Source organism: Euleptes europaea, chromosome 4 (genome assembly GCF_029931775.1).
Source record: "Euleptes europaea isolate rEulEur1 chromosome 4, rEulEur1.hap1, whole genome shotgun sequence".
Classification (NCBI taxonomy): domain Eukaryota; kingdom Metazoa; phylum Chordata; class Lepidosauria; order Squamata; family Sphaerodactylidae; genus Euleptes; species Euleptes europaea.
The window spans coordinates 23,409,184-23,553,362 of record NC_079315.1 but is presented as its reverse complement, the minus strand read 5'-3'; the positions used below and the strand labels follow the sequence as shown (position 1 = coordinate 23,553,362).

The window sequence follows — 144,179 nt, the reverse complement described above, 5'->3', positions numbered from 1 at the left end:
AACATCTCTCTCATTTGGGGAGATGCACCTCAAGTCTCAGCAGAAAGCACAAGAAACCATTCAAAATCTCAGATTTTTTTTTTTTTGGCATATAAAAGCAACCCAAGGGAATAATAATAATGATAATAATACAACTGACTGATGTTTGGCTCACGGCTGCATTCCGAAATGCATTGTTTCTTTCCCCATTTTCCAGCGAGTCAGGGCTGAGCAGGAACTGGGAGGATGGCTTTGGGAGTGAGAAAGAAAACCCCAGGGAGCAGGGGGTTTGCAGTGCATTTTCCAGAGTTGTGTTCGGTACAGCCTGTCCTATCTCACTGGCTCAGGGACATCCTACGTTTTTGAACAGCAAACTGGAAGAGAGGCATAAACAGGCATTGGGGATCTTGTGCAGGCAGGGTGTATTTATGGAGGCTGTTAATGGAGACCCTGCGTCTAAATCCCCCCCACACACACACACACACCAGCCATGCAGCTTATGGGGGCAATTCAGTTGTTATGAATCACCTTAATGCCTTGCCCTTTATTTAAGGACAGCGTTCATATCCCGTGTGATCCTCACAGGGTAGGTAGGAGAAAGACTGCAACTGTCCCAAGGCTACCTGAGGAGCTTCCTGACTAAACAGGGCTTTGGACCCTTGTCTTTGGGGAACTGTGTGTTTGTGTGTGTGTGAAGGGCAAATCTTGCACCATAGGTTTTCAGAGCCCCTCAAGCCACAGCCAAGGAAGTTGAACAGGGGCTGAGAAAACTCAAGGATCCCAGCTTCTTAGTTTGTTGTTATAGATGTTATGGCCCTGACCTGGAAGGCGCAGGCTAGCCCAATCTCTTCAGTTCCCAGAAGCAAAGCAGGGTCAGCCCTGGTTGATACTTGGAATGGGAGACCACCAAGGAAGCCCAGGGTCGCTCCACAGAGGCAGGCAAAGGCAAACCACCTCAGTTTGTCTCTTGCCTTGGAAACCCTATGGGGTAGCCATAAATCAGCTGCAACTTGATGACATTTTCCGCCACCGCCCAGTGGAAGTTATGGAAAAGGGTTAAGGGGAACGTGGGAACTGGTGCCTTGCACAATTGGCATGCATGCATGCCCTGTAACCAGTGCTTTCCACCCAGTTTCTCCCCAGGCGCTCTCACCCACCCACCTCTTGTGTTTTGGGGGGCTTCTGATAGGTGTGTGCAAGGGAGAGGGGAGGAAAGATGCAGCGGGCCAAAGCTGGCTTCTTGAGGAAATTATGCCTAATAGGATTATTACAGCTCTGCCTGGATCCTTAAGATTCAATTTCTATTGTAATATTTCAGTGAAAGTCAATTTAATTTTTCATATCAGGTTCTGTAGTCCCTGTAAGCATCGTAATGGGCTCATTTAAGAAAATGACTGACGTTGGTGATTCCTCGCCCCCCCCCCAACGATAGCCATTCGTATACTTGAAAAGGTACCCGAATACTTCATCTGGCCTTACTTCAGGCAAATGAGAGGATCTGTAGAACAGTCTCCATGAGAGTGTGCTCTGACTCACCCAGTCTTGACAATCACACCCACAAGCTTGATTCACACAATCACAGCCACACAATCAAGGACTTTGGTGCCTCCCAAGTCCATATTTGAGTCTCAATGAATGTGGAAAAGGGGGTTCAGCCTTCCTTTCCCCATTTTCGTGAACCGAACCGGTCCCAATGTACTACTCCCATGTGCCAGAGCAGCACGGAACCCATTCTCCACAGAACCCCCAGCACAGGTGTGGTACAGAGTCCTTGTGGATAACTTCAGGTGCAGTGGGAAAACGAGATTTGTGTCCAATAACACTGTAAAGACCAACAGGATTTCCAAGGCATACGCTTTTGAGAGTGAAAACTCCCGTCATCAGACATTTGACGGGGGTTTTTGGTTCTGAAAAGCTTATATCCTGAAAAGTCCATGTTTGTGGCCACAGGGACCTTGTACTGTGTGAAGCAGTCCTGAGCAGTGAAATTGTCTCCTGGGATACAAGTTGTCAGTCACCCGTTCAATAGTCTACCAATCAATTACTCTACAAAGAATCACTCATTCAGCTATTTGTGTGTGGGCATTGGTACAACTGCGCCCTTGCCCAAAACTAACCCTTTCCCCATTTTGGAGGGATACTAAAATCAAAGTCTTGGTCAGAAGCTGTTAAGAACTCTTGACGCTCCCAACAACTATTGCAGTTTATTAAAGGGAACTTAATCCTTGCAAGGTAATAAATGTAATAAAGTTAATCAGAACCTTCCAGTATATTGAGTTCATAACTACATTTATAACCTGATATTACCGTCACCTCTCGGAGCTTTCTTATTTTCACACCAGTTTCCTATCTGCTGTAATAAAAGCTCTCCAATAAAATGTTGTTACATAGCAATAAGCATTGTGGCTTCCTCACAAACTTTTTTGTTTAATAACCCTTGGAAATTCAATACCAAGTGTTCATTAATCCCTGCTCTTACTGTGTACGGTCCATCTAGGTAAATTGCTGTCTATCGGAGTGTCTTCTTGGGACATATGGGGCATTGTGTTTTGTGCAGATTTATGTTTTAGGGACTCCTCCGTCCTGTGACACTGTATTGTTGGGGTGACAGATGTAACTGCTGTCTCTTTCTCTTATCCACTGGAGTCTATTATGTTGGTGGGAGATTGAACACATGCAGATATAAAGACTTGCTGCTTGTCTCTCGGTCTTCCGCACCTGTCTTCCAAAGGGCCCCACATTTTTTTATTTATACCCTCACTTACCCTTAGCTTCCCCTTCCTAGTCATTTAGAAATAGGAACTGTCTTATGGAGGCACATGTAGGAAGCCCTGCAATTTAATGGTGAGTTTTAATTCATCTGTGGACTCCCTCCCTTGGGGATTTAGGCAATTCTCCATCAGTTGAAGGGTTTAAAAAAAAAGAAGCTTGGAAAGATTTTTCTGTTTCCTTAAATTACCTTGTGTCAGTTAGATTGGCATGGTGGTCAGTTTCCAGCTGGAAATGTATTCCTTGTAGTAGCCGGGCACTTTATATATACTTGCTTGTAAAATGTTCGCAGGGAAACCTCAAGTGGCAAACATATAAGAGTTAGTTCTGGGCTCAACGTATCTGTATATGCGGTAGCTCAGTGGAAGATCTACTCCATTACATCCTGTCCTGCCCTTTCTCCATCGAGCCTTGGAATACGTTCCTGGCAAATATTCTTTCCACTTTCCACTTATCTGATGCCAATAAGCTAATTTTCCTGCTTTCCGATATTGACCCTTTTGTTTCCAGGAAAACGGCACTTTATGGCCTGGCGGCCAGGAAAATCAGGGCAAAGAAACCCATCGAACAAGGAAAGGAGCCAAATTGGTGTATTTTAATCTTACGACTTTTAATGGTTATATATATATATATTAAGTTGTTGTATATTGTCTTGATTGAAAAGGCCTATGGCCATGCACAATAAACATGGCTGACTGACTATAAGAGTTAGTTCCTTTGCTCTTTCTCTGTGTAGGAAGCAAAAAGGAATCGCAGCCCCCCCTCCCATTTACAGACAGACAACTGAAAAGGAAAAGTTGTCGAACAACAGACAGGTTTAGGGTGTCGGGCTAGGATGTGGGCAATCCCCACTCCGCCGTGGAAGCTTGCTGGGTGACCTTGGGACAGTCAAACATTCTCACCCTAACCTACCTTAGAGGGTTGTTGTTGTGAGGTGAAAAGAGAGGAAGGGAGAATGAAGTATACTGCCCCGAGCTCCTTTCAGGAAGGGCGGGATAAAAATATACTTAATAAACGAACACACCAAGTGATTCAAAGCACTCCGGTTTATGTTCTCCTGCCCAACAGGTTTTGTGTATACAGCTATTACATACTCTTCATCAGAGGAAAACTCTTCTGTTGTCTTTTTTGTCTCCTAAATATAGAGACAAAGGACAGCTTTTCCTCTGGAGGAAAGTGCTCTCTCTAGGGGAAAGGAATTCCTCAACAACAAGACCAATAAGGGCCTTCATTTGTTCATTTAAAGGGTAGTAACTGTGGGGTGGATTTGTTTGTGTGTGATCTCTTTGATTTCCTGTGCCATCTATCCATCGATAAAACGAAAATTGTAGGCCTTGCTTGTACAGCCTCAGTTTGCCTCTGGGCCATGCGTGGAAGGGAAGGAGAGTGTTTCAGTCTCCATTTGGTTTTGATATTTGAAGCTGGGCTCTCTGCTTTGTTATTAATGTTTTAAAGGTGAAAAATGTGCGCTCGTAATGGACACTCTCCCCTCCTTGAAAATGCTAATGGGAGAGTAGGGAACCAAAGCCGAACGGAGGTTGGGGTTTTAAGGCTGCACCCTGGCAACCCTAGTAGGCAAGCTAACCAGCACGTAGCAATAAAATAAAAGGAATGAAAGGGCAGATCATTAAATGCGATCGTAGTTTTCCAATTTGGATTTGATTTCCTTTCCTTCTCTTAGGAGCCTCCAATTCGGTCCTATGCAAGGCTTTTCCAGTTACCTTTAGAGCAAACACAAAGAGAGCCACTGTAGCTGCAATGATACAATTTGGGTTTCTTAACCAGCGTGGTGTAGTGGTTAAGAGTGGTGGTTTGGAGTGGTGGTTTGGAGCGGTGGACTCTAATCTGGAGAACCGGGTGAACTGGGTTGGTTTCCCCACTCTTACACATGAGGCCAGCTGGGTAACCTTCAGCTAGTCACAATTCTCTTAGAGCTCTCTCAGCCCCACCTACCTCACAGGGTGTCTGTTGTGGGGAGGGGAAGGTAAGGTGATTGTAAGCCAGTTTGATTCTTCTTTAGAGAAAGTCAGCATATAAAAACCAACTCTTCTTCATTCCTCCTCTTCTTCCTCTTCTTCCTCCTCTTCTTCTTCCTCTTCATTCCTCTTTGACAAATGTCTGATTCACACAGGGGAAATAATCTGCAACCTTTGCACTTTTCAGCATTGGTCATTAGTCAAAAGCATGTGATCCTGCTGCAAGAGCTATGACAAAAAGATAAGACAGATGTGGGATGGAAAACTGCTGATGCTGAGTTTTTTCCCTCCTGCCAAAACAGTTATAACACTTTGGGGCAACTAAGGAAGGCAAATGGATGTGCTTCAGTGACTTCTCACTGATCATCCCCATCAATGTTACACACATGTTGATAGGATGTTGATTCCTATTAAGAAGTTCTTGACTTGGCATTTTTTTGGTAGAACGCTTCATGAAAGTGACAGAGTACATGCCAGATGCTTTCTATGGCTTCGTTAATGTTAAGGACGACTACATTGAACCAGACATTTTTATCCCCTCTAGTGCTGCTTGGAAATAGGTTAATCCAATAAAGGAACACTTTCTTCGCATGATGTTAACTCCATTAGGGAGCAGTTAGTGCATTCGTTGAGAAAAGGACTTTCCTAGATGTCAGGAGTTCAAGCTAGTTTAAAGCATGTCATGTTGGAAAAAAATAAATTTTAAGTTTTGAGCGTCTGCCCATAGGGTTCAGAGTCCCCTTAAAACCAAGTCCTTTTTCATCTGATAATGGTTTCGTCTGTAGAAATACGATTTAAGAAATCAAAATGGCATAGATGGTATGTTGGCCTGGATGCTTTCATTCCTTTAATAGGTTGAATTAATAGATTAATCAGCTAAAAATGTCATTGATTAATTGGCGGAAGAAATTTTTAATCATGTAGCAAAGTGTAACCTAAATAAATAAGTGAATGAAAATATCACTAGTATGGCAAGTTAAGGGCGGACACCTTCCTTTTTGAAGCTATGTTGGTTCTTTGAAGCTATTAAAAGAAGACCTTTGCTTTGAGCAGTGAGTGGAAGCTTTTTGTTTATTAAGCTATTAAATTATCTATCCCTTCTCTTGGTATCTCAGAAAGACATCAATATTAAGTGCCCCACCAATTAAAAAGAAAGAAGATGAATCAACTCAGCATTCTTTGATAACCTTGGCTTGACAGAATACCTTTGGGTGTTAACTGTGGGAACTGAAATTGTGAATACTGTCCATGGGGGGCAGAAAAAGCAAGAAAGATATATGTCCCATCCAAAGCAGGTCTTACACTTACAAACATGGGAAATGCAAGAATGGATTAAGCATTGCTTAATGTGAGACACCCTCTTGAGCAAGTGTTAAATTCCTGCTTTGCTTATAGAGGGCACATTTTTCTTCTCTGGCCACCTTTTCATGGGTTCATTTGGCTATCTTGCCATAAGCCTGATTCATAGATTACTGCAGTGATGTTGGTTTCACTTGTAAACTGCTTCCATATGATAATGATAGGGAGGGAAGGCGGCATTGCATAGCCCAATCTCGTCAGATCTCAGAAGCTAAGCAGGGTCGGTACTTGGAAGCGAGACCATCAAGCATGGCTCTGCAGAGGAAGGCAATGGACAACCACCTCTGCTTCTCACTTGCCTTGAAAGCCCCTTGCTGGGATCGCCTTCAGTCAGCTGCAACTTGACAGCACTTTACACACACACACACACACACACACACACACACACACACACACGATAATGATCCCCAACTGATTGTGTAGTGGCTTCCCTATCCAGTATCATCCTTTGTTACAGCCACCAGTGCTGCCATTGAACCATGCAATCCAGATAGTCCACTTGATTGTTGTTAACCTACATTAACCCAACAAGATTGGGAAGCCTCAGCCACCAGATGGGACTCTTCTGCTATTGCATGGCAGTAGGATACAGTCTGTACCCTCAGGAAGGGGAAGTACACTGTCCTCCAGTAGGAATCAGAGGTTGTGTTAATTGCTGTTCTGTTCATACTTTGCCATTCTGTCACCTACAGGATAGATCAGAATGGCCTCGGGGCAGAGGTTTTCTGTTGAACGCACTGGGAATGAGCTTCAAACTTATCCATACTTATCCTGCTGCTCAAGCAACACACCACAAGATTTTTGCTCTCTTGTGGAGGTCTCTGTCCTCTTACCTCACCACCATTAAACTGTACCTCAAATTACAGCCCATTTATTTAAATAGATCCCACAGAACTCAATGGGTGCCATTGAGAACAGTGTCATCTCTATCTGCATATCCCGACCTCTTCATCTGCATACCTCTGCATTGGATACTGGTTAGAACGTCATAATATGTGACACAACCCAGAAGAACCTTTTCATATAGAAGAAGAAGAGTTGGTTTTTAAATGTCGACTTCCTCTACCACTTAAGGAAGAATCAAATTGGCTTACAATCACCTTCCCCTCCCCACAACAGGCACCCTGTGAGGTAGGTGGGGCTGAGAGCTCTAAGAGAGCTGTGACTAGCTTGAGGTCACCCAGCTGGCTTCATGTGTAGGAGTGGGGAATCCAGCCCGGTCCACCAGATTAGCCTCCTCCGCTCATGTGGAGGAGTGAGGAATCAAATCTGGTTCTCCAGATTAGAGTCCACCGCTCCAAACCACCGCTCTTAACTACTGTACCATGCTAGCTGGAAGTATGAATTTACAGTATCTACACACACACACACACACTCCGCACACACCCCTTAACAAACAAACAGAATAATTTTTGGAAGGGATTAATTCATTTTTCTTGTTTAACGTTTTTTTTCTAACGCCTCTGAGCTTTTGGGATCACCCCCTTGCAAAACTAGCGGAGGGGGCACCCTAGTTCTTAGATGCAGAACTTCAAAGCAGTACTGGATACCTGACACCAGAGGGCGCAGTGCTCACTGAGCGAGGTATTCCCAAAGGGCCGTTTCTGTACAAAGATGTGTGCATATTAAGGCCCTTGGGTAGTATAAGGACTAAGAGACTGTCAGCGCAATCCTAAGCAGAGTGAATGAAGTATATCTGGCCAGTGGCAGCCCTTGCCTCTCCACTTCTTTTTTGTTTACTAGCGCGCTAACATCTCCACAGGTGGATGCTGCATTATAGGCCAGAATGGGATGGATTCAGAGGTACTGGCTTTCTGCTTTCCCATATGTACTTTTTCCTCTCGCACCTGTGTCATTTTCAAGGCACAGCTAAATTCCTCACTTGGAGATTTAACTTCCACAGACCTGTGGCAAGGGGACAAAACCAAAATAAATCATCCATTATATTTGCGTGCATGTTACCCAGATTTTACAAAGGTATGTGCAATCCCCTTCCTACAAGGCAAAATCTACCAGTGATAGGGACCAGATATAGGGGGTCGCCCCGGTGAACAGAAACTGGTTAGAGTAAATTTATTTGGACCTCTTCAACTCATATTTCCACTCATTCAGTCACTGTGTATAAAACGTTACATGTTAGACATACAGTGCATTCCTAAGGAGAGTTACTCCAGTATAAGACCACTGAAATGAATGAGCTTAGACTGGAGTAACTCTCAGGAATGTACTGTTAGTGTCCCCCCCCCCCCACAACAAGCACCACCACTACAGCCACAGAGCAAGTCAAGGCACAGATTAGACCAAAGGTGGTTGTATATTGCTTGTCTTTTACACCCAGAAGCAGCTTTACATTGCGGGAGGGACCGTACTTGGTCAGTGGTAGGCCAGTGCCTATTTATGTCTAGAGCATGCAAATGTGATACATAAGAAGATAAGTTACTTGGTTGCACCATGTTGTTTCCTTCTGACGGACTTCCTTAACCCCCATGAACAAGCTGAGTAGTGCAAGGATCCTGCATGTACAGCACCATAATTCAGTCCAAGGAGTTTGTAGATAGCTGAGGCATTGTGGCTGTTGCTGAGTGCAAAACAGTGTGCAGTAGTTAGATACACAGTTTGAGCAGCCAAGAGTTATTTGCAGAAATGCTTTGGACGGAGCAGAGCTTTTTAGATTTCCTACTACCGGGAAAGTGTTCTACCTTACCTTGTTTGCCAAAAAAAAAGCCTGAACATTGCAGTGTAATGGGGTAGGGTCCACTTACTCCCATGTGGTGTGCTGTCCAGTTCTGTTGGGTCTCACTCTTTTCCTGTAAGAATTATGCCCTAGAACATATTGGGCTTTCATATGTGACCATTTGCTGTAGAGAAGGAACATTGGTAACTTTCTTTTGAGGAAGCCTATCTGTCAATAAAGACCTTTTCATTGAGGAAGACTTGGCAGGTGTCCAAGGGATCAAAAGGCTTCCCAGAACAGAGTTTGGAAACCATTGCTTAGTGTTGTTTGTACTGCCTCAGTGTCAATCAGATAAATGATGACTATATGCTAAATGTCCATAGAATTAATATTTAAATTATTAAAAAGTGAATTTTCTCCTTGGGGATTCTGGCTTTTGAATTAGAATCCCAGGTGGGTTTGAGATCTGGATGAGATTTTTCTACTTTGGAAAAGTCTAGATGGTTTATGATTGTATGTGGATAGAATGTAATGTCAGTAAAAAATGCTGCTTAACTTGTAGAATACTCTTGAATTTATGGTAAACCCATTAAGCGGCGGGGTGTATGTGTGTATGTGTGTGCTCTCTCCGCATATCCATTGGTGTATGAGGTCATTGATACTGTATTAAGTGTTGGGTCTGGGAGGTAGCTAGGTATCTAGACAGAATTTATAGTCCCTTACCCGTAGCATTTCACAGTGAAGGCTGCCAAAAGCCATCGCTCTGAAAGAGGCCCTCTGGTAGGGTTGCCAACCTTCAGGTACTAGCTGGAGATCTCCTGCTATTACAACTGATTTCCAGATCAGTTCACCGAAGGAAATGGCCACTTTGGACTCCATGGCATTGATGTCCCTCCCCTCCCTAATCCCCACCCTCCTTAGTCTTCCCCCAAAACCTCCCGCCGGTGGCGAAGAGTGACCTGGCAACCCTACCCTCTGGGTACCCCTCGAGGAGGAGGAGATAACTGGTTTTTATATGCTGACTTTTTCTACCACTTAAAGAAGAATCAAACCAGTTTACAATCACCTTCCCTTCCCCTCCCCACAACAGACACCCTGTGAGGTAGGTGGTAGTGAGAGAGCTCACCCAGCTGGAGTGAAAAAACCAACCCGGTTCATGAGATTAGTGTCCACCGCTCATATGGAGGAGTGGGGAATCAAACCTGGTTCTCCAGATAAGAATCCACTGCTCCAAACCACCGCTCTTAACCACTACACCATGCTGGCTCTCCACAAGATATCTGATTGGACTGGATATGTTGCTGCTGTCTCCTGGTTGCACCTTACCTGGCTCCCCAGACCCCCAGTGAGACACGAACCTCTGGATTTTTGTGCCCTTTTTGTGCCAGCAAGTCACAATTGACTTATGGTGACCCCAGCAAGGGGTTTCAAAGCGAGTGAGAAGTGGTTTGCCATTGCTACAGTCTTCCTTGGTGGGTCTCTCATCCAAGTACTGACCCTTTTTAGCTTCTGAGATCTGTTGAGATCGGGCTACACCATGCCACCTTCCCTCCATGGTTTATTCATAGTTATGTAAACTCAATAAAGATGATCAGCATATCATAGGACAGAGTTTTATACCTCATGGCAGCCAGGCCGTCTGCATTATTGCAAATGTGTTGTGTTGTTGTTCTTTTTCTCCGCCACCAATTCTTATGTGTTGTAAGGCTGCAGTGACGTGTGTTTAGTGGGAAAATTTGAATCGGAAAATTGTCCAATTCAAATGCAAGCGAATAATTTAAATATTTAAATAAGGGTAGCAAAAGAAGGCAAATACACCACGTAGAAGCCCTGGGGGTTGTCCGTGTTTCGTATCCCACATTTAGCCCCTCCTGAGCCAGGCTTTTAACAGTAGGACATTTTGGAGGTCATTAATTCATAGAGTTGTGATAAGTGTGAAGCCACTTGATGGCACGCAGCTGGGTAGATTTGCAGCACAGCTGTTCTGACAACTGTATCGAAACAGACCGTAACAGAAAATGTTCCCTGGAAAAATATAGCATCCGAAAATTTTCTGCCCACATCCCTATAAGGTTTCTTCATGTGGCTGGGTAGTCATCAGTGTTAGTAACCTACAGCTAGTGACATTGTCTGAGGAAGGTACTTCCTCCAAATGCGAAGTTTTGTGGCTAGAGTTTTCTTTAGAAGACAAACTTATGTTCTCTGCTTCTTCGCCATGCTTTTCAGATTTCACAGTCCTGAAGTGTTGTCCCACACATTTATGGCTTTCATGAAGTGTCTTCATGCTGTTTTCAATGTTGATGCATGTGTTGTTACATTTGACTTTTCCCCCCTTTACTGAGAAACTGTACCCAGATATCTCTGAAGTATTGTTTGTTGTGTGATGAAGAAATTGGATAGGAAATGGTTGTACAGGCTTCATTTTGATTTTTAATGTGTAGAACAAATTTGGGAGACATTTCCCACCTTAATTTTGTTTGTTTGTTTTGTCGTGGAGACAGTATGCATATTTTAATGTGAGCCCTTGTATACAATGGAAATGCCAGTAAAAAAGCGAACCCCACATGTGTAAATAAGAAATGCAGATAATATTACTTGGTAATCTGGATTACAGGAGATTGCTTTATCTGGCCTCTCACTGCTGTAAACAATGAACCAGTGGGAAAAACCTGCAGAAATTAATGGAAGGATGAGTAGAATGAGTGTCTCCACTCCATAATAACAGAACAAGTCAGTAACTAGAGGTGCCTACAAAACCAAACATGGTAGTCTGTACTGTAGCACATGAGCAAACGTTCCCACATGATAAATGGTTTGTCTTCATCCACAGAAAGCCAATGAGCCCCTTAAGAAGGACTGTTAACTCTGGGAAGGCACCAGGGGCAGGGGCAGTGAGATCAAGGAGGCAGAGTCATGCCCTTGGGGCCAAAGTTGAGTGGTCAAAAGATGGAGTGAAGGGGGTCAAAGGTTGGAGTCTCTGGACAGAGCCAATAAATACTAATTCATCTAAGGCAGTGAGGGCGAACCTTTTAGAGACCGAGTGCCCAAACTGCAACCCAAAACCCACTTATTTATCGCCAAGTGCCAATGCGGCAATTTAACCTGAATACTGAGGTTTTAGTTTAGTAAAAACAACTCATACATTAACATCTTTTGCCTTAAAGGAAAAACACAATAACAGAGCTTTCAATGATACAAACAACTTTTTAAAATGCCACTATGTTTTGTATACATGTAGCTGCCTTATACTGAATCAGACCCTCGGTCCATCAAAGTCAGTATTGTCTGCTCAGACAGGCAGCAGCTCTCCAGGGTCTCAGGCAGAGGTCTTTCACATCACCTAATTTCCCAGTCCCTTGAACTGGAGATGCCAGGGATTGAACCTGGGGCCTTCAGCATGCCAAGCAGATGCTCTACCGCTGAGCCACAGCCCCTCCCCTCCTGGACACGCAGCCACGCCCAGCTATTTGATGTTTTCAGAGCCATGGGTGGGAAGGATTTCCCCCCCCCCCCCGCCCATCAAAGATGAACATCCCGCGGCGGCACAGACGACATGCCCCAGCGGCTGGGCATTGCGCCTCTCCTGGGCGGGAGAACCGCAGTAGGATTGGGCCCCGGCAGGCAGCAGCCTCAGCACCCTGTGGTGTGGGGGGGTGGCGGCAGCTGCGAGCTCGCCGCTCATGGGGGGGTCTCCCTCCCTCCTTCCCCCTAACCTTGCTTTGCCTTGCGGTGCAGGGCCGGCGCCGGCTTCCCAGTCTGTCCGGGCTCTGCAGCCACAGAGCCAGGAAGGCGTGGCCAAGGCCTTCCTTCAGAGCGGCAGCCGCCGCTTGCCCGTCCGAGACCCCCAGCCGCTTCCCCAGCCCTGGAAAGGGCCTGAACCTCAGCCGAGCGCGGGCCGATCGCAAGGGCCAGGGGGCCAGGCAAGGCAAGCGGCCGATGGTGCGGCCCCCGGGGCAACACCCCCGCCCTCGCTCCAGCCCAGGCGATGGCCCCGCCCCTCCCCATGCCGCTGCAGGGTGAGTGGGGGGGCACGCTGGCAGCCTGGGGCCTGGCGCGCTCCTTGGCCCGCAGGCGGCGCCTCCACAGCGCCCGGCCTGCGGAGGGAGGCGTCGGAGAGGGCGCCCCCTCTGAAGGGAGCGCAGTGCAGCCGCTCCGGCTGCTGCAAGGGGAGGAGCGCCCCGCCCGCCCTGTCCACGGCACCGCCAGTGCTGCTCCCGGGGCCCCTGCCCTGCTGCCCCTCGCCGCCCAGCCCCGTGGCCCCCGACAGCAGCGCCGCCCCGACGGAGGCGATCCTGCTGGCGGCCCTGCCAGAGTATAACTCGAGCTACCCCTGGGCCTGGCTGTGTGTGGGCCCCTCACCCAGCCCGGCCCTGGAGGCGCCGGTGGGGAACAGCAGCAGAGTGAGGGCGGGCAGGGGCAGAGCTGGAGAGGCAAGCGGCGCCGACAAACAGCTGAGCTGCGGCCGACCCTTCGCCTTCTGCCCCGCCAGCGCTCGTCCAATGCCCAGCTGGCCGGCGGGCCGCTCAGAAGCTGGCGGCGCGTGTCTTCGCCTCCCCCTCGCTCGTCCTCCTGTCTCCCGGCCGTTTGTGGGGAGGTCCCTCGCTATGCTCCTCTCTCGTGCCGACCGCAGCTCAACTGAGAGAGAGGGAGAGCTGCGTGCCGGCAGAGAGGGCTACGCGTGCCGGAAATGGCACGCGTGCCATAGGTTCGCCAACACGGATCTAAGGCATGCACAGCTATGTCTCACACTCTGACTGAAGAGGTCTCAGTAAGGAAAGGGTAGCAGGAAAGGCAGCCATGGACAACTGCAGTGTTTAGAGAAGCTGCTTTTGAGGCGTAGAAAAGCCTGTGCTGAAAAGGAAAATAAAACTGGCTGCCAACCTGGTGCTGCAAAGGTCTTAAATCAGGGATCTCCAACCTTTTTGAGCCTGCAGGTACCGTTGTAACTCTGTTACAAGTGGTGGGTGGAGATAGAGTTGCAGGAGATAGAGCTAATCATAAAATGTCAGGGTGTGAGGTTATTTAACACTCTAATAACTTTTCAACATTTCAGGCAGAAGCTCTGTTTACCAGGATGCCTTTTAAAATAAACACAGTATTTTAAAATGTTTTCTTGCACAGTTTACCTTAAGTTACACAGTTTACCTTAAGTCACACAGTGAAAATCTTTGTGGTTACAGTTGTTGCCATTGCCAAAGCAATGTTTTTAAAAATCTGCACAGCCGATCAGATCTCCAAAGGCCAATCAAAAGCCCTACTGGGCAAAATCCACATTTGGCTGCACCCACTTGGCGGGTGCCAGGAAAGGCGTTGGCAGGAACCATGACACCCATGGGACATGTTGGGAACCTCTGACCTATACCATGCCGTGGCATCACTGGTTGGCTCTGGGTAGGTAGGACAAGGCACAGAAGGGGGGGATGCAGAAATACAGGGAACTTGGATGGGGAGGGTACTGAACAGGCCAAGATTATTTGCCACTGGTCCACCGTCCGTGGGGCAGAGTGGTAAGCTGCAGTACTGCAGTCCAAGCTCTGCTAATGACCTGAGTTCGATCCCGATGGAAGTTGGTTTCAGGTAGCCGGCTCAAGGTTGACTCAGCCTTCCATCCTTCCGAGGTCGGTAAAATGAATACCCAGCTTGCTGGGGGTAAAGGGAAGATGACTGGGGAAGGCACTGGCAAACCACCCCGTAAACAAAGTCTGCCTAGTAAACGTCGGGATGTGACGTCACCCCATGGGTCAGGAATGACCCGGTGCTTGTACAGGGGACCTTTACCACCATCCGCTACTGCTTGTAAACAGATGAATCCTCTTTCCTCTCCTCATTGTATTGCTTATTCCCAGGGAATAGTGTTCTCTAACTGTTCCCAGCTATGGGTTGTCTGTGGGCACATGTTGCTAGGAACACAGGACACGATGCTCTTATCATTTGGCCAGAACATATCAAGTGGAGACCATTAGAAGCACTTATCAAGGGAGGACAATATGAGAAATGAATGTTACCAGCCCAGTGACAGATTGGCACAGAGCCTTTTCCATTCCATTATACTTTAGAGCTGATATAATTATTTTATGACTTGAGGGTTTTATTGGCGTGTCTTGATAGGAAATAAATTTTGCCTTGGCTATTTGATGTCCTGTGGCTTTTTACCGTAAGCAAGGCTTGGAGCTAGAACTGGCAGGCCTTGACAGGCAGTTGACGATTCTTTTTTACCACTCCGGATATCATCCAGAGTCACCCAAGACCCCTTAACTGGATCCCATGACGTTTCCCCCGTAGGGATAGCTGGGTGGTCGAGCGCATGTGCGTCTCCTTTGGAAGGTCCCAGGCTCAGTCTTCAGGTAAAACATTTCTCATACAGCAGCCTGGGAAAACATCTTGGCCTGAGTTCCTGGACAGCTGCTGACATTCAGACGAGATAACACTGTGCCAGAGGCCTCTGTGGTCTGACCCAGTTTAGACACTGAGAAGAGTGAAGCGGGGCTTCGAACTCCTTTGTTACGAGGGCCGGATATGACATAAATGTCACTTGGTGGGGGACGAACCATGCCTCGCCAGCCCAGATTGAGAGTGGAGGGGGTGGCTGCCTCGGCTGGCTCGAGTGCTGGATTAAAGCTCTCAAGGGGCCAGATCCAGCCCGCGGGCCGTATGTTTGACACCCCTGCAGTACAGCTTTTTGTGGATTGTACCGCTTCAGGCTGATGGTGGTTGTGTTTCTTGTTTTGGTTACATTTCTGCCTTTGCATTTTATTTATTCCATTTTTATCCTGCCCTTCCACCAAGGAGCTCAGGGACTCTCCTATCCCTCTCCCCTCCTCTGTTTGACTCTCACAACAACCCTGTGAGGGAGGCTCGGGTGAGGGTGCACAACTGGCTCAAGGCCACCCAGCAAGCTTCATGGCAGAGGGGGGATTTGGATCTGGGTCTTAGTCCATCAGCCTACTCACCACGCTACACTGACTGTCGCTTGAAAACCGCTATGACAGGAAAAAGGGCTAGGAGCAACCCTCTTCCTGACATACTGTTTTCCTCTGCTACAGGATTTTAAAAAATGATGCAGATGTATTCAGATGAGCACCTCCTTCCCCTGCAGCCTATAAATGGTACAATCCAGATGAAGCTTTCCCTCTTGCTGAATGTATTAGCTGGGGTGCAGTGTACATAGGGTTGCCAACTTCCAGGTGCTAGCTGGAGATCTCCTGCTATTACAACTGAACTCCAGCCAATAGATCAGTTCACCCAGAGAAAATGGCCACTTTGGCCATTGGACTCTATGGCATTCCTCCCTCCCCTCCGCAAACCCCACCCTCCTCAGGCTCTGCCCCAAAACCCTGCTGCGGTGGCGAAGAGGGACCTGGCAACCTTAAGTATATATGACTTCACATACTCTCGAGATCCCTGATAGAATTTTAAAAAGTAAGGAGAGGATTTGACAAGAAGGCTGATGAAGTGGTCTCACAGGATTGGCAACTGGCAAGAAAATGTGGCCAGTTTTTTTTAATATATATATAAAAGAACCTTTGAGGCAGTAGCTGCAATTTTAGTGTGTGTGTATGTGTTAAGTGTCATCAAGTTCCTTGATTCTTGGCGACCCTATAAATCAACGTCTTCCAAAATGTGCGAACGTTAACAGAAATTTGCAAGTGAGGTAATCCTGAAGGAGAGTTACGCAACGTAAGTTTCAGAGTTGACTTGGATAGATATAGAATGGAATAACACTGTTTAAGCTTGCACTGATAATCTAGTAGCTACACACAGGCGCACAGACTAAAGCTGGAATGTCCAGAGAATGTTACAGGGGCAGTATTTTCCCTTAGTGCTTCAATTGCATATCCCCCTAGGTTCAGTAAAATGCTATGCTGCTGACCCAAGGCTGAGGGTCCCATTTGCCTCTTAAACTGCAGTAGGACCATACTTTGAGGTCAACCTTTATTGATCTGTAGAGCCTAGGGCTGCCAACTCTAGGTTGGAAAGTTCCTGAAGATTTGGGGACAAAGCCTGGGTAGGGTGGAGTTCGGAGTGGGAAGAGAGCTCCACAAGGATGTGATGTAGATCAGTTGTAATTCCAGGAGAATGCGGAGGTTACTAACCATACAAGGGAGCCAGAATTGCCTGAGACTAGAAGAAGGGGCAGTAGACAAAGTATCTTTGATAGGCGGCTTCCAGTGAGATCGCTCTCCCCCCCCACTTCCCTGTGCAGCATCTCTCATACTAAGACTCAAGCACAGGCTTATCTACCATGTCAGCCAGTGCTTGCTGCAGCTGCAAGCAAAATATTTTTTTATATGCTACGCCCTTACCCCTTGGAGTATATCATGTACTGGTAGGGTTGCCAACCTCCAGGTGGGGCCTGGATACCTCCCAGAATTACATCTGATCTCCACACGACAGTTCGCCGGGAGCAAATGGCTGCTTTGGCGGGTGGGTTCTACGGCATTATGCCCCCTGAGGTCCCTCCCCTCCCCAAACCCCACCCTCCTCAGGCTCCACCCTCAAATGTTCAGGAATTTTCCAACCCAGAATTGGCAGCCCTGTGTCCTGGCCTTTACCCTTGCCCAGGCAATAAACATTTTGAAATCCAATTTGGCTTCTCCGATATTCATTTTGTGTAAGATTGAGGGGGCGGGGGGAGCCTCGCAGCTGCCAAATGTAATAAAGCCAGGCATGATTTGTGCAAAGCTGGGCACCGAATTTTAAGCAGAACAGCGGTGCCCGGTCATGTTTGCTGTGCTACGATAGGCAGCCTATTTTAGCTGTTCGCCAGTCTTGTGATAATTTTGGCCATCTCCCCCCCCCCCCCCAGTGATAACAAAAGCTATCCACATTAACATCTCCGAAAACTCAAAACTCAGGCAATTTCTTACAGAATTCATGTTAAAAGTTTGGCTAGGCTAGGAGATTCAGGTCCAGTCAACAGAAGCTGGCATTCCTTAAAACACCACTGGACACATCAGCTTCATCCAGCTGATAGTGGCTGAGCCGCAAGCTTCTGGGTTCAAAGCTCATTTCCATTGCTGACATTTGCGACACAGACTGCGCTCGGTGGGGGCAAAGCTGATTCCTGGGACTCAGGTTTAGCCGCTGGGTCGGCAGGGTGCCTTACGAGTTGCACTCCTGTATTTGCTGTGCAGCCTCAGGTAAGCAGTTTCCTATTTGGGGGTACAACAATGTGCTCAAATTAAAACCACCGGCATTGTAATTGAGGTCAGTCATAACATCAAACAACCGCACCGACTTTACCTTTTTGGTAATGCAGAGATAATCAATTTTGGGGGGATTTGATCCGAATCCTTGGAGGAATGTAGATGCGTGCTTTTTATTTAGCGTTCATAGGACTAAAAAAAAAACCCTCTTACCTTCTCTTTAGAAAATTAATACCAAAAAACCAAATTATGAATTTATTTGAATTGTGTTTTGATGTTGTTTTAGTGGTGCTGACCGCAGCTGCGCCGCGTCTCTGTCTGAATCTTTCACGCCAGCACACGCTTGGCCTTTTGGTTAAGATCAAGGGTGTAGTTGTTTTAGTGCTGATTTTAGTTCTGGGTGGCTCTTACCCAATACGACATGTGTAGGGTAGCTGAAGCTACTCTTTTGGGGGGGTAGTCAAAGTCCTGCTGATCGGCTGTTTGGAAGGGGAAGAGGAGGGGAATGAATCTGACCCGCTATACTGCTTCCAAAGCAGTGGTTGATACAATCTTAACTTTTAAAAAAAAGTGATCCCTGTGAGCAGCCCCAGTTATTGGAGTCGGCTCATGTAGCTCTAGTTTAGGCATGTAGTCCCATATCTTGCTAGGGATATGTCTGCATATGTCTGAGAGGGGATATGATAACCATCTTCAAGTACTTGAAGGGCTGTCACATAGAGGAGGGTGCCGAGTTGTTTTCTGTTGCCCCAGAAGGTCGGACCAGAACCAACGGGTTGAAATTAAATCAAAAGGGTTTCCATCAAGACATTAGGAAGAATTTTCTAACAGTTAGAGCGGTTCTTCAGTGGAACAGGCTTCCTCGGGAGGTGGTAAGCTCTCCTTCCCTGGAGGTTTTTAAGCAGAGGCTAGATGGCCATCTGTCAGCAATGCTGATTCTATGACCTTAGGCAGATGATGAGAGGGAGGGCATCTTGGCCATCTTCTGGGCATGGAGTAGGGGTCACTGGAGTGTGGGGGGGAGGGTAAATTTCCTGCAGTGTGCAGGGGGTTGGACTAGATGACCCTGGTGGTCCCTTCTGACTCTATGAGTCTATATGTATAGCCTATAGCTGGATTAGGGTGAGTCTCTTCTGAAAACTGTGCTGGATTTTTCCTTTCATTGTGATGCAAATTTGTCTTCAAAACCCCATTAAATACAAAAACAGCATTGTGTAATTTTCTGTGAGAATGCCACACAGTATACTTCATATAAATCTTCCCCCTTAATTTAACACTCAGCTGTTGTGACAATTTGTCACTGGGAAACTACCTTGGTTGATGTTCTTTTGCAAGAAACATTGCTCAAGTTTATTAGTCAGACAAAAGAGGGGTTAGTTTATAGCGTCTTCCAGGGTTTAATCTGGATTTTGCCTGATGACAAGCCAGGCTTGAAGGGCTTCAAATGTTGGGACTCGAACTGAGAGAGCGTTTTTATGGCCATTCTACTGAACCAATATCACACAAAATTCCAATTAAAGCAGATTTTGAAATAGGAAATGAAGGGCAGGAAGGGAAAGATACACTAAACAGGGCTGCCAGGTCCCTCTTCGCCACCAGTGGGAGGTTTTTGGGGCGGAGCCTAAGGAGGGTGCGTTTTGGAGAGGGGAGGGACTGCAATGCTGCAATGCCATAGAGTCCAATTGCTAAAGCGGCCATTTTCTCCATTTTCTCTTATCGGCTGGAGATCAGTTGTAATAGCAGGAGATCGCCAGCTAGTACCTGGAGGTTGTCAACCCTAACACTAAAGGAAAGAAGTTGTGAGGAGAAAGGCAGCAAAAACTATAAAGCAAATGAGTTCTTCACAGAGGCACAGACTACATCTCTGCTGATGACTGAGCTGCCAGGAAGTGTCCAAATACCACCTGAGCCACCAGGGCAGAGCAGCCTTTTATAATTCAAGAGCCAAACTACGTCAAAACTCAGAGCAAATGATCACCAGATGGTATAAGAAAACTCATCTGTATAACTAAAAATATACGACTTAAAATTACTGATAATTGTCATGTTGATTAATAATCTAATGTTTCTGCAGCCCAAATACTGGTTGTTGTGAGTTTTTTATTGAGAAGTGGGACCCCACAAGTAGTAAATATACAGCAGCACTGTGTCCAGTTGGTTTAGAGGACTGGCATAAATTTGCATGTGGTTCATAGTTACAATACTGGCCATGGTTCACCTCTATAATTTCTAGGGTTGCCAACCTCCAGGTATTAGCAGGAGATCTCCTGCTATTACAACTGATCTCCAGCCGATAGAGATCAGTTCACCTGGAGAAAATGGCCGCTTTGGCAATTGGACTCTATGGCATTGAAGCCCCTCCCCAAACCCTGCCCTCCTCAGGCTACACCCCCAAAACCTCCCGCCAGTGGCAAAGAGGGACCTGGCAACCCTAATAATTTCCCTTTCTGTGTAAAGCATTTCTGAGAAGCCCTTTTGCACCATTAATAAAACTTTGTCTGAGCCTGGGCTTGCTGGGGAGGGTGGAATATAAGATTAATAAAACAAATAAATATTCCCTCTATGTACTGGTTGTTCTAACTTCCCAACAGTAAGGTTGCCAACCTCCAGGCACTAGCTGGAAATCTCCAGTTATTACAACTGATCCCCAGCCGGTTGAGATCAGTTCCCCTGGAGAAAATGGCTGCTTTGGTAACTGGACTCTATGGCATTGAGGTCCCTCCCCTCTCCAAACCTCGCCCTCCTCAGGCCCCAAAAACCTTCTGCTGGTGGAGAGGAGGGACCTGGCAATCCTACCCATCAACCATATACCTTAACTTAAAGATGTGATTTTCTTTTTTAAAGAGACACATTTGGTTTCATACTGAGCCACATTTGGCCCTGGAGCCAAAGGGTTGCAGACCCCTGCCCAAGATAAAGCTCTGTTCTTGTACCTGGCCGATAGCGCTGAAAGCCTGAGCACTGTAGACCGCACTTTCAGGAGGTTGCCCATGGAGCCAAAGTCTCTCAAAAGACAGCACAGTTCAGGGCTGGTTCACACATGCGTTTATTGTTTCCTCATCCCTCAATTATTGAGCAGCTGATGAGTTGCGGCTAAGGTTGCCAGCTTCGGGTTGGGACATACCTGGAGATTTTGGGGGTGGAGCCTGAGAAGGGTGGAGTTTGGAGAGGGGAGGGATTTCAATGCCGTAGAGTCCAATTGCCAAAGCAGCTATTTTCTCCAGGTGAACTGATCTTTGTTACCTGGAGATCAGTTGTAATAGCAGGAGATCTCCAGCTAGTACATGGAGGTTGGCAACCCTAGTTGTGGCTGTGGAGAAACCCCATTGACACGTGTTGCGTGCAGAGGAGGAATGGGATCTCCGCCCATGTCATTTGATCATTTGGCAGATTTGCATATGCAATATCATTGCTTTGTGCTGTAACTGAACAATGCACGTGTGTGTCAAGAGTACCCTCCAGCCTTTAGGGGAGGCATTAGATAGCGGTACTGGATTTTATTTTAAGTTTTTTTTTTTAATTTGACTTGTACCCCGCCCTTCCCTGGCAAGGATAAGCTCAGGGTGGCTTCCAACGACAGTGAATATACAATATAACATTAACGTTACAACATCAAAAGATTGGTTGATCAAGATGGATTTTGGGGTGGCCCTTGGGCAGGGCTGTTTCAGTAGAATACTTAAAGGCAAGCCAAGCAAAAGTAGAATTTTAGCCAATGTTGCCTGTGTTTTGCTTGGGTGTGCCAAGCAAAGCAGCAGCCCTGTTGGGGTGGTGAATCCTCTGCCAGTGTCTACTGCAATTCAGCATTTTTTTTTTGGGGGGGGGATGAAGTTAGTCTGTCAGGATTTAAAATCGATAAGAACATAAGTTCAGGAGCCTAGCTTCATTTCTATTACAGTTGAGCACTGGTTACAGTGTGAGTTGGATCCGACCTTTGATTGTTGTTATGAAAGAGCCTGGGCTGATTTCCCCCCATGAGGCCAAAATCTTTTTATCTGTTCTGAGAACGAGGACAGTACATTAGAAACAGCAGGGCAAGCTGATATTAGCGCACCCAGTATGCTCTGGAACTGCCTATAGCAGTGATGGCGAACCTTTTAGAGACCGAGTGCCCAAACTGCAACCCAAAACCCACTTATTTATCGCCAAGTGCCAATATAGCAATTTAACCTGAATACTGGACATTATTGCTAGGGTTGCCAGGTCTCCAGCCACCACCTGGAGGTTGGCAGCCCTAGTAGGGGAAGGGGGAGGGATGGAGAAAGGAAGGAACTGGGGAAGGAAGAAAGGAAGAAAGGGGAAGGAAGGTAGGAAGGAACTGGAAAAGGAAAGAGAAGGAAGGAACTAGGGAAGAAAGGATGTAAGGAAGGAAGTGTCCTGGGTCGGGCCTCAAGCCCCACCCAGGACTTGCTCCTGGATGCACACCCGAAGTTCTCCCCCCCCCCTTACCGACAGCTCTGGGGAGGCGGGGAGGCGACGGCGCGGGACGGCGGAGACGTTGGGCCCTGGCGCGGCGGCATTGGGCACCTGCTGTCGGGGGCAGGGGAGGAGGGGGCGGCGAGAGCGAGGGCGAGCGCGCCAACACTTGCGACCCTGCCAGCCTGCGGGTGACCTTAGGGGGCGGGGAGAGAGAAGGCAGAGGCCACGCAGCCACGCCCGAGCCGGAGGACTCGAGGGTGGCTCCGGCTACCCCACAAGCTTACCGCAGGAGTCAGGGACGAGCGCGAACGGGGAGAGGGGGAGGACGGCGGGAGATGGCAGGCCTTTTTCCGGCGGAAGCGCGGCTGTTTAGGGGCCGCCTGGCCCTCCACGAGCGCCCGGAGGAGGAGGAGGCGGGCGAAAACGGCAGGGGGAGAGGCGCCGGAGGAGGAGGACGATGGCGGCGGCAGCCTGGAGCTGGACTGCTGGGAGCCGCCTGAGGGGGACAAGGAGGAGGAAGGCGGTGAGGAGGAGGCCCCGCCTCGTTGCTGCTGGCCTCCCCGCCGCCTATCAGCTGTTGCGGGGCAAGAGGGGGGGAAGAGGAAGAAGCCAGCCAGGAAGCTGACACGCCCACGCATGCACGGTGGGGGGGGGGAGCTCAGCTGAGAGAGGGAGGGGCACAGACGACCCGGGAGGCTTTTTGGAGCCCACCCGCTCGTGCCGGCAGAGAGGGCTACGCGTGCCGGAAGTGGCACGCGTGCCATAGGTTCGCCAACACGGGCCTATAGGCTGTGGCATTATGTCATCCACGACCCTTTCTTCCTTGGGGGCTGGGAAATGAGGAAGATATGAAAAACATTATATTAGGAGAGCTTCTTCTAGTAGTGGTGCTGTGCTTAGTTTGGCAAGCCCGAAGGAGGCGGGGGCTGCTGGCAGCCTTGTGACCAGAGGATGTAGAGATGGCCACATAGGCACAGAGCGCTTCAAAAGGGATTAGAAAGGTTCACGGAGGAGAGGTCTAACAGTGGCTACTAACCATGGTGAATGAAGGGAAACTCTATGTTCAGAGGCAGTCAACCTCTGAATTCCAGTGCCAGGAGGCAACATCAGGGGAATGTAGGGTTGCTAACCTTCAGGTACTAGCTGGAGATCTCCTGCTATTACAACTCATCTCCAGCCGATAGAGATCAGTTACCCTGGAGAAAATGGCCGCTTTGGCAATTGGACTCTATGCCACGGCATTGAAGTCCCTCCCCTCCCCAAACCCCACCCTCCTCAGGCTTTGCCCCAAAAACCTCCTGCCGGTGGCAACCCTCGGGGAAAGCCTCGGCCTGTGTTCCCTGTTGTTGGACCTTCAGAGGAACTGGTTGACCACTATGGTAGAAAGGATGCTGGATTAGATGGGCCACTGGTCTGATTCAGCACGGCTCTTCTTATGACTGGGTGTCACATGGAGACACTGGTTGTTCACTGCAGGCTGCATGGTATTAGCACAGAGACCCTGCCTGAAAATGCTGGGTCAGACAGTCAGCAGTTGCTGAGAAGTTTTAAGCCTGCTTGGCCTTCAGCAGACTCCAGCAGATGGATCACACAGCAGTTGCTGCTGAACATAAGAACCAGGGTTGAAGCTTTATAGCGAGGGCCCTATAGGTAGGGTTGCCAACTGTGGGTTGGGAAATTCCTAGAGATCGATGGGTAGAGCATGGGGAGGGTGTGGTTTGGGTAGGGAAGGGGACTCAGTGGGGTATAATGCTATAGAGTCCACCCCCACCCCAGCAGCCATTTTCTCCAGTGGAACTGATCTCTGTTGTTTGGAGGTGAGTTGTAATTCTGGAAGATCTCACCTGGAGATTGCAAACCCTACCTATAGCAAGAGTAAGGTTTCCAGGTCCCTCTTCACCACCGGCAGGAGATTTTTGGGGTGAAGCCAGAGGAGGGCAGGGTTTTGGGGGGTGGGAGTTCAAGGTCATAGAGTCCAATTGCCAAAGTGGCCATTTTCTCCAGGTGATCCCTATTGGCTGGAGATCAGTTGTAATAGCAGGAGATCTCCAGCTAGTACCTGGAGGTTGGCAACCCTAAGCAAGAGGCTAGGGAGTTTTGTAATTTCTGAAGTCAATAAGGACTAGAGCATTACTTTGAAAACCGGCAGAAGGTTTTCGGATTTCAAGAATGTAGCACAGAAGTGTGATAGTTGAGATAGGAAGCCCTGTTCCTCAGTACAAAAAGAGCTTTCAGGGATATGCACAATCAGACTGTTCTTCAGGGTTTTTTAAAGATTGCTTAGTCGCTGACTAAATGGTTTTTTTTTCTAGGGGAAAGGTGTCCCCCCTTGTTTCCCCCCCCCTTTAGTCAGAAAGCCAACAACCAGCTGCATTGTTTGCAAAAAGCTTCCATCCCTTCCCTGAGGCTGTTGTATGTTTGTTTGCTACAGCTGCAGTGAGAGGTTCGTATCGAAAATGAATTACTGCTGTGTGGTTTAATTTCTATCATTTCTGCCCATCCTGTCCCCGCTCCACTGCACAACTGTGAAAATATAGATAGCTCTGGCTACGGTGTGAGGGTTGGTTTCAAATTATTATAAGAGCCCCAGAAGGAAAATCTTCATTTTACTTTTTTTTGGGGGGGGGGGAGGGGAGCAGTACATTCACATTTGAGTTGATGTAACAATTTTTTTTTTGCATGGTAGCACGATTGCTACATGATTAGGGTTGCCAACCTCCAGGTACTAGCTGGAGATTTCCTGCTACTGCAACTGATCTCCAGCCGATAGAGATCAGTTCCCCTGGAGAAAATGATTTACTGATTTTGTTTGGAATATTTATACTCTGCTTCTTATAAATATCTGCGAGGCAGCTTACAACAGTAAAAAAATGGTAAAAACAGTAAAACAACAAGGTACAAGGGTAAAAACTGCAGCAGAAACAGAGGGAAAAGTGCCATACAACATTTAACAACAATATCACAAAACCAAGGAAAGCCTGTTGAAAGAATAATGGAGGTAAAAGCAGGATAATGTGTTAACAGCAACAGGGTATACAATGTCTAGGAGAATAAAAGTGGCCCTTGAAAGCTTATAAACTGCTGGGTGAGCTTCTCTAGGGAGGTACCACTAAGGCTGCATCTCAGGTGCTCACCTACCCAACATGCACAAGATCTTAATTGGTGGGTGGGCTCAAACAGGATGAGGTGCTTCTTTAGGCACCCTAGTTCTTGGTAGCATGGGAAGGGACAAAATATAATGAGATGGGAAAGGACAATATAGGATGGAGTCTGAGGGGGGCACCTGTTGATCATTGTGACTGGGCAGCATATTCTCCAGAGCGGGTTGTTGTTTCCGTTGGCCAGTCAAGCGGTGGACCAATGCACCTTTTGCCAATTCCACCAAGACAGCCAGTAATATTTATAAATGCCAGCATTTGGTTATATTCTAAACCAAAAGGCAGTGTGTTCTAAGATCACATGTTGTGGCTACTTTTCATACTTCACAGTAATACTAACGGCTGCTGTTAGATAAGTGAGGAGGACATACTATGCTGCTCAAAGAAGCAAGACTCATTCTTCCAGGGTAAGACTGCTCTCCTAGAAGAAGGAAATAATGGAGTTGGATCCTATGAAACAGGAGTGCAAATGCATTCGAGGATGTGGATCTTTCCTGCCCCCTGCCCCAGCTACAGCTTGCTGTGATGCTGGGGGTCATGGGAAGCTCACAGACAAAATGCTATGGGACACAGGGCGCTGCAGTGAGAATTGGACAAAAATTGCCCACAATTCCTTCTTTCACCAGGGATGCTTCCACTGGCTCTGTTGAGGGAAGTAGGGGACAACCTAGCACAATTCCCCTTCCCCACTGCAGCCTGCATGACTGTGATAGTTTCCCCCATGATTCCAAACATTGGCTTTTTCAAATGTTTCAGAGTGCTGCTGGGGTAGAAGAAAGGAGGAAAGAGCCATATCCTTGTGCCCCCCAAACTTGTGGGATCCAACCCAATTATTTCGCCAACTACCGAGTCTTGCTCTGGAGGAAGAAGTCTTGCTCTAATGTATTTCTGAAGGACAGGATATTGACAAATATAAACTACTGGATGCACAACATGGCTCAGGATGCATGCTGCGGGTGAAAAATCTATCATTATTATCCCTTTCCCTCTTCACCTGTAGTAGCTGCAGAAGATGGAGGTACTGGGTCATAAACCTTGGGCTTGTTAGGATTGAAGTGACATAAACAGCAAAGCTGAATGTGGCCCTTGGAATTATTTACCTTTCTTGAAGAATTGACAGAGGCTTCTTATCTCCTTCCTTTGTTATTTCTAGTTGATGACCAGCCACAGTGTCTCTGCTGTGTGCTGCTGCCATCCGTGGTGCTGCTGGTGTGTACAGAGGGAAGATGGCATTCTGGACACAGCTGGGGTTGCTGCTATGGAAGAATTTCACCTGTCGGAGAAGACAGACGGTAACATCATACCATTATTGTTGTTGTTGGCCTGAACTGGGCAAGTGTAATATTTCTCTGAGGGCCTTCTCAGGCAACCATTTTGGATGCAATAAAGGCCCAATCGTTGCTTACATGTGCAAATTCCATCAAGCTGGGTGGACTTCAGGATTAGAGTTACAATTTGGTTAGGGCTTGAAGTCTGTTCCAAAGAGTTTTACTTCTAAGACTAGTCCTTTTCAGATGTTCCAGTCACTCCTACTGGGAAAACATCAAGCATGTTGACTAGGAGGATCACCTACCTGTGAATCCTCCTGATACACATGGTTTCCATGTTGTGTAAATGGGACAGTATGTACATGGTAAATAAGTGTGTTGTTCATACAACATGGCAATTTAGGGTTGCCAACCTCCTGGTAGTAGCTGGAGATCTCCTGCTATTACAATTTATCTCCAGCCGATAGAGATCAGTTCACCTGGAGAAAATGGCCACTTTGGCAATTGGACTCTATGGCACTGAAGTCCCTCCCCTCCCCAAACCCTGCCTTCAGACTCCGCCCCAAAAACCTCCCGCTGGTGGCAAAGAGCGACCTGGCAACCCTATGGCAACCACATATATTGGGGTAGGGGTTACAGGCAATTCATGCTCTCGTTATGTGCAGTTGATAGGCTCCCAGTGCACGTGACCGTAATATCTGAAAATGGCTGTTTTTAGATGAAGAACTGATGATATACACAGCAACCTGAGTTTGTATTAATTTATGTGAAGTATACACTCCCAACGATTTGTCTAAAACTAAGGAAGATCTTAGATAGGCTGATCTTGTCAGATCTTGGAAGCTAAGCAGAGTTGGTTCAAGGATAGGAGACCCACCAAGGAAGACTCTGCAGAGGAAGCCACCTCTGCCTCTCACTTACCTCGAAAGCCCCTTGCCGCGGTCACCATAAGTCAATCGCCACTTATATGTATGTACTTATATTGACTTTGGCAAAGCACCACTTATCTTGAGGAAAGTAAAGCAAAACTGGAGAGGGAAAGAAATCTCTCTTCCAGTATGCTGGTAAATACATTGATGTGGCTCTTGGCCTAGCTCTTACTCCTTTTTTTGGATTATTGGATGGCACGAGGGTGGAGAAAAACATCCTTTAACAAAGAGGTTAAATCAATGAACTTTTGTTACACTAGCACAGCAGGAAGAATAGAATTTTTACTGGTGGCTGCTGTTGATGACAGGCCACGCTGTTTTTATCTCTTATACCTTTGGATTCTGCATAGGAGTGTCCCAAATACATAGTACATCTCCTTGCGTTGCATGTCCTATTGGCCCTGCTGGTTTCCTCCCCCCTTTCCTATGCCCATGTGCACTTAAACTTCCTATTCAGGTTGTCACTTCATACATCTGATAGAGAGGGTTCTAGCTCGTGGAAGTTTATGCCACTATAAATTTGTTAGTGATTAAGATGCCACAAGATGCACTGTAGTTTTAGACATACTGGAGAGCCTCACTTTGTTGGATATTAGGCTATTGAAATCATGCCAACTTCTCCCCTTGGCCGCTGTGAATAGGCGATACAGAAAGGTTCCCCTGGAGGATAGGATATGTCCCTGTGCTTTAAAGGAAATTGAAACAATAGAGCATGTCCTACTACGCTGTCCATTATATCAAGAGGTTCGTTCTAAGATTATCTCCCCCTGGCTTAGTTGGCATTCCAGCCATTCAGGTCAGGAGCAAATTAAAATGTTGCTTATAGATGAAAATCCACAGGTTACAGTAGGAACTGCTAAGCTTTGTGCAGCGGCCTGTAGAATCTGCCAGACGCTGCTGAGAACACCGGTGGGTCAATAATTTTAATGGGTAGTTTATACAGTTTGCAAAGAGTCCAAACAACTTTTTTACTATTTGTATTAACCTGTGAGTAGAGCGTAACATTAAGGGTTTTAATGGTAAATTGTGCTGTGCTGGTCTATGACTGTGCCGTTCAAAAGTTTCCTTCAAAAACCTCTGAGAAGGAGCTTTTTCAGACTCCATTCCCTGTGATGCGCCTGCATTATAGTATTAAGTCCCAATAACCATAACACAGGAAGAGGTTGATAATTCAAAGCAGTTTGTTTATTAAGCTTAATAATACATACCGGGTGGGAGCTTCCCAAATGCGCAGGACAGCTCACACACCAGAACAAAGGATTGCAACAACATTTATAACCTCTGGTCAGGGGTGTTACAATATACGTAATATAGTGCATAGATGCACAAAGACCCGATGATGGACACCTTTGGATTAGCATAGGCCTATCAGTGTGGTTTGAGGCGGGGATTTAGGTGGCTACACGAAGAACCGAAACTTAACATTCCTTTCTGACACTTCCGGTGTCTTAAATCACTTGGTCTTAGGCCTTGTTAAGGAGCCTGGTTGTACCAGGCCTGCAGGATGAGATCACTGACAGCTGATAGCAATGGCTGCCAGCTTATGCTAACTTATATTCACACACTAGTGAATATGAACCAAAGATTAGTTCTCTTGCCCCTTATACATGGGGCATTGCCTTTACATATGTGTGCAGAATATATGTGTGCCTGATGCGATGCCCTTATACTTGAGCATAGCACCTCATAAAGCTATGAGGGTACATACATGTGAAAGAATATATGTTTTCCCATGAGTTTATAGGCACTTCACCTGATGCAAGACTCCTCACCCACCAAAAAAAAAGTCATGTGTTCGCATCCCTTCGCCATGTTGAAGAGTGGCATTCTGCCTGAAACAGTGCTCCATGACTTTCAATTAAATGTGTGAACTGTTTCTAGTGAAAATCTGGATTTTCCTGTCCACTGCTGTGCACAGGTTCATAGAGAACAGGATGCTGTTTAACTCTGGGTGGATAAATACAAGCTGCCAGTTACCACAATTCCCCCAAAGAGCGTACGCTCGGCTGGCGAAAATCTGCTGTGATCCCTGGCCCCAAAAGCATCCGTCTGTCCTCCACCAGGGCCAAGGCCTTTTTGGCTCTGGCCCCAGCCTGGTGGAACACCATGCCCAGTGGGTCTCAGACCCTGCGGCAATCGAAGGAGTTTTGCAGGGCCTGTAAAACTGAGCTAATCTGCCAGGCATATGGTTGAGGGCAGCGGCTGTTTCCATCTGGCCTACTGCTCTCTCTCCCTCCTCCTCTCTTCTCTGTTTCTTTTGTTTCCCCCTCCTTTATTGGTATTGTTGTTATTTAAATCTGAAATTTGCTGCTGCTATGGCCTGAAGGCTCTTGTTTTTATTGAGCATATAGAAATTGTCGAAGGCTTTCACGGTCAGAGTTCATTGGTTCTTGTAGGTTATCCGGGCTGTGTAACCGTGGTTTGGTATTTTCTTTCCTGACGTTTCGCCAGCAGCTGTGGCAGGCATCTTCAGTGTTACGCCTCTGAAGATGCCTGCCACAGCTGCTGGCGAAACGTCAGGAAAGAAAATACCAAGACCACGGTTACACAGCCCGGATAACCTACAAGAACCAACATATAGAAATTGTTAATTTTAGTGATTGTATGACATTGTTTTAATGGTTGTAAGCCGCCCTGGTCAGGGAGGGTGGTCTAGATAACAGGCTTCCCAGATGGTGCACCTTTCTATCTGGAAAACAGTTGTCTATTTTCACCCTTATGTTAATTTTTTTTTGGCTGTCAAGTCACAACCGATTTATGGTGACCCCTTAAGAGGCGACCAGAAGGCGTTTGTCATTGCCTGCCTCTGCATAGCAATCCTGGATTTCCTTGGTGGTCTTCCATCCAAGTACTAACTAGGGCTGACCTTGCTTAGCTTCTGAGATCTGATGAGATTGGGCTAACATGAGTTTATCCAGGTTAGTCACAAATAATCTTGACTACCAGTCTCATTGATAAGCCCAGTTTCCATGGTGTGTGGATAAAGCCCTCCCCTTTTTCCTTTTCCCACCACTGTGAAACCAAGTTGTGGAGAACATTGAAAGATCCCACCCCACTGAAATTACTAGAGGTAGAATCTCCATCACGTTTACCTCATAATTTTAGTCAATTTTGACTACTGCAAACAGACTAACACGGCTACCCATTGTGAATTATCCTCATAATTTTACTAATTCCTATTCTTGAGCACTACCCTTTGCTTATAGAACTGCTATTTACACATTGTGTGCTGCCAAGTCCCAGCTGACGTATGGCAACCCTGTAGGGCTTTCAAGGCAACAGACATTGAGAGGTACCGGTAGTTTGCCATTGCCTGCCTCTGTGTCACAACCCTGGTGTTCCTTGGAGGTCACCCATCCAAATACTTACCAGGGCCAACCCTGCTTAGCCTCTGAGATCTGATGAGATCAGGCTAGCCTGGAACTATCCAGGTGAGGGCCTGGGAAACTTCACACCCTGTATTAAAGTTGTTTCTCTTCAGGAGCAAGAAACGTACTGTTTTATGATCAGGAGTGGGCAGAAATTTTACACTGATAAAACCTCATGACCCAACTGTGCTACTTGTGGCCCTCCGTCACTATTTTCTTCCACTGGTGTCCGACCGCCAGAAAATTCCTCAGAGGTAATAGCAACAGATATACCGTGTGGGAGCCATCCTTGAGTAGGCCAAATGTAAATACAGTGCAATCCTTGCATAGGCAAGGTGCTTTAAGACAACAACATTTGATGTGTGTGGTTGCTATTTTTGGTGGATTTTCTGGTGGTTAGAGGAAGTGGGACCTGTGTGTGCCCTCTGCAAATATGCCGTCAGTTTGCTGATGGACTGATACTGTTGTTCCGCCCACCAGCGCAGACTGTTGCATGGCTTGCACCAGATTCTTAGATAACTGGCTCTTTTCAAAGAGATAAAGGAATAGCAAGAGCTGCTGAATAAGGGAATGAGTGCGTGCATATTTGCTCAGGTCTGACCTCCCCCTCCCCGTTGCTCCCCCCTCCCCCCGCACAGGGTTCAGCCAGGGTATACTTTGTCCTGGATGTCTTCCAGCAGCACCAGTGTAAATTTTGAGCCGCACACGTCAAGCTGAGCTTTGAACCCAGTTTTCGCAATGCTAATTTCAGCAGCTGCATTTTTAAAAAACTGGCAGAGATGGGAAATGCACTCCAAGCTGTTTACTGGAGAAGCTTTTATGGGAAAAGAAGCTTGCACAGGGGAAAAAATACCCCTGTCAAATCAAAGCAAGCGTTTTTATTAAGCCATTTATTTGGTTGATCAGCACCTGGTTGAAACAGTGAAGGCTATCAGCAAAGGCTGTGGAGTAATATCACTTTGAATGTTTAGAGAGCACACTTCTGGTCTTTACATGCAGTAATTCAAGCGTTCTTATAATCCCCCTGCAAGGTAGACCATTATCACCATCGTCATAATTCATATTTGGAGAGCTGGTGGCTGGCAATAGAGAATTGAAGATGGAAAAAAATTTTTTTGCCTAAAGCTCCTTAATGTGCTTGTGGTTGAAGTGACATTTGAACTGAGGGCTGATTTGCATGTTACAGTGTTCTTGTGTCCACCATGAGGATCTCAGATCAAAAAGGATGTGGACAGAATAGAGTGGATGCAGAGGAGAGAGACGAGGATGATCAGGGGCCTGGAGACCAAGCCCTACGAGGAAAGGCTGAGAGAGTTGGGAATATTTAGTCTGGAGAAGAGGAGGTTGACCGGGGTGGGGTGGGGACACATGATTGCTCTTTAAGTATTTGAAGGGCTGTCACTTAGAGGTAGGCAGGGAGCTGTTCCTGTTGGCAGCAGAGGATAGGACTCGCAGTAATGGGTTTAAATTGTGGGCGGAAAGGTACCGGCTGGATATTAGGTTTTTTTTTTAACGTTAAGAGTTGTTCAACAGTGGAATCAGCTACCTAGGGAGGTGGAGAGCTTCCCCTCACTGGCAGTCTTGAAGCAGAGGCTGGACAAGCACTTGTCAGGGATGCTCTAAGTTGATCCTTCAGTAAGCAGGGGGTTGGACTAGATGACCTGTATGGCCCCTTCCAACTCTGATTCTATTATTCTATCAACATGCACACTAGGAGTTCCATGCTTCCCAGGGGTGGGCAAGCTTGATTCAGATCAGGAGAATGGCACACGTGAACGGTCTTCCCCCGTACTGTTTTCCTGACCTGTCATGGACCTAGGAAGTCACTGTTTGGCCTATTGGGGAAATGCAGGTGTAGCCCATCAGTACATGTAAGTTTCCCAAAAGGGCAACTCCCAGGTAGGATTGCCAGCCTCCAGGTTAGGCCTGATGATCTCCAGACAACAGAAATCAGTTCCCCTGAAGAAAATGGCTGCTTTGGAGGGTGGACTCGATGGTATTATATCCTGCAGAGGTACCTGCGCTCCCCAGGCATTTTCCTCCCCCTAAATCTTCAGGAATTTCTCGATGCAGAATTGGCAACCCTATCCCAGGTAGGGTTGCCAGCTCTGGGTTGGGAAATACCTGGAGATTTTTGGGGCAGAGTCTGAGGAGGCCAGTGTTTGGAGAAGGGGGACTTCAGTGGGGTATGATGCCATAGAGTCCACCTTCCAAAGTGGCCATTTTCTCCAAGTGAACTGATCTCTGTTGATTGGAGATCAGTTGTAATCCCAGCTCTCCAGCTAGTACCTGGAGATTGGCAACCCTAACCCCAGGGCTTTTTTAGGTTGGTAAAATGTGTCCAGTTCTGATCTAAATCGATCCGATGCATGCCTAGGAAGCATGGTAATCCGAACACATGTGTGGTCAGAAGTGCTTGTAGCAGCCCCAAGGACTTCGTAACATGTGGATTCGCCCTGCCAGGATCAAAGGTGTGCCTCTAGCTCGTAGGGTCCCCCCTGGTAGAAGAACAGTAGCAGATCAGTAGTCAGACCTATTTCTGGAAGGAATAGCAGCAAGGGTATTTCCCAGAATTCTTATTTTGTTTAAAAAGAGTGCTGCTAGCCAGATCCTGAGCAAATTTGTGGCGTATCTGGAGTGAAAGAAGCCGCCTAGACCTGGCTGTGGTAAAGAAATTAAGCCTGGATTCCAGTCTGCCTCTCAAGGGGGGAACTGCTGCCCTTTCCTAGCAGCTCATCAGACGCAAATCCAATCCACATTGAGGCCCCAAAGGGCTACATTTTGTGCTGTAATGCAAGGACGGGCAGGATTGTGAAATCTGCTTTGTTGGTTAGCAGAACCCTGCAATTCAGGCCCAGACATAAAATGGCGTTTCGTTGGCAGAGCTGGACACAAGGTGGAGGGTCAGGGGGCTCACTCCTTGTTTTATTCCCCATTTTTCTATCTTCACAAAAATGTATTTTTCCATCTTCACAAAAATGTAAACCTATCTATCTCCCAAACACACACCCGTGTCTGACATTTTTCTTGTGATCCACATGCTTAGAATTAAGGAACAAGTTGCTTTTGAGGTCATATCCCACAGCCAGAGACTAAATCCATGTTAGACACACACACACCCCGGCACATTTTAAGGAACAGTAGGCAGCGTTACCAACCTCCAGGTACTAGCTGGAGATCTCCTGCTATTACAACTGATCTTCAGCCAATAGAGAGCAGTTCCCCTGGAGAAAAGGCAGCTTTGGCAATTGGACTCTATGGCATAGAATTCCTTCCCCAAACCCCACCCTCCTCAGGCTCCGCCCCAAAACCTCCCACCAGTGGCTAAGAGGGACCTGGCAACCCTAACAGTAGGTTATGATAAGAACTATGTGTATACAGTTACTGTTTTTAAGCTGGGGAACCCTTTGACTCACAGATGGGTCGCTTTTGCCCAAGGATCAGGCAAATCAGTATACAGGGTTGTGTGTTGCCGTTGTTAGGCAATGTAGGGAACAAAGTGGCAATTGCCAAGTGTGGAGGAAGCATGCAGGGGAATACGAGACTTTGTACATGAGTGCGAAGGAGAAAGCAGTCTTGGCTCAGTGGTAGAGCCGAAGGTCCCCGGTTCAGTCCCCAGCATCTCCAGTTAAAAATAGGAGTCGTGAAAGGCTGCGACCTTGACAGGCTGCTGCCTGCATTTTCTCAAGCAACTTTGGAGCAAAAGGTCCAGTTCCTCTTAGAGGACTCTGACCCTCGGTGTACTTATTTTGTTGCTCGTTTTTGGAGGCTGCAGAGAAGAGACAAAGGGAGGTGTTTTTAGAGATGGGCCTTATTGAAGTTTTCTGGTTTTATCGTTAAAGACCTCGGTCTAAGAGCAGGGGGAAACAACGAAAGAAAAGAAGAAAGGAAGGCTGCTGCCAGTCAGAGTAGACAGTACGGACTTTGTAGACCAACGGTCGGACTCAGTATGGAGACGCTTCATGTGTTTTTCCTCTCCCCCAGGCATGTTGGTTCACCCATCATTTGTCCCACCTGGTCTTCTTGTTCACAGCCTTTCTCCCAACTCACTCTCTCTCCCTGTCCAGCTCTCCTTTTCCATCCCCTCGTAGCCACAAGCTGTATATACATTTTTCTCTCCCCGCTCTTCCCTTCATTGCTCCTGCCCACTGCTGTGACTTCCCCTCCTGTTCTCTGCTCTTCCCTGTTTCCTGATCTGGCTCCCCTTATCTGCTCATGGGGTAGGGTTGCCAGGTGCCTGCTGGTGGAAGGCAAACCCCCAGCAATTTACTCCTCTGCCCGCCGACAACCTGAGGGTCGGTGGGCAAATGTGCATGCACGTGTACATACCGCGCCGTCACCTCCGGTTTAAAACTCAAACAAAGAGGTATAAGGCCCCTTGCGAGGCGGCACTTCCGGTTCTAAACACCCGCGCATTCCCGATATCAGCACAATAGCCTCCCACCGGAGGAGAGGGGGGACCTGGCAGCCCTATCGTGGGGGCGGGGGGCAAAGAATTGTCAAGCACCATTTTGGGTTGCTTGTAGCGGCAGCAACTCAAAAGGTCACCCAATGGTTTGTTTTCCCCCCATTATATTTGAGCATGCACCAATATCACTTTTTGCTTTAAAAAAAGTTTTCAGGTTTTTCTGCAAACTTGGGGGCGTAGATAGGATTCCAGAGGGTTTCCCATCTAAGCACTGACCAGACCCAGGACGTACTTTGGATTGTGACATGATGTGACTTCAGATCATGCCAAGTCACAGTATAGTATTCGGGGGGGGGGGAAGGTGGGACATATTTACAGTTCGTATTGAGTTAAGTTACAGTAACATCCCCAGCCCTTATTTCTTGGCCCGATGTTAAATGTCAGTAATCTAAGTTTAGATCCTCGTGTTGATGTTGTACTTAGGCGTTGAACAGCATCGCTTGCTCTGAAATTCAAACCATGTGTGTGAGTGATTATATGAAAACAGTTGGGAAGAACTGATGAGCATATGAAGTTGTTTTGGGAAAAAGGAGCTGATTTAATATAGTTCTCAAGCTCTGGATGTTTGTAAAAAAACAGTGTTGGTTTAATTCTCTTTCACTCCTCTTTCAAAGTATATATTTTTAAATTAGTTCTCTTGTCTTCTGCACTTGTTCTCTCTCTCCCTCTCTGAGGCACCGCCTCTTATGGTGGCCATTTGTGGTTGTTTCCTCCTCCTGTGATACTAGTCATGATGCATTCCTATTCTCTCCAGGATCAGATGAGCATGCCTATTATATTAGGCGATTTGGAACACAGGCAGGTTGGTGCTCCTGCAGTTGTCTTGTTTGGGGGCTTCCTAGAGGCACCTGGTTGGCCACTGTGTGAACAGACTGCTGGACTTGATGGACCTTGGTCTGATCCAGTATGGCTTTTCTTATGTTCTTATTTTGTGGTTGCATCCACCACCCTGTATCAGAATCCCAAAGCTGCCCACAGGCAAAAAAAAGGTTGCAAACCCCAGAATAGGTAGATAATACCATCTATAGATATTATATATAGATATTCTATATTGATCTATAGTATAATATTATATATATGGATACAGAGTTATAGATATCTATAATATATAGATAACCTCTATATAGTATATAGATCTATATACTATATAGAGGTGTTATCTATATATTATAGATATCTATATTATATAAAGATACTACTATATATATATATATATATACACACACACACACCACACACACATATATGCTAACAAACTTTGATCAAGCGCTGAGCAGTGGTTTGAGCTATTTTGTAAATAGGAACACTGGGAGAGGTGGCCCTTTCATCTGATCCAGCACTTACAGAGATTTGATGATGTTTAACCCCACCTCATTGCTCCCAGTTTCTCTGGTTACTCAGTACTTGTTTCATTTCCCTCCTTTCAGTTCCAGCTGCTGATTGAAATTGCGTGGCCCCTGTTTATCTTCTTTATACTGACATCTGTGCGGCTGTCTTATCCACCCTACGAACAACATGAATGTAAGTATGTAGGGTTGCCAGCTCTGGGCAGAGAAACCTGGGGTTTAGGAGGTGCAGCCTGTGGAGGGTGGGATTCCGGGAGGGGAGAGAGCTCATCAGGGTACAATGCCATAGAGTTCAAACTCCAATTTTCTCTAGGGACACTGATCTCTGTAGTCTGGAAATCAGCTGTAACACTGGGAAATCTCCAGGTCTGACCTGGAGGTTGGCAACCCTAAAGTATGGGACACATGTTTGCCTGGCTTAGCTTTGGTGGCGGAAAATATGAAGGACCATAATAGGTCACATGAGGGATTTGAGATGCTCTCTTTTCACCCTTCCCAAGTTCAACTTCCGGCATCTCCAGCTAAGAAGAATCTAAAGTATTTGGGGGAGGGAGTTTTTTGCACTAGAACTCTTCCTCAGGCTGGATGTTACAGAATAAAAAAATAAGGGGAGGAAGAGATGTTCCAGCATAATTTTAAAGTTCTCTGCTCACCGGCATTTGTGTGATGAATGTTGAAGGGAGGGTAGATATACAATGATGCCTTTGATGTCGTACCGCACTCTAGTTCCTCTGAGCAAGAAAAGAACAAATGATCTTTCTTCCTGGAATGACAAAGTCCAGCAGTCTTTCTTTAACCTGGGAAAGAACATTGCCTTGGACTCAGGAGAGCCACTGACAGAGAAGACTATACTAGATAGACTGATGGTCTGACTTTGTAGAAGGGAGCTTCAGATGTTTATTGTCTACCTTTGGGCTTTCAAGTCCTTGAGGAGCCATTTATAAAGAAAGTCACATCAGGAGAGGGAAGTATAGCAGACTTCCGGAGAGAAAGAGTACTTCTTAAAGCAGGGTGGCCAGGCCGCAGCTGGCAACTCTGGGGAGCAAAAAGACATCACTTCGATAAAAACCAAAAGTGAAGTCACTGGGTGCTCTAGGATTTTGAAAAAACTCTGTTATAAAACAGGCCTAGCGTAAAGTGAAGTAAACTGTATGGGCTGCATAAGGGATTTTGACAAGGATTTTAAAGGGAGACTAGTCACTGGATTCCAAGCACACCCGAATTTTTATTCACAAATACAGTGGACTAGATTAAACCAATTTTTCCACTGAAGAAAAAGGGAGGAGGGAATCCTTTTGACTATACCAATGGTGCGGACTGTGGGACCTGCATTGACAAATTACTTAGCCAATTTTGGTAGGGAGAATTGCAGTTTCTCAGAGTGCAATCCTACGCAGTGTTAATCTAGTCTAGACTGGAGTAGCTCTTCATAGCATTGCAGGGGTTTAAAATCCAAAACTATCTTTTGGGCAGTCTGAGTCTGCTGTTTCTCATGGATTATTTTTATTTCTCCTCCGTTTGACTTGTGTTACTCATTTTCTGAGAACTTTCAGAAAACAACCGAATGATAACCAAATGCTTTTCATTCTTTTTAACTGAGTGAATAAGGCCCGATTTAAAGATGACCCTGGTGGGATAGAAGAATTTACCTGGATGACTTTGCATAATGCCGATCAAATTCACAGCAGCGCATGCCAAAATATACCCAATAAATAACAATAAAGATATGATAGACTGTATTGCGTGAGCCAGCAAGAATCCACACACAATAGTATATATATCAACAAGATACAAAAAATATATCAAGGGGCTGAATCGAAGCCAACGCTTTCATAGTCCCAGTGCCAAAAGACCACCGCAGTGGTAGAAACGGCGAGGCATTAAGTAAAACACGGCAGGATTCCGGTAAAGCTGTCCTGTTTCACTATGTCTTCATCAGATGTGTAAATGCTCCTCATGATTCAAATTGCACAATGCAATCCTAAATAACATCATACTAATAAAAAACCTCTATAACAAAATCAGTCCAATAAAAAAAAGTCAAGTAATAACTTACTGCGGACTGCAATATTGCAAATTCCTGATGTCGATCTAGGACTCATATGTCCAGGTAAGTGCAGCCTAATTGTAAAGTATACCATTAAAGGGATCAGGACCTGGCACACAGATTCCTAACTAAAACATGCCAAATCTACTGAGGTGCATCATGCCCTGAGTGCAGCGCTAGCATTCTGGTGCAGTGCGCTAGGCCAGCCTGCAGATCTCTGGTATGCTAATGTTGTACTCATAGCAGCTAAGGGCTATGCTTCAAACTAAATACTGGGTGTACACAAAGTCACATATCTGAGCCCTTCTGTCCTGCCAGTATCACATTTAAATCACACCTAATATCTTCCTTCCTCCTAAAAGCAGAAGAAATCTAGTACGGTACTACAGTATGGTAGCTTAAGAGTCCAAGCTGTCAATCAAGAAGCTGCCCTACAGGGGTTTAATAATACTAATCCATGTAAGGATTTTCTAAGTATTCCCTCTATAATGCATGTGATGTGCTTGCTGCTTGCTAAAGCATTATGTGAATGAGAAGATGTTATTATTATTTACTTACTGAATTAATTAATCATCATATTCATAATACTAGAAGAAGAATGAGAATCACCCTTCTTAGATGTACATTATACAGTTTTCTCTCTCTGTCCTGGGGCATTAGAGATAAAGCTAGTTTGCAGGTCACAATGTCCTTTGTAACAACCCTGTTTATGCGTTCAGGGGACAAACAGTACAGTCCTAAACAGAATTATACCCTTCTAAGCTCATTTACTTCAGTGCACTTAGAATGGAACAATTGTTCAGGATTGCATGGAGAGTGTGGAATAGTATAGAATAGCCTGATCTTGTCAGATCTTGCACAGTAAACTGGGTTGGTACTTGGAAGGGAGATCACCAAGGAAGATATTATCCAGCATAAGCTTCTGTAAATTACATTCCACTTTTTTAGAGCTATCTGAAGAAGCAGGCTCTAGTCCATTGACGTTTATGCTGGAATATAATTTTTGTTACTCCTTAGAGAGTCACAAGATTCCTGTTTTTGCACAATAGTAGATGCTGAAGTTTCTCTTCATAGGGAGGACTGAGTGTGAGGAAACTAGGGTGGTAGGATCCCAGAAGATCCACTGCATTTCCCATAGTTCTTTCCAAGTCCTTATTGGCTGTAAATCCTCTCTGTACTAAAAGGAAAGTGATGCCACAGAGACACAATTCCTTGTAGGCAAAACAGTCATCTTCTCTTAAGTGTGGACAGAGGCTGGTTTTTCAAGGGGAGGGGTCTTTCAGGAGGAGAGAAAAGCTGGTGGCCTATTGTAATGTCCGAAACCTCTGCCCTTGTGTTGCAGGTCACTTTCCAAATAAGGCCATGCCTTCAGCTGGAACTTTGCCCTGGGTCCAGGGGATTATCTGTAACGCCAACAATCCTTGCTTCCGCTATCCGACACCCGGGGAGTCTCCAGGCATTGTTGGAAATTTCAACAAATCTATGTGAGTACCAAGGTTCATTTATTGGTCTCTAACATACAGAAGAGAAAGGGATGCACAGGGAGAAGAGAAGTGGGTTTGAATGACTGTGCTATATGATCGGCAGTGCTAGCTACTCTTTTGTACACCTGTGGGGAAGCCTTTGTATGGAAAGTTTTGAGGCTGGCAAGGGAAGCCTGGGGTTAAAAGGGTAGGAGGGGCCATAGAGAAGGGCATTGGTATGGGGGACATGGAGGGCAGCAGGAAAGCCATCTTAAAGATCTCTTTCGGACCAACTGGTACGTGAGGAAGCATCACTTACGTGTTTTTTAAATAACTCTTTATTTTAAATGTAGTTTATCATAACAGCAACAACAAAATATAAAAAGTTATTTGCTATTTTAAGTTGTGAAGATACCTTGTCTAAATTCAAAAGGTTCCACACCTTCTTATACCACTGCCCAGTGGAAGGCATCTTAGCTTTTTTCTAGTGTGAGGCAATCAGAGTTAAAACCACATTTTGTTATTTAGACTTCTAGAGGAAATGAGGAAAGGTGTGTCATGACTGCTACTGCTGATGTAAAAGAATGAAACATTTCTGAGGACAGCCTCCCATAAAGATTCACTCAAAAGCTACAGTAGTTGGTCCACCCGTGTTAGTGGCAGCTCTGACCATTCTGAGGAATTTTATTGGCCAGAAATTCCAGATAGTGCCTCTTCCTACTAAATTAACATGGAACATATGTTATATATGATTTTATTGTATAATAAATTGATTTTATTGTATAATAGAATAATTCACATGCCTTACTGAAATGAGTGGGAGCTAGCAAGGTGGTTCTCTTCCACACCTCCCATGCTCTTCAATGGGACTTGCACAGGAGAACTTTCCATTGGAGGAATCGTTTGTCATTGTTACAGAAAACAGAATGTGGGGTTATGCAGTCCATCTGGCTAAAACATTTCTCTTTTTTTGTCTTTCTCTCTGGTTTCCTTAGAGTTTCCCGGTTGTTCTCAGATGCCAAACGATTGCTGTTGTATAGCCAGAAAGACACCAGCATTAAAGATGCACAGAAACTTGTGGGAAAGCTGCATAAAGCTGGGAAATCTGTGTCAGGTAAACAAACGGGGCGGGGAAGGCTGTTGGAGTACATCTTGCAAGGAGTGTTCATGCTGTTTCAAAAATAAGGGAACGCAGAAAAAAAAGTAATCAGTTATGTTTACATCAGGGGATTGCCAATCGGTTCACAAAGCTAATTTAGCTTAATTTTTATTGGTTTTTATATTTTAACATTTCAACACAGCTTTTTCTAAAGCAGTGAACAATAAAATCAAATATAACAATATCTAAAATCCAACAGATTACAAACAAAATCAGAAAACCAAAATCTCTAAATAAATCTTTAAAAGGCTAGCGTGGGGTGGGGGACTCTAATCTGGAGAACTGGGTTTGATTCCCCTCTCCTCCACATGAAGCCTGCTGGGTGACCTTGGGCCAGCCACAGTTAGGGTTGCCATCCCCCCGCCGGAGGTGGGGGATCCCCCACTTCAAGCCCCCTCACCCCAGTGCCGTTCAGCCAGCCGGCAGGAGGACTTACTACCTGCGAAGGGAGGCCATCGTTGACGCGTCAAGGTCACTTCCAGAAGTGATGCCATCACGTCACCAACAACCGTGGGGAGGCTCTGGTGTTTGGGCAAAACTCTATGGTAAAAATGGCTTCTATCATCGTTTTTGCCCATATCCCAGAGAGTCCCAGCAATTGCTGGCGACATGATGATGTCATTTCCAGAAGTGATATTGACACCGGGCGTCCTTTGCAGGTGGTAAGTCCCCCCCACTCACAGTTCTCTCAGAACTGTCTGCCCCACCTACCTCACCATGGGGCTGTTGTGGAGAGAGGAAGGGAAAGGGTTTGTAAGCTGCTTTGAGATGCCTTAAGGTAGAGAAAAGCAGGGTATAAAAACCTACTTCTTCTGAGAAGTCAGGGGGGAAAACCCCTGTATACAGTCAATTAAAAATCAAACCCTGCCCAAATACCTGCTGAAAGAGGAGAGTTTTAATCTATGCTTAAAAGTCAGAAGAGATGGACCTGAGTGAATCTTTACAGGGAGTTTCAAAGACTGGGAGCCACCATAGAAAATGCCGTTTCATGTCTTCATTCCCCGCACCACTGATCGAAAGGGAACGCAGAACCAAAGTGCCTGCAGAAAATCTTTGTGTATGAGTGGGTTGATACAAAAGTCTTAAGAAGCATGTACGTGAGAGAAAGACAGATTGAGGGTCAGATTACTCATTTCTGCTAAACTGGATCAACAGCCGACAGGCAGCAAGAGGGGCTTACCATGTTCCTGCACGCTGCGGCTATAGGGAGCAACCTTAGGGGAAGCGTCCCTCCCCCTCCTCTCGCTGACCAATGGCCGTCAGTCGGCGAGAGGAGGTCCAAAGGGCGTGGCAGCACCCCTGCAAGCTGCGGCCCCAAGAACACCCTCAGGGAGGGCCGCCCTATCCCGCACCTCTGCGGCAAGGCCCCGGAGCTCCCGAGGGCCACAAAAAATGTCCTCAGGGGCCGCATACGGCCCCCGGGCCTGAGGTTCCCCATCCCTGTGCTAAATCTTCCTTCAAGGGAGAACTTCCTCTGATGGAGAATGTTTTTTTTTCCTGATGGAGAAAAATCTTCCTTTGTTGAAGGAATTTTTTCCCCTCCTTTGGAGAAAGGCAGTCATAGAATCCATCCCAATATTTAATCTTACTTTGAGTTTTATACTTAACATCCCTGTGTGGCACACCAGTGTTACCTCCTTGATATAGAGGAGGGGGCGGAGGATGAGGGAACAAGGGTTTGCCTTATTGAATTTGTGTCTGAGGTGAGCAGTGAACAGGGACATTCTGGCTTGCCCCTTTGCTACTGCGCAGTGGCTGAAGTTGCTCTCTTAGCAACTCCGCAGTGACATTTCTAAAATTAATGCCTTAAAAATGAGAGCTAGCAAATTGTTTACATCAACAAAGCCTGAGGCACATTCATGTTTCTTTAATAAGGCAGCTTAAGAAAAATGCAGACCGGAGTGTGTGTGTTTTTTTGAAAAAGAAGAACATTGTTTGCAGCAATTCAAAAGGTCTGAGTCCGACAGACTCTATATTGTTGGCAAGGGCTGTGGTGAACAGAAGCACGCTTGTCCTTTATGGTAAACATTCACTCAGTCTCAAGGCAAATTAGTCAGAAGCTGATGTTGCAATGACCTATTCCTTCAGGGCTCAGGGTTGTTTTTTAAAAAAAAGAAAGCACTAGAAGCCTCTTTCAGGATTAGATGGTCATTGTTTAATGGACAAAGAAAAGGATCTAGAAGGTTGGGCCCACTTTGGTATTGTCCACATCCTGTAGGAGGTTTCTGGACAATGTATTTATTTATTTTCTAATAGTTTCCTCACATTTATATCCTGCCCGCATTCCCGGCAAGCTGGGCTCTGAGCGGGTCACAACGTTTAGTATAAAAATGTATTTTAAAATCAACTCCCCAGCAACGAGTAAAACAAGATGGCAACAGTAAAATTCAAGAAATAGAGCCACTGGGGGAAAAAAAAACCCAGGCCAGGCAGTAACCTCCAACCTAAGTTGGGGGGAGTGGATGGGGAGGCCAGCAAAGATGGTATCGGAAAAGCTTGCGGCCGCCCTCATTCGTAAGCTTGGCGGAACAGCTCCATTTTACTGGCCCTGTGGAGCTCATTTAGGTCCCGCAGGGCCCTGATGTTATTAGGGAGGCTGTTCCAAGAGGCTGGGGCCAGTGCCGAAAAAGCCCTCTTTTGCAGGGCAAGGTTCCCTTTCATGAAAACCTATTTGCGGTGTTCTTGTTATAACTGTTTATTTATGAGCGGATGGGTGGCAGGCAGAGCTGGATTTTAGGCATAGGCTAAGGGCAAAATTATAGGTTATGCTTCGCGAGAGTTGCCAGTGGGGACTGGCAGCCATATTGCAGCTGTGAGTAGGGCTACCAGGTCCCCCTTCACCACTGGTGGGAGATGGGGTGGTAGGGTTGCCAGATGGAGATGGAAATCCTGGAGATTTGGGGGTGGAGCCTGGGGAAGACAAGGACCTCAATGGGGTACAATGCTATAGACTGTGGCCTCCAAAGCATCAATTTTTTTCCATGGGAACTGATCTCTGTAGCCTGGAGATTAGCTGTAGTTTTAGGGGATCCCCCGGTCCCACCTGAAGGCTGGCATCCCTAGCTGTGAGTCCCAAGTGACGACACCTGCGTAAAAGTGCAGCAGGGGCCTGATTCAGATTAGGACCGTGGCACAAGGAGAGGAAGGGTTCTTTCCTTCCCCCTAGCCATTTTTGGGAGCTGAAATGGCCTGGGCACTCTGGGCAGCGCTGTTTGCCACATGAGGAGGCTGCATGGGCAAGCATTCAGTGCAGTGTGGCTCCCAGATGGGGCAAATAATGTCTCCTGCTGGGCCCCCTTGGCTATTTTGGCTGCCAAAATTGGTGTGTGGTGGGGAGGCAGGAGCTGCACCTTCTCCCATGCTGCAGTCCCGATCTGAATCGGGACCATGATGCGCTTTTACACAGGAGTTGCTGCTGGAGACTAGCAGCTGCAGTATTTATTTTATTCCCCACTTTTCTCCCCAGTGGAGCCCCAAAGTGGCATACAACATTTTCCCATTCTCCCTTTTACCATCACAACAACCCTGTGAAGTAGTTAGACCAGTGATGGCGAACCTTTTAGAGACCGAGTGCCCAAACTGCAACCCAAAACCCACTTATTTATCGCAAAGTGCCAACACGGCAATTTAACCTGAATACTGAGGTTTCCTCCCAGCTGGGTGGTGGGGAGTCCAGGGAAGGGGGGGCTTTGAAGGGCTCTGCGCTGCAGGCAGTGCGGAGCCCTTCAAAGCCCTCGCCGCCTCCACGCGTGCCCACAGAGAGGGCTCTGTGTGCCAAGTCTGGCACGCGTGCCGTGGGTTCGCCAACACGGAGTTAGACTAAAAGAGCGTGGCTGGCCCAAGGTCACCCAGTAAGCTTCTGTGACACTGTAAGGATTTGAATTTGGGTCTGCCAGATCCTCGTCTGACACTAGCTACTATACCACACCAATACGGCTGCAAGTCCTTGTGGTGATATCATATAAAACATAATGTGTCGTTTGGCCCTACATAGACTACATTTGCTATCAGTTCTTTTTTTCCTGAAGTGAAGTTTTGGGGTAAATTTTGAGGTTCCTGCTTGGGTGAAATATCTGAGGAATTCTGAGAGGAACGTATTTATTCCTAAAATCTATGCGCTGCCTATCTGGTAGGTTACAAATAAAATAGTCTCACACAAAAACATTAAAACAGTAAAAAGGAAAAATGTCTTAAGAGCAAAGATAGAAGTTAAAACGCACAATTAGTTTAAAGAAATAAGAAACCAGCAGGGTAAAGCAACAAACCAGCTTACCAAGTGGCTGGGGGAAAAAAATCCCATCCATTTATTTGCCAGCAAATTGGGGCAGTTCCAAGCAATAACAATACTTTGCTGCTCACAGTTTTGAAATTTGTGTCCCTGTTGCTCCATCCGCCATATTCACTTTGCTTTTACATCCTGACTTTGGGGCTTTTTATTTGTTGTTGGTTTGGTAATGTGATGACTGTGCTTGCCCCGGTGTTCTGCCAGTCATCTAGAAAGGTCTAGAAGCCAAGCGCTTGGTTGTCTGGGCACTGAGTCAGCCCTTGGCACAAAGCCAGGCATTAATCTAGGGAGACTGCAGTATGATGCCATTAACTGCCCGTGTAGGAAATATATGGCTTAGTCAAGATTTTAATAGTAGGGCTTTAAAAAAACCAAAAGCCTCTAGCTACTCTGACAAGCAGGCAGCAGGCACCCATCTGTGTCCCAGTAAGGATTTTGGTAATTTTTTTGTTCACAATAATCTCTAAGAAAATTTGAAGGAACATCAGTTCCCATGACGTACACACGCGCTGAGAGTCAGTGTAGTATAGTTGTTAGAGTGTTGGACAAAGATCCGAGAGACCCAGGTTCAAATCCTCAGTCTGCCATGGAAACTCACTGGGTGACCTTGGGCCAAACAGTGACCACACACTCTTGGCCTAACCTACTCAAAGGGTAGGGTTGCCAGGTCCCTCTTTGGCGGGAGATTTTTTTGGGGGAGCCTGAGTAGGGCGGGGTTTGGGGAAGGGAGGGACTTCAATGCCATGGAGTCCAATTGCCAAAGCAGCCATTTTCTCTAGGTGAACTGATCTCTATCGGCTGGAGATGAGTTGTAATAGCAGGAGATCCCCAGCTACTACCTGGAGGTTGGCAACCGTATCAAAGGGTTGTTGTGAGGGTTAAATGGAAGGAGATAAGAACAATGTGAGCTGCTTTGGGTCCCCAGTTGGGAGAAAGGGGTGTATAAATTAAGCAGATACATAAATTTCTATCATCCCACTATTGCCTCTAGGCACACAGGTTTTGGAAACAACACACAGCCGTGAAAATAGGATGAATAGTACACCCCACAAACAGAAAACCCTTCTTCTGCTCTGCCCTCATCTGCCTCTTCCATGCAAAGGATCTAAGCGGCATCTGAGCTGGTTGACCAAGCTCTGATCTTTGCTGGTAGAACTTGCAGAGTCATAGATGTTTTTTTAAAAAATGTGAAAAGAGCTAGAAAGTGCTCTTGTAGCACTTGCTGGACCTTTATCTGAAGCTGTTCAGCTTTATTATGCTGAGAAAATGCTGGGTTTGGGTGACAGAGCTCTGTGTCTGATACTTCCACTTCCAAGAATCAGAAACCGAGTACATAACTTGTTGATATACACAAACAACGAACAGCCTGTTCAGTCTTTAGGCTAAAGTGACATTTCGGCTTTCTCTTTCCTCTGATAATTTAATGGTTTTTCAGGCCATTTTTATCCATGCGGCTTTGGAGGTTTTTTGTGAACTGTTAAAATTATGATAGGATAATTAACTCCCCCTCCCTGGGATACTTTTACATAAAGAGAGCAAACACCCTGTTTTGCTTTTCATTCTCATAACCAGATCCAGGCTGTTGTGGCTAAATCAATTCTTTTTTGGTCGCCTAAAGGCTAGTGCATAGCTTGTTTTCATTCTTCCTCACCAACTGCCGAGCCAGATCATAAATATTGTTGATTGTGCTTGTAACTGTTGTGTCAGGGTAACCTGATCCATTGTGAGATTGAAATGTTTTTAGATTTTTTTTTCCAGAAAAGGAAATGGGATCTGCATACTGACACCTTCTTACAAAAGCCAAGGCAGGAAGGGTGTTTGCAGGTTACAGGGAAGCAATGTACAGAAAATGAAAAAGAACCTTCTAGGATGTACAATAGTATGTGGAGGGGCACTTTCTTGTTGTGAGAATAGCGGTGTTACGAGGGTCCCTGTTCTCATCTGTGAAATGTTCCAGGGCTCTGTTCAGTCCTTACAATTTTGATGATCCAACTGCAGGGAATTAGAGATTTTGTTAAACATGATTCTCTCAATACGTGTGTTTGCCATTTTGTGTAAATAGGGCAACACTTGTATTTTCCAGCTTTGGTACGTACAGTTGGAAACCTATATTTTATAAAGGGTATGTGTTGGTGCATATTGAGGCTGGAGAATACATGCACTGCTATGTTCACACAAGATGGAGACCATGCATATTGGGAAGGATTGTGGGTAGTGTGCTCTTCCACTATGTGATATGACTGAACAGGACTTACAAAATTAGTACAGATTCCTTCCTGGAGCAGTATGTCTGGCTCTGAGACTAAATGACGGCTCCTCTACAGCAATGAAGCCATAAAGCGCCTGATCTATATATAACACAGCAATCAAGTTCTTAACTGAGATAAACAGTGCAATTACGAAGCTTAATGAAGTGTGGGACTGCTGAAGCCACTGCCACTATAATTTAATATTGATTAGTGGTGAGAGCAACATTGGTGAATGATGGCGCTATCACTGGAGCCATCTTGTCGAGGGTGATCGGTGCCGCACTCTTGTGAGGAATGGATGAGGTGTCTTGGCTTCGTGTTAGTGTTCATCTGGAGATAGTTTTGTGTGCTGCTGGCTTGGGACTGAGGAACAGTGCTGTGACTGGAGGGTGAATCCTTACCAATATCTCTGGGTATGAATCCTCAGCCAACTAGAGCACCCTGAAGCGTAGGGTGGAAATTAGACCCCATGGAAATTATTAAAAGGATCTTTGCCAAGGGGAGCAGTGATTCTTGGATCCCAAGGCCTTTCAATTGTATGGAAGTTGAATGAAAAATTTGACCAGATAATGTTAGAACTAAGCAACGGAATTGTTAATTGTGTGAGGCAAAGTGCCATCAAGTCACAGTTGATTTAAGGCGACCCCGTACAGTTTTCAAGGCAAGAGAGGTTCAGAGGTGGTTTGCCATTGCCTGCCTCCGCGTGAGCTCAGAGTTCTGAGAGAACTGTGACTGGCCCAGGGTCACCCAGCAGGCTTCATGTGGAGGAGTGGGGAATCGAACCCAGTTCTCCACTTTAGAGTCCACCACTCTTAAACACTACACCATGGCGGCTCTCCAATTTGGTGTTAATCACGATCAGTGGCGCTCTTTCATTCTGCTCACAAATGGTTACCCAAACTTTGGGTTGAATCCAACCAGCTCTTTTGCGCACCCCATTCCCTTGCTTACTACGGCCCCCATCCCACATAGCCTTTATTCACACAGGCCCCACAATTCCCAGGATAGACTTTTTTGTTGGTCAAATGGGACCCCTGTGCCCTTTTTTCACCAATGGAAAACCTGGTTGGATCCAACGCTTTAGAATGAATCCAGCCAGAGTGATAAGGGTAATAGATACTGCAATGGAAGCGTGAACATGCATTTTATTTGAGAAACCCCTCCAGAAGTTCAGAGATGAGCTGTGGTATTGAGACACCCGGGAAGTTTGAAGTCAGCATATCATGACATATCACTGGTGGTCTGCCTGCAGTGACTCATTATCCCCTGCTGCTTTTAATTGAACTTGTGTCAGACACTAAGGGCTCTGTATCTCTGGGCAACTCCTTTTGCTGTGTGCCAGCTTCTAAGCTGGCTGCACGCCTAGTTAATTTGAGTGTGTGTGTTTAATGATGGCTCTTGCTGTATATGACTGTGTTATTCTTGGAGGGTAAAAAAGCACAGTGACCCAAAGACAGTTTTTCTTGCCACCGTAGTCCAGATATGGGTAGAATGATAGTGATTCTATCAGGAATACATAAATGTTTTTAGAAGTTGATGGAAGTGCATAAGTCTCTTCATTTCTGTAATGTCACATTGTTTGTTTTGGATCAAACCCTTTATTTTGCAGCATGATCCAAAGATTCCTCAGTCTTTCCCCCCCCCCTCCCCAGTCTACAGCAGAGGGATAAAAGCCCTAGTCTAATTTTCAGGGTTATGATAATGCTTAATGATATTATATTATCCCACCTTGTGACTCAACTTCGTCATTGGCACCACTGTGGCTTCATGAAGGAACTAGACTAGTGGTCCCAATCTTGTTTACCCTGTGGATACTTCTGGATTTTGAGAACAGGCTTTACCACAAAATGAATGCCTCTTGGATTGGCTGGACCAATCACAAAATGTTGGAGGTTGCAATCCAAGCATCTTCCTTCAGTGGAGGCATCTTCTTTTGATTAGGTGTTCTGTACAGAGATGATGCCTCCCGGGTTCTTCTCAAGCACCTCCCTGCTTCATTGAGCTGGAGGAAAGCTGTGGCTGTTTGATTAGGAAAAGAAGCAAATGTGCACCAGGAAACCCATGGGTGGTATGTTGGCTATCAGTAGACTAGACCTATGGTGTGTTTCCCAAAATTGAACTTGATAGGCAACTCCTCCTCTTAAAAACCACCATGTATACATTGCTTTCCTGCCATATTTAATGGCGCCATGGGGGCAGGATGGTGATAATTCATCTCAGATTTTCCTTTGTATTGACAAAGCTTGTATAGTGGATAGAATGACCTCAAGTTAGAGTGTGATGAAAGAAGCACAACAGAGATACAAGTCTGGGCAAGCCCTAAAATGGGCATAACACTATCTTGGCTTGAAATCTCTGCAACGATCCCATTCATGTGATCATCCATGAAATTACAGGTGTTTCAAGCAAAATTTGCCTCTCTCCTACCTGATTACTGTCTGCTGCCCCCTTACCCACATTAGCCTGGCTGAAAATTAGAGTCAGAGCAAAAGATTACCGCTCCCCGAATTAGACAATTGGGAAGGGTAGAGTATAATGCCATAGAGTCCACCTTCCAAAGCAGCCTTTTTCTCCAGGGGAACTGTTCTTGATTGTGAGATCAACTGTAATAGTGGGAGATCTCAAGGTGCCACCTGGACGTTGGCAACCCTAGTGCCTACCCAGGCCAGTAGCAACATCCTTTTTGCACCCAGGAACCATCTTCAACCCCCCCTTGCTGCTTAAGAACAATATTTACTTTTTTTGGTTTCTTCCTCTCCCTCTGCTCTTTTTCTTCTTCTGATTCTCATTCCCTCTTCCAAAAGATGAGCATGGTGCCTTAGATGCAGCCTATCTTGGACCAAGTTGCAACTCACTAGTTGGACCCTGCCCCCCTCTTTCCTTGCTCAGGTTCTTCCTGATCTGCCATCTCCGCTTTCTTCCTATACCTAAATGCGCCAGAATCCTCTGCCCTCTTTGTAAGGTAATCTGAGCCCACCTCAACAGTGCCCTCTACTCAACTTCATGCAAGACCAGGTTCTGTTTTGTTGAATCACAGTATTTGATGCCTGCTGCAATGCTACTATGACTGTTGTCGCAAGAAACAGATATCAGTGATGCTGCATGGTTGGCCCGTGGGTGGGGTAGAGTTGCTGGGGTTAGACAAACCAAAATAAGTCTAATCAAGTTTTGTGCAATCTAATCTTGAATAGATCCAAGAGTGGGTCTTTCTGAGAATCCCTTTGCCATAGATAGTAACATCTTAGTAAATTCTCTGTGGCTTTGCAAAAGGATCATGAAGGGCTAAAGATTTCCAAGGACCCAAGGCTTCTTCCCCCCTTGCCCCAGCTCTCTAGGTTTAACAGTGATTTAAGGTTGTCACCACTAAGACATAAAATCGGCATTTGTAGCTGTTCTGGCAGTTGAATGTATATGATGTTTAATTGCTTTTTTAGTTATGGAGCTTGTAAACATTGGAGCAAATTTATGACTCTGCTAAATGCTCTCTGTGTGACTTAAGAGAAGTGTCTAGCTTTGCTCTGGCACAGCTCCTTCTTATAAATTATGAAGCAGAATGGTGAGTTTGTGTATGTGTGCAACCTCTGCAGACTGGAAACACTATGCACTAGTGTGTTCAGTAGCATCAATCCTGATCAGTGAAGGTTGAACATTTTGAGCTTGCGAGACAACCCTGTTGATGTTACCAAGCTTATTCATGGCTTCAAAATCTTTTTTCTTTTCTTTTCTATTCTGGATTGGCAGGCATCCAAAGTAGCATTATCCAGGGCTATTGGGATAATATTAAGTAGGATTGACGCAGATACTTTGAAATCCTCCGTAATCTGAATGTGTGCGTAGCCTTTGATCAAAACCCCGATGAGGGTAGGAGATCACAAGGCTTTCCTCACCTCCCTGGATGAATAGGGCTGCCAGGTGGGTGGTTTCAGTGGGTAATTGCCCGCCAGTCCACCCAACTGCTCCACAGCGGCAGTCATGTGCTCATGCAGCCGTGCGCAAGCAGTGATGTCAGTTGTAGGTTTACTCCTGGAAGCGCCGCATTGCTGCAGCTGCTTTAGCCCTCAACCCCCCCCCCCATTTGCTAAATGGCCATGGTGATGCGGTGCTTCCAGAAGTAAACCCGGAAGTGACGTGATCATGTGCATGTGGCCGCCCCAGCCCTACCCCCTAAAACCTCCCACTGGTCAAGAGGGGGGATCTGGCAACCCTATGGATGAATCACTCTTAAGGATTTCCTTTGCATGCCCAGCAATTTTGCAAGGGAAACTTGCAGCGGTCCCTGATTTGGGTGTTGCCAAATATTCTTTTCCCACCGACTACTACCGCCAACAGCCTATTTGTTAACTGTGATTCAGTTATGTAAAGGCTGATGGTGACCAGTAGTAGCCATCAGTAGGTCACCCCTTTTGTCCTACCGAAAGCCTACATTTGAAGATAGCTGAGAAGTCATGTCAGAGTATGATATATGGATGTTGGAGGTTGCACTGGTATCCCAAGGCCTTATGTTTGACAGTCCTGCTGTAGTCATGAGTGTTATAGTGTCTATAGAGTCGAACTAGGATCTGGGAGAGTCCAGATCAAATCCCACTATGCTATGAAGTTTGCTGGGTGACATTGGACCAGTTATTCTCAGCCCAACTTAACTCACAGGATGGTTGTGAGGATAAAATAGAGGAGGGGGAATCATGTACAACGCCTTGAGCTCCTTGGAGGAAGGGCAGGGATCAAACTGGATTACGATCATCTTCCCTTCCCCTCCCCACAACAGACACCCTGTGAGGTAGGTGGGGCTGAGAGTGTGACTAGCCCAAGGTTATCCAGCTGGCTACATGTGTAGGAGTGGGGAAACAAATCCAGTTCACCAGATTAGCGTCGGCCGCTCATGTGGAGGAGTGGGGAATCAAACCCAATTCTCCAGATCAGAGTCCACCCCTCCAAACCACCGCTGTTAACCACTACACCACACTGGCTGTCAGAGGGGGGAAAAAGTCTTTTGGGTTCCTGTCCCTGAGTTTTAATATGTCCTTCCACAGACTGTTTGTTTAGCTCCTAAACAAATTAGGACAATTCTGTTTCACTGGGTGTACTGTTTTAAATATTGTTTCTGTTGCTACTCTTGGTTGTTTTGTTAGACTGTTAGACTGTGTTTAATTTGTTTTTTGTTCTTTTATTTGATTGCTTTTGTGTATTGCTTTGGGGAACCTTAGTTGACAAGCTGTGGGTTCAGTTCCATTCTTGTCCTTGAAGTTCCAGGTCTCTGTTTTGAAGAATTTCTCTCTCTTTTCCAACATCCCCTTTTCTGCCACAACGCTCACAGGTGTTCTGTTAAAACAGTCCTGAAAAGTTTTCATCCTCAAGTAACCTTCAACTGGTTCTAGCCCAGCTTTTCCCTCAAGCCCTCTGGTGACAGCGATTATTTTGCTTGCAGAACAAAAAAGCTACAGGGAACATGTAATCGGAGAACTAGGCTAGAGAGCGTTGACCGACAGTAACCCGGGAGAGCGTGTTTGGGCGAAGAATAGGAAGCATTTCTTTCTTCCGCCTTCATAACTCTTTAGACCAGGCTGGTAGCCTGCCAAGTCAGGTCTGAACAACACAATACTAATGGTGAATGGCGCAAGGAGCGAGAAAGAGAAGAGTCGGTTCTTCATAGCAAGCAGTTTCCCTGTCTTTCGTCTCTCTCCCTCCCTCCCGGCTCTGTGGAGATTTATGGAGTTCTCCTTGCAGGCCTTTTGGCACACTGTGCGTTTCTTCTTGCAAGCGGCTGAGCCCATTAACATTTCAAAAATCTCAGACGGCCTCGTGGTCCGGCAGCTGCTGCCCTCTCAGGATCCGGCAGTGTGAGGGAACGCAGGCTACCTTGTGTTGTCCTCTATGGCCACTTTCCTCACAGAGATTGTTTTGTTGTTTTCTGTCACCCACCAGTGGGTGAAATCCTTACTAAGCCACGTAGGTGTCCACAGTTCAAGAAACAGATTTGGACTGAGGAGTGTTTGAAGTGTGGGACAGGGACACAGATTTGCTCCTCGGGCTTAACGTTTGAGGAAAGATGAAAAAATATGTAATCACATGCATGGGCCATGTAATTTAGATCAGCAGTTTTCCAAACGTTTGCGCCTTGAGGTTCCTTAGAAGCTCTTTGAGTGTTCTTCAGTATAAAGTTCAGTAATGATGGATCAGGTTTCCTTGGCCTAGAAGATAGCTTCACCACCACTACTGAACCTATTGTAAGTTGGGTGTTCAGCTTCATCCTGAGTGACATTCAAGCTTCACAAAAAAATATTAAAAAGGAGCTTTAGCAGTGATGTTACAATGAGATTGTCTTCAAAGATCTAATTTTTAGCATTAAAAAATCAGCTCAGAAGTATATGAAGGCTACTGCGCCTTGAAAACCCTACGGGGTTGCCATAAGTCATAATGCTTCGTGGACAGCTAGAGTTGCTACCAGATTTAATCTAAAGTGAAATTTCAAGGCAAGGGTAGAGACTCCTGCCTTGAGCACATTGTCTGAAGAATTCTAAAAGAAGTAAAAGTTGTTCTGATTAGACTAACATAATGCCTTCTGGGGTTCAGGCAGGGTGGGAAGAGGCTCCTAAATTGGCACTTGGTTTGCCTAAAGGAAAACATCAAGTGAATTTGTGGGTTCCTGTTCAAAGGGAACATTGGGGAATTTTGATGTAAGCCAAAAGAGTTTTGAAAAATCTAGCAATAGGCAGGGTGGAATTCTGCACACCCCTCTCTGCTGGCTAATATGTTGTTCCCTCTCTCGTGGTCAGAATCTGATCTGTAATTCTTCTTGCCTGCCATGTCTCTCAGATATAATTATTTTAGAGTTCACACCATGGAGCACAGTGTTTTACTTGCCCACAAGGGTTTTCCTGCTACCACTTTAAATGAAAACCTTACATTATACTGAGTCAGACCATCAGTCTTTCAGTAGTCTGCTCTGACTGGCAGCAGTTCTCCAGAAATCAGGTTGAGGTCTCCACCCATTGCCTGATCCTTTTTAAACTGGAGATGCCGGGGATTGAACCTAGAATCTTCTGTATGCAAAGCAGATGTTCTCCTACTGAACCCTAAACTGCTTCCCCCAAAGGGCCCAGAAGGCCAGAGGTCTTCTAGAGAAGCATCCCGTGGTATGCAAGCAGTCACTGCCAATGCACCCCGTGCATATGTATAAGCACTTTGCGCTAGTGCGCAGGGGTGGGAATGATTCAGTTTAATTCCAGTGTAGCTGTCATGGCTTTTCCCTGTTACAGTACAACCCTGTTGATTATAATTTGGTAAATGTAGTGATGAACAATTTCATGTTGGGAAATTCTTATGCAGAACAATAGTTCCGAGAGTCTTTGGGGGAGAACATGTGACTGTTAAACCAGTTTAAGATTGTAATTTTGGACATGCCTTCTATGACTTATGATTTGTTTTAAATAAACATAGAATGTGTCTTTTTATCACCTGGCAGGTATGAAACTCCGGGATTTTCTGATTGCCAACGAGACATTCTCAGACTTCCTTCATCGTAATGCTTCCGTACCAAGATTTGCGGTGGACGAAATACTGAATTCTAAGGTCAATCTCCAACGGGTGAGTTCTCACATGTCATGTAAGATGTATATAGTCAAGCGTAGAAAGCAATTAAAGCAAAATACTGTAGTTCTTTACATGTTTACCTGAATAGTACATACAGAAAAACTAGTTAATCTTTAGAATCAGGAGTTATACAGAGAGGGAGTTTTGTAACCTCTGGTCAATTTTTTTCTAGATCGTTACATCTGGGTACCAGATGAGAGTGAAAGACCTTTGCAATTCAACCAAGCTGTCAGAGTTTCTCATCATCCCAAATCCAGCAATAGCCATGGCTAGTGATGCCTTCATTTGCTTCATGCCTAAGGATAAACTTGCTTCTGCAGAGAAGGTGTTGCAGGATAATCTAGATATCATGAAGCCATTTATGGTAAGTATGATCATGAACTTTGAGTTAATGAAGATAGATCAGGGGCCCCCAGCCTATTTGAGCCTGTGGGCACATTTGGAATTCTGACACAGCAACCAAATGGCTGCCACAGAATGGCTGCCGGAGGAGGCAGAGCCAGCCCCAAAATGCCTGCTTAGGCTTAACTTCAGTAACACAGTGCAGATCCTTGTGCTGTGGTGGCAGCTGCTACCAAAACAACATTAAAAAAAAATCTGCACAGCCAATCAAATCTCCAGTAGTCAATGAGAAGCCTTGCTGGGCACAAGCCCTACCTGGCCCCACCTGCTTCCTAAAAACACTTGTCGGGCATCAGAAAAAGTGTCAGCAGGTCCCATGGCAACCATTGGCACCACATTGGGGACCCGAGTATAGGATATAATTTTTTTAAGTAAACCAACACATGCTGGCTTTCTCCTCTTCCCTGACTTCCTCTGGACCACTCCATTTCTCCTATTTCCAAAGCCTCCTTTGTTTTCATTGGTGTTCTGCCTTCTCAGTCCCTGTTCCTCATTTAATAGGCAAAAGTGTTCTCTAGCCTTCCTTCCCTAAGCCCATCTACCTTCCCTTTCTCTCTCAAGAATCTGAGACTCTTTTACATGCGTTAGTTCTCCAGCTCATTCAGTCGTGGCCAGAGGTTTCACAGTCCGTACCATCATCTCCTCCACCAGTAAAACGTTTGCTTGCATTTACAGTATAGGTCGTATAAGACATATATCAGACACATTTACAATGACAATCAGGTCAAGGCTGTCAGCTGCAGCTGCCAAGTTTTATGTTAGTATTTGATCCATCTCAGGTCCATATTGCTGTTCAGTGGTTATCTGGTCCAATAGGTGGAGAAATCAGAGAATCTGGCACAATCCCAAATTGTGTCCAATAGAGAAAGTTAGGACATTATCTGATTAGCAGATCTGTTGCCCGCTTTTGCAGTGGTGCATCAGGTGGGATGTTTCCTGTCTATCTAGCCTGATACTCACTGATTTGAGAGGACAGCATTCATTTTACATGCAACACATAGCTTTGTAATCTCGGCCAGAAATGGGTTTCCAAAGTATCTGTCAAGCATTTGTAATGATTTATTTTGCAGTTTCATCATTTACACTGCTTTGAGGCTCCTTGAGGGCTGATGCTTGAAATAAGTGGCGGCCTATTTTGACATGAATAGGTTGGTGGAGGAGTAACATAGTTAGCCTTGGGGATGCACCTATGCCCCTTTCCTTGCATTCCCTCCTCTGCATTTGCCATCTTAGCCAACATTTGAAACATGGCTTGTAGTCAGTTTCACAATATGGTTATGATGGAACTTGGTTGGCATTGGTTAGCATTTAACCCTTCAACCTCCACTTGGAACCAGACACCCTTGATTAATTATTAATATTTTAACAGAGAAAAGTTATGCCCTTTGAAGACATATTTTTTCCCTTTAAAATGCTCGTAACAAAGTGAGGACCCCAGCTTCAAGTAGTGAAACTGAGTGGAATCTGAAATATTAAATCTCCCCTTCTTTTGCTGCACAGCCCCGAGGCAAATTGAGGTTGCACAAGCCTGTAAATATGCATTTTATGGATGGAACAAGACATGTTTGCTTGAGCCTTCAGTTTAGCACCTGCAAGAATGTTAGTATTTATTAGGGTGAGCCACTGTTATGTAGTGATTTAGAGTGTCTGGTTAAGATCTGGGACACTCAGGTTCAAAACCCTACTTTGCCATGGAAGCTGGTTGGGTGGCCTTGGCCCAATCAGAAGAAGAAGAAGAGTTGGTTTTTATATGCTGACCTTCTCTACCACTTAAGGGAGACTCAAACTGGCTTACAATCACCTTCCCCTCCCCTCCCCACAACACACCCTGTGAGGTAGGACAGGCTGAGAGAATGTGAGTTGCCCAAGGTCACCCAGCTGGCTTCATGTGTAGGAACGGGGAAACAAATCCAGTTCACCAGATCAGACTCAACTGCTCTAGTGACTCACACATTCTCAACCTAACCTATCTCTCACAGGGTTGTTGTGAGGATAAAAAGGAGGGGCAGAGAAAGTTGTAAGCCACTTTGGGGAGAAAAGTGGGATATAAATGAAGTAAATAACTAAATTTGTATATAAAAGCCAAACAGGCAAGTCCTTGCCACAGGCAGTTTACAATCCAAGTTTTTCTGTAACAGGCTTGCAGGTGAACACACAAAATGATCAGTCCTCCTACCCGCTTCCACCTCACAACACATTTGGGTTTAAGAAAGTTATCTGCCTTGAAGGTATTGTTATTCATCTTGGCCAAGTGGCTAATAGCTATATAGTTGTTTTTAAAAAAAAAAACTAGTGTGGAAGAGAGCCTTTATTTCGGAAATGAAGGCATCAACAGAAATCTCTTTGGTGGTCCAGAACCAAAATACTTGGCTAACTGCATACCTGTATTTTCTAATGCATATCCCCGTGTATGTTTGAAAGAAACCTCAACCTGCATTTTCATAATCTTAGGCAATTAGGGGTTGGTTTTTGTGTGTGTGTTTTGATGGTTATTAAGGGACACAGAATTGAACCTTAGTTGCTTGGCTCCTCTTCTGGTTAAAGGACAGGATATCTGATGCGGGAATCATATGGCTGTTCTCCCTGGCGTAGAAAGGTCATCTGTTTCTTAATTGCAACTGTTTTTCTGCCTGTCTGCACATGTTACCCTTTGTCATAGATTCTAATTGCATTCACTGCACTAAAAGAACAGAGAATGTTCTTGGGCTTATCCCCATGAACATTCTGCAAGATCTCCATTTTGAGAACCATTTGCAATTTAGCAATGTTTTGATGTTCTGAGAAACAGTGGATGGGAATGCTTGAAACTGTTCCTGTCCATTGGATCTGCTGCCTTTTCCCGTTGTCTCCACTCAAGAACAGGCACAAGCAACTGAAGTACAGAATTAAAAAAAGATCTGTAGCCACTGAAAAATTGAAATATGTGGTACAAAAATGGGCTGCTTTAATACAGTTATTTAAAAAGAATGGTGGTGAGTTAATTTGCAGCCCAGAGTGGTTTTAGGACATTGCTACACGTTTTCCTTGAAAGGGTTTTAATGTGATCCTTGCAACTTGTTTTACTTTCTGAACCATTATGGTGTAACCCATTAAATTTAAACCCTATTCCCTAAGCCTGAGTACAGATGAGGTCCCAGAGATAAGAGAGCTCAGCTTTAGTTTTTGGCTAGAGCTAAGCTTCTTTAACCATCAAGAGACACTTAGGGAAATCTCCTGAAGGTGTTACAAATGAACATTGCATTTTTGGGGGGAACAAACTTTGACTTGTTCAATCTGAGGACAATCCTAGTCTACAGAGCAGAGATTTAAGGTTTATTTTAGGGTGTGCCAAAAAGAAATTTGGTAAAATTCGGGTTCAGGTTTATTGGGCTCGTTTTTTTTTCTGGGAAACCTGAAATAAGCCGAATTCCCATACCGGTAAATATGGGAATTTGGTTTATTTTCAGGTTTCCTGAAAAAATCCAGCCCTGGGGGGCACTTTTTGAGGTAGAGCCCCCAAACTTACAGGGTAGCTTTCAGGAACTCAACTTGCAAGAACTCCCAAGTTTGGTGAAGATTGGGTCGGGGGGGGTCCAAAGTTATGGGGTCTGGAAGAGGTCGCCCCCTCCCGCCTCAATACACAAGCATTGGAAGGCAAGAGATTCTCTGTTCGTTTGCTAATCGGCTAATGCTTGTCTATGGAGGAGGGAGGAGGCGACATCTCCAGACCCCATAACAGTGGACCCCCTTACCCAATCTTCACTAAACTTTGGGGTTCGTGCAAGGAGAGTCCCTGAAAGCTAGCCTGAAAATTTGGGACCTCTACCACCAAAAATGCCCTCACAGGAGCTTTGCAAAAAATCCCCATGGTTTTATATTATGGGAATTTTCAATCAGCCGACTTCCGCAGGCTTGCAAAGATTGGGTCAGGGGGTCCGATGTTATTGGCTCTGGAGAGGTCGCCCCCTCCCTCCATAGACAAGCATTAGCCGATTAGCGAACAAACAGAATCTCTTACCTTCCAATGCTTGTGTATAGACACAGGAGGGGGCGACCTCTTCCAGACCCCATAACTTCGGACCCCCCAACCCAATCTTCACCAAACTTGGGCGTTCTTGCAAGGAGAGTCCCTGCAAGCTACCCTGCACGTTTGGGGGCTCTACCTCAAAAATGCCCCCCAGGAGCTTTGCAAAGCCTGGGGAGAACCTGAAAAAGCTGGATAATTATCTGGGTTTTTTTGGGGTGTGTGTGTGAAAGGCCAATTTGACTGTGGCTTTCCCCCCAGGTTTTGGAACTTGGTAAACCCGAACCTGAAATTTACTGAAATGGTTTTTTTCAGTCTTATTTTCAGTTTGGGTTTATCGATATACACAGCCCTAATTTCTTTGTTTAGGAGGAAGCTTTCAGTCTAACCATAATTTGCTGTAACATCGCATCTGTCATGCTTTAGCAAGGTGCCAGTAGTTTCTTGAATACAAACTGGGGGTCGCAAGTAAGAAACAAGGTGTTGTTTGTTAAAGGGCCTCCATTCAGAGGTTATAGTAAATTCTGGATAGACTGAAGACTTCCTAACTCAGGACATCTTCAGTTTGTGCTTTGCATACAGAGGTAGGAGGGAGGGAGCCCAAAAGCCTGAGGATAAGCCAGGTTCATTATTGTCCCAAACAAACATGAGTTTGTTCATGACATCTGAACATAGCCTGTATGTCTGGGTGTCTAGCTGGTAAGAGGTCTAATAGGGCCTGGTTTTATTGAAGCCAAGCAGGTACAAGCCTGATTAGTGCCTGGAAGGAAAATTACAGGGAGCCATTAGAAGGACACATAGGATAAAAGCATTGTAAGAAAGTTTGGGCCAATTCACATATTATAGTCTACAAAAATTGTGGATAGATTCCCCACTCTGCCTTTCGGTCAGATGTAATTGGAGAGCTCCATCTGATTTGCACACACCTGGTGCTTTGTTTCTGATTGAGATGGCTGTGTACAGGGGAAGGGACTTCAGCTTTCTCCTTGTTGCATTTCCCCCAAATTGAAATGGCTGTTTGCCCCACCAGGTAAACGTTGGTTTCTCCAACAAGGCAAAATTGGGAAAATGGTGTGAGGGGAAGCAAAAGTGAAGCCGCTTCTCACCACACTCTTGATTCAAATCAGGCACTGTACATGTGGGAATTGAGGAGAACCCACAACTCAGGGACTGAAAGACAGTGGGGAATGCAGGAACAGGCAGTATAGACCATAACGTGAGTGGGTCTTAGGGTTGCCAACCTCCAGGTGGTGGCTGGCGATCTCCTGCTATTACAACTGATGTCCAGCCGATAGAGATCAGTTCACCTGGAGAAAATGGCCTCTTAGGCAATTGGACTCTATGGCACTGAAGTCCTTCCCCTCCCCAATCCTCGCCCTCCTCAGGCTCCTCCCCTAAAGCCTCCCCCTGGTGGTGGAGGGACCTGGCAACTCTAATGGGTCTACATATTATGGATCCAATATCCCACTAAGGCTCCTTATACCGAGGCGGAGATGAAGGAAGGAAGGCTTTAACACAGAAAAGATGGCCTTGGTGAATTACTCAATGTCCTGCGTCTGTGGTTGCACATGGTGTATTCCAGTCTTTATGACTAGTGCATTTTTCAAAATATAATGCTGGTAAATGAGGAGTGGAAACTTACCGTGAGTCATTGAGAGGTTTGAAGTCACTTTGTGCTCTTTCAGTGCCAGTGTTATTGCAAATGGTGACTGCATAGATTATTGAAAACTGGATTTTGGTAGTAACTAAATACCCACTCTTGAATATGTATATACCTGGCCAGCAAGGAGGTTTGCTGGAAGGACCCTTGATAGAGAAATGTGGGTTGGGAGAGACACAGACCCATGCCCCCAACTATCAGTTGCCCAAAGGCCTTCTGGCAAATATTCATGTATTCATTAAATTTTAATCCTTTTCTTCCTTGATGGAGCTCTGGGAAGCGTATGCTATAATTTCTTGCCCATTTAACAACCCTGCGAGGTAAGTTAATATGAGAGACAGTGACTGGACTAAGTTGTTTAGTAAACTTTGTGTTCAAGCAGAGATTCGCCTCCCTGGTTTCACTCTCAATGATTTCTCCACTCCCTTCTGCTGGCACTTGAGGGCTTTGGTTAAGAAAGGTCCATGCTGTGTGAGTGTGATGCATATAATTCTGAAATCTCAGTTTTTATTAAGAAGGAAGGAATTTGTAATGTCCATGGTTCTAGGAACAAAAATCTTGAACCCGGGTCCACTAAAGTCTTAGAAATTGGTTGAGGCTTCTCTTGGGCTGGAACTTGGAAACTTTTACTTGGCATAGCCTCAGATCCTTCATCTCTCCCTTTGATCCTTTTTTAGAAAAAATCTTAACTTCTTTTCTCAGTACTTGCCATAAAAAGGAGAAAAAGTGCAACCCTACATTGCACAACTTGAATAAAACACACAGCACAGAGTTACACTAGTGGTTAGTGGTTTGTTGTGTTTTTCATATACTGTAAGGCTAAGTGGTAAAGATATTAAATAGTTCTGCTTTTTCAAATGGATAATTAATATGCGTGTGTGTATATGTGAGTGAGCTACTGTTTGTGGAAGGTGTATTTCTAATAATCCTTTGTCTTTGCAAGTTATTAAACATTACAGTTATATCTAAATGGAGTTTTGTTTCATTTTTAAAAGTGAGAAGGTGAGGCACATAGTACAGTGATGTCCTTAAGGTAAATAACTAGCTGAATTCCAGGTGCAAAAGGCACCATTTCAGATTTCATTGAAGGGCAAAATCCAGCAAGGTGCAAAGCGCTTCACTTAGGTATGCTACAAAAGAGAGTGCATTTTAAGAACATGTGATTATTTTCTTTTTTTAAAAAAACCCAACACACAATAATTGTAGCAAAGCTATCAGCACATAAGAAACAGGCACCCTTTCTGGGAGGGTGCACTTTTGGCATACATAGTACTTTTTTGTTAAGTCACAGCTGACTTAACAGCTGGCAACCTGCTATTGCCTCCACGTCGATGCTGGTATTCTTTGGAGATTGCCCATCCAAATACTAGCCAGGGCCGGCCCTGCTTAGCTTCAGAGAACAGACAAGATCAGGCTAGTCTGGGGCTGTCCAGGTCATACACCCATTTAATTGCTTATAGCAATAGTCATTTGTTAGTGTCTAGTGAGGTGGCCAGAGGTATAAGTGTCCCTGAGGAATAAAACATGATCTGTAACATATGTGGGGGAAGAGGGACGGACATACTCCCCTTCCTGGATGACATCCCTGTTGAATGGGTAGCAGTAGCTTCAGTTTTTTGACATGTGATTCTCTAAGTTTCTTTCCCTGCTCCTGACAGACACCCCTTCCTGAAGGCACCCGTCTTTTCCTGATAACTTGAATTATTCCTGTTGGTTCCTATTCCTTTCATGTAGAAATACAGTGATTTAATTCTAAATCCCTTTGTCTATTCCAGAAAGGGATCACCTCCAACTCCACTTTACAGGGTCTGAAAGAAGCTGCAGAGACTTTGTTGGAGAGCTTCGGAAAGCTCCTGAAAGAGGTAGGCTGCACCCTTTTTATGCCTGTTCCTGAGGTCACACATTTAATCACATTTAACAGTTACAGTGATACTTTGAGCAGATCTGTAACCTGAATTGGTGCACTTCTGCTGTGTATTCACAGTGGGATTGCCAGGCCAAACCTGGCAACTGGCAGGAGAGGATGGGGTCGGGACATGGTGGGAAGGCGCTCCTGCAAGTTCGATGATGTGACTTCAGGGGGAAACCCAGAAGCAACAGCATTAGCTTGAGGAATTGGTGGAAACTCTGTGGTTTTACCATAGTGGTAAAACTACATCGAGTTTTTGGCAATTCCTAGACTTCTACCGCCATTGTTTTCAGGTTTTCCCTGGAAGTGACATCACTGTGCTCACAAAACTGGTGTGTTGTGTCCCCCACCGCCTGCTGCCACTTGGATTGGTGGCAGACAACAGGAGCTTGGGGTGGGGATCCCCTGCACCAACTGGGGGATTGGCAGCCCTGATTCACAGAGACCTCTGCCAGACATGCACAGATGGGACAGGCTAAGGCCATTCCAATCTGAACTCCTCTTCTACTCCTGTTGGGGCATGCAGTGCCCTGATTATACCTACTCACATGTCAAGAGCAGGTTTCTGGAGAGGTGGCAAATAAATTTTCTAAATAAATAAGTCCATGGGCTCAGCAGGGTTGTAACTCTGCTTAGGATGGCACTGTAAATTAGCCTGACTTACCATCTTGTAGAAAATGGCTCCACTTGTAGAAAATGGCTCCTGGGAGGTGACATTTCCCTGCAGGAAGAGTCCATGCTGGGAAGTTATTAAAAGATGTAGTTCAGCCACCCTCCCATCTCGGCCATGTAGAAAATTCTGATGTACCCCGTACCAGGATACACACTAGAAGTACCCTGTGAGCGAGAGAATGAAGTACCATTTGATATGCGCAATTCCACAACTCATGTTCCAGGTATTAGAAACAGGTTCTAGGAAGAAGCCTGAGGTTGGATGTGAGGTGTGGAGAGCTGATTTTCAGCAGATTGTTGGGATGCAAAATCCCAAAATTATGAGTGGACGTGGATGGAACTTGGTTGAGCTCGAGAACCCAGCAGAGGGGTTGCTGTGAAAATGGCATGGGTGACTGGAGACAGTCTTGTTTTTCAAGCCCTTTCAGTAAACGAAGTTACACTGTCAATTGTTTCCGCGCCAGCCTTATGTGGAGTGCTTTCAGTTAAAAAAAAAAAAATGTTTTCTTCTCTTTCTGAAAGCCGCCATTTGAATCAAACGAAGAGAAATAACTCCAAGTGCTCCGATTACTTGTGTTTTATTGCCCGTCAGCGTTGGGAGCTTTTAGGCCCTGAACTATAGTAACCTCTCAGCGAGCTGTCTAAGGTCACTCGAGATCGTTGAGGATTTCGCTTCTACAGAAATGGCAGAGTGAGACATACCCCACCCTCATTCTGCGTTCACTGGGAAAGCTCTATTTCCTGAGGGGGGAGAGGTTGCACCCAGTTGAATTCGAGACCCTGCGACGGTTTCCTTGACTGAAAAATGGAAATGGGATAAGCAAAACTTGTGGGAATGAAAATAAAACTGCGGCCAGTTAACAGAGAAGATTGACTGTCCTGCGAGTTCAAATTGTACTTTTTATTTTTTTTTGCCTTGAGCTTTCTGGTTACAGCTGTTTCCTGTTACATCACATGGAAACTTTATGGCGGTTCAATCTCTCTTTTTCTTGTCTGAGGTTAAAAAAAAATGAAACCATGTGACATTCTCTTTGCTGATGTGGCTGCCTTGCTGAGGAACATTGCTTTTTTATTTCTGGTAGTTTTCCCAAGCAACAGTCACTACCTTTCCTGCAGCCCTATTCCAGTTAAAAGCAAAAGCAGCCCCCTAACGTTTGCATGAAAACTACCATTTGACCTAAAGTTGCTTCTCATGGTGTGGCTTGCTCAATTTTATGTGTCAAATGCTTTGAAGGAATGGAGGCTTATTCCCATCACTTGATTGCCCTAGAAGTGAGATGAGAGTTGAGCTAGTGGGATTGCCATCCATCTGGGGTCTGTGTCCGTGTTTGAAAACAATAAATCCTCCAGGCAGACAGTGCTGATATGCATAATCTATTCCAGTGTGTGTAGTTTTTAAATTGTCTGCTTCTAGATGTTGAAGGCTTAGCGTGGGGCCTTTAAAATGGTCAAAAGCAAGGCCAGGTGGTCTCTTTAACCAGCAAGTCTACAGAAAATCAACTAAGCTGGGCAGCTGGGAGCCGAAGGCATGCATTAGGATGATATCTTGTGAGGCATTAATTGAAGTCAAAGTTAGCTCTGAAATTCATTCTGTTCATAACCCTGATGGGTTTTGAATAGGTCAGGATTTTATGCCATTGGTGTGTCTGTCGGATCTCGTTTACTTAGGGTTGCTAGTTCCAGGTTGGGAAATACCTGGAGATTTTGGGGGCGGAGGGTGGGGTTTGGGGAAGGGGGAACTTCAATGCCATAGAGTCCAATTGCCAAAGCAGCCATTTTCTCCAGGTGAACTGATCTCTATCAGCAGGAGATCTCCAGCTAGTACCTGGAGGTTGGCAACCCTATGTTTACCTAGTAAACTTTGAATTAGTTTTCCTGTGTTTGGAAGCTTGAAAATGACTGTAGCAGCAGAACTGATAGTTGCAAGCATCTGTGAGTGTGGCCCCTTCTCAACTACAGCATCCTGCTGTTTATTTGTTCAGTTCCTCATTCCCAACAATACCTGGCTTCTCACGAAAAGTCATAGCAAAGGGGAGTTGTAGTGCTTTCTTTATGTGGTGTGAAGTGCTGTCAAATCGCTTCCAACTTATGGTAACTCTATGAATTAATGACCTCTAAAACGTCCTATCACTTGCTCAGGGCATGCAGACTGAGGGAAAGACAAAGGAGAGCAAGTTGCAAGTTAGAGTGTTTGTTTAGCTCTTCTAGATCCCTACGTGTTTCACAGTTTGCTTCATCATATTGTATTTTGTATTAGATCCCCCGACGAATAAGATTGTGAAACACGTAGGGAACTAGAAGAGCTAAAAAATCTCTCTACCTTGCACCTTGCTCTCCTGTGTCTTTTCCTGCCCACTAGTGTGGCCTCATTTTCTCCTGCTTGCAAACGGAGAGCCTCGGCTTTCTTTACAGAGTCCATCCATCTCATGCTGGGTCTTCCTCTTTTCCTGCTGCCTTCAACTTTTCCTAGTGTTTTTAGCAAATGGCCACCAGCCATTTCACTGCTGGCCCTTGTAGCTGGTTCTGACAGCTGCTGGTACAGTAACTCACGAGGCTTCTGAATGCTTGGAGGCTGGTTTACAGACTTGTTTATTATATTACGTTTTAAATATATACTATAACACCTGTTAAGTCACTGCTGGGTCAGAAAAGATGTGCTAATATCCTGTTCCAGCTGGTAAAGCGTGCTCACAGAATAATGAACTGCTCCTAGATTCACACCACTATCTCTTGGTGCGAACAGTGTGAATTACCCTTTTGACAAGTTGTTCTCGCAACTAGTGAGAGTCATCCAGTACTTTAAATAGTAATTTGAGTAGCCAACTGTTTGTGGACAGTGTTACTTCAGACTACAGGTGGAAATAAATGTGATCAAGTGTTACTTTAAAAACAAAACAAACCCCCACTCCCCATAGAACACTAGATGTCAGAAGAATTCTAGCCTTACATTGTGACTTATTTATTTTTTCAGGGGGGGGGGGGATAGTTATCAAATATGAAAATGACTATTTGCAACCCAAAGTGGTACTGTCTAGGAGCAGTACTCTGAAGTGAGCTATTCTTTGTTTATCCTGATTCTGACTAGTCTTCATGGTAGTCCATATCCATTCTTAGCCTCCAGACTTAAGCATTCTTACTTGGAATTTATGTACTTCATTATTACCAGACCACATGGATCAAATCCATCTTTAAAAATTAAGATGTGCTCAAGGCACACTCAAAGGTAGAGAAGTGACATGGGAAAGTAGAAAAGGATGATCAGTTTGACAATGCCAGGTGTGAGGTTTTTGGGGGGTTTCGGACAGATATTTGAGTCAAGTTACAGCGAGGACAGTCTCTTAGGGAGCCTTAAAATGTCTGATACTAGGATAGAGAAAGGGTAGTCTCTTCCCATTTGCACCTATCCCCTTAGGTCGTCATTTGAAGCCCTGTCTTATTCCCCCCCACACCTGCATTAAGAATGGCCTTTTTGATAGTGTCCCCTAGACTTGGGAATGTCATTTGTTCCCCCACCAGAGGCCTGATTGGCTCCATCACTGCTTGGTTTCAGATGCTTACTGAAAACATTGTTTTTACAGAGTAGCTTGTTGTTGTTGTTTTTGTTATTGCTTCTTCCCCTTTGCTGCTTCTTTATTGTTGATTGGTTCTAGCATTTTATTGATTTGTTAAATGTTACTTTAGCCTCATTCGAACGGTCCTTGGTGTACAGAAAGACAGAATATAAATGTTTTAAGTAAGTATATAAACCTTTTCTGGCTGGCATTTAGCACTGTGCTGTAAATCTTTTTGTGGTGATCAGCAACGCTGAGTTGTCTCCGACACTCCTTGGAAAATACACGGATCCCAAACCTTGACATTCATCTCATATGAACCCTTACCACAGGATTAGGTTCTAGACTCCACTAACCTTACCACAGGAGTAGGTTCTAGAATCCAATGCTAATTGGATCACCCTATCATTTTGAAAACATTTCTTTAAAAATTGATTGGTAATGTTGATCCCTTCCTTTCCGCAGCCACTCAAGGTGCTGAATAACATTAGCCAATTTAATTTGCCTTACCGTGATTTATTTTGAATTATTCTGTTGCTTTTATCTGTGTGTGCCTTTTCACCTGTTATTAACATTTTTTTATGGTAATTCTTGGCTGCATCGTGAACTTAGATAAGACAAATATTGGGATGTGTATATATATATATTAAAACCAAGCTAAATGCCAAAGCAGCAGCAAACCTTTTTTTAAAAAGGACAGTATGTTCCTCCCTCTGGCTAGCCAAAGATCTTGCAGGACAAATCTAAAAGCCAGGAGAAAGGAACACTGATGAACCTCAAAGTCTTCTGAGTGAGGGCATTCTGCAAACTGGGGTAACAACTGAGAAAACTTGCACCAACTTTCACCTCTTTTAGATAGGATTACTTTGGAGTTTTTTTAATCACGTGAAGCTGCCTTTTACTGATTCATACTATTGGACCATGAAGCTCCAGAGTCTCAAGGACTGTGGTCTCTCACAACACTTATTGCTTGATTCTTTTATCTGGAGATGCTGGGGATTGAACATGGGACCTTCTCCATGCAAAGCAGATTCTCTACCACTGAGCCACAGGCCCCTCCCCAAATGTAGCACAAACACATTTAAATAAATAGATAAATAAATATATTAAAAGGGGCACACAAAATAAAATGAAGTTAATGCATCAGTTCTTTATAAGCTTTACCTTTATTGATTTTTAAAGTACACTTAAAAAAAAATTAAACAGAAAATAAAGAAATCTGATGAAGACTGCAATCCTATGCATGTTCATTTAGAAGTAAATCCCGTCTCAGTGGGTCTCATTCCCAGGAAAATACGCACAGGAGTGCAACCTTCAACAGTGATTTTTGAAATTTATTTTGCATCAACCTGTCGCCTCACTGCTGCCACAGGGGCTTGGTATACTCATTTCTTGGGCTGTTGTCAGCTCTTGTACAATCACACTGATGGTGTCAGTTCTCTCCAAAGACCTTCATTATTTCCCTTCTTTTAAATTAAAGTGGCCGATTCAGGCAGTCTCAAGGGCAGGACTAACCGAATGCCTCAAACCTAGTTAAGCCTCAGTGCCACCCAACTTCATGGTTGGGTGCCACCCAATTTTAATCCCTCTGGAAGGAGGAATGAACTTACATTTAGGGAACTGAAAGCCCGTGAGGTTTCATGGCTAGTGATGGATCAGGAAGGGCTGGGTTCAGGTTTCCACTCAGTTATGAAAACCAGGAACAGACTGGGAAGTACAAAAAGGCCCTGAAGCAAACCCAGCTGGGCAGCTCCTGTGGTGCTACTGACATTGGCTCATCCCACAAAATGGCAGCAGTGCAGGAGGACACAATTGGTGAGCTGATACTGATTACCAATGAAGGGTCTGTACCAAGTGGCCCCAGAGGTGCTGGCATAGTTGCTGGGGTTTGGCCACCACCAGCAACCCTCTAGGGCAGTGGCCCACTTTGAGGGACTGTGCTTCGGTGGTAGAGCATCAGCTTGGCATGCAGAAGGTCCCGGGTTCAATCCCCAGCATCTCCAGTTAAAGGGACTAGGCAAGTAAGTGATGTCAAAGACCTCTGCCTGAGACCCTGGAGAGCCGCTGCTGGTCTGAGTAGTCCATACTGACTTTGATGGACCAAGGGTCGAATTCAGTATATGGCAGCTTCATGTGTTCATGTTCACTGTAAGTTAAATGGCCAATCTGCCCCTGCACTAAACTTAACATAAGAAGAGCCATTCTGGATCAGACCAAGGCCAATCAAGTCTAGCAGTCTGTTCACACAGTGGCCAACCAGGGGCCTCTAGGAAGCCCACAAACAAGACGACTACAGCAGCATCCTGCCTGTGTTTCATAGCACCTAATATAATAGCCATGCTCCTCTGATACTGGAGATAATAGGTATGCATCATGACTAGTATTCATTTTGACTAGTAGCCATGACTACTAGTATCCTCCAAGAACATGTCCACCCCCCTCTTAAAGACTTCCAAGTTGGCAGCCATCACCACATCCTGGGGCAGGGAGCTCAGTAGTCTTGGGCCAAAGTCACTACTTCTCATTCTAACCCACCTAAAAGGGCTGTGGTGCTAACTAAATTTGATAAATGAGACTCTTGGAGAAAGATTAAGATACGGATGTGACAAAGCTGAAGTTGTGACTTGCGTATGTGTGCTGCTGTCTTTCAGGATCTAATTTCACACATTTCAATTTCCTATCAGTCCTGGATATTTATGTGGCTTCATCATGCTTGTGGATTGCTTCTCTTTCATCATGTGTGTTGCAGGAATCTTCAGGTTCAGGGGGTGGGTCTTCTTCAGATGTTTTTGGAGGGGGAGGATGTATATCACACAGCAAAAAAAGCACTTTTCTTTTGGGTATAGTAGATGTATGCTCGCTAATGCACTTACTGGGCTTCTAAAAATGTCACTGCTTGCACAAATCAAGCTAATCTAAGTTTACAGGCTTTGGCTGAATCCAAACGGGGTTATCTCCAGTGGCTTTTGCGGAGTTGTTTACATGGCAGCCCACAGTGCTAATAATCGCGCCCCAAGAAAATTGAAGAGTAGAAACAAGGGCACCTTCATTCATTGTGTTCGTTGATTTCCTGCCTTGGCTACTCCACCCCAATCTTTCTAATGGAGGGAAGGGAATTCTCTTGGGGTGGGATAATTGCATAATCCCACTAATGGATGGATTCTGTTCCTTCAGAACAGCGTATTCCATTCCTTCAGTGGCTGGGAATGCTGTGGAATGTAAGCAGCTTACTCAAACAAAAGCGGGTGGGCAGGCGGGTTGTGCTGTCTTCTTAGGACAGGAAAAGTCCGGGGCGGCTTGGTATTCTTCTGAGAAGAATTTGCTTCCTGGACTGGGAACACCTCCCAGATGCCTTAATGACTTTCTGCACAGAGAAGAATAGTTCCCAACAGCATGTCAATTTCTCATGTGACAAGAAACAAGACAGGGCTGTGATCAGAAGAACAGGCTTTATTTTCCAAAGCTGGCATAGGAGTCAATTTTATCTCCTCCTATGCCATAGAGTCAAATTGCCAAAGCAGCCCTTTTTTCCAGGTGAACTTATTTCTATCGGCTGGAGATCAGTTGTAATAGCAGGAGATCTCCAGCTAGTATCTGGAGGTTGGCAACCCTAATTTCATCTCTGGTTTTTAAAAATCGTTTTAATGTTATGTGCTTAGGAGAAGGGTTGATTTTAAAATGTAATGTTATCATGTATGTTTCAAATTGTTAGCTGCTTTGGCAGCCCTTGCAAGGTTGGAAAGTGGGATACACATTTTTTAATAAGTAAATAAAATAAATATTTGTGGGGAGATTCAGCGAGTATAGGTCCATCAATGGTTACTAGCCACAGGGACTGGAAGGAGCCTTCATATACAGAGCTAGTATACCTCCGAAGACCAGAACTGGGAGGCAACATCAGGGAAAGGCCTTGCTCTCTGTGGCTTGTGTGTTGGCCTTCCAGGATAACTGGTTGGCCATTGTGTGAAACAAGATGTTGGACTATATGGACCAATGCTGTGATCCAGCAGGGGTCTCTTCTTATGTTCTTAATCTGTATTTGGGTCTTCATTAAGTTTTCCTCTCTCCTTTTTTCTTCTGAACTACAGCTCGTGAGCATAAAAAGCTGGAGTGACATGAGGCAGGAAGTATTGTTCTTGACCAATGTGAACCACACTAGTTCTTCTACCGAAATTTACCAAGCAGTGTCCCGTATTGTTTGCGGCCATCCAGAAGGAGGGGGGTTGCAAATTAAGTCTCTCAATTGGTTGGAAGACAGCAATTACAAAGCCATCTTTAGTGTCAATAACACAGATGAAGAGGTAGCTGATTTCTATGATAACTCCACAAGTAAGTTGCGTTCATTGACAAAACGGTATGTGTTTTGTGTTGATTTGTGAGAGCATGGTCCCTTCCATTACAGAAGATGCAGTGGGCTACATAAAATATGGAGCGTGGGTGGGCAGGTGCTTACTGGAAGGAATTTGTGGGGTTGGGTAGACAGATACTGTGTATTGAGCACAGCCCACAGAATTTATTATTATTTTTTACAGCACCCTACTGCAATGACCTCATGAAGACTCTGGAATCCAGTCCACTTTCCCGCATTATATGGAGAGCCTTGAAGCCTTTGCTTGTAGGAAAAGTCTTGTACACACCTGACACACCAGCTACAAGGGCGGTGATGTCTGAGGTAAGTTCCCTGCATCTGGTTTCATTTCTACAACTGTCTTGGGGAAATGCCATCTGTGTACCCGCAAGCATTTTGCTGTCTGTCTCTGGAAGGAGTTAAAGCACTCTTGTTTATATCTTCAGGAGGGAGTCATAGCTCAGTGTTAGAGCACTTGCATGTTTCAGGTTCAATCTTTGGCATCTCCCATTAGTTCTTGGGTAACGGGGCTTAGAAAGACCGTTGCATTAGACCGTTGGAGAACCATTGCCATTTGAAGTAGACATTGCTGAGCTAGATGGAAGAAGAAAAAGAGCTGGTTTTTATATGCCGGCTTTCTCTACCGCTTAAGGAAGACTCACAGCTTACAATCTCCCTTCACCTCCCCACAACAGACACCCTGTGAGGTAGGTGGGGCTGAGAGCGTGTGACTAACCCAAGGTCACCCAGCTGGCTTTATGTGTAGGAGTGGGGAAACCAACCCAGTTCACCAGATTTGAGTCCGCTGCTCATGTGGAGGAGTGGGGAATCAAACCTAGCATGGTGTAGTGGTTAAGAGTGGTGGTTTGGAGCTGTGGACTCTGATCTGGAGTTTGATTCCTCGCTCCACGTGAGCAGCGGAGGCTAATCTAGTGGACTGGATTTGTTTCCCCTCTCCTACGCATGAAGCCAGCTGGGTGACCTTGGGCCAGTCACACTCTCTCAGCCCCACCTACCTCACAGGGTGTCTGATGTAGGGAGGGGAAGGGAAGGTGATGTAAGGTGGTTTGATTCTGCCTTAAGTGGTGGAGAAAGTCGGCATATAAAAACCAACTCTTCTTCTTCTTGTCCAGATTAGAGTCCACTGCTCCAAACCACCGCTCTTAACCACTACACCACACTGGCTCTCTCCTGTTCAAGAACTGGCAGCTCAGGACATTGCAATAATTTTATCCCTCTCCAAAAGATTTCGGTCATTTTTTTTTCTTTTAGAAGGATGGGGAAACTGGCAGGTTTGGTGAACACAACCATCTCCTCCCCTAAGGAGGCAGTGTCTGGTTGGTGACTGGACTGAATGTGATGGCAACCTGGTGTACCTCTGGCTGATCCTATGCCATATGAAGCCATTCTGCTTGCTTACGCAACTCTGGTCAGCTTCCAGGAGTTCCCAGCTCATGTTCTACATTTGCTGACCTAAGCACATGCTCAAAAACAAATAGGACAAACAAGAAAAAGAAACCTTGGAACTGGCCTTTGGTGTTTTAACCTCAGGAATTCATTTAATCCCTGGTCTGTGGACTCAGAGGAACAAAGCCCAGGGCCAAGGGGGACAGGATGGCAGAAATCTGGGAATCGCCATTTTCTGTTTGTTCTGCAGTTTTGATGTAACCTTTGCCCCTTTTCACTGTTCTGCCAGGTAAACAAGACATTCCAGGAGCTAGGTGTCTTCCGTGATCTCGGAGGGATGTGGGAAGAGATAAGACCGAGGATACTAACTTTCATGGAGAAAAGACAGGAAATGGACGTGGTTCGGGTCAGTATGCCGTAACTTGCTTCCCTCCTCCCTCAGATAACACTAGATAGTCGTCCTGTGGCCTGTAGGCTTGTCTTGAATCTGTTTGTTTGAGCGCCTTGACTTGGCACTTCAGCCTCAAGCCAATACGTGCACATCTGTGCAGCAGCTAAATTCTTTTGACAAAGTTGCTTGTGTACAGGGCCTCTTGCCGGTTCAACGTGACAGCGTCCTGGCATGGAGAAGAGAAGGTGCCAATCTCTAGACAGCATTTCCCTTTATGATTTCAGTTAGGATGATTTGTACCGCTTAACTGGAGCAAATCCTGACTGGGGCATAAATCACCCTCACGCACCCCTCCCTCTGTAGGCTGCTGTGAATGTACTACTGTCAAGGGGATGGCTCAGATGAATGTGAAGGCAGAGGATATTCAAGCGCAGGCATTTTCACATTCTGTTATGCATAATCACATCATATGGGTCTCAGAACTAGAGGAGGATGTGATTAAGTATTACCTCACCGGCTGTATGCCTCTCTCTTCCCCTGCCCGACTCTGGAAATTTATTTGAGTTGATTTGATTTATACCTCGCCCTTAAATGAGAGATATATTTAATAACTTACTGCAGAGAATAACAACAATAAATCACGTTCAATTAAAGTATTGTTTCAGAAGCTTTTCGGTCCAATGACAGTCGTGTAGCTTGATGTGTTTCATTCTGGAGACTCGTGTGGTCTTGAGCTTTGACCTGGCTTCAAAGTAAAATGTGCTGTTCTGTTCAATGAGAAGTCACACATTCCTCTTCCATGTTCCCCCACCAACCTGATGAGTACTAGGTTCATCCACAGTGTTGGGTGGATACAGATGATGGTTTATAAAGTGGTAACTTGCCATAATTTCCGCATAAGCTGGTGATACGCACTTGTGCTGACAGGAAACGTCAGCTCTCTTACCCTGTTTTTCAGGCCAGATATGTAAGATGATTTTATCACACACTATACAACACTCCTGCTTCTGATGTATAGCAAAGTTATCACTACTTTTTGGCAGGGTGCTTGGAGAATGCGTGTAAGCCACAAAACTACCCTGAGGGAGAGCTTTTTTTGCTCTGGGGTACCTAGTAATCTATACCATCCTGCCAATAAGTCAAGAAAATGTTACTTCTTAGGAACAAATGAGTGCTGAAATGGTCATTTATACCCACATAGCTTACCAAGAGGCTCCATGTACCCTGTGGCAAGTTACCACTCGATAAATGGTTGTTCATATCCGTCATCTATATCAATGGTTCTCAACCTGGGGCCATATGCCACTCCGGGGGCCCGCAGGATATTCCAAGGGGGCCACAAGTGAAAATTGCATAAATGGGGGGCCACGGCATGAGACTAGGGGGCCATAGAGGGAAGTGAGAAGTGAAGAAAACAAACACATGAAAACCTAACGCATGACTTTCTTCATTGCACTTCTATGCATCATTTGCAACTGTGGATTTTTGTATTGCTGTAATCTTGTGCAACGGTGGTAGAGGCTTTGTTCTCCCTTGTATGTGAACATTGTTGTTAGCGTGTCGTATCCCCTATTTGTAGGGTATATTTTTGTAAATTTCAGTTTCTCAATAAGAATGGCATGTGTGCATTTTGTGTGGCTGTTTGTGCTTCTTTGTTCCTTGGCTATTTACAAACAAAACATTTAAATAGCTACCTTTCTACTGGTAGGACGGGGAACGAAACAAGGTCGGAAGGGGGCCACAATCGGAAAAAGGTTGAGAACCACTAATCTATATCATCCTTTTAAGTTATTAGAAAACTTCTACATGCCTCAGGTGCAAATTGTGGCAAAGCGTACAGTAGAAAATTGCCTTGATGTTCCCTGTGGATGCATGGAAGGAAGGGTGTAGTAGGCAGCATCATACAATACAGGATGGTTCATTAATCATTAAAGATACTCATCCTGAAAATTCAGGGATACTATGTTCAAATCCAGCTAGACATCCAAGCAGTTTTGTTGAACCGAGACCACTTGCTAGAGAAGGGACCCAGACACAGTCAGAAAGCTGTTAAACAGTAGAACTGGTGCATGTGAGAAGAGCATCACATGGTTGGCTGTGCATCTACCAGAAAATGACTCTGTAGCCAGCACCCTCATGCTTGGAAGCCACCCAGAGATGGCCAGTGGTAAGAGCAGAGGAGATTTTCAGGTTGGCAGGTTTGCTGGAGATGATCTTTTTTTTTGAAAGTTAAAAATCACAGAAACTCAAAGTACAAAGTGATGATAAATTCTAGAAATGGCCTTAAGCCAAGGCTCCATTGCAATTGACTGTTTTCTTAACTGGATAGCGTAAGTTGTAGATTTCTTCCTTCCTGTCCACTGCTGCACATTATAATAATAATATTCTCAAGCCTCTTGCCTCAAGGGAAGGCTCCTTGCAGTGGAGGAAAGCTAGCAGAATGGATCTACAGGGTCCAGGTATTAACTTCATCTTTGGGGAGCCACATTTGGCAACTATAAACTCTTCATCATAAACTGGAACACCAGCTGTGCACCATTCCTGCTTTTTGTTTGATTGTACAGAGCAGAATTGGTTCCTGGCTTGTTTGTGTCTAGCTTTACTGTGCTGTCATTTGTTGTCTATAGAGCATTCCTGTACTGGATCATCCCTTTCTATCCAATCATACTTCACTGTCTCTTTGCCCACACTTCTAGTGGAGAACCCTTCAGAATACACTGGCAGAGCTTAACAGCTAGCAGCCACCAAAACAGTTTCTTCTCCTGAGCCTCTCCCGTTCTCAGTGTGGGTTGTTTGTTTTCTTTTGGCAGTGGTATCAGTTTTCCCAGATACGCTGTTCAAGGCTGCCACCTGCTGAAACAAAAATAGAAATGGGAAAGGCACAAGTCAATACCAGAGAGGGCAAGATAAGCGGGCAGGTTTTTAGTTCACTCTTTTAGTTCATCCTTCACTTTACACCTTGTTTTAATGGTAGAGTTCCTGGACAGATAGGTGACCTTTCTGTGACTATTCCACTTCAGAATACAGGCACAGAACTGCATATCCAAATTCTCTGCCTCGCCCGTTGTGTATGGATAGCAAGAAAGGATTACCGTAAGCTAAAACCGCTTATGATCTACTGTTTTTCAAAATTTGGGGAGATTCTTTTTAAAAGCAGGAGCATCCCCCCTCCATTTCAAAACTTTTCTGGTACAGTCCCATGAATGTCGTATGATTTCCTATATAAGATATACCGGTACATAAGTTTAAGACATTTGATAGACATATTAGTGGAAGAAGCATATTTTCTCTCTTCTAAGAGAATCTTGAGACGGAGTAATGTTTTGAATGATATAACATCTGGTAGTATTTTTCCTTTATTTCTTAAATTTAAATTACATGGAAGCTCAGAGGTTGATGTATATTATATTATTTCCCCCTCCCTTTTTCCTTTCTGTACCCCTCTAATATAAAATAAAAATTAAAAAAAAGTTGTATGATTTCCGAATGGGTAGATGGCTTTTATAAGGTAGGTCAACGGGGTGGAAAGAGTCAGTTGCCCAAGTGGTATACTTCACAAGTGTTGAGTGGGGATGCTTCAAAATCAGAACGCCGCTGAAGAGGGCCACAGGCTAGAATTCAGAAAACCCAAGTGCCAGGGCGAGAGAGAGAATGCCCTGGAGAGTTGGTAGAGTGATAAATGGGCTGACATAAAAAATGGTCCATCACCAAAGCCAAGTGAAATGTGCACCCAGAATTGCAGTTGTATGGCTTCTGGCTTAAGTGAAAATAGTAACTTCAGAGGTAAAGCAAATGTAATTGTCTTTCCTGTGTTGATAACATTAGACTTTACTAAAGAACAAGGACCTCTGGCGCCACTACTTGGAAGGTTCAAACTGGACGGTTGAGGATGTTGCTGTGTTCTTGGCAAAATACCCAGAGGATGTTCAGACAGTGAATGGCTCAACCTACTCCTGGAGGGATGCTTTCAACGAGACAGATCGTGCTGTTATGACTATTTCCCGATTCATGGAAGTGAGTATCCTGTTGGTTCTTGGACACTTTCGCCTCTCCTTTCCCTCAAAGCCAATGGTTGGGCCTTCTTTATTCCTCAGGACAATTATATTTTTCTCCATGGTGGTTTAGAAAACGATGTGAAGAAGGCAAGTTCTATGCTTGGGATTATTAGGAGAGGAACTGGGGGAAAAGGCCAGGATTGTAATACCCTTTTGTAGATCTATGGTGTGTCTGTGTACAGGTCTGGTCACTGCAACTCAAAAAGAGTGCGGGGAAAAGGTTCAGGAAGGTAGACTTCAGTGGACTTAGAAGGGAGTAACTCTCGTTAGGATGGCTGTGTAAAATGGTTATGGGATTGAATTGCCTTCCCTATGAGAAAAGGCTCAAGAATTTGAGGCTTTTCATTTTAGAAAAATAAATGACTAGGTGTAGTGTTGGGAGGGAAGAGCATGGCAGAGGTTTACCTCTTTGGAGAATGCCAGATAGAATTTTTTTTAAAATAAACAGAGTCTGCATGAAGCAACTTGCAATGTAAAATGAAACAATGTAAACTTTATACAGAGTAATTAAAACAAATTTAAAACTCACTAAACTAGCTATCAGCAGTATTCCAGAAACAACAGCTAAAATCAGCAAAAAAAACAAAAAAAACGCCACAAATAAACTTCTGATTCATTTTCTGCTTTCATCCCAGTGTGTCAATTTGGACAAGCTGGAACCTGTGCCAAACGAGGTGCGTCTTATCAACAAGTCCATGGAGCTGCTGGACCAGCGGAGATTTTGGGCAAGCATCGTCTTCCCTGAAGTTGCTCCTGGCAGCACAAAGTTGCCTCACCACGTCAAATACAAGATACGGATGGACATAGACAATGTAGAAAGGACGAACAAAATTAAGGACGGGTGAGTGTTCCTCAGAGAGACGTTGTTGAGTTCACAGATGCAGAGAAGCCAGCTCTAGAGTGTCCAACAGGCAATAATCTGTGGTGCTTTGGTGCAGGTTCTGGGACCCAGGTCCTCGAGCGGACCCTTTTGAAGACATGCGCTATGTCTGGGGAGGCTTTGCTTACCTACAGGATGTTGTGGAGCAGGCAATCATCCGATCTCTAACAGGCTCTGAGAAGAAAACGGGCGTGTATATCCAGCAGATGCCGTACCCCTGTTATGTGGATGACATGTAAGTTTCTGCGTAAATGAGTGGTCATACAACATGGTTAGGGCTACCAGATTAGGTCAAAATTAGCCTGAATTTTTAGAAGTAGCAAATTTTGTAGCCAATTGGCACAGCCCCTTAAGCTGTCCATTTTGGCAGTGTTGGGAACGGTGCCGGAAAAGAACTTCTATGAGTGGGACACAGAGATGGGAATCATTCTCTATATGGTGCCATTTTGTCAAAGGTAGTGTCGCTGAAGATGAAGAAGCCATTCTAGGAATCCTGCTTGGACTGTCTCACAGACACTTTCCACATGGTAATAACAAGAGCAGCTTGTACTTCCTGGGTCCAGCTTGTACTTCCTGGGTCGGCACTGCTCAGGGATACATTTTGTGTATTCTGTTTCAACACTGGCCAGCTAGACAAGGAGATGGTCTTACTCTTGGCAGTTTGTGCAGAGCATCTTTTAGTAGTCAAAACTATAATACCACCGGCTTTCTGCTCAGCTATCACGACTCATGAACACTAACAGGCAGGTTCATGGATAGATCTTTTTAAAACCATATCAGGTGGCAGCTCAAAACAGTGAATTGAAAATGTTTGTTTTATTTATGTATTGAAAACATTTTAATGCCACCTTTCCACCCGATCACAATTCATGAGGCAGTGAATATAAACATTAAAACATTTTTTTAAATAAATTTTTTATTATTTTTCCAAAATTATTAATCACATAGTTTAACAATGACATAAACAATAAAAATAAAAACAAATAGGTAACATTGTTAAAATTTTTATCTATAATAAAGAATTGTTGACTTCCCCTACACCTCCCTTCATCTTGTGATGAATTAGTAATCTCCTTTGCACAATAAACATTAAAACATTTGAGCAATTAAAAACACATAGTGCTAGGAGGAGGGGCCGGTAACTGTTATTGGGTTGTGTGATGGGATGTAAAGAAATGCTCCCTTTTTGTCTGCCCCAAACCTACTTCCAGTTCAAGATCATAACTCCTGTCCTTTGCCTCCCTCCTCCCTTTCCTTCTGGCCTGGTTCCCTGCTAGTTTCCTGCATGTCATGAGCCGATCCATGCCTCTCTTCATGGTCCTGGCTTGGATTTACTCCGTGGCGATAATCATCAAAGGGATCGTGTACGAGAAGGAAGCCCGACTGAAAGAGACCATGAGGATCATGGGGCTGAACAACGGCATCCTCTGGCTCAGCTGGTTCATCAGCAGCCTCATCCCCCTCCTCTTGAGCGCCGGGCTCCTGGTGCTGATCCTCAAGGTGCGGCTGGCTCCGGGTTTCATTGTGGTCATCGGTGGGACCCTTGATGGTTGGTTTAGCGCAGTGACTAAACTGCGAGTCACACGCAGTGCAATCCTAAGCAGAGTTTGGCGCCTCAATGCCTGTTGCCTTCAATGGTCAATAAAGGGTGTAACTCTTATTGATCTACTTTCTCACTGAGATGCAAGGAGGATTACATAATTCAGACAACGCAGTAAGAAAAATATGTATAACAAACGGTGTTAAAAATGGATCACACAATTAGAGAACGGTGCAATAAAAAGACGATATAGTGTATACAATGAATAATGCAATGAAGGCTGCCTAAAATTTCACAGGACTTAACTATAACCCCCGTTCCCTTTACAAAAATGCCCTCCTGAACTCTGCGCAGGATTGCACTGGAAGACCCTCGTTTACATCTCCAGTCAGTCATAGTCTCCTTAGGTGGCTATACCACACCAGTACCACAGCCCTGAGAGGTAGACCAGTATTTTATTCTTCCCAGTATTTTATTCTTTTCTCAGGAAGCTGAGGTAGTGCATATACTTACTTCAGCTGTATGAAAATGCTGAGAGCCGTTTGTGGTGCAAATTTCTTCCACTCTTTCTCTCACATTCTTCTGCCTCTGAAGCATTACATAGCAGCTCTCCTAGTGACTTCTGCTTGTTACTTCTTACTCCATTAGAGGCAGCGTGATGTAGTGATTAGAGTGTTGGGCTATAACTAGCGAGACCCAAGTTTAAATCCCCTGCCTGGCATTTAACTCACTGGCTGGCCTTGGCCTAGTCACCCTCTTGCAGCCTAAACTACCTCACAAGGTTGTTAGGAGGATCAGATTTGGGGAGGGAACCATGTTCTCTACCCTGAGCTCCTTTGGCAAAGGGTGAGATAACACTCTAATAAATAAATAATACATCGATGAACTGGAGTGACCGAAAGGCCTAGGCTGAGGGTTGCATAAGCACATGACGCAACGTCTCATTCTACAGTGCAGATTTGTAGCCCAAAGAAAAAAGCAAGCAAATAGACAGAGAGAAGATGACATGCCTCACTCCAAAAGAGCCACCGGCTGAGCCATCCTTAAACATCTGTTGTGCTGTGGCCACTATTTTTCTTTATTTGTTCTTAGCAGCTCACCTTACATTGGAACTGTCACGCGGGAGACTGGAAGGCTTCTACATTAAAATGTAGCTCCTTCTGCACCCGGATACAGCTTTGTTCGATATAGGGAGAGAAACGGAAGGGGGAGCGTTGCTAGGTAGCGAGTGGAAGTTGCTGGGTTTGCTAATGTTCCATGCTAGTCAATTGTCAATGAGTTAGGGCTAATTTGAATTTTAATTCTCTATTTGTCCCTGTTCTGGCATTCCTTCCATGTGTTTCTGTTCTCATCACAGTCTTGAAGGCTATCTCAGAGTTCACTGCTGTAGACCCCTGGTAGCCATAGGCCAGAGGTTTTTGTTGTTTTTTAAAATAGATATTTATACCCTGTTTTTCTTCCCAAAGCAGTTTATATTGTTGTTTTCCCTGCTTCCACTTTATCTTTGCTATAACCCTGTGAGATAGGTTAGGCTGAGAGAGTGATCGGTCCATGGTCACCCAGTAAGCTTCCATGGGAATTCTAACCTGGGTTTCCCACACCCTATTTTGACACTCCAACCACTACCTTGAATCCCAAGAATCTCTGGCTTATTCAATGGATGTTCCGTGCAGATCATGTACTTTGAAGCCATCCGTATCTATGATGGATGTTAACAGATCAATCACTGCAATACATCATTGAATTATGAGAGAGGCAACCTGTTCCTGTTCTTGGTTTGGGCATCAGGAACCTGCGTTCAAATCCTTGCCCAGCCAAGAGACTCCAGGGGCAGCCTTGGATAAGTCATTGCCTCTCTGCCTAACATGACTGCATGGAGGCTAAAATCCTGCTCTGAATGTCTAGAAGAAAGGATGCAAAAGTAATAGCATGACCATATCCATGATCGAGCTTGGCAACAGAGGGCCAAGGACTCGGCTCAGTGAGTGTGGCTAGAGGGGATGGCTAAGCAGTAGGACCTTTCTGTACATCGACAGTGTAAAGTGCTGTCAAGTTGCAGCCAATGCATAGCAACCCCATAGGGTTTTCAAGGCAAGAGACGGTCAGAGGTGGTTTGCCATTGCCATCCACTGGGTAACGACCCTAGACTTATTTGGTGGTCTCTCAGCCCTGTGGTCTCCCATCCATCCCAGGGCTGACCCTGCTTAGCTTCTGAGATCTGACAAGATAAGGCTAGCCTGGGCCATCCAGGTCAGGGCTTTCTATGTTACACAATGGCACAAATGCAGGTTTGACGCTGACAATGTATTGGACAGAAAGCTGTAGCCACTTTCTCCCTGATGAGTTGGTGCATTTGTAGCCCTGCTTGCAAATACAATTTTGCCCTGTCTTCTTTGTTCATTTAAATAGTTCTAGGTGTATTTCTTTCTCTAAAAAATAACAACATAATTTGGCCGAAGTGTTTCTGCTGCTATAACTGGTCATCTCTTTATCCAGAATGGGAACCTGCTGCCCTACAGTGATCCCAGCGTGGTGTTCGTCTTCCTGTCATTCTTCGGCATGGTGACCATCTTGCAGTGCTTCCTCATCAGCACCTTATTCTCGAGGGCCAACATGGCGGCAGCATGCGGAGGAATCATCTACTTCACTCTCTACTTGCCCTACGTTCTGTGTGTTGCCTGGCAGGATTATGTTGGCTTCTCTCTCAAAATATTTGCCGTGAGTAAACATGGACTTAGGTTTCAGGCTAGGCCAGGCAGAGCTCCTAGGGTCTTTTACTGCGACGAGGAGTAAAAAAGCCAACCACTGGTCCAAATGAGGCCTCAAAGAGGATTTTCTGTGGCCTGGTCAAATGTTTCCCTTAGCCCACCTTTCCACGCTCCACACTGACAGGCCTGGCCCCTGGAGTACTGCTCCACTCTTTCATGATTCGCTGCATGTTTGTCCCATTCTTCCTCCTGAAGTGATGTTGAGGGAAGGGAACCTTTTAAACCACATGCCCACACATGCCCAGTGTGGTGTAGTGGTTAAGAGTGGTGGTTTGGGTGGTAGACTCTAATCTGGAGAACCAAGTTTGATTCCCAACTCCTCTACATGAGCGGTGGAGGCTAATCTGGTGAACCATGCTGGTTTCTCCATTCCTACGCATGAAGCCAGCTGGGTGACCTCGGGCTAGTCACAGCTCTCTTAGAGCTCTCTCAGCCCCACCTACCTCACAAGTTGTCTGTTGTGGGAAGGGGAAGAGAAGGTGATTGTAAGCCGGTTTGATTCTTCCTTAAGTGGTGGAGAAAGTCGGCATATAAAAACCAACTACTCTTCCTCCTTCTCCACCACCAAATTAATTACTGGCAATTACAAAGTTCCTTCCCACTCCTGAAGCTGCCCCATTCACTAACGTAGTCCACTTGTAGGGTATTTTAAATTCTTAAGCATTATTCTTTATGCCTCTTCAAATAAGATGAGCTCCTTTGGGGTTAGTGTGGTCATCAAATTGTCCTGCCAATCAGCAAGGAGTATTTTGCCACACATTAGGATAAAAGTCCTCCATGAGTCAGGTATGGTTCTTTGCCATCTGATTGTACAACTAGTCAAAAGTCAACTAATAAGAAACTGTCTTCTTTGCCCTGCCTACTTGGTACCAAACATCACTGGAGCAGCATTGGATCCACTGGGGTAACATGCTGAATAAACATTTGATCCCGGTTACTGCAGTGTTTGTTTAGCGAGATTCAAATCCAGTTGCACCTTAAAGAACAAGATTTCCAGGGTCTAAGCTTTCAAGAGTCAAAGCTTATACTTGGGAAATCTTGTTGGTCTCTGAGGTACTACTAGACTCAGATCTTGTTCTTCTACTGCAGACCAACATGGCTACCAACCTGAAGCAGTGTATGTTTGTAACTATGGCACACCTAATCTTATCAATTGCTTGCATTTCTTCCTGTTAAAATATGATTGATGAATACACTAGTAATTAGTATCTTTCCTCTCCAGAGCCTGCTTTCTCCTGTAGCCTTTGGGTTTGGCTGCGAATATCTCTCCCTGTTTGAAGAGCAGGGCATTGGAGTACAGTGGGAGAACATCCTTGAAAGCCCCATAGAAGATGACAGCTTCAACCTGACCACTTCTTTTTACATGATGATGTTGGATACTTTTCTGTATGGGATTATGACTTGGTACATTGAGTCTGTTTTCCCAGGTGAGTCTTCCTCACTGGAAAGGTTGAATCTCTTTTCATTGGGCTCCAGTACTCAGTGCCTCCCCAGGTGGATCCATCTGCCTGCTGAGGGTACCTCTGCTTCTATGGGGTGAACCTGGGAGATACCGGGCACCGCAGCAGCAGGTTTTTAAGTCTACTGGAAATAGTAACTGCTATGTGGTTGCTTACCTAGGAGATCTCAGGGCATTGTAGCCTCATAGTGGTCACAGCAGCAGATCTAGCAGCAGATTCAGAAGCGGCATTATATGGTGGTTAGAGTGTCAGACTAGGATTTGGGAGACCCAGGCACAGATCTCTTCTCTGCTGTGGAATCTTGCCTGTCACACACACTCAGTCAAAACCTACCTCATAAAACTCTTAACCTTGAGGATAAAATGGAGAAGGAGAGAAAGTTGTAAGCCACTGTGGCCCCCAATGTTGAGAAAAGTGGGTTATAAATGAAGTAAGCAAATACAGGACCTTGCAGCTTGAGACAGCCACACATCCATGGCTTGTTTATGCACATTAGAGATCATTGAGGGGCCATGCCCATTGGGTTAAAACTGGTATATCTAGTCCAACCCCCTGCATAATGCAGGATATTTACAACTACCCCCCCACACACACACAGTGACCCCTGCTCCATGCCCAGAAGATGACAAAAAACCCTCCAGGATCCCTGGCCAATTTGGCCTGGAGGAAAGTTGCTTCCTGGTCCCAAAGTGGCAATTGGCATTACCCTGGGCATGTAAGAAAGGGCCACAAGAGCCAAGCACTGACGCCAACACTTCCTGCCCTCCCTCTCATGATTTGCATCTTCGTCTTCATCTTCTTCACCACCTTCACCCTCTTCACCACATTCTTCTTCATCACCACCTTCACCTTCGCCACCTTCACCCTCGCCACCTTCACCACCATCATCTTCTTCTTCATCACCACCTTCACCATCTTCTTCACCATCACTACCTTCACCATCACCATCACTACCTTCACCATCACCATCTTCTTCACCATCACTACCTTCACCATCTTCTTCACCTTCACCATCTCCTTCACCACCTTCACCTTCATCACCTTCCCTGCCTTCATCTTCTTCTTTTTATTATTGCTATTTGCCAGATAAAACAGAGGCAGGCCTTTTGCAAAGAGTGAATTGGAGTGTTCAGGGCTCGGTGAGACCCTCACCCAGTTAATGACAAGACTGCCTTGGACTTCTGGCAGATTTGCGCCCTGGGCAGGACAATGTGGGCTGGGCTAGCTCTACAGGACCGGATCCAGTAATCCTCCATTCCATTGGCAGAAGAGCCAGTTAAGTTGGAGAAAGGTTCCTTAGGCTGGAGGAAGGCGTCAAACTTTGCTCAGCGGAGCGGTAGGATAAGGGAAGGGTCCAACTTAATGTTTGCAGAGTAGCACAAAATAGCCAGTGCGGTGTCATGGCTGCAGTGGTAGGCGAGAATCAGGGACACCTGGGTTAAGATCCCCCTTCTGCCATAAGCTTGCTGGGTGACCTCAGATCAGTCATTCTCTCTCAGCCTAACCTACTCACAGGGTTGTTGTGAGGGTAAAATGGAGGAAGGGGGAGCCATGTATGCTGCTCTAAGCTCCTTGAAGGAAGCAGGGCAGAGGGGGGGGGAACGTACAAGAAGGATAGAATCCACCACTTCAAGAGCAGTTTTATTGTTTGCACATCCAGAAGATGAGACGCAATTCTCCTAAATCTCTTTGTCTCCTGCTCCAGGCCAGTATGGCATTCCCAGGCCCTGGTACTTTCCCTTCTTGAAGAGCTATTGGTGCGGTGAGGAATCTGAGCAGCAGCAGCTCCCTTCTGTCCGCACAGGATCATCTGAAAGTAAGTGACTGATCTCCCACCTTAACTGCACACTCTGAGACAAGTCAGTCTACAAGAGGGCTCAAGCTAATGCTGAATAGAAAAGCACCTTGGCCTGCTCCATCAAGGGAATTCTTACGCTGTAGTCTCGAGTGCCAAGACAAACCTAGCCTAAGCCTGCCTAACGGCAACAGGAAACTTGCCCTTACTTGACTCAGCCTAGTGCAGACAGACATACGTGTGCACACGCTCCAGCCAACGCTTCTTTAGAGGAAAGCGCTCCAACGCATTAGACTTCCTCTAGGGAAGTTACATTTCCAAGAACTGCTTCCCTGTGGATTGCCATTTTTGCAATCCATATGCCATGTCTGCATGAAATGCAACAACTGAGCCAGTGTGGTGTAGTGATTAAGAACAATGGCTTGGAGTGGTGGACTCTAATCTGGAGAACCGGGTTTGATTCCCCACTCCTACATATGAGCGGTGGATGCTAATCTGGTGAACCAGGTTGGTTTCCCCAATCCTACACATGAAGCCAGCTGGGTGACCTTGGGCTAGTCACAGCTCTTTAGAGCTCTTAGCCCCAACCAACCTCACAGGTTGTCTGTTGTAGGGAGGGGAAGGGAAGGTGATTGTAAGCCGATTTGATTCTTCCTTAGAGAGAGAAAGTGGTAGAGAAAGTTGGCATATAAAAACCAACTTTTCCTCCTCCTCTCTTCTGATGCCCTCCTGCCTAGTACTTAAGTAGCCTGAGAGAATTCATAATATCCTCTACTTTACTAAATAATTTACTTTCCTGCCCCACAGTCTGTGTAGAAGAAGAGCCAAGTCATCTTATCCTTGGAGTATCCATTCAGAGCCTGGTGAAGGTTTATCGTGATGGCAAAAAGCTGGCTGTAGATGGCCTCACACTGAATTTCTATGAGGGACAGATCACCTCCTTCCTGGGACACAACGGAGCTGGGAAAACAACCACAATGTAAGCGAAAAATCAGGACAAACCTTTCTCTGTTTCCTATTTCCCTCTTGTGGTTTTGGACTCAATTTCCCTTCTGTTCCATTTAGGTCCATCTTGACGGGATTATTTCCACCAACCTCTGGCACGGCTTTTATCCTGGGCAAAGATATCCGCTCTGAACTCAGCAGCATTCGGCAGAATCTAGGGGTCTGCCCTCAACACAATGTCCTGTTTGATGAGTGAGTTCACATCATGCATCACAGTTGCCTTGTACTGCAGATTCTTTCAGAAGCAGCAGAATATCTGCCGTTATGACAGGAAGGCTGTGTGTGAAAGTAGAGGGCTTTTACACTACAAATACCCCTGGGTACACTGCAGTTCCCCCCTTCCTATATTGCACTCAACAATGGGACCCGTTGGCAATGACCATACCACACCCTATTTGGTATTCTAGGGTGTTATCACCCTTACTTTCACAGTGCCTTCAAGTGTTGTACTTCTGTACCAATCTGAACATTAAAAAGTTCATATTTGTTCCGGGGGGTGGGGTGATATGAGGACTTCGTATCACATACGTAATGGGAGCTTTGAGCCACATTTAAGTAACATGTTTTTTGCAATGGAGACAATAGTGGCTGTATGGGGCAATTAAAATGCTGTGGAAATAGTACAGGAGGCTGAAGCTGATTCTCCCCACGTGCCATGGTCATGTTCAGAAAAGGGATAGCATGCGCTTGGGAGGCACAAAACTCCCATTGCATGTCTGAAAGGAAGTCCTCTTGTCATCCCCCAACAAACACAAAGACTTCATAACAGGAAAACTGGATCCTCTGACCTATGAGTGGAGCTCCGCCCATGGAATGACACCTTCCCACCTCTTCCTGTAACCCCACAGCATCCACTGAAATGCTTCTCTGGGGGTCTCCAGGAACAGGACCTGGCACAATGTGGGGATTTAAAGTGGGAGGGGAGTGGTGAAAATTGCCCCTCTTCCACTGGTGAAAGCACCTTAGTGCCGGCAATAAAAGTCTGGAGGAGCAATGAACGTTTGAAAACTAGTGTTAAATTTATGTTTCCCCCAAACAGTATTTAGTTGAGGCTTCTGGGTGCCTGTTTACTGTGTATCTTCAGACCTGTACTTTTGCTCCATATGTTACAGTAGAAACAAATGGTTGAAAAATGTTTTATCAGTCCTGTAATCTGCAAAGTAAGGACCTTTCCTCTCTCACACTGGCTGTGCAGCCAAAACGAGTTCCCTTCTCTGAGCCGCCTTAAATGACCACTGCCTGTGCCAGATGTTCAAAGGCTATGAGTTAGGCCCTTCCAAGTTACACAGCTGGCTTGTAAAGAATTTGCTTTTTTAAAATAAGTTATTTCCTTTTATTTGTCTTTTTGTTTCTAAGATGTACTGAGAATGCAGGGGTTATGGTACATTTTTTTAAACTATGTCCACAAATGACCTTACTTTAAAAACAAACAAACCAGAAGTTTTCCTAGTATGCAATGCATTTTGGCTCAGAAAATTTGCCCCGTGACCTGTGCACAAGAATAGATTGGCTTGCTATGCATCATATTTCTTAAGACTAGGACATGGGTCGCATAATAGCAGGGCATAGGAGCCAGTTCTGAATTCTAGTCTCCCTTTCCTGGATGGCCCAAGGCAAACTGAGTCTCCATGAGCATTGCCGTTTGTATTTCATGCACAGGCAAAGATCTTAGTGTTTTCTATCTGAGCCCTATGAAAACATATTTTGCTCTGAGAATGTTTGGACTTCTGTAATAGGTCAATATGAAGAACAAACAACATGCATAATTTTTTCTCACAAAGAGTGTGATCATTCTTCCCATACCTAGGCTGACGGTGGAAGAGCACATCTGGTTTTATGCACGCCTGAAGGGGCTATCGGAAAAGTTGGTGAAAAGGGAGATGGAGCAGATGGCTATAGATGTTGGCCTGCCTCACAAACTGAAATCAAAGACAAGTAAACTCTCTGGTAAATTTCGTTTCTCTAGCCTTGCTTGTCTTATCTGCGTAGCCATAAGAACATAAGAAGAGGTCTGGCAGATCAGACTGAAGGTCCATCTTGTCCAGTATCCTGTCTCTGGCAGAGGTGATGCCTCTGGGTAGCATGTAAGCAGGTCTTTCAGCCAAATTACTCAGCAATGGTTACTTCAACTGGGGAGGGGTCGTGGCTCAATGGTAGAGCATCTGCTTGGCACGCAGAAGGTCCCAGGTTCAATCCCCAGCATCTCCAGTTAAAGGGACTAGGCAAGTAGGTGGTGTGAAAGACCCCTGCCTGAGACCCTGGAGAGCTGCTGCCGGTCTGAGAAGTCAATACTGACTTCAATGGACCAAGGGTCTGATTCGGTATAAGGCAGCTTCATGTGTACTTTAGTACTGAGAGGCATACTGTTTGTGAATATGAAATTGCTGTTCAGCTATCATGGCTAATAGCTGTTGGCAGATCTGGCCTCCGTGAAGTTGTCTAGTCCATTTTGAGTTTTTGGGCATCCCCTCTTCCTGGAGCGGTGAATTTCACATGTTAACTCCTGTGGGAAGAACTACTTCCTTTTCTTCTAAATTAATTGCACTGAGCAACCCTTTCCAGAGAGGGAGAAAAAGCTTTTAAGATGCTATTGGACTTGTCTTCTCCTGCAGGCTGACACAACTACCCACCTGAAACTTCTTTCTAAACCAATCACCCTCAAACACTTCAACATTTTTATAACCCATTCTGGGGGTGCTTGCACCCTGGGATCACTTTGGTTGCCCTTTTCCAGCTCTACGATATCTTTTTTTTTTTTTAGTTTAGGTAACCAGAACTATGCATCATATGCCCCAAATCTGTACTCTCCGTAGTTAAAAGCATTACAATACCCGGCTATTTTTATTCTCATTCCTTTCCCTAATAATCTGTACCATAAAAATGTCTTGATGCCCGTGAGCTATCTACTAGGAGAGACTGTAGGCCAGTTAACATAAGAACATAAGAAAAGCCGTGCTGGATCAGCCCAAGGGCCATCAAGTCCGGCAGTTTGTTCATACAGTGGCCAACCAGGTGCCTCTAGGAAGCCCACAAACAAGACGGCTGCAGCAGCATCCTGCCTGTATTCCACAGCACCCAACATAATAGGCATGCTCCTCGGATACTGTAGAGAATAGGTATGCATCATGACTAGTATCCGTTTTTACTAATAGCCATGAATAGCCCTCTCCTCCATGAACATGTCCACTCCCCTCTTAAAGCCTCGGATAAGATTAAATTAAACTTTACAGAGCCGGTGTGGTATAGCAGTTGGATTGGGGTTCAAATCTCCACTCTGTCCTGCAGCTCAGACCATTCATTCTCTGTCAGTCCACACTGTTGTTGAAGATAAAATGGGGGAAGGGAGAGAGAGCCCCTTCTCCAAAGGGCAGGTTGAAATGTACTAGACAGACTAAATGGTATTAATTCTATCCCTCCTGGTTTTGCTTCACAGGTGGCATGCAGAGAAAGCTTTCTGTAGCACTGGCCTTCGTAGGTGGCTCTAAAGTTGTCATTCTGGATGAGCCAACGGCGGGCGTCGATCCTTATTCTCGCCGAGGGATCTGGGAGCTACTTTTAAAATATCGCCAAGGTACCTGCCCTTTCCTTTAGCAGATCTGCTTGCATGAGCATTAATTAGGTTGTAGCTGCAAATGATGGCATGAAAAGACAGATGCCAGTGTAGTTAAGATTAGTGGTTTGGAGCACTGGACTCTAATCTGGAGAACCAGGTTTGATTCCCCACTCCTCCGCATGAATGGAGCAGGCTAATCTGTTGAACTGGATTGGTTTCCCCACTCCTACACATGAAACCAGCTGGGTGACCTTGGGCTAGTCACAGTTCTCTTAGAGCTCTCTCAGCCCCACCTACCTCACAGGGTGTCTGTTGTGGGGAGGGGAAGGAAAGGTGATTGTAAGCCAGTTTGATTCTTCCTTAAGTGGTAGAGAAAGTCGGCATATAAAAACCAACTCTTCTTTTTCTAAATCAGGGGTGTCGAACTCATTTGTTACAAGGTCAAGCTATGACATAAATGTCACTTGGTCGGGCCAGGCCATGCCTCGCCAGCCCAGATTGAGAACAGAGGGGTAGCTGTCTCAGCTGGCTCATGGGTCAGAGAAGAGCTCTCAAGGGGCCGGATCCAGCCTGAGGGCCATATGTTTGACACCCCTGTTCTAAATGGTTTTACTATTATCATGAATTAGTCCTTTGGTGTTGTCCTATAGAAAATTGCTTTCATCTTCACTTGACAGTTTTATGTATGTGAATATGTATTTTCTGGTCAATGACCGTAATAACAATAAAAGTAAAGATTGCTGAGACGCATGGGATCCTATCATCACTACAGGATGCCAATGCTAGTAGTAGTAATAGTAATACTAGTAATAATAACAGACAGTGTGGTGTAATGGTTAGTGTATCAGACTAGGATCAGGTTCGAATCCCCACTCTGTTGTGGATGATTGCTGGGTGACCTTGGGCCAGTCACACTCTTACCCTACCCTACTTCACAGGTTTGGTGTCAGGAGAAAATGAAGGAGAGGAGAATGATATAAGCTTCTTTGGGTCTCCATTGTGGAGAAAGGCAAGACATAAATGAAGTAAAAAAATTTTTAGTACAGTTTGTAGGAAAAAAACCAACTGAATTCTGATTAAACTTGACCGGCAACCTTGTCTTTCACTGAACTGAGATTATTGTGTGCATTAGACGTAACCCACCCCTTTTGTGTTGTGTGTGTGTGTGTGTGTTAAGCGCCGTCAAGTTGCTTCCGACTCATGGTGACCCTATGAATGAAAGTCCTCCAAAATGTCCTATCTTTGACAGCCTTGCTCAGATCTTGCAAATTGAAGGCTGTGGCGTCCTTTATTGAGTCAATCCATCTCTTTTGGGTCTTCCTCTTTTCCTGCTGCCCTCAACTTTTCCTAGCATGACGGTCTTTTCCTTTTGTGTTAGAGGAGAATAACTGTGCCTTGTTTTCATGGTATGAACCACTGTGGCTTGGCCTGAAACCATATCCCTTACATCAGTTTACCAGAATCTCATTAAACAGATTCTTGGGAGAAACTTACTAGTTTCCAACCTTGTAATTAGAAGCTTCTTTGACTCAGTACAAAAAAGATGGTGGAAAGGGCACAGAAGGGAAGAGAGCCTTTGCTTATGTCTGCAACCTATCCTGGCTCTCGGGGTAGCCGGTCTCCCACTGGCCAGTATTAGGAGCATTGTTGTTGCATGCTGAGGTCGCGTGTGCTCCTGACTTAGAAGCCTTTGAGAAAGATTGCTAAAGTGGCTCAACATATTTGGGTTTTTTTTCTTTTCTTCTTCACCACTTTTCCTATCACCTGAAACATCTAGGTACATAGTCTCCCCCGCAGCATATCTTTCCCAATTAGAACTTATCAATCATAGGAAAGCTTTCACCCTCGCTAGGTGCCAGGTCTTACCTTCGGCGGTATTGGAGGGAAGATATAAGAAGGTCCTTATAGCAGAAAGGCTTTGCCCTTGTGGGTCAGGGGATATAGAAACTTCAGAACATGTCTTGATCTGCTGTTCATTCTACCAAGAAGTCTGCACAAGGGTTCTTTCCCCTTTGCTCAACACTTGCCCTGACCAGCCAGATGAGTTTCTGGCTAAGATGCTCCTAACTGATGAAAAATCACAGTTCACACTCTTGACTGCTAAAATCTGCACTCCAGCTATTACAATATGGTGTACCCTGACAGGATAAGAGTAACAGAAATGCTTTATTACTCAAAATATTAAGGGGGTCACACCAAGTTATACAATGTTTATATAAATGTTATTCATACATGTAATATGTAATTTTTGGCTTAGATTATTTGTAGTAGCAGTAGTAGCCGTTGTTGTGGTTTTCTTATTATCTGTTCTGGCTGTTCTTTTTTCTGCTGGTCAGTGACTGTATTAATAAATTATTATGGTTTTTCTTCTTGGTTTCCAGGCCGCACTATCATTCTCTCCACGCATCACATGGACGAGGCAGATATCCTCGGAGACCGGATCGCCATCATATCTCACGGCAAACTGTGCTGCGTCGGCTCTTCTCTGTTTCTGAAGAACCAGCTTGGAACAGGCTATTATCTGACCTTAGTCAAAAAGGATGTGGATTCCTCACTAAGCTCCTGCAGAAACAGCAGCAGCACGGTGTCTTTCCTGAAAAAGGTACCGTTTTTCAGAAGCACTGACTAATTCCTTTTCTGATTTAAGTCTAAAAACAATATTAAAGATGAGGCTGTTAGGTCCTTGGAGCCCAGTTTCTAGTGGGATGGTTTGTGTGTAGGGCTAAGATCATGGTGATGTGGCTCCAACTTGGGCCAGTTGCTATCTCTCAACCTTTCCTACCTCACAGGGTTGTTGTTAGGATAAAATAGTGAGAGGGGACCATGCATGCTTCCCTGAGCTTCTGAGAGGAGGGGTGAGGTCAGAAAATGTAACAATGTGTTGTTTGTACATAGAAATATGCTTAAACTTCTGAATGAGAAGTTTGCATTCATTGAGAGAGAGTATAAAATGCTAGTCCGTCTGGTGTTACTGCCCCTGGAAAATCAGAATATTTCAGGGGTGGCTTTTTCAGCTGGAAAAATAGTAGGCAGGCAAGAATGAAAGAGCCCCTTTCTCTGCACTGGTTGAAAAAGCGACCCCAGTAACTACATTTGGAAATGGAGAGAAAAAAAAGATGTTTTTAAAATGATCACAAGAAACCTAATTTTGTAGCTTGAGTCTTGGTGGACTGGGAAAAAAAGATGTTTTTTCAGTTTGATAAGTAACAGATGGCCTTTGGAAACCTGGTAGGGTTGAATAAACACTGGTAAATTCTTGATGAATGTTAAAGAGAATGGCAGTAATTTACATTTTTAACCCCAGCTTCGTTCTGTTTGGAGTTAATACAAAAGTTTATTCTTTTGTAACTAGGATGACAGTGTCTCCCAGAGTAGCTCTGATGCTGGACTTGGCAGTGACCATGAAAGTGACACTCTGACAATTGGTAAGGAATAAAATAATAATTTTAGAATGTTCCGCTTGTTTGTCAGGCTCCACCTTTTAGTCGTTTATTGCACTAGAATGTTTTTGGGGCTTCCTAGAGTCACCTGGTTGGCCACTGTGTGAACAGACTGCTGGACCTGATGGCCTGGTCTGATCCAGCAGGGCCTTTCTTATGTTCTTAATGTGACTTTTTAATCATGGGTGAGATAACTGCAGATATTTTAGCATCCTGACTTGTTATTTTTTCTGGAAATGATCTGGATATTCAATTTGAAGTCAATAAAGAATCACTCCTTAATGCCCTTAGCCCGCAAAATTATTCTTTCTCATGTTTCTGTTCTCATGCCTGCTGCCCACTGTTTCTCTCTGCCACTTGCTTTGACCACATTTTACCTCTTTTTCTTTTACAGTCATCTCTACTGGCTTCCCTATTCCTTTTTTGTATATGGCACTCTCCTTTTAAATCCTTTACTCCCCTTGCTGTTTCTCTCTTGTGATGCCCCTTCTTGTTCTCTACATCCTCTGTAAACTATAAGTCTCCTCTTTGTTCCTTCTTGCACTCACTTTATTTCTTCCACTGCTTCTTGCCATGGAGGTTCCAAGTCCGTCCATATTTGCCTGGCTTCCTCTTAGCTAGCTTTTTCAATAGAAAAGCTTAAACTCTGTCTCCTTTCCTGGACTTTTCCTAACTGGTTCGTCCTCTTGCTCTTTTTTTTTTTTAAAGCTTGGATAGGGTTGTCGGCTTCTGTACTTTCATTTTTCCCTTTGTGCAGTATGTCATTGAGCTTTTACATTACTGTAGTGTAATCCTAAGTAAAATTACACCCTACTCAGCTGTTCCCTGGCCTGGATAGCTTAGGCTAGCCCGATCTCATCATATCTTAAAAGCTAAGCACGGTCGACCCTGGCAAATATTTGGATGGGAGACCTCCAAGAAACACCAGGGTCGTTATGCAGAGGCAGGCACTGGCAAACCACCTCTGAAAAGGTGGTTTCTTGCCTTGAAAACCCTATGGGGTCTCCATAAGTCAGGTGTGACTTGACAGCAAAAAAAATAACTACAACAAAAAACGAAGCCGTTTGACTAAAATGAGTTTAAGAAGGGTGTAATTGTTTAGGACGGCACTGTAAATCTGCGGACAGGGTCTGTCTCGCATCTTAACTTGGGTACAACCTGCAGAGAAATAGACACTTTCAGTGTTGGGCAAATATAAAAAATGTCCGTTTGCTCCTAGAAAGATGCAAAGCGTCATTCTGCAGTGGTGGCACCTAATGATCGTTTGGTCCTTTTAGATGTGTCTGCAATTTCCAATCTCATCATGAAGCATGTCCCTGAAGCAAGGCTTGTAGAGGATATCGGCCACGAGTTAACCTACGTTTTGCCGTACCAAGCTGCCAAGGAGGGCGCTTTTGTGGAGCTGTTTCACGAGATCGACGACCGCCTCTCTGACCTGGGCATTTCCAGTTATGGCATTTCTGAGACCACTCTGGAGGAGGTATGCGAGAACTGCTTGGAGTAGAAACACACTGCTTGTACTGCTTGGAGTAGAAACACACTGCTTGTCCAAGAACAGCCCTCTTGCACGCACCCTAGCATTTGCACACAGGCAGTGCATCTGTTTTCTTTTTTTCCTTTGAGGTATGAGCCCACCCACATTTGCACTGCAAACCTCCGTTCAGAATTATGTAAAAATAAAATCATTTGTCATGCAGTGTGAGGTTGTTGGTTTTTTAAGTCACGGGTCCTGCTGTGTGTGTGGACCTAACCATGCCATATTCAGAATTGCAATCTATGGCTGTTTATGCTTGGTAATTAGCGGCGTGTTCCAGGCTGAAGTGCCCCGCATATTTTTTTGTTTTTTTTCATGCTGCCATCACTGCATCACTTAGAGCAGGGGTGGGGAACCTCAGGCCCGGGGGACATTTTTTGTGGTCCTCGGGAGCTCCGGGGCCCTGCTGCAGAGGTGGGGCGCAGGACGGCCCTCCCAGAGGGTGTTCCTGGCGCCACGGTTTACAGTGGTGCTGCGGCCCTTTGGACCTCCTCTCGCCGACTGTCGGCTGTTGAGCAGCGAGAGGGAGGGGGAAAGAGGCTGGCGGCTCCCGGTGGCAGAGCATGCATGCAGGAGCCAGTTGGGCTTCGGGGGAGGGGGGCTTTTGTGGACTCTGGGGAGGAAAGGGCATGGAGACTGGGGCCCGGTCGCGCGGGGCTCTGTGCGCCACCGGGTGTGTGTGTGGGCAGGGGAGGCTGGGGCCCTGCCGCACGGCGGGGGTGTGTGTGTGGGGGGGAGGCTTTTCTCTCTTTTCTTCCTCTTTTTCTGTCATTCTCCTTTCTCTCCCTCTTTTTCTGTCTCTTTCTTTGTCTCCCTCCGTCCTTTTCTTTACCTCCCTTCATCCTTTTCTTTCTTTCTCCCTCTCTCTCCATTTCTTTCTCCCTTTCTCTCCCTTCCTCCCTTTTCGTCTTTCTCTGTTTTCCTTCCTCCCTTGCCGATCGACTGTGGGCTGTGCCCCCCTGGCACCTCGTTTGCTCGGGCGCACTGCTAGCTGCCCTTTCGCCTGGGAGGGGGGGCACCCTGCAGGCCTTCTCTGTGTGGCCTCCCCTGGGGTTGCCAACCTCCAGGTGGTGGCTGGAGACCTGGCAACCCTAGCCTCTTCCCCCCCACCGGGAGATCTACACCTGGTATGGCCCCCGAATGATGTCATAAATGTGCAAATGGCCCTTGGCAGGAAAAAGGTTCCCCACCCCTGACTTAGAGGAAGGCACTTGCAAACCACCTCTGTTAGTCTCTTGGCATGAAAACCCCAAAGAGGGGTCGCCATAAGTCAGCTGCAACTTGACGGCACTTTACACACACCTCACTGCAAAGTTGGCTCATACCTGCTTTTCTTAAGAGCCCCTTTAACGCAACCTTTTGTATTTGCTCCGCCCCCGCATCGAAGCATTTACTGAAGGAACCATGAAAAATCACAGCTGCTGCTTAGATATGCAAACGAACATTGCTAACGGCTGTGCAAACGAAAGAGCAGGGGGTGGAATTTGTTTGCCTTTCTCCTCTTGCATCGGGACCGTGAATAGTCATTTTAAAGGGCGGATTTTAAAAAGCTTTGGGCGAGCATCAAAATTGACCCTGCATAAATGGCCTATGTGTTCTGTGATCTTCTGTTACCTCTAATGAGAAACAGATGTTAGTAAATGCATCTCTGATGAAATCACAGGGAGACAGTTTTCGCAGTCTGCAGATCCAAGTGTGGAAGTTTTCCTTGTACTTTGCAGAAAACCATGGCGTATGAGAGAGAGAGATATTCAGCCAGTCCTCGTCCATGGCATCTTGTCTTATTGTGTGTGGGGCATTCCCCTCCCCATGGGAAAGATTCATATCCGCCCGCCCCCCTTATCACCTGTAGTGAACTGTCAGCTTTTCTACACAGGTGTCTGCTATCCTTTTCTCTTCCAGGTATTTCTCAAAGTGGCAGAGGATAATGGTGTGGATGCAGAGACCTCAGGTAAATGTGATTTTCCAGATGTGACTTTATGGAACACAGTGATGTGTCATGTTAGGCCCTATTGAAACACATCCCCCCCTCCAAATGCTCACCATCTGTATAGCAGTGTGACCATAACGTCTGAAAACCTTTGACCAGGCAGCCCAGCTCAAAGTCAAAGAAAGTCTGCTTTAGCAAACGCAGCCTCCAGGGGAAGTGAGGCACAAGTGTGGACTCTTTTCTCTGCAGTTGGGCCGATTTGTGCAGGGAACACCTGTTTGATCATGCATCTTCCACATGGAAGCATTGTTTGATGGTTTCATGCCATGGTTGCTCCATCTAATGGGCCTTTGCAGGGCTGTTGAGAAGATTCACAAGCCCTTGGGTCAACAAGAGATGAGATGTCCGTACACAGTGTTCGTGGTGCTTCTCCAGCTAGTATAAAGAAAGTGGACTGATTCTGATAGAACTGAGCAGGCTAATTTAAGCTTCTTTTTTCAGATGGCACTTTACCTGCTAGAAGAAATCAACGTCCCTTTGGAGACCGCCAAAGCTGCCTTCGTCCTTTCACAGAAGATGATGCTCTTGACTCCAATGATTCCGACATAGATCCAGGTGATGGGCTAAAGGACTGTTTGCTTATTTGTCTCCTTGTGTGGTGGACTCCAATCTGGAGAACTGGGTTTAATTCCCCACTCCTCCACATGAGTAGCAGACTCTAATCTGGTGAACTAGATTGGTTTCTGCACTCTTATACATGAAGCCTGCTGGGTGACCTTGGACTAGTCACAGTTCTCTTAGAGCTCTCTCAGCCCTACCTACCTCACAGGGCGTCTGTTGTGGGAAGAGGAAGTGGGGGTGGTTGTAAGCCGGTTTGAGACTCCTTAAAGGTAGAGAAAGGCGGGGTGTAAAAACCAACTCTTCTTCAAGTATGTTTTATGTCATGGCTAAGTACTCTTGTTGATTGACTAAGGGGTGGTTTGCACATGTACCTTTATCCCTTGATGGCTGCTCTTGGATTGAAGACTTGCATGTATGAATGGGATAGCACAGATCCATCTGTCACCTCAATCTCAAGTCTTTCTAATGAAGTCCACTCATTCAGCTCTGAATTTTGAAGCCCAGAGCAATGCAGTATTGAGCATTCAAGTGGAGTTACGTGCATGTGCGAACCAGAGTTGCAGAGCAGTTAAATCAAGCAAACTGTTAGTAAGCATGAAATGGATGATAAGGAGCAGTTGAAAAGCCATACCCATAAACGTTTTTATAACTTTAAGGTCAGCGATCCTCAAACCAATTCACTGGGTAGCCAGTGGCAGCTATGAATCTCTTCCTGGCAGCTCCAGCATGACTTGCAACACTATTTTGTACACATTGCCAAGAAGTCATGGTCTTTTGCTTCATACCAGGCAGAAGGAGAAGAAGAGGAGGAGGAGTTGGTCTTTATATGCCGGCTTTCTGTACCACTTAAGGGAGACTCAAACCGGCTTACAATCACCTTCCCTTCCCCTCCCCACAACAGACACCCTATGAGGTGGGTGGGGCTGGGAGAGCTCTAACAGAACTGTGTCTTGCCCAAGGTCACCCAGCTGGCTTCGTGTGTAGGAGAAGGGAAACAAATCCAGTTCACCAGATTAGCCTCTGCTGCTCATGTGGAGGAGTGGGGAATCAAACCCGGTTCTCCAGATCAGAGTCCACCGCTCTTAACCCCTGCTCTTAACCACTACACCATGCTGGCAGACCCCATCCTCCCCTTCCCATCCCACACTCCAACTCCTTTGGCATGAATAATGGATTGGGTGGAAGGGTCAGGTTCTCACTTGGTGCAGGATTTTAAGGCACTTGGAAGTGGCAAGAAACCCTCTTGTTGCTTCTGAGCATCTACATGACCTGGTGGAAAGCGGAAGATGATTTTTCTTCTGTCTTGAACTTCCTTTGTGTTCCAAAGGACTCAGGGAAGGGAGTGGTCGCAAATAATGGCTGGCTACTAAGGCCCTGCAAACTTTGTGGTGCCCTGTTGAAGTTGCCTACAGTTTCCCCTCAATTTACACCAAAGCAGAAAGAAAACAGGCATATACTGAAGCCTACAAGGCTTGGCATGTTCACAGAGATGGTTTTTTCTAGCCGGTGTGTTTGCAATTTTTTCCCCTCGCATTTGCTGAGCTGTGCCAACTAGGGTTGCCAGGTCCCTCTTCACCACCAGTGGGAAGTTTTGGGGTGGAGCCTGAGGAGGATGGGGTTTGGGGAGGGACTTCAATGCCATAGAGTCCAATTGCCAAAGCAGCCATTTTCTCCAGGTGAACTGATCTCAATCGGCTGGAGATCAGTTGTAATAGCAGGAGATCTCCAGCTAGTATCTGGAGGTTGGCAACCTTAGTGCCAACATTTCCTGCCTCTATGGGTAGCTTGTTTGACTTAGGAGAGGGGTCTCATGAACTGACCCGTTTGCCTGCAGAATCCCGAGAGACGGACCTACTGAGTGGGATGGACAGCAAAGGATCCTACCAGATGAAGGGCTGGAAGCTGATTCAGCAGCAGTTTGTCACTCTACTGTGGAAGAGGCTGCTGATTGCCAAGCGCAGTAGGAAGGGCTTCTTTGCCCAGGTGAGACAGGCTGAATGTTGGAAGCATTAAATGCCTCAAAGGTAGAATGTTTGCACGTTTTTGCTCTAGCACAAAATGTTCTCTTATATGGTCAACGTTATGTATGCAGGTACCCAAAAGGGGATTTACACAGTTCCGCTGTGCTGTGAGAACTCCTCCATGTGAGAGGTTGTTAAAATACTTTTCCATTATCCTCAAAATCCTGTGAAGTTTGGCACTTAATATTTTCTGAATGCTCAAATCTTTGCCGAATTTTTGGTGAATGCTTGCAGTTTGGTATCAGTGTTTAATATCCAAGCATGCTTGCTGTAGCCACCATATTTGGCAATATCTGGCACCTAGCAAGCCAAATCAGTGATAATTTAATAGTATTTGTCATGTAAAGGTAAATGTAAATTTGTCATGTAGCAGCAAATATTTGACAAGTTCTGACTGCTGACATGCAGTACATTAAGATTCAGTTTAACTTCTTTCATTTGGCCATTCAGAATTAGCACATTTTAGACTTGGGTGTCAGATTTTGATTCAGGTGTTGAATTTGGAAAGCGGTCTTTGGTATCAAAAACCTAGATTCTGGAATTTGAAAATTTGGTGGATTTTTGAAACTGTAAAATTTTGTCAAAGGCTTTCACGGTCAGAGTTCATCGGTTCTTGTAGGTTATCCCGGCTGTGTGACCGTGGTCTTAGTATTTTCTTTCCTGTCGTTTCGCCAGCAGCTGTGGCAGGCATCTTCAGAGGAGTAACACTGAAGGACAGTGTCTCTCGGTGTCAAGTGTGTAGGAAGAGTAATATATAGTCAGAAGGGGGTTAGGTTTGAGCTGAGTCATTGTCCTGCAAAGCATTCAAGGTAATGTGCTAATCATTGTCCTGTAAGTATCAAGATAATGTGCTAATGAGGGTGTAGTATGTTAATGTGGAACATTGTATCCTGAAGTGATCTGTTAACATGTGGAATCCAAAGCTAATCTGCATGGCTATTGTGGACTGTAGTCTTTGTTAGTCTGGAGGTTTTCAGGACAGGAAGCCAAGCCTTATTCATTCTTAAACTCTCTTCTTTTCTGTTAAAATAGTTGGTAGAATTGTCCAGTATTTCAGTGTCTTGGAATAAGACCCAAACAGGACAGGGTCTTATTCCAAGACACTGAAATACTGGACAGTTCTACCAACTATTTTGTCAGATTGCACAGAGAAGCCATTGAAATTCATAAACATCAGCACAACTTTAACAGAAAAGAAGAGAGTTTAAGAATGAATAAGGCTTGGCTTCCTGTCCTGAAAACCTCCAGACTAACAAAGACTACAGTCCACAATAGCCATGCAGATTAGCTTTGGATTCCACATGTTAACAAATCACTTCAGGATACAATGTTCCACATTAACATACTACACCCTCATTAGCACATTGTCTTGATACTTACAGAACAATGATTAGCACATTACCTTGAATGCTTTGCAGGACAATGACTCAGCTCAAACCCAACCCCCTTCTGATTATATATTACTCTTCCTACACACTTGACACTAAGAAATACTGTCCTTCAGTGTTACTCCTCTGAAGATGCCTGCCACAGCTGCTGGTGAAACGTCAGGAAAGAAAATACCAAGACCAAAATTTTGCTTCAGCTGAGTCATTTGTTTGAAATCAAAAGGATTTAATTGCATCAGTGCAACTGGGTCCGGAGTAGGTCAAGAGACAGACGATTGTATAAATGTTTTTTAAAACAGGCTTGTTTCCCTGTTGACATTCATTGCATTGGTGTGGTGCTGCCTTGTTACCAATAGAGGGCAGTGCAGTTAAAGAATCTTGATAAGCATGCTGATTTCTGCTGGTGAACTGAATTTCATGGTGGTTTGATTGGGACATCACTGTTGTGACTTTTGAAAACAACTTCTCCCCTTTGTGCTTTCAGATTGTTCTCCCAGCTGTCTTTGTTTGCATCGCGCTCATGTTCAGTCTGATTGTGCCCCCTTTTGGTAAATACCCCAGCGTGGAATTGCAGCCGTGGATGTATGACGAGCAGTACACATTTATCAGGTATTAAACCGTGGGGGAAGAATTTAAGTACTGTGTGATGGGGTTGGAATTTCCAACTAGCTCATTTACTCATTAACACCCTATTTGCAACAACAATTAAAGGTTAGCTGCGATCCCAGTTTTATATTACATAGAAATGGTGCCCTGTTTTGGTCATTGACAGTAAATTGCACAAGTGGGAGAAGTTGTACTACCTTTTGCTCTAAATCACCTTAGGAACATAACTGATTCCCCTATGTCAAGCCAGTGGTGGTAGAAAGTCCCATCAAGTTGCAGTCAACTTCTGGCAACTCCATAATGTTATTAAGGCAAGAGATATTCAGAGGTAGTTTGCCACTGATTGCCTCTGTTTAGTGACCCTGGTATTCTTTGGTGGTCTCTCATCCAAATTCTAACCAGGGCCAACCCTGCTTAGCTTCTGAGATCTGACGAGATCGGGCTAGCCTGGGCCATCCAAGTCAGGGCATGTCAAGCTAAAGACATAGCAAATGCATTAGTTGTGCTAATAAACAGACCTCTTCCTGCTGTTACTACTGTGCTAGAGTAGAAAAGTTGATTTTTATATGCCCACTTTCTCTACTACTTAAGGAAGAATAAAACTGGCTTACAATCACCTTCCCTTCCCCTCCCCACAACAGACACCCTGTGAGGTAGGGCTGAGAGAGTTGTGGATAGTCCAAGGTCACCCAGCTGGCTTCATGTGGGGGAGTGGGGAAACAAATCTAGTTTACCAGATTAGGATCTGCTGCTCAGAGTGGGGAATCAAATCCAGTTCTCTAGATATGAGTCCACCACTCCAAACCACTGCTCTTAAACACTACACCATGCTGAAATACTGATACAACAACATTACTGCCCTGCCTTACTGTCCAGACAGGCCTATAATATGACTGCAACTTTAAAACTCTCATTCCAGTAACAAAGCAATACAATATTTTAAATTTAAAAATGCATAAAACAGTATGGTTGGTTACAATCAGTACAAGAAGCAGCCCTCTTTCAAGGAAAACATAAGGGCCCTTAAGTTTTTTGTAACATGGATACAAGCCAGTGTCTCTTTGATGAATCCACAGCAATGACGCTCCAGAAGACGCTGGCACTCAGCAGCTTTTGAACACTCTCCTCGGTGAACCTGGTTTCGGGACCCGCTGCATGAAAGGATACTCTATTCCGTAAGTGGGTTGTTCACAAAACTCTTATAACTGGGGTTTTTGTGAAGCTTATTTAAGGAAATGAATGCTTATTTAGGGTTCCTCTGGAATTTGTAGAGCATTTCTCGGTGTTTTATTTAGGACTGCATTTGACTATTTTTTTTTAATTGGCAGTCCTCATTAAGATTTTAAACTGTCATATTTTATGTGTTTTATAACTATTGTTTTATTTATATTGTAAGCCTCCTTGAGTTTCGCAGTGTAGAAAGGTGGCTAATAAATGCTTTAAGTAAACCAATGAATAAAATTACAGACAGGGTTGTGTTTATTCCATTACTCAATAAAGCGTGGACAGTGTCAGAATACAGCTTCCTAGGAAATCAAAAGAAGACAACCATGTACATGTGTAGCTTTTCTGGTTGCAAATAAATGATTGAAAGTGTGTAGATTGAGCATGGTGCGATCTCAGCAGCCAGAATAAGTTTTGCATCCGGATTGTACCTTCAGTTCCTGGAATCTTTTGGATGTGTCTGGGATTTGAAAAAAAAAAGTTGAAAAAATAAATGATGGCTCTTCCTGAGAAAATGAAACTTCACCTGAAGGTTGTGGATTTGTTGAATTATTTGTACTCATACCAGAACTCTGCTTCTAATGCAACTAACTGTACACACGCTTACAGTATGGGCCAGTATGTTCCGTATGGAGTGGCACAGTTTTGCCTTGGTGGCCAAGGAAATACAGGCTAGAACTGTATCAAAAGGCTGAAATACTTTATTTGTACATAGAGACAATTTGTACATTGTATGGTTTTTTAACATGTTTCAGCTTTTTGATGTTCTTTTAACTTTATAACATTATTGTTTTTCCTGTAGTTTGTGTTCTTTTTTGTGCATTCTAATTGTAATGGCCTTTGGCCCCACCCAATAAATGCTACCTTGAACAACCGATCAATTGAAAACAGAAAGTTAGAATGCCTGTGTGTTGTTCTGACCACGTCACACGTTCATACATGGTAGATACCAGGAAATGATGCCTTTGACCCTACTGATGTGCCAGACAGTATAATTTGAGAATGTTTTTTTCCATTCTATTTGGCCTTTGTTCCCCTTTTGTACAGAGGTACCCCTTGCTCTGTGGGAGAACAGGACTGGACTGTCAGTCCCGTGCCCGAGACAGTCATGGAAATCTTCCAGAATGGCAACTGGACGATGGAGAATCCTTCCCCGTCCTGCATGTGTAGCAACGACAAGAGCAAAAAGATGCTTCCTACATGTCCTCCAGGGGCTGGTGGGCTGCCTCCTCCCCAGGTACTCAATTGTCTGGATGCTTTTCCATTCTGGTGCGTGCAAGTTGTGATGAGCGTGAGGAACTGGCTGTCTCTTGGGGTTGGCTTTCTGTCAGCACTGAGGAAGAATGCCAGACAGCTCCAAGTCATCTTTGCCTGTTTTATATATCTGTATTCTATACATCTTTGCCTGTTTTATATCTGTATTCAGATATACAGATATCTGAATTTTAAGGTAAAAAAAAAAGGTAAAGGTCCCCTGTGCAAGCACCGGGTCATTCCTGACCCATGGGATGACGTCACATCCCGACGTTTACTAGGCAGACTTTGTTTATGGGGTGGTTTGCCAGTGCCTTCCCCAGTCATCTTCCCTTTACCCCCAGCAAGCTGGGTACTAATTTGACAGACCTCGGAAGGATGGACAGCTGAGTCAACCTTGAGCCAGCTACCTGAAACCGACTTCCGTTGGGATTGAACTCAGGTCGTGAGCACAGCTTGGACTGCAGTACTGCAGCTTACCACTCTGCGCCACGGGGAATTTTGTGTGTGTGTGAAATGCCTTCAAGTCGCAGCTGACTTATGGCGACCCCTTTTGGGGTTTTCATGGCAAGAGAGTAACAGAGGTGGTTTGCCAGTGCCTTCTTCTGCGCAGCAACCCTAGTATTCCTCAGTGGTCTCCCATCCAAATACTAACCAGGGTTGACCCTGCTTAGCTTCTGAGATCTGACGAGATCAGGCTAGCCTGGGCCATCCAGGTCAGGGCACGGGGAATTTTACTGACATTTAAAACATAATAGTATATTAACCCAAATTCATTCTTTGTTTATGCAAAGGAAAATAAAGATGCTTTAAACTACACATAATTCTCGCTCTCATGCATTCTCATCTGGCCTTGTACCAGTTAATTGCAGAATAATAAAGAGTTGATTTTGTTCCAGTAATTGATCTCGAGCATGAGTGCATCTAATAAACACCTAAAATGCATTACTTTATGCACCAACATAACAAGACATAGTTCTGTTCTTCAGTTATCCATTATGGCTAGTTATGTGCTTTTTCTAAGATGTAGCTGGCAATATTCTAGCAGCTGCTAAAAGATTGCTGATGCAAACTGTTTTGTCACAACGTAGCCCACAGAAGTATGCAATGTATTTCACCACTGATGATGATCTTGGTTTATATTTTGGGTGTTCTTCCCCCCTCCCCTCCGTGGTCCACAGAGGATTCAGAACACCACAGACATCCTCCAGAACTTAACAGGACGCAACATTTCTGATTACCTGGTGAAGACTTATACGCAGATCATTGGGAAAAGGTACCTACTCCATACTATACTGTATTTTATTGCTGATACACTAGGGTTGTTTGCTTGAATCTTGAAAATATCCACCAAGGGAAATCCTTCTGTTAACAGAACACAACTTTCTCGCCTTCCCACTCCTGTGGCAACCCCGGATGCTCCCCAAAATGCTGCTTCTGAGCGGCAGGGGACCCCTAGGAATAGCATGAAGGGGGGATTGGAGGTCTGTCATTGGAGGGGGGAATTGGTGAAAATCCTTCCCCTCCATTTGTGGAAATCTTCCATGGAATCCAACCAACCCATCCCATCCTTTGGAAACAAGGGATATAAACTTAAGTGAGGCTTAAGTTTATCGGAGAATTCTGCGCAAGAACAGCATTTAGTTTTACAATATTGAATACGTGTGTGTGTGTTAAGTGCCGTCAAGTCGCTTCCAACTCATGGCGACCCTATGAATGAAAGTCCTCCAAAATGTCCTATCTTTGACAGCCTTGCTCAGATCTTGCAAATTGAAGGCTGTGGCTTCCTTTATTGAGTCAATCCATCTCTTGTTGGGTCTTCCTCTTTTCCTGCTGCCCTCAACTTTTCCTATCATGATGGTCTTTTCCAGTGACTCTTGTCGTCTCATGACGTGACCAAAATACGATAGCCTCAGTTTAGTCATTTTAGCCTCTAGGGTCAGTTCAGGCCTGATTTGATCTATAACCCACTGATTTGTTTTTTTGGCAGTCCACGGAATCCGTAACACTCTCCTCCAACACCACATTTCAAAGGAATCTATTTTCTTCCCATCAGCTTTCTTCACTTTTCAGCTTTCACACCCATACATAGTAATAGGGAATATGATGGCATGAATTAATCTAGTCTTGGTGGCCAGAGTCACATCCTTACACTTCAAAATATTTTCTAGCTCCTTCATGGCTGCCCTTCCCAGTCTCAATCTCCTTCTAATTTCTCGGCTGCAGTCTCCCTTTTGGTTGATGGTGGAGCCAAGGAATAGAAAGTCTTGAACAATTTCAATTTCCTCATTGTCAACCTTAAAGTTGTGTAATTTTCCTGTAGTCATTATTTTTGTTTTCTTGAATACCTACAATAATAATAATATTACTATGATGATGGCACAGGAGATGCTGCATTATGGCTCCTCTCTGGTCCATGAATCACATGGGCAGAGTCTACAATGTAGCTCTTTCCAGACTAGTATTGCCTCTTCTGGAAACTGATCGGATTATACCTTGGCCTATTCTTTGTAGTCACCGAAGCACCTTTTTGATACGTTTTTTCATATGCTGTGGAACACAATGAATCTCTGCAATGTGGCTCAAAAAAAACCCCCAAAACCTCTCACATAGTCACATAAGAAGCAGACAGTTACCACTTTATATAGTTCTCTGAGAGAGAAACCAGCCCTGTCTTCACCATCCTGATCTATTTGGCTGCTACTCACTATAATTATGTTTAACAATTATGGGTTCCACCCCCTACCAAAGAATCCTATATGACTGTGAGGTACTGAAAATTCCCATTTTGAGATCCCTAGGCCACTCACCCGCAGAGCTAATAATTTTCGAAGTTCTGGGGAAGACATAAAGGCTGTTAAATGTAGTATTAAAACTGAATTATAAATAACTGTGCACCAGCACATAACAATAGCCAAGCAAGTCCTTTTTCCCATTCTGAAAAGGGTTTGTCATCGGGGTGGATTCTGAATACAGAGTTTGGGTGTCTCCTGTCAGGTGGCTAACAAACACTTTTCTTTTTGCCTCCATAGTTTGAAGAGCAAGCACTGGGTGAATGAATTCAGGTAATATAAGTCTTTCTCCTTTAACTTTGTAAGGCTTCTTTGTCTCCCTTCATCCTAGACCTCTTTTGGAACAAATCCACAATTCTCAGGGCCAAACTACATGTTACTCTGAAGATCCATGACTGGATCTTTCTACAGTTTTTAACATTAAAAAGCAGCTGTAGTGGGGGATGGGCTTTGGATCAGGGCAGCTGTCCTGTGGATCAGGGCAGCTGTCCTGGGGACTAGAGAATTAAGCCTTTCCCATGTGACTTTTCCCCAGTTAAAATCTCCCAATGCTATTATTAGACACTGAGTTGGACCCAGCACCAGTGTTGCTGCAGGTGCAAGGGGAGCATAACTTACCCATGGAGCATAACTTACACAAAAACCTATGAGGAAAGGTTGAAGGAGCTGGGTATGTTTCGCCTGAAAAGGAGAAGACTGAGAGGGGATATGATAACCATCTTCAAGTACTTGAAGGGGTGTCATGTGGAGGATGGTGCCAAGTTGTTTTCTGTTGCCTCAGAAGGTCAGACCAGAACCAACGGGTTAAAATGAAATCAAAAGAGTATCCATCTAGACATTAGGAAGAAGTTTCTAACAGAGCAGTTCCTCAGTGGAACAGGCTTCTTCAGGAGGTGGTGAGCTCTCCTTCCCTGGAGGTTTTTAAGCAGAGGCTACATAGCCATCTCATCAGTGCTGATTCTATGACCTTAGGCAGATCATGAGAAGGAGGGCATCTTGGCCATCTTCTGGGCATGGAGTAGGGGGTCACTGGGGGTGTGGGGTGAGGTAGTTGTTAATTTCTTGCACTGTGCATGGAGCTGGACTAGATGACCCTGGTGGTCCCTTCCAATTCTATGATTCCATGAATGTTAACCATAATTTTAACGTGCTTTATAGGTATGGAGGATTTTCATTGGGGGCCAGTAGTTCCCTTGTGCTTCCTCCAAGTCAAGAAATGAATGATGCCATCAAACAAGTGAAGAAGATCTTGGAACTGGCCAAGGTAAACAGATCAAGATGTCAGCCCCAGAGTCTCGTGAATGGTTATGGTCTTATGGAAGGGTTGCCAGCCTCCAGGTTGTGGCTGGAGATCTCCGCTATTACAACTGATCTGCAGGCGACAGATCAATTCATGTGGAGTAAATGGCTGCTTTGGAAGGTGGAGTCTCTGGCATTATATCCCATTGAAGTCCTTCCCCAAACCCCACACTTCCTTAAACCACCCCCAGAATCTCCCGGTATTTCCCAATCTGGGGCTGGCAACCCTATCTTATAGAATACTTGCTGGCCAGGCCTTGCTTCCACGTTGGGCCTGCAGTCAACCAATATGTGGCAAAGAGTCTCTGACCTCATGGGTTAGGATAGGAATAAACAGATTGCCAAATAAATAATTCCCGAGGGGAAACGGTGTGAGTTAGTTGCAGCAAACATAAACAGGAGTCATGTGGCACTTCAGAGACAAGCTCTCTTTTATTCCAAGCTTTCATGGACTGGAGCCCATTTCTTTAGATGCAGTGGGTGGACTGGATGTTATGCTATCGCATTTCACCCTGTACTGCCTGCTTTTTGTGTCCTCTCGGCTCTGTTGCTGGTTCATTTGTTTTCACACCAATGCATAAGATGACTACCAGGGACCCACTGAGCTCATTTGAAGAAGTGAGCCCTAATCTGCAGAAGATTGTGCTGGAATAAAGTTTTGCTCGTCTTTAAAGTGATACAAGACTCCAAGAAAACAAGCAACTTAATCCAAGTATATACCAATTTGTGATTCTCTTTTTTTTAGGGGAGTTCTGGAGAACGCTTTCTTAATAACCTGGGAAGCTTCATGAAGGGACTGGACACAAACAAAAATGTAAAGGTAATTGTTATACCTGATCCAATATAAGGAGCCCCATGACACAGAGTGGTAAGCTGCAGTACTGTAGTCCAAGCTCTGCTCACGACCTGAGTTCGATCCCAACGGAAGTCAGTTTTGGGTAGCCGGCTCAAGGTTGACTCAGCCTTCCATCCTTTTGAGGTCGGTAAAATGAGTACCCAGCGTGCTGGGGGTAAAGGGAAGATTACTGGGGAAGCCACTGGCAAACCACCCCGTAAACAAAGTCTGCCTAGTAAACGTCGGGATGTGACGTCACCCCATGGGTCAGGAATGACCTGGTGCTTGCACGGGGGACCTTTACCTTTTTAATTGTTATACCTGATCCAATATAGCAAGGGACCTTGGGAGTCTACACCAATGTTTCCCAAACTTTTGATAGCTGAGGCACAGCTTCCCCCTAATAAAAACCAGCAGCACATTTCACTCTTAAAGCTGCAAATGTTTACTTTTATTGCACGAGAGCTAGACTTATACAGACTCCGAGGAGCATGCCACCTGTGTTTCTGCATGAGTATGGATATGCTTTCTGGTTGGAAGAAGGCAAAACCTGAGCAGTAATCCACGCAGAGGTGTGATGGGAAGCCTCCTCAGTGGATGGATGGCTCAATCACAGCTGACACAAACTCATAGTAGAGGCAAGGTTGAATCAGTTGCAGCAGGTAGCCTTTACTGTGAATGGACACTTTGGAACCGTAGGTGCCCTTAACTATTTAATAAATTCCGTGCAACACAATACTGGCCGCACCGTCTCCTAGGAAGCAGGTGTGTGTGTTTTAAGTGCCTTCAAGTCGCTTCCGACTCATGGCGACCCTATGAATCAGTGTCCTCCAAAATGTCTTATCTTCGTCAGCCCTGCTCAGGTCTTGCAAATGGAGGGCTGTGGCTTCCTTTATTGAGTCAATCCATCTCTTGTTGGGTTTTCCTCTTTTCCTGCTGCCCTCACCTTTTCCTAGCATGACTGTCTTTTCTAGTGACTCTTGCCTTCTCATTATGTGACGATAGCCTCAATTTAGTCATCAGGTAGCCTGATGAATTTCAATGGAGAGGTATACAACAAGGGTGTCGAACTCAATTAGCGTCAAACAAACAAGCTGATTTTTTTAAAAAAATAAGGCATTAGATATAAGGAGCATAAAACCTATCTGTAAAATAGAAGCAGACTGATAGGATAAACTCTTGATTAAATGCCTGAGTAAAAAGATGGGGTTGGGCCTGGTGCCTAAAAAACAGTAAAGTCGATATCAGGAGAGTCTCAAGGGGGAGGGCATTCTAAAGGTGAGGTGCCCTCACAGAAAATGCCCTGTCTCTGGTTGCCATCCACCTTACCTCTGAAGGCAGGGGCACAGGGAAGAGGGCTGGTATGGGAGGAGATGGTCACATTTCATCCCATTAATGCCTGCACCTTCTACTTCTTCAGGTGTGGTTCAATAACAAGGGCTGGCACGCAATTGGCTCCTTTCTCAATGTGATCAACAATGCGATTCTCCGGGCTAACCTGCAGGAGGGAGAGGACCCCAGCACCTATGGTATCACCGCTTACAACCACCCACTCAACCTCACCAAGCAACAGCTGTCTGAAGTTGCCTTGTACGTCCTGGAATTATCATCTGGCAGGGGTGGGCTGAAGAGAAGCCAGGCCAAAGGGACAGGGCAGGGGAGCGGGGTACATCCTCCTTGAAAGCCATCCTTGTGGCTCCAGTGACACAAGCCAGGGCTGCAGTGAAAACCATCCTCGCTCTCTCTGGGTATTTCCCATGGATCTAGCTGACTTTAGTATTGCTGTGCATCCGATCAAGTTGCAAGCCAGTATTTCTTACCCTTTGCAAATCTCCTTTTGTTACCAGGATGACCACTTCAGTGGATGTTTTGGTCTCCATCTGCGTCATCTTTGCCATGTCGTTTGTCCCGGCCAGCTTTGTGGTTTTCTTGATCCAGGAGCGAGTCAGCAAGGCTAAGCACCTGCAGTTCATCAGTGGGGTGAAGCCGGTTATCTACTGGCTGGCCAACTTCGTCTGGGATATGGTAAGGCTGCATCTGTTTCGGGGGGGGGGAGCTTTTGCAGTCAGGGTGGCTTTTCCCGTCCCTGTGTGAAAGCAGCCACTGTTAGTCTCCAGCTGCAGCTGTTTCAATAACCAGGCCCACCCTTTACGCTGCTGGATTGCTGAGGACAAATGTAGAAACTCTAGAAATGACACTCTAAGAATGAGAATATAATAATAGTAATTAACTTTGCTTGCAGTTTGGGAAGGGGGGGTGATCTAATCTTGCAAAGATGGGCCAAAACATAGGAGTGGCAAAAGCCAGAGCGCAACAGCAACATTTTGGGGGAGGGGCGTAAAACAAGCTGGATGCTTTCCCATTGATCTACCTGCCACCCCCACCCACCCCCACTAGGGATGAAAGTGCATTATTCGGCACTCTCACACATGCCGAATAATGCACTTTCAGTCCACTTTCAATGCAGTTTAACGATCGTTTGCAAGTGGATTTTGCCATTTCACACAGTAAAATCCAGCTTCAAAGTGCATTGAAGGTGGATTGAAAGTGCAATTATTTAGCATGTGTGAAAGTGCCCTTTATTTCATCGTAGTGACACTTGCTGAAGCTGATAGGTACTTGTCTAAAGGGAGTGAGAAGTCCTCCCCATTTAATTTTTAAAAATATGTTGGTGATTTGCTCCCTTTAACCTAGAGTTGTATTGATTCTTTGTGTGTGTGGTTTTTTTTTTAATTTACAGTGCAACTATGTGGTTCCTGCCACTTTGGTCATTATCATCTTCATCTGCTTCCAACAGAAGGCCTATGTGTCTTCAACCAATCTGCCGGTGCTTGCTCTTCTCCTCTTGCTCTATGGGTAAGGAAAGGCGTTCTCAGGGTGCGAGGGGCTAAGGAGGAATGAGAACCAGCTTGGCCTAGAATCTAGGAGGCTAAGGCCACTGTGCCGTGAAACTTTGCTTGGGTGACCCTGGGCCAGTGGCTGTTTCTCAGTCTAACCTACCTCACAGGGTTGTTGTGAGGATAAACTGGAGAAGGGGGAAGAACCACTTATGCTGCTCTGAGCTACTTGGAGGAAGGGCAGGGTAAAAATGTACTAAATACTTGAAATGAACTTTTCCAACCTCCTTCTTTTCCACTTCCCAGGTGGTCCATAACTCCTCTCATGTACCCAGCATCTTTTGTGTTCAAGATTCCTAGCACTGCATATGTGGTGCTGACCAGTGTGAACCTCTTCATTGGGATCAACGGGAGTGTAGCCACTTTTGTCCTTGAGCTTTTCACCAACAATGTAAGTAGAAAAGAGCAAGAGTCCAGTAGCACCTTAAAGACTACCAACATTTCTGGCAGGGTATGAGCTTTCGTGCTCATGACCACATAGAGATTATTATGGGTACATTCACTCCCAATATTCAGTTGCCTGACTCCCAGGCAAACCACCTCCCTTGCAATGAAAAACCCCCAAAAGGGGTTGCCATAAGTCGGCTGCGACTTGTCAGCACTTTACACACACATGAGCTTTCGTGAGCCACAGCTCACATCTTCAGATAAGTTCCTGCTGACCACCTTTCCAATCTGATTAATTTTGTTTTCATTTGGTTAATATTTGAAGAGAGCAGAACCTGAACACTAAGGGCCAAACTAGTTGGAGGGGATCACCATTTTGGCACTTGACAAGGTATGGGTCCCTCACAATAGCACCTCCACCTGATCAGGATTGGGCCCTGGCAGCATTTTTTAAAATTGCTTTAAAATGGTGGCGGCACCCACTGGCCAAACCCATGGATGCCCTCACATCTAGCCCTGGGCAATAGTCAGCTGAGTGCTAGATGTCAGCTCAGAATTTCACCCTAGGAAGGAATCGGATGCCTTTGCTGGATTTTGTTTAGTCTTTTTAATTTATGCCAATTTCCGAATCTTGCCAGTGTTTGGGTACTGTTTTTTAAAGAATCCAGGTTGATGTGTGGAGAGGCATCAATGTGTGCCTGTTCTGTAGTCACATAGATGCAGGTGGAATTGAGTAGTAGAGGGCGGGTGAGCGGAATGCAGCCTACATGTGACACCTGGAGGATCATGCTCATCTTAGAACCCACCCTGTTACCTTCAGATGTATGAGTCTTTCACCCCCACCCGCTCCTATTAATAAAGCTTTTCTCCATTTGAATCAGAACTAGCAATCTCTCTTAATTCAAACAAAAAAGGAAAGCCGGTGTTCTTGGATACTGGATAAACTGCAGGATTCTGCTCTAATTCACATGTTGCACAAGACATTTCCAGACGTAATGCCCATCCATGCTGGGAGTCAGGCAACTGAATATTGGGAGTGAATGTACCCATAATAATCTCTATGTGGTCACCATGTTGCCATCATGTTATCTGAACAAAAGCAACGCATGTATTTTGCATGCAGATACAGGTTCAGAATGCACGAACCAGAACCCTAAGAAACCCAGCGGTCAGTTTGTACATGCCAGAGCTGTATGTGTATTGCCCCTGTTCAGGCATCACGGTGACATGGTGATAAATGGCCACAGGCCATTTATGCATGGAAGGTTTTGTCTTGGATTTGCCACTCTAGATGTACATTTTTCCCCATTCAAATTCTTAAACTCAAAAATAAGCCCTCATGCAGAGTTTTGAGAATTCAGATGGGGAAAATGTGCACCCAGAGAGTGGCAAATCCAAGGCAAAACTTCCCATGCATAAATGGCCTGTGTGTACTGGGAGGATATCCTCATGGTTGCTGGCTTTCCAGTATACATGGATGTAACATCTGAAAAGGACTTAGAATACTGTTGTGACCAATCAGAGTTCTGAGTATCTTGGGTGCCATCTTGACAAAGTTAGGGTGAAACTGGATGGAACATCGAAACAGCTCACAATGAATTGTTCAACTGTTATCGACTGTTTGCTGGTGTATTTCTTGTTTATGTGGTAGGGAACCTACCAGTCAGTAGCATGTACAGACAATTTTGCTTCAGACTTTCAGAACTGCTTTTCTCCCCCAGAGCTTGGTGCTAGAGAGGAAGTGTAGGTTTGGAGTCCACAGTGAGGGCATTTCTAGATCAGCTGCAGTGGTCTGAAAAGTTAACATGGGGTAGAATCCTGAGGCAATTTCTCTTTGCAGTCAGGAGATTCCAGAGGGTGTCTTAGAGATCGGGCTGTGCCGGCTGAGCTTGTTCATTTCCTGCCTTTGGACATCCCTTTCTCTCGATGAACTTTCCAAACAGCTGACCTGCTGCTGCTTTTGTGTCCTTAGAAGCTGAACAACATCAATGACATCCTGAAGTCGGTGTTCCTCATCTTCCCCCACTTCTGTCTGGGCCGTGGGTTGATTGACATGGTAAAGAACCAAGCGATGGCAGATGCTCTGGAAAGGTTTGGTAAGTGAAATGTTGCTTACACTGTGTGGGGTTGAAGTGGCACAGACTTGGAATGTGAACGTTAAGGCTGAGAGGCATCTGTACTTGAGCAATCCAAATTTTGCACTAAGAGAAATTGAATTCTGCAACTTGTATAGATTAAACAAATGAAGAATATTTGCATGCTTTTGTTTTGCATACTTTAATTGGCCATCTTTACTGTTTTGCTTAATAGAGTGTAGTAAATAACTATGTAGAACATCACAATCCCCACCCCCAAACTCTGTTACCTTTATGGCTTTCGAGATTTCAGCAGGCAATGCTCTTACCTTTCAAGCATTCCCTCCTAAGGGCTAGAAACTTCTTTTTAAAAGAAAAAAAGCTTGGATTCTCAAGACACATTCTGTACATAGAGCCATCCTTAGAAGAGTTACTCCTTTCTAGGCCCGTTGCCTTCAATGGATTTAGAAAGGTGTAACTCTGTTTAGAATGCTCACTTAAAATATGCCGAACATACCCTTGAAAATGTGTAGTGAAAAGAAATTGGGACAAACCTTGTGCCTGCAAAAATGCACATTTATTTATTTATTTATTTATTTTGCTATTTATAGCCCGCTGTTCCCTGGCCGAGGCCAGGCTCAGGGTGGGTAACATCATTTAAAATACATCAATAATAATAAACAATAAAATTAATAGGTTCTAATTTAAAACAGTAAAATCCTAATTAAAATAACTCTCAGACTTGAAACTCAAGATGGCACCAAACATCACGCCCGTGCACTTGTCTGGGAGCCAGGATTGACTACAGCTCCTCATCCAAGTGTACGTTCAGCGGCAAACTCTTGTTTGTCCTATGTTGTGGATGAAAACCCCCTGACTCTTGTGAATTAGTGGAGTAGACATTACAGTCTCTGATAATAATACAGGTTGAGTATCCCTTATCCGGACTGCTTGGGACCAGAAGTGGTCCATATTTTGGATCGTTCCGTATTTTGGATATATTTTGGAATTTTTGCATATACATAATGAGATAATCTTGGGGATGGGACCCAAGTCTAAAAACAAAATTAATTTATGTATTATATATACTTTATACACATAGCCTGAATGTAATTTTAAACAACAATTTAAATAATTTTGTGTACATTGTACCATCGATCGCACTGCTGAGGGCCTGTGAGTAATGCCTGCATGCTGGCTCAAAAGGTCTGGTTTTTGGATCAGTCCGGATATCAGATGTCCGGATCAGGGATGCTCAACCTGTAATAGCTTATTGTGTGCCGTGTTGTAGTTTTTTGTGTGTGTTTTTTAAGTTTTTATTGAGTTTTTGGGATACAGAATAAAAAAGGAAGGGGGGAAGGGAATAGGGAAGCAGAAAATTAGTTTCTGTGTCCAAGTGTATTCAATACATTTGTTGCCATTTACCAGTACTTAAACTAATATACACTATAACTTTATCACAATCACACATTTAACTTTCTACAAAAAAGCATTTCTAGATTTGATTGCAGTGTTGTAGTTGATTGTTTTTCTGGTTGGCAACTAAAAGAGTCTGTCTGCCATTCCCTATCAGGCGAGAACCGCTTTGTTTCTCCCCTTTCCTGGGACCTGGTGGGGCGCAACCTTTTTGCCATGGCTGTGGAAGGTGTCGTCTTCTTCCTCATCACCGTGCTGATCCAGTACAGGTTCTTTATCAAACCCAGGTAAGCTGGCCTCTTTGACAACGTGCCCTCTGCCTGGGAAGGACATTCGTGGAGTGGGATACAGCACAAGGATCTGAATCCTTTGAGGGGCGGGAGAACAAGACAAGCACTTATTTTCCACAAAAAGTGATGTCGGAAAAGAGGGAAAATAAGAGGAGCAATTGGACAGTGTTTGTAGCCCTTCCTTCCTTTTCCACCATCATCCCAATAACCTTTTTTAAAAAATTATTTTATTATTATATAAAAAGGGGTGCAAAAGGGAAAAGTAGGAATATCAACAATACAATTATTAAGACAAAGAAGCAGAAAAAAATCAAGCCGACTGTATTTCCCTGCTTTTCATCACCAGTGTGTCGTCAATTAGTGGCCCAAGTTATTAAAAATAGTTTTAACATTGCTGATCATATCATCAAAAAGAATAATCGCCTTATTGTGTCTATCAAACTTATTTACTATCTCTACAATCTGGATCTAAATTAGGTTGTTTCACTGTAATTAGTTAAAGTCTACTCTCTAATTGTTGTTAAAATTAGACCTCAACCTATTTATTAGACCTCAACCCCAATAACCTTTGAACATGTCCCCAATGTGACTGCTTTCACCCGAAGTCCCAGTCACTCCTGGACTTCCTTTCTGATCCTTTTTGCCCTTTCGCCTCTCTTCTGCCATATATCCATTCGTTCTAACAAACAGGAGCCTAACAGTAGGTTTTTATTTTAGCATGTGCTGCTGTGGACTAGGGCAGTTGAAATAAAAAAAATTCGGTATAGTTCGGATTCGGCCGGATTCGGCCCGTCTGGATTCGGGATATGCCGAAGTCCGAACTGCCCCGCTTCGGGTCCGTGCAATTCGGCGCGAATTCAAAGTTCGGGGAAAAAATTCGGCCAAATAAAGCCATTAAAAACACAACCGTGCCTTTCCGCGGCTCCAGAGGGGCATTTTTGGGGGTAGAGGTTCCAAACTTTCAGTGGAGCTTCAAAGGACCCTTCTTGCAAGACCCCCCCCCAAGTTTTGTAAAGATTGGGTCAGGGGGGGCTGAGATATGGGCCCCGAAAGGGGTCTCCCCCACCCTTAATGTGCATCTCTGAGCAGAGCTTGCCGCCCACGCACAAAGCTCCCAGCCCCGACAAACAGCTGAGCTGCAGGGAGCAAGGGTGGGGCAGGTGCAAAGAAGTTTGCAAAGCAACACAACTGCAAAGCAACACGTTTGCAACCATGCAAAGCAACACCTGACACCTGGGAGTTTGCAAACCATGGAAAGGGACAGAGGCAGCTAGCTATGCATAATGAGCAGGAGGGGGTGGAATTTCCCCTTTTGCATCGGACTCGGGACCAGGCAAATGCATTCTTTAAGTCACCATTTGAAAACCAGTTTTGACCAAGCATCAAAATAGACCTAACCGATCTTATGAATGAGGGAAAACCTGAGGACACACAACTGAAGCCCCCCCTCAAACCAGGGAGAGAGAGACTCGAGGGGGCACACACACCCCAGGCAGAACGGGCGAAAGCCCCCTTTGGCTTCCCCCCCACCCACCCACAGAAACTGCTCCCTCCCCACACACACACAGACTCTGCTTCCCCCCCTACACACACACACACACACACAGGAGAAAAATTATAGATTAAAGCCCCCAAAGGGGTCTTACTGTGGCTGTCTTCTGTTCCATCAGGAGGGGCTGGGAGGATTGGGTAATCCAATACGATACTATTTAAGCACGGGAGGTTTTGCCTTGGATTTGTCGCTCTGGAGATGCATACAGGATCGGGTGATCCATTCATCCCAATAGGGAAAAGGGCAAAGCCCATATCTCGGGACCCCCTGACCCAATGTTTACAAAACTTGAGGGGTCTCTTAAGAAGGCTTGTCTGAAGCTATGCTGAAAGTTTGGGGCCTGCACCCCCAAAAAAGCGCCCCCTGCAGCCACGGAAATGGAAAAGGGGGGAGGGAAAAGGGGTGGAGCCCATATCTCGGGACCCCCTGACCCAATGTTTACAAAACTTGGAGGGTCTCTTAAGAAGGCTCGTCTGAAGCTATGCTGAAAATTTGGGGGCTGCACCCGAAAAAAGCACCCCCTGCAGCCATGGAAAGAGAAAAGGGGGGAGCCCATATTTCTGGCCCCACTGAACCCATCTTTACAAAACTTGGGGGGTCTCTTAAGAAGGCTCGTCTGAAGCTATGCTGAAAGTTTGGGGCTGCACCCCCAAAAAAGTGCCCCCTGCAGCCACAGAAATGGAAATGGGGGGAGGGAAAAGGGGTGGAGCCCATTTCTTGGGACCCCCTGATCCAATGTTTACAAAACTTAGGGGGTCTCTTAAGAAGGCTCGTCTGAAGCTCCGCTGAATGTTTGGGGTCTCTACCCCCAAAAATGCACCCCCTGCAGCCACGGAAAGGAGAAAATGTGCACACGCACCCCCCCCCCTGAGGATTTCTCTCTCTTTCTCTCCCTGGCCGGGCCGCGCAGCAGCTGATTCCTCCAGTACTCAATCCTGACTGATTGGCCAGAAGAAGACCCAGCTTGGCCACCGATTGGCCGGGGGAGAATGCTGCTTACTGACGGTTATGCTGCTGCGCCCCGAATTTGCCGAATTTATTCGTGAACTCCCAAACTCGCTGGATTCGGTTCCCCTGTTTTCCCGCCATTTTTTAGTTCGGTTCGTCCCGAACTAAAAACCACCGAATCAGGGGAAATTCGGCTGTTTTTCGGTTCGGGCTGAACCGAATCGACAGCCCTACTGTGGACTGATATCCATCTGACAAAGAGGTTCAATAGTTCACATCATGCTTTTTCTAGAATTAAAAAAAAAACCTCTTTGGCCTTTAAGGTGTCACAAGACTGTTTATTTCTGCTGCAGCAGACTGACATGACTACTGCTCAGGAATTATTTCCATTCATTCTGTTCCTTCTTTGCCTGTTTTCCTTGCCTGCCAGCATTAGAAAGGGGCCACTTCATTTCAGATTGATCTGGTTGCTAAATACCACTTCTGGAGTGCCTCTTATCAATGGGGTTTTATGCAGAGGTGTTTGCCACCTGGATGAACGCAGCAGGGAGCTGCAGCCAATCACATCACCTTGATGAGTGTCTTTTTTTAAGATGCAGGTGTTCGTTGTTGCTAGGGAAGGTGATTGTAAGCCGGTTTGATTCTTAAGTGGTAGAGAAAGTCAGCATATAAAAACCAACTCTTCTTCTACAAATGGGAGACTATGTGTTCCACCTGGGGAATGTGGATGGGCTCTAGTATGGGGCTTACCTTTTCATTACTCAGTGCATCTGAAATTTGTTACCATCTCAGTTGTCTTCCACATTACCTATTGAATTTTCTGTCTTCTGAAGGCCAGTCTATGCCAAGCTTCCACCTGTGCATGAGGAAGATGAGGATGTGAACAGAGAGAGGCAGAGGATCATTGGCGGTGGTGGACAAAGTGATATCTTGGAAATCAAGGAGCTGACTAAGGTGAGACAAGGGGCAAGTTTGTGGTGCATGTTGTGCTGAATTTTTCAGTCCCCAGGGATTGGATTGATGTACTGTTAAGCAAACAACAATATTCCCGTTGCAGCAGAAAGACACATATTGAAAATTCATAATTATTTTCATGGAAGACATTCTACCAAATGCTACTGCTGTATAACTTCCAACTGGTCCCCAATTATGAAGCTAGATTAGTTAATGCTGGCGATGACCATTAAATGACTATCTGCATTCACTGGTATATCTGTATTTTCAAGCATTCGCTGTAGGCATAAGGGATTGCAACTGTTGATAACATCTTGCATATTCGGTTACGTTTGCACAAAAGGTATTTAAATGAAGATAGCCACTGAATTGGCAACAAATCAAAGACAACAAGGTGGTCTTTTGAGAAGTGAATTATAGTCAAAGACCTTTTATGTATGGCTGTTTCCCTAATGGTCACCCCTCCAACGACTTCGGGTCTTTTTTCCTTTGTTTTGATTATGCATGCCGTTTCCGACAGGCAGAGGTCGCCTCTCTCTCCCTGTGTTTCCCCGCATTTTGCCCATGTTTTCAGAGACCTGTTTTATCTTGAATTTGAAAACGCGGGGAAATGCAGAGGGAGAGCAAAGCGATCTCTGATGGCAGGAAATGGCATGCCTAATCAAAACAAAGACCCAAAGTCATTGGAGGGGTGAGGGTGAGGGTAGCAGCCATGCATAGAAGGCCAAAGGCATTGCTGCTAATTCATTTTGCCTAGGAAAAGAAGTGACTGTGTGGAATCCATAAGCTTTAGTTGTTGGCCATCTAAAGGGCAAATTTCTTTTTCACCTTTCAGATGTACAGAAGGAAACAAAAACCAGCTGTGGATAGGATCTGTGTTGGGATTCCACCTGGGGAGGTGAGTTTGAGTCTCTACATATTACCTGTTTTTATTGCATGTATTGTCCTACTCTTACTACATTGTATTCTACTTTTATAATTCTATTTTCTGCATTGTTTAATGTACTATATCTGATACCTCCCCCCCCCCCGTTTCTAATTTGTGATCCTCATCCTATTGCATTGTTCGTTAGATGTCTCATGTCTCTATTTTACACCGTGTAATCCGCCTTGATTCTCAGTGAGAAAGGCAGGCCACAAGTAAAATACTTAGTGAAATATTGTTCAGGGCTGAAGGTTCAGAGTAGAATAATTGATGAAAAATTAAAAGATGTTGTTATACTGATAGAAAAGCATGTGCTTTGCAGATTGAGATAATGATTGGGAATCAGCTCCATAAAACCAGGGGGATAGTGAAACCCAGTATTTTATGGCTGCTGAACTAAAATTATTAAGGGTCTAATAATGCTAGTGTGTTTAAAGCACCAAACGCTACCTTGCTGCAGTAGACGTATGACCCCGTAGTGCGGATTGGGGTACAAGACTAAGAGAGATTTGCCCGCTTAAGGGCATCTTCATGGCAGACCAGAGATTCAACCCTAGGGCTTGGCTCAGTCTTTTTAGCTGCAAATGCCACACAATGGTGTAAGAATCACTGTGATGTTAATCAGTATAGAGCAAGGCAGCATGGTGTAGTGGGAGAGCCAGGGTGGTGTAGTGTTTAAGAGTGGTGGTTTGGAGTGGTAGACTCTAATCTGGAGAACCATGTTTGATTCCCCACTCCTCCACATGAGCGGCGGAGACTAATCTGGTGAACTGGGTTGGTTTCTCCGCTCCACCATATGAAGCCAGCTGGGTGACCTTTGGCTAGTCACAGCTCTCTTTGAGCTCTCTCAGCCCCACCTACCTCACAGGGTGTCTGTTGGGGGGAGGGGAAGGTGATTGTAAGCCAGTTTGATTCTCCCTTAAGTGGTAGAGAAAGTCGGCATATAAAAACCAACTCTTCTTCTTCATCTCCCTCCTGATTTCAGCTTTTTAAAAATGGCTATGTATGCGCAAGCCTGGTTGCTTGGTTGCCCTATTTGGAAACAATTGCAGCATCTTCTCCCCCACCCCCCAAGATTCCCCATACACATAGGGGCATGTGCCTGCAGTTCTGCTTTCTCCCATGTGTGGCCCCTAGCTGGATGTGGGTGCACATATCTCTGTGCTGAGGTCCTAGCAAAACTCATCACGTTTATGTATGCAAAGCTGTATATGTAGTAGCCAACCCATGTACTTATCCTGGCCTTGAAGGAACATTGTAATGGGCTTCTACTGATGTTATGCATCATTGCAAGGGAAGCGTGAGAGAAATGCTGAGTCTGTATCCCAGGACATTGCATGTACTGATATGGTATGTTGGTGTTTTTAGTGCTTTGGTCTCCTTGGTGTGAATGGAGCTGGGAAATCCTCTACTTTCAAGATGCTGACTGGAGATACTGATGTTACCGGAGGGGACGCTTTTCTGAAGGGAAACAGGTAATAGGGAACACGGTAGCTTTGCTTACAGAAAGTTTTGTTTCTTTTGTTTGTTTTTCTGTATGCTGATCCTGTAATAATACAGAGTTTCAGTAACACACCGAGCAAAGCTAATTTTGTCCCTGACTCTTTAAGTATAGCTCTTGTTGCTTTGGTGACAGCCATCTAATGATCAGGGGGGCTACAGAAATTTTAGCATCCTGAAAAGCTCAGACTAAACTGAGCTTGTCAGAGCTCGGAAGCTTATCAGGGTCAGTCATGCTCAGTGCTTGGATGGAAGACCACTAAGGAAGACTTGGGTTGCTACACAGAGGAAGGCAACAGCAAACCAACCGTGCTTACCTCTTACTTTACGGGGTCGCTGTAAGTCAGCTGTGACTTGACAGCACTTTCCACCACAATTGTAATGAGTCTAGGATTAATAATTCACCTTTCAAAATCCAGGTGATAATTTAAGGTTGCGTATGAAGACTTTTTTGTACACGCTGTAAGTGCAGGATGATTCTGAAATGGAGGGTGTGCCAGAAACTACAGTTGAACGTTGAGTTGGCAATGGCAAACATCTCCCTTCTCTTTTTCTCTCTCTATAGCATCTTGTCTAACATCCAAGGGGTCCATCAAAATATGGGATACTGCCCTCAGTTCGATGCCATTACTGAACTGATGACAGGGAGAGAACACCTGGAATTCTTTGCGCTGTTAAGAGGCGTTCCTGAGAAGGAAGTCTGCAAGGTAAATCCAAGGAGACAGCATGGAGACCACCTGAGTGGTCACTAGAAATGCTGTGTAGTTAAAAGTTTTAGCTTTCTTGAAAAAAAATAAAAAATCTACTGGCTGCTTCCAGCCTTAAACAAGCCAACTGCCAGGTAGTAGCTGGAGATCTCCAGCTATTACAACTAATCTCCAGCAGATAAAGATCACCTCACATGGAGAAAATGCCCACTTTGGCAATTGGACTCTATGGCATTTAAGTCCCTCCCCTCCAGAAACCCCACCCTCCTCAGGCTCTGCCCCCAAAACCTTCCATTGGTGGTGAAGAGGGACCTGGCAACCCTAGCCTTAAAGGATCTTGAGCTGTATCAGTGTCTCTTGGCATGGATCCTGCTGAATGGCTTGGGGGGACCCAGAACAGACTCGTCATTAGGTAATAGGGTAAGCTTCCCAGTTTCAAATGGAAGCTTCTTCCCCTAGAGATCACAGAGAGTGCACTTCTCGGTTCAAGCTGCGCCTTCCCTTCTGACAGGTTGGAGAATGGGCTGTTCGGAAACTGGGCCTCGTGAAGTATGCAGAAAAATGTGCTGGCTTGTACAGTGGCGGGAACAAGCGCAAGCTTTCCACGGCAATAGCCCTCATTGGGGGGCCCCCTGTGGTGTTCCTGGTGAGTACTCTTATTTTGCTGAAACTATTGGGAGGTTTTCAGTTCTTAGATACAGGGGACTGGTTACTATTTGATCTGGAAAGCATCCACTTAAGATAAATGCATTTTTCCTTAGTGTGCATTGAAACAGTGCTGAACAAAAGTTCTTACAGGCAACAGCTGGGGAACTGTCCATCACAAAATTGCAAAACGTTGAGTTTCACGTATATATTTATTTTATTTCATTTATACCCCACCCTTTCCCAGTCAGGTTGGGCTCAGGGCAGCTTCCCACAGTCAATATAGAATATAAGTTAAGTTAAAAACACAGAATTAAAAAATACGTGGGATTAAAAACATTTTACAATCAGTTAATTTTAACACCTACTATAAACACTAAATTTTCCTGATGGTGAGGTGGGTTCATACAGTCGTAGGCAGAGGACAAACAGTGGTCTAGAAATAACAATCCTCAGGGAGTGGAGACAAGAAGAGATCTATGAAAAGGTAGGGAACCAGCAAAGGGGAGAAAGGAAAAGGGGAAGTGGGGGAAAGGAAAGGAAGATGGAAAAGGGGGCCATTTACACGTGTCATGCAGAATGAGGTGGTTGGTGATGGAGCCAGTTCAGACTACACATGGGTGGGTTAAATATTTGAGTGCCCCTCCACATAAAAGAAGATCTCTCTGCACACAGAAAATCATCTCATCAAAGAGATGGATGTGCTTAAAGCGATTCTCTGTGATGTCCTAGTTTTCTACACACAGGGTTTTGAGTGTTTTTAAAAATAAAATACAAGCCTCCACCTGCAGCCTTACATGGTACAGTCTAAGGTTCTGTCTCTTCCACCTATTATGATTCTATGTATAATGTGCACAGTGGCTTCTAGTCTCACCAGGTATGTTACTGTCTGCTATTGCTGTCCTCCCAGAATGCTACTAGGTGTTGCTAGAATAGCGCTTCACCAACCGCAGCATCAGCAATCCTTTCTTCTTTGTAAAATGTAGGATGAGCCTACCACCGGGATGGATCCCAAAGCACGGCGTTTCCTTTGGAACTGTGGCTTGAGTATCATCAAAGAGGGAAGATCTGTGGTCCTTACCTCTCACAGGTATGTGGCATTTGTTTATTCTATGCTGCCTTTCCACCCAACTCAGGGCCCAACAAAGGCATTTCAAACGGTGGCCTCAGACCAGGGAAACCCTTTGCCATATCAGCAGAGTGCCCTAACCAGATTCCCACAGGCCACCCTAATGCAACACCTGTTCCCCTTTACACTCAGTTCCATCCCCAGCCTTCCCCCTTTTCATATAGAGTTTCCCCACACCCAGTGTGGTGTAGTGGTTAAGAGCGATGGTTTGGAGTGGTGGGCTTTAATCTGGAGAAATGGGTTTGATTCCCCACTCCTCCACATGAACTGCAAAGGCTAATCTGGTGAACTGTGTTGGTTTCCCCACTCCTACACATTAAGCCAGCTGGGTGACCTTGGGCTAGTCACACTCTCTCAGCCCCACCTACCTGACAGGGTGTCTGTTGAGGGGAAGGGAAGGTGATTGTAAGCCGGTTTGATTCTTCCTTAAGTGTTAGAGAAAGTCGGCATATAAAAACCAACTCTTCTTCATCTTAGCTCCTTACAAGTTTCTTATGCCCCCGTGCCATCCCTTTAGCCCATACCCTAAAGTCTTCCCCAAGTCCATCCATTTCCCTGTTGGCCAAGCCTCTAATGAGAGGTCAGACCTCTTGGATCCAGGTCAGTCATCTTCCCTAGGATCTCCCTCCTTGGAACGGCCTCTGAATCCTCTCCACAGCAGCCCTCTTTCCTTCACTCCCGGTTATCTTCCACATCTCTCTCCTTCTGGGCACAGCCTCCAGCTTGTCTTCTTTCAGCTGCGTCAGCCTCCTTCCTTTTCTCCTGCCGACCTGCGTCTTCCTTCTCTCTGACAGCTTCTCTGCCCCCAGATGGCCTCCAGCTGTTCCCTGGGTCACTTTTAAAAGGGGTCTCCTAGCTGTCCCTTCCCCACCCCTTCATCAGCGCTGGGGAATTACTTTCAGCCTAATTGTTTTCCCCTCCAGTCTGGCTGATTACCATCTCTTTACACATGTTGAGCCCTTCCTGGCCGAGCCTATTGTACACACATACGCACACCTTTAAACAAATGAAACATACAAACACACTCATCATACTGCTGCATATCATATTGCCCGTTCATCCAGCAATCATTGTTTGTGTTTGTTTTTTTAATTGTCATTTTTTTTTTGAGGAAGTGAAATAATTCTGTAAAGACATGACTTCAGATGGTTGCTTGATCGGGTACTTCAGAGTTTCTGTTTCTCGTCCACAGCATGGAAGAGTGTGAGGCCCTGTGCACCCGAATGGCAATCATGGTCAACGGGCGGTTCAGGTGCCTGGGCAGCGTTCAGCACCTGAAGAACAGGTAAGCCACTGCTTTGTGTTGACTGCCTTCGGTGCCTCCCTGTTTTCTCACCCAGGCAGTTTGTTCTCTTAGGACCATTTCTGGAAGTCGCTTATGTGCACTCATATGTAATGACAGAACCGTGGCTGTCCTTAACTGTAGGCCTGGTGGAATAACTCCGTCTTGCAGGCCCTGCGGAATAGCTTGAGATCCCGCAGGGCCTTAGATTTGGTAGAAAGAGTTCCACCAGGCTGGAGCAGGGCCAAGAAAGCTCTGGCCCTGGTCGAGGATAGCCAGATACTCTTTGGGCCAGGGACCACCAGGGGATTATTATCTGCAGAACGTAAAGCCCTCTGAGGGGCATACCAATAACTTACCAAGAGAGCCATTAGCATTGATCCCTGCAGACAAGTTTAGTGAATTAAGCTATAGATATAGTCAAATAGGTGATGTGAAAGACCCCTGCCTGAGACCCTGGAGAGCCACTGTCGGTCTGAGTAGACAATACTGACTTTGATGAACCAAGTGTCTGATTCTGTATAAGGCAGCTTCATGTGTTCATGATTGCACTGGCAGTCTCCCATCCAAGCACTGAAGAGACCCACACCTGCTTAGCATCATCAAGGTTGCTGCATCATGTAACTTCAGGCCCATATCCTGCTCCACCAGTGCAATCACTTTTGCTTCGATGTGCTCCAACGTCCGCTTAGCTTGTGACTCACCACCACCTTCCTTTGAATGGTTTCCCAGTATGTGAATTGCAAGCAGGGCATATGCTGAAGCATTCCTAGATCTTGGTAAAGGGAATGATCCATTGGCACCCGGTGAAATCCTGCCATTGTAACTGAGCAGATCCAGACTTGGCCAGTGCCACAAAGGGAGATGGACTGAGAGTCTCACTCTGAACTCCTTGGAAATAGGATAGAATTCCAGTGCAATAAATAAATCTGTTAACACCCCCTCTTCGTGGTATATTCACCACATTAAAAGGGGTAATGTTAAATGGCCCTAATTTGAGCTATCCAATTAGTAAGTTATAGAACATGTGCAAAGCAAATATTTCTCAGCAACCATGAGGACTAGGCACATGCCATTTTGAAATTAAATTCAAATGGAGGTTAGTTCAAGGTGCTAAATGCTGTGCTAGGTACTAGATGACATATTAGAAATGCAGCCAAAAACTCATCGTTTACTGCTATGCTAAGACAAGAACTGCTCCCTCATTTGAAAACTGGCTTTTCACCCCCTCGCCACCCCTCTTTTTCAGATTTGGTGACGGCTACACAATAGTCGTGCGAATAGCAGGGGCAAATCCAGACTTGAAGCCTGTTCAGGACTTCTTTGAGCTTGCCTTTCCTGGCAGCGTGTTGAAGGAGAAGCATCGGAACATGCTGCAATATCAGCTCCCGTCCTCTCCATCTTCGCTGGCTAGGATATTTAGCATCCTCTCCCAGAACAAAAAGAGACTCCACATAGAAGACTACTCCGTTTCCCAGACCACACTTGACCAAGTAAGTTTCTGGAGAATTACCTTCAAAGAGCCTGGATCATAAAGTGGAAACCTAGAATCCTCTACGCTTCCTTTCTTGGGCTTCAGAGGATAGCCTAGCGTTTGGTCTAATACTGAAAGACAGCCAATCTTTGGCTAGAAACCAGCCCTGCTTTGCAAGAGATGGAGAGCATCTTTCATGTATCATGGAGGTGCTGCCAAAAACTGTTGTTCCTTCAGGTATAACTTCAGTCCTGGCCATAGTTTTCAATATTACATGCAGCATGGGTTGCCGCCAGGGTCTTGTGGGATATGACAACCCTGCTCCTCGAGAGCCAGCGTGGTGTAGTGGTTTGAAGTGGTGGACTCTGATCTGAAGAACCGGGTTTGATTCTCCACTCCTCCACCTGAGCGGCAGACGCTGATCTGGTGAACGGGATTTATTTCCCTTCTCTTACACTTGAAGCCAGCTGGGTGACCTTGGGTTAGTCACAGCTCTTAGAGCTCTCTCAGCCCTACCTACCTCACCTGGTGTCTGTTGTGGGAAGGGGAAGGGAAGGTGATTGTAAGCCGGTTTGACTCTTCCTTAAGTGGTAGAGAAAGTCGGCATAAAAAAGCCAACTCTTCTCCTTCTCTTCTCCATGTTTCTGCCAGAAAGAAAAGGAAGACGTGTGCAGCCCCTTAAGGCTATTAGTCTGCCAGCACCACTTGCCCAAAAAACCTGAAGGTGGAAATTTCAGTTCTGCATGATACTGACATAATTTACGGCAGGAGAATGGCCAGGACAAATAGGATAGTCCATCACTTAAGAGACTTTGTGGTGTGCATGAGCCATGGCTCATGGTAGAGCACCAGCTTTGCATGAAGGAGGATATAGGTTCAATCCCCAGCATCTCCAGTTAAAAGATCAGGTAGAAGGTGATGTGAAAAATCTCCACCTGAAACCCTGGGGAACTGCTTTCAGTCAGATTAGACAATGTTGGCTTTGATGGTGTTCAGCCACTACGGAGAAAATGTGGTATTATCTTGTATTACCTCCACCGCAAGTGTTGGGCAGAACTAGCGTGATGTAGTGGTTGGAATACTGGGTCAGGACCTGGGAGACCCAAGTTCAGTCCTCTACTCAGCCATGAAGTTCACTGCAGTTCATCTTGGGCCAGTTGCTTTCTCTTGTCCTAACCGAGCTAACAGGGTTGTTGTGGGGATGAAACAAGGAGGGGCAGACTTGTACACCACACAGAGCTCCTTGAAGGAAAAGTAGGATAAAAATGCATAAATAGCTGTCAGGCATTGGCCTGGTATCCAGCAAAGCCAGGTGGTGTTTCAAGGTTGTTCTACTCTGGGTTTGTTATGTCTTGCTTTGCCCTGGGAACAAGGGCTATGTCTGGGTTGCCGTAGCAGCCGGTAGATCTGAAAGTTCACTTTATTTCTCCAGTGCCCTCTGTATTTTCCCCATTAGTATCCTTGCTAACTTTCAAGTTGGTTTCTGTAACTTGCTGGGTATTCCTTAATAAATCAACTTTCTATGGAGCACCTGCCTAGAGGTCTATTTGTGGGATTTGTCTGGCGAGCCCAGAGCTGACAATAGCATCCATCAGTAGACACAGTTCTCAACTAATCACTAGTGGCTTAACACTAATTATCAGGCAAAGGACGTTCGTGCATTAGTCAGCCCTTGGCCCTTTTAACTAAATGTCTGCCCACTAATAGCATACCTATTTCAGACTGATATGTCAACTTCAGCCTTCCTCGCTGCTGCCTCTCAGCTCATTTGCCCTCCCATTTTCCTTCTCTCCCCCACCTCTGACCTTTTCACCTAATTCAGATGTGTTGAACTCAATTGTTACGAGGGCCAGATATACCATAAATGCCACTTGGTCGGGCCAGGCCATGCCTCACCAGCCAAGACCAAGAGTGGGGGATAGTGGCTGCCTCGGCTGGCTCATGGGCCAGATAAGAGCTCTCAAGGGTCCAGATCCGGCCCATGGGCCTTGTGTTTGACACCCCTGACTTAATTTTTCTAGATTTCCTGGGCCCGTTCCTGTCTCAGGCTCCTTTTTTCCTGGATTCTTCTAGCACCCCTTCCCTTGCCTGCCTTGCCTCTCTGTGACATCACAGCAGTCCACACAGTCATAGGCAGAGAGGCTTCATCACCATCCCCACAAGCTTTGGATTGGCAGCAGTTGCCCACTAATAACATACCTATTCTCTCCAGTATCAGAGGAGCATGCCTATTATATTAGGTGCTATGGAACACAGGCAGGACAGTGCTGCGGCAGTTGTCTTGTTTGTGGGCTTCCTAGAGGCCCCTGGTTGGCCACTGTGTGAACAGACTGCTGGACTTGATGGGCCTTGGTCTGATCCAGCATGGTCTTTCTTATGTTCTTATGATAATTATATATAATTATATTAGGTGCTGTGGAACACAGGCAGGACAATGCTGCTGCAGTCATCTTGTTTGTGGGCTTCTTAGAGGCACCTGGTTGGCCACTATGTGAACAGACTGCTGGACTTGATGGGCCTTGGTCTGATCCAGCAGGGCTTTTCTTACGTTCTTATTTCATTCTCGAACTGTTTCAGTGGACAGGCAACATGCACCAGAGACTAGGCTACTACAATCCTCTTTCCGACTTCTCTGTCTTTCTCTTAGGTGTTTGTAAACTTTGCCAAGGACCAAAGTGATGACGACCACACAAAGGACTTGTCGTTGCACAAAAACCAGACTGTGGTAGATCTTGCGGTTCTGTCCTTTTTGCAAGACCAGAAAATGAAAGAAAGCTACGTATGAACTGCCCTTCTGGAAAAACGGTGCGGCGGTAGCAATACTGAGCGGAAGGGGAGATAGTTGAACTTTTATTCAGCAAGAAAGGATCTTCCCGAGAGCAAGGAGACAGAGACTACGGAGAGGAAGAGAATTAACTGGACGTTCTACCGGTAACCATTCAATGCAATGCAATTCAATGCAATGAAAACAATATTCCATTCCAGAGGCGGTGCCTCTCGGAGAAGTTGCCTTGTACTGTTCCCTAGTGAAAGACTTGAATCTAGTTGTTCTTACGTTATAACTCTGTGAAATTCTAGTACGGGGGGGGGGGCTCTGGCTGCCCCTGTGGTTTTTTGCCATACTCCCACATGTTTTTACTTAGTACCAACTTTCTCTTTTGGTTCTCGGCCAGTGATTATTTATTTACAGTTTTAATGCTTGGGTGCGACACCCATTGCCGGCAATGAGTGCCCCCCCAACCCAATCAGTGCCAAGTATCTACCACACAATGCATTGCTGCGGCCTTTTTTAAGTACCAACTATCGGCCTGGGTAACCTGTGCCAACATAAGGAGGGTTGAAGGAAGCGATAGTACCTGGTGGGCCTGGACAGTAGGGCCAACAAGCACATCACTTTATGGTATGTATCCACAGTACAGTGTTTTGTGTTGGGTTGTGGCAAAGTTGACTCTCAACCATGCGTACAGCTGCGAGGATTTCCATCCCACTGGTATGGTGACCAATTGCTTATTTCTCCGTTTGGCTTTTTATGGAGATGCTGCTGCTTTCAGCTTTCTTTCTTAGGCTCATGTTTGATACGCCTGTTTCCGTTGTGACAGTATTATTTATGTGACTCATCAGCTTCTTTAAACTGACTGTCTTCAACTACCATTTAAAAAAAACAAACTACCACTATGCCTGTATTACCACTTTGTTATGCGTCAATGTGCGGTCGCAGTTACCATCATTTGTGCAAATGCTGAGATGTTCCTGTTCTAGCAGTCGCCACTACTCTATTTGTTATTACCATAAAGTTCACCACTTTTACAAGGGTTTTCCCTCATAGAAGGTCAACAGTAGGGTTGTCACTTCTTACTGTCAACAGTGGATGTTGCCTTTGAATGCAAGTTGGAAGAAAGAGGGGAAAGGCAGCTGTTGTTCCTCCTATCCACGCCAGTCTTGCCTTGTCCTCCAACTCATAGAGCCAGTGTTGTGTAGTGATTAGGCTGTTGGTCTAAGATCTGGGAGACCCAGGTTCAAATCCACACTCTGCCATGGAAGCTTTCTGGGCGACCTTGGGCCAGTCACAAACACTCTCACCCTAACCGACTTCACAGGGTGGTTGTTATCAGAGTAAAATGGAGAACGACGTTGTAAGCCATTTTGGGTCCCCACTGGGGAGAAACGTGGGGCATGAATAAAGTTAATAAATAAAATAAGGCCCACACTCACTTGGCTGTGCAGAACATCAGCTGCTCTTGTACTTATTTATTAGATTTACATCCTGCCCTCCCAGACCAAAGGATTTAATCAAATAGGGATTTAAACAGCAGCATGCAGTGTGGATGGTAAGAAGTGGCGACTCCAAGCCACTGATTGGCTAGCTTCTTGTTATCTCTTAAACAGGTCAGCTCACTTTTTTGTGTCTGTTGTGACTGGTCATTTGGGAAGCAGTCTCATGTTTTTATATTAAAAAGGGGAGGGATCGAGCAAGTGCTCAGCATACAAAGTGTTTGAGGGGAGGACCCATAGGGAGAAGACAGCTGTGAGATTTCTTTGATCGCTCTTTGTAACACTTGAGTTATCTTTATTTTTTCTTAAAGGGGAGGGTGTTTGTCAAATACTTTCCGCTCAGCAACATCAGCAGGGTCTACAAATGTGCTCAGAAAAGGGTCAGTTGCTACTTAAAAATCAGTGAGATTTACTTCTGGGTTTCTGGAATGTGTCAAACTCTGTTGCTACCTCTACGAGCCTTAAAAATGTTCAAACACTGTCAGACAATCTTGGTATACAGGAATCTGTTTGTCTCAAATGGTCCGCACATAGAGCAAAGGAAAAGCAAGAGACTAGCTATTCCCAGCTCATTTTGGAAATGCTTTAAAAATACATTGTTTGAAGGGACAAGTTCTCATTGTCGTTTGCAGCTCATCGCTGTATACAATCAATTCCTTCCATTCCTTTCTCAACCACAGCACCCAGTTAGTGGTGACTGCGCCCCTATTTACAGCAACCGAGACTGACATCAGTCACGGCCAACTTGTTGTGTTTGTTTTGGAATGAGGTAGACCAGATGTTGTAACTGCTGCTGGATTCTGACATCAGATAAACTAGCCAAGTCCTTCACCATGTACTGTGATTCAGTTCACACAGGAGTTCTCTATGGTGGTGCTTTTGCCTAGAGAGAGCATGTACTTGCCACCCTGCCCCCATAATGACAAGGTACCAGCTAATCCAAATTAAGCACCTTTCAGTCACATTGCTTTCAAAGGGGAATCAAACACATGCTTAACTCTTCCATGGGCATTAGTGGACCTGAGAATTGCTTCCTGTTGGGGAGGGAAAGGGGAGGGGGGCAAACCAAACTAGCTTAGATCCTTTAATGAAGAGAGGTACTGGAGCAGCAGTACAGTTTCCAAATAACCATAAGCCATTTAACACACACATACTTTATGTTGGATGTATTGTAGGAAAATAATCATGCTCTGCACTACATGCATTATGGTATGAAACCACTGATAACGGATATTCATTGAGAACATATACCACTTCAATGTGTATGCAGTAAAACTGTTGCATCGCAATTGATGTATCTGTACTTGTGTGGGGCCAGGGGGCTCAGTTGTATTCATACCTTTTTACAAGCTTATTGCGATTACTAAATGTATGTCTGTACTTTCCCTTCTATCCCGGTTTCTTGCCCCTCCCCATTATATTGGTCCTTCATTCCAAGCACTTTATACTAGCTGTAATGAGATCCGTTTTTGCACTGGAAAACCCTATTAACTTTGCAAAAATCTAGAGCAGTTTCACAGGGGAGAAAAAATTAAGTTAAAAAAATCTTTCAATTGACATTTTCATGAGAAAATATATATTTGTATTGCTAATAAATATTTGTGATGCATTCATAGGCATTTGTTAATTGCTTTGTATTAAGTAAATAAATAAAGCTTCTTGGTCAACAAATGATGCACTGCTGTGCATTTACTGCCAAGAAAAGCATTACTTATCAGAACTCACATGGAAGTGTTGGCTAGTAAGTAGTACAACTGTTTATCTCTGGCTAACAAAGCCCAAACAAAACGCTCCTTAGTCCTGTAATATAGTAGTGAAGGATAAAATACATTGAAGGATAAAAAACAGGGCATCAGGATTCTAAGCAAAGAGTCTGTTGTGCTATACAAGTTAAAGGTAAAGGTCCCCTGTGCAAGCACCGGGTCATTCCTGACCCATAGGTGATGTCACAACCCGATGTTTCCAAGGCAGACTTTGTTTACGGGGTGGTTTGCCATGCCTTCCCCAGTCATCTTCCCTTTACCCCCAGCAAGCTGGGTACTCATTTCACCGACCTCGAAAGGATGGAAGGCTGAGTCAACCTTGAGCCGGCTACCTGAAACCAACTTCTGTAGGGATCGAACTCAGGTCGTGAGCAGAGCTTTTGACTGCAGTACTGCAGCTTAACACTCTGTGCCACGGGGCTCCTGCTATACAAGTTACGCAGCACCATTTGACACTTAAATCACCAGCATTAATAATGTACTTATGAGAGCAAAGCCAAAACAACAGGAAATGTGGTGGTAGTGGTGGGGAAATGTATCTGCATTTGCTGTAAGTACAGAAGTATCAGTGTCCTAGGTTGACAGTAGCCAGCTGAGAAATTACTTGGTTTTGTTCCTGAGAATACTTGTTGCTGCAGCAGCAAATACTGATTGGTTACGTCACATTGTGGACCTCTCCTCTAACCATGGGTGACAGGATGACCAGTGAGATTCCTCACTATTGACCACGTAGGTGAGTTATCCCAGATGTCATTGTCACTGATACACCTTTACCTCAAGGCTATGGGTTGTACTCTGTGATCTGCACTCCTGTTTGTTTTCAGTGCCTGGCTCGTTCTCTTGTTCTCCCCTTCCATACTGGGGGAAACCACTTTCCCCTTCTATCCACAGCAACAAACTCTTTCCCAAGGATAGTTTCAGAGGGCAGCTGTGTTTGTCTGCAACAGAACATCCTCGATTCAAGTCCAGTAGCACTTTAGAGCTCCAAAAGATTTTTGGCATATAAGCTTTCAAGAGTCTAAGCTACCTTTGTCAGATACCTGATGAAGGTATCTGACAATGAGAGAGCTTTGACTCTCAAAAGCTTTTATGCCAAAAATCTTACTGTTCTCTAAGGTGCTACTGGACTCGAATTTAGTTTCCCAAGCATAGACATCTCTCTTTCTCTCTCTCTGAGGCCCCCAAGTCTCAGAGCTGTTATACACATTACACAAGAAGAGTTGGTAGAGTTATTGGGGTGTACCACTTCAGACTATGCAGGGGGTATGAGTGTCATTTTTTTATGCTCCATCACACACAAAAAATGTCTGCAGGTAGTGGGGTCTACCCTAAACTTTCTTCCCAATGTGCTAGTTTACTACTTGGAAGGACTTTGATGTATGTGTAGCATTAAAAAAATCTCCCATTCCTTTTCTCCCAGCAACCTGATGTGGTGAGTGCAAAATGTTACCCATGTGCTATACATAGCACATGTTTATATGGGCTGATCTCTGTTCCTTTGTGGGGTGTCTGAGTGAATGCCAGCCACACTTTTTCCTCAGAATGAAAATGCACCTGGCCTCTTGGGTTTGAAGAGCTAGCCGTTGTGATGGTATGTAGGTTATGCTAACTGAATAATGATGTAACAGCTAGATGATGGAAGTGCAAGATCCAGTTAAGAGTTATATATAGTATATATAAACTTTATTTTTGTGGAAAAAATCATTGGTTTAACACTGCTTATACTTTAGCATTTACATTTCAGCAAATCCCCTTTTTTTTCAATTCAAACAATCTAAGCACATGCATGTCACCCAATACATGATTCACCTGCAATGTTTTCAGAAAGAATTCAGTTTCAGCATTTTTAGCAAGCCATACATACATAGGGAAAAAGGAGACCTGAAATTTTCAGAGACCAGTGAGGAAATAATGCCAAGAGTGTTCCCATATAATGTGAAACTATTTTTGGAAAGAAAAAAAGAGGGTCAGCTTCACAAATTCTTGAACACTGTGTACTCTGTCATCACGTCTTGTTTTGTTGCCAAATTTCATTCAAAACACAGAACAGCCCATGAGAAATGTTGGAAGTCCCCTGTTGAGGTCGGTGAGGGAGTGGGAGTACTGGAAGCCACCACACTGATAGGGGTGATATAGCTTTTGAGCTATGGAAAACTTAGGCTGGAGATAGACAGGGTTTTTTTTAGAGAGTTGAAGGATGATCTAAAAAAGCGCTGTCTGTAGGCCATGACTTTGTTGGACCATTTCAAAAACATAAAACCTGTCTGAGCAGCCAAGGGGATTAAAAGAGAATGGATGTACACCAAAAGGACCCAGGCCTTCTTCAAACCTTTTCAGCTCTCCTGACTCTGTGGAGCTCCCAACTCAGGGGCCTCAATTCAGATGAGGACTGGAGGAGTTAATCCCCCCCCCATTTATATATATGCCATTCTACAGAAATGGTCCTGCTGGTTTCCACAGTGGGGAAAATGGAAGACCTGTAAGTCCTATATCATGATATGCATGTTTGTTCAGCGGGCTAAACTATAACCTGATGGCATCATTTTTGAAAAACATTGTGGGGAGGGGGTTCCCAAGCACCATTTATTTGAAAGGAAGAAGGGAAGTGTTTGGGGCTTCATACAGTTTGAACCCTCTCCTCATGCTGTTTTCCAGAAATGCACAGTTGTTCAGATTTATGAAAATGGAACAGCACAAGGAAGACTGACTATTGTTAAACCGGTGGAAACCAGTTTAAGAAGCTCCGAAGTCTCTTAACACCACATTCCATTTTCAAAAGCAGAGTCAAGTGTAAAATTGACTTGGTACATTCAGTAAAAAGAGAAAATAGGTCCCAGCTTACAGTAGCACTGAACTGTGATACAAACATGATTGGAAAAATTACTCTTCCCCACACTAGGAAAGTGTAAAACAAACTATTTCAGTGGTGAAAATCCTGTGGGTAGCAGAAGAAAGTTTTGCTGAGACTCCAGAAATTGAACGCTTTCCCGCACTGAAAATAAAATCATAGAGAGGCTTTTTTTTAAAAAGGAATAAAGTGCTTCAGCAGTATCAGGATTTAGTTTTAAAGCGAGTACAAGAGACAGAATTTTTTTCCTTACCTGCTGCTACTACCCTGGGATCCTCATGAGCATAATGCCTCCCAGCTGCCCGGCTATCCGGGTCCTCATTCCACCAAAGCACATGAACTACGAAGACAGAGAACTGCAGTTAAATAAGGCAACTTAATCAAATACCCAGCAAGTCTTCACTTGGAAATCCAGTCCTTAAGTAAAAGCATAATTCACCAAACTGCTGTGTTGAACAGGCTTCTCTTATTCATTTATTTAAAGCATTTCCAACCAACTCAAGGCCCCCAAGGCGGTGAGTGGACACACTGCCCACTTCAAGGCAGGGGCAACCACTCCCCTCTTTTAGAAGATTCACCCTATCCACTGGACTCAACCACTGTTACAAAAATGACGTTTCTATCCTGTCTGAGGGCCATTGCACTAAGCATCCCTGATATACCAGAAGGGGAGATATACATGGTGTACATGAACCAGGGAACAGCAACCAGCAGCTGCTCTCTGACTTGTCTTCTGTTTGTTTTCAGGTAGTTTTCTTGACCATGGCAAAACCCATCTAAAGGGTCAAGGGAGTTCTGAGGAATAAGGCTTGCATGCACACACCACCACAACAAAAGGAAACTGACCAAGTGTCCACGTCCATTTCAGATGTTCTTGACCACAATTACTTTCCCTAATCTGCAATATGAAGCATACATAACAGCAACACATTTTTATACCTATTGTCCCACAATATTGTATCTTACAACAGAACAGGCAAGTTTTGGTTGATCCTACTTCAAGTTTCCATTTTACAAAATTGAGACCCATCAGCGTTAGATTTCCAGGCCATGTAGGAGAGTCTAGTGAGCACGTATTCCAGTATTGGTTCCCATTCAGGGAAATGGGCAGGACATATGGGAGATCATTGGGTCAGGCCTTGTGGAAAAGCATAGATCCAAATTACATGTCAGCTACATTGTCCCCTGGCGAATCCCCTCATAAGGTTAGGAGCAATAGCCAGGTTTAGGCCATTCTGAAGAGAGGCAGACAAAACTGACCTATGGGGCACAATCTATCAAGATGTTCTCCTGCACAAGTCCTACTGACATAAACTGGAACTGTGGAGGAGCATGGCCGTCCTCATGTACAGTTTCTACTCATTTCAAGGGAGGACTGTGCAAGAGAACTTCTCATTGGACAAGACCTTAGGACCTTTTATACACATGTGAAGAGGTACATTGTGGATTTTCTTCCTCAAGCATCACATGAAGCTGCCTCATACTGAATCAGACCCTTGGTCCATCAATGTCAGTATTGTCTACTCAGACTGGTAGCACTCCAGGGTCTCAGGCTGAGGTCTTTCACATCACCTACTTGCCCAGTCCCTTTAACTGGAGATGCTGGGATTGAACCTGGGACCTTCTGCATGCCAAGCAGATGCTCTACCACTGAGCCACAGCCCCTCCCCTAAAACGTACATCATAAAATCCTGGGCCGTTCTAAGGCAAATCAGTTATCTCCTATGGAATACCACTGGTAGTTCTGTGCAAAGATCTGTCAAAGATGTAAAACAACACAGGGTATAAAAATCATACATATAAAGAATATAAAGTAGCACATATGTCCATTGTAAACCACATGACATTAGAGAAGTTAGCACAGGGCAACTTCCAGCACTGATTAATTTCCCTCTCATCTTTTTGAGGAACCAGGCTTAGCATTCTCTAAAAGCCCTTGTCTCTGAGATTTGTGGCAGTGGCATGTTCATTCAATGGTGAAGTACAGCAGTGGTGAAGCACTCCTTTCTCTGCTGCATCATATTTCAGAGGAAAGCCTTGTGCCTAAAAAACTAAACACTTGCATAACTGTAACCCTCCCCATAATATTCTATCAACAGTGCACACACAGTGGTTTTACTTGCTCTTCGATGAAAATGTTATATGTTAGGTCAATCAATTTATGGAAGGAGGAGGAAGAAAAAGGTTTTTATATGCCAACTTTCTCTACCACTTAAGGAAGAATCAAACCGGCTTACAATCACCTTCCCCTCCCCACAACAGACACCCTGTGAAGTAGGTGGGGCTGAAAGAGTGTGACCAGCCCAAGGTCACCCAGCTGGCTTCATGTGTAGGAGTGAGGAAACAAATCCAGTTCACCAGATTAGCCTCTGCCACTCATGGGGAGGAGCAGGGAATCAAACCCGGTTCTCCAGATCAGAGTCCACCACTACACCACGCTGACTCTCAGGTAGGATAGACATACACTGGATTGTCCAAACAAGGGCTCTCACCCATCTTTTCCCAGGGCAGGAGCCCACATCAGGGAGGAAAGAACTATAGATTCATCTGAAAAGACAAACGATCATTCCTCATATGAACATATGAATCTGCCTTATACTGAATCAGGCCCTCAGTCCATCAAAGTCAGTATTGTCTACTCAGACCGGCCGTGGCTCTCCAGGATCTCAGGAAGAGGTCTTTCACATCACCTACTTGCCTAGTCCCTTTAACTGGAGATTCAGGGGAATGAACCTGGGACCTTCTGTGTGCCAAGCAGATGCTCTACAACTGAGCCATGGCCCCTTCCTCTGCCAAGTAGCCCCCGGGAGTCACAGATGCTGGCTCCATTTGGAAATGAACATTATCATACCTCTGTTAAGTAGTCCGTACTCTGTGTGGAAGACGCCAATCAGCTTAGTGTAGCCAGTCTTTATGTGAGCACTCACGGCCGCTTTGAAGGACTGACCCCACACTGCAGGCCCACCAGGTTTCATCTGGAAAGTAACCAACTCATAGACTCCTGGAGAGTGTTGGGGAAAACATCACAAACAACTGGTTCAGGATTAATAGCAGCCCTTCAACAGAACCTAACCAGTTCTGTGTATTTTTGCAACGGGACACAAACGTGGAAAAGAACAGGATTTGATTCTAAGCAGAAAATTCAGCATTCTGAGTATTACAGCTTTTTTAAAAAATAAAAACTGCAAGTTTCTAGTCCTTATGGCTACAAAGACAACACAGAAAGTGTTTGGGCAATTTTGCCAAACACAAAAGGTGCTCAGGATTTCAGTGGTCAGGGCATGGGACAAAACCTCATGTGTTATGTAACTCTTTACTCATATCATGACCAATAGAATTAATTAAGCAATGAAGAAACATGCTAATTTTCTTAATCTACACAGGTAAACTAATTCAGGATATGCTGGAGCCATTTTTGTGTTTCTGCAAATTGCAATCAGGATTACCAACCTCAGGTTAGAGCCTGAAATTATTCTAGAACTCCAAATAATCTCCAGACTACATAGATCAGTTCCCCTGGAGGAAAGGGCAGCTTTGGAGGGTGGACTCTGTGGCCTTGTACCCCACTGAGCTCTCTCCCCTCACCAAACTCCACCCTCCTCCACAACCATCCCCAAATCTTCAGGAATTTTCCAAGCTGGAGTTGGCGATCCTAAACGCAATTAGCCAAGAAAACATAATATAGAAACAAAGGAAAGGGTGCAGATAAGTTACCAGGAACATGGACAATTTTATACCAGTAATTTTGAACTTTTGAGGAACCCTTTATTCATTGACTTGTCCACCAAGAAATCCATGCATAAGGCAGAGAATTCCTGCTAGTGTTCTAGGCCCGTGTTGGCGAACCTATGGCATGTGTGCCACTTCCGGCACGCGTAGCCCTCTCTGCCGGCACGCGCGGTTCCTCCAAGCCGCTGGCCTTTCCGGCTCTGCCCCACCCCGGGTGATCTCCAACCAATACAGATCAGTTTCCCTGGAAAAAATTGCCACTTTGGCAATTGGACTCTATGGCACTGAAGTACTTCCCCAAACCCCGCCCTCCTCAGGCGCCACCCCAAAAACCTCCCACTCATGGCGAAGAGGAACTTGGCAACCCTAGCCTCTCCCTCTGGGCCCCCTCTGGGGGTGGTATTCAGGTTAAATTGCCGCATTGGCACTCAGCGATAAATAAGTGGGTTTTCGGTTGCAGTTTGGGCACTCGGTCTCTAAAAGGTTCGCCATCACTGTTCTAGGCTATACATTCAATTCAAGCAGTTCATCCAAGTCCTCTCTGATCCTTTCCATGAATGGAGCATCCACATCTTAGAACACACCCAAGGGGCCCCATGCAGTTTCACAACAGAATATTAATATTGGAGGGCAACATTTGTACAGTTACTGATATTTTCATGGAGAAATTCCTGGTAAACTTCTGAGCAACCTTCAGATTTTTTAAAAAAACCAAGCCCTTAGAACTGCAAAGACAGAATGATTTGAGGACAATTGTATGACCAAGTTTACCTCTGGGAAATAAAAAGTCTAGCCTACACAGCTAAAGATGTCAATGTAGCCACAGGCCCAATTAAGAGCTGAAAATCAACGCATTTAGTAACATTAACAGCTGGGAATATAAGTACCGCCAAAGAAAAGGAACTCACCATCCTTTGGAGGGCTGCCAAGTTCGCACCAGGGCACCAGGTAAGCAATTTCATTCTCTTGTTTATCTAACAAGGGCAGCATTCGGGACATGTATTTTTCCTGCCATTCTTGGTCCTTGGCTAAAGCTGCCCGGACAGCAGCTCTCTGTGCAAAGCTATCTGAAAACAGAGGAAAGGCGCAACAGGTTGCTTCAGGCAGATGACCACTTTTCTTTGTTATTTGGGCTCTGTTCAGATGTCTGCTTGTGATGTGCACAAACCAGATGAATGGTCAAGCTCATGCTCCCTCCCATGTGCGTAGAGCATAACTGAAGATGTCCATCTAATGCCAATTTGTCATGGTATCCAAATGCTTATTTCTCCCTTACAAACCAGGATTAAACCAGGATTCAGAATCCCAGATGGTGGGGGGGAAAGAACCTCCCCAGTGTCTTTAGTGATGGTTTGGTCAAACTATGCTAAAAAATGTTATAACCATGGAAGGACCAAGCATAATTCCAGATACTGGTCACATCTGGGATGTAGTTAGGAACTGTGGTTACCAAATTAACATGTTTTTACTTCACATGTTATGTATTTGAGGATTCTGGAGAAAACTTTTGAGGTAGGTTCGAGAACAGAGGATGAAATTGGCTTACATTGAACACCTGTGGCTTAACTGTCATAGTTCTAAATTCATGATTTTGTCCCCAAAAAAGGGAAACTGGATCACATGTTCAGAAGTCACTTCTGTGAGCTAACACCTTGGGTTTAAAATACATAGCAGTCTGCTAGGAACCTGAAACCTCTCTCTGTCCAAACCCAGGCAAAATCTTCCTTAAAATCATTAATTTAAATTGGGAAAGTGTTCAGCTTTTAAATTCCCAGTTTGCTAACTGCTGATATAATTTCTAGTAATTTTGGAATTCACAAGTAATAATTAAGAGGGAACTTGCTTAGTGTGAGCCATTATTAGCTTGGATGCTACAACACTTCAGTGCTATTAAAGACTGGTAAGAGAATAGGAGCCCCATGGCGCAGAGTGGTAAGCTGCAGTACTGCAGTCCAAGCTCTGCTCATGACCTGAGTTCAATCCCGACTGAAGTTGGTTTCAGGTAGCCGGCTCAAGGTTGACTCAGCCTTCCATCCTTCCGAGGTCGGTAAAATGAGTACCCAGCTTGCTGGGGGTAAAGGGAAGATGACTGGGGAAGGCACTGGCAAACCACCCCGTAAACAAAGTCTGCCTTGGAAACATCGGGATGTGACGTCACCCCATGGGTCAGGAATGACCTGGTGCTTGCACAGGGGACTTTTACCTTTAAGAGAAGGGTCCCCATTGCTCTCATTTACTTCATTTATACCCCGCTTTTCTTTGCAATGGGGACCCAAAGTGGCTTTCATCATTCTCCTCTCTTCCATGTTATCCTCACAACAACCCTTTGAGGTAGGTTAGGCTGAGCGTGCACAATTAACCCAAGGCTGAGTGTGTGTGACTGGCCCAGCCAACTTCCATGGCAGAGTGGGGATTCAAACCTGGGTCTCCTAGATCCTAGTCCAATACTAACCACTGCAACCTACTAGCTCCCTATGAAACTGCAGCTCCATGTCTATCCCTCACCAATTAAAAAATCCCCAATATTACATCTGCGCTACTACATTGGCAGGTGGGGGAGGTACCTTTTTATATTTTTTTTCATTCCTTATGCCTAAAGGTTGCATATAGGGTTGCCAACCTCCAGGAACTAGCTGGAGATCTCCTGCTATTACAACTGATCTCCAGCCAATAGAGATCAGTTCACCTGGAGAAAATGGCTGCCTTGGCAATTGGACTCTACGGCATTGAAGTCCCTCCCCTCCCCAAGCCCCACCCTCCTCAGGCTCCGCCCCAAAAACTTCCCACTGGTAGCGAAGAGGGACCTGACAACCCTAGTTGCACACCTAGTAATCTTATACACACTCTGCTATCTTATTACTGTATACATAGCTACTGGTGCCATTTCCCCAGCCCAAAATAGAACACAACAGAAGCGCTGCTGTTCCTACTGGAAAAGTATTACTATTTTTGCTCAGTATGAGAGCCCTCCGCTTTGACCCCTGAGCCTAATCAGAGGACACAAGTATACAAACAGAGCTTGGGCTGATGGAGGATCTATGCTCTGCCATTTGAAAAAGGCATTTTATGTAGCTTTTGAAACTAAGCCAACTGCAGCACAGGACACCCAGTATATTCTATACAAACACCCACATTGTGCTATACTAGAATCATTAAACAGGAACAAGAAAAAGCAATTTCAACTATACTAGACTGGAAGGTCAGAAACCAGAATGTGATCCCCCTGAGGCATTTTAATAGGTTACAAGGATTTTTTAAATTGTTTGTTTTAAAAATCATTTCATAAAAACTGCGTTAAGAGGTGCTAGGAGATTACACTGAAATTTCAATGCTCAAGTTAACAATTTGCCTCTGGATTTATTTTGCCCTAAAATAAGCTTTCCTGTTCTTA

At 45.1% G+C, this 144,179-nt stretch overlaps 2 protein-coding genes across 2 annotated transcripts in view; one reads left to right on the top strand and one right to left on the bottom strand.

Annotated features, from left to right (window-relative positions):
• Positions 1-26,657: 26,657 nt before the first annotated feature.
• Positions 26,658-130,973, top strand: ABCA1 (ATP binding cassette subfamily A member 1). Its single transcript, XM_056847973.1, has 49 exons — positions 26,658-26,772; positions 36,941-37,034; positions 40,249-40,390; positions 41,365-41,483; positions 55,525-55,646; positions 55,825-56,016; positions 63,493-63,579; positions 71,938-72,178; positions 72,382-72,521; positions 73,894-74,010; positions 77,821-78,009; positions 78,686-78,891; positions 78,989-79,165; positions 80,208-80,430; positions 82,967-83,188; positions 84,461-84,665; positions 86,404-86,514; positions 87,301-87,472; positions 87,559-87,690; positions 89,306-89,445; positions 90,932-91,069; positions 93,433-93,653; positions 94,404-94,476; positions 95,769-95,971; positions 97,928-97,976; positions 98,457-98,570; positions 100,411-100,559; positions 102,470-102,594; positions 103,668-103,766; positions 104,863-105,052; positions 106,251-106,345; positions 108,102-108,134; positions 109,020-109,125; positions 109,906-109,980; positions 111,416-111,585; positions 111,843-112,020; positions 112,736-112,851; positions 113,139-113,283; positions 115,252-115,375; positions 116,928-117,057; positions 120,394-120,514; positions 121,350-121,412; positions 122,808-122,914; positions 123,505-123,646; positions 124,158-124,292; positions 125,278-125,381; positions 126,613-126,705; positions 127,952-128,195; positions 130,824-130,973. Exons 1-49 carry the CDS (start codon positions 26,707-26,709, stop codon positions 130,959-130,961), a joined length of 6,777 nt encoding a protein of 2,258 aa, XP_056703951.1. The 5' UTR covers positions 26,658-26,706; the 3' UTR covers positions 130,962-130,973.
• Positions 130,974-137,110: 6,137 nt separating this feature from the next.
• The window catches only part of LOC130476943 (protein NipSnap homolog 3A-like), a 9,225-nt gene continuing 2,156 nt past the window's right edge, over positions 137,111-144,179 (bottom strand). The window contains exons 3-6 of the mRNA XM_056848952.1: positions 141,697-141,855; positions 139,911-140,060; positions 137,313-137,399; positions 137,111-137,203 (exon numbers count right to left, since the gene is read on the bottom strand). Of these exons, the coding sequence (XP_056704930.1) occupies positions 137,127-137,203; positions 137,313-137,399; positions 139,911-140,060; positions 141,697-141,855 (473 nt within the window). The 3' untranslated portion in view covers positions 137,111-137,126. The remainder of the gene's footprint in view (positions 137,204-137,312; positions 137,400-139,910; positions 140,061-141,696; positions 141,856-144,179) is intronic.

What these genes read in the sequence shown, in the direction of transcription:
- ABCA1 (XM_056847973.1), top strand. Translation starts at nt 26,707, where the DNA reads ATGGCATTCTGGACACAGCTGGGGTTGCTGCTATGGAAGAATTTCACC. An exon ending in CTGAGACCACTCTGGAGGAG is followed by an intron (nt 95,972 to 97,927) that starts GTATGCGAGAAC and finishes TTTCTCTTCCAG; the next exon opens with GTATTTCTCAAAGTGGCAGA. An exon ending in AGATCTTGGAACTGGCCAAG is followed by an intron (nt 109,126 to 109,905) that starts GTAAACAGATCA and finishes TCTTTTTTTTAG; the next exon opens with GGGAGTTCTGGAGAACGCTT.